The sequence below is a fragment of the Salvelinus sp. IW2-2015 genome, linkage group LG7, assembly GCF_002910315.2.
Source record: "Salvelinus sp. IW2-2015 linkage group LG7, ASM291031v2, whole genome shotgun sequence".
NCBI classification, from domain to species: domain Eukaryota; kingdom Metazoa; phylum Chordata; class Actinopteri; order Salmoniformes; family Salmonidae; genus Salvelinus; species Salvelinus sp. IW2-2015.
Window position 1 is genome coordinate 25,047,479 of NC_036847.1, and position 144,179 is coordinate 25,191,657.

Consider the following 144,179-nt stretch of genomic DNA (forward strand, 5'->3'; position numbering starts at 1 on the left):
AAATAAAGTGGAATATGTTTTGCTCATTTCATTTAAAAAACAAGTCGTTAGGTATAGGCAAAGTAAATGGGCAAACTGGGATATGACTAAAGAATTAACCAGGGTGATTTCTCCACAAATGGACAGGTGTTGTCCTTTCCATGGTAGCAAAATCTTATCTAATTTGGCTAACTTTCGATTCAAATGTATTGTAGTGAGATTATTTCTTTCTTTCCGTTGATGTTCTTACTTTGTCTATAATAGATCTATCCATCCACTCACCTCTTTTCTGATGTGATATGTCTCTCCCACTTTGATGTGTGCTACCAAGTTGCCTCCGGTGCGAGCGTCCAGTACATGAGGAACAGTAACCACCAAGTCATAGAGAGACGCTCCTTCAGCCTCCTCAGTGGAGCTCAGCTAAAATATTGATAAAAGTGTTGTCATTTCAACAACAGACATACTAATACAGATCATTCAATCAAACTATGAAACCAGTACGGCAAAACAAAAACAAAGAGCAAAATGGAAAAATCATGGAAGTCTTGAAAAATGTTTTAGTGAGTGAGCCTGTGAATGTGAAGTAGTTATTGGCCCTTCTGTGTCTTTCACCYCCTCTCCCTCTGGCCAGCTGCTCATCTCCAGGCCCTGGCTTTTGCTGATGGACATCTTCAGAGTGAGAGGGATCCAGATGTGACGTAGATCCTCCACTCTGGTGTCAAAGGTCAGGCCCTCCGTATTGACCAGCTCCTCCCTAAACAACATGAAGGTCGTCAAAAATGCAATGAGAAAAATTTGAATTTCAGTTTACTTCCTGAATTGTCTTTACATTTACATGACATTTTAGACATTTAGCAGATGCTCTTATCCAGAGCAACTTACAGGAGCAATTCGGGTTAAATGCCCTGCTCAAGGGCACATTGACAGATGTTTCACTTAGTCGCCCATAGACATAGAATAGGCTAACCCGATGCAGGGTAATATTTCAAAAACCAAAATGTCAGCTCATTTTTTTAACAAGCTTTCCCATCAATATATATATTTTATCATCCTTACTCTAAGCACCACTCATGTGGTTGTGGAGGTTCTTTGGGCTTAGGGGGTTCCATTTCCTCTTTCTTCTTGGCCTTGATGAAAGCATACTGTGGAGAGAGGAACAGGTTGATTCATTCTAATAACTTTGTACCAAAATATTATTGACACTGGAAACACAACAAACTTCATTGGGATAAGAGTTCTAATTGAAGTACTAAATATCTAATGTGCTAATATAGCTAATATCTAAACCAAATAGATGGCCATCATGTCATTGTAAATATCAATAGCAGTCTGCATTCAGCATTTCAAGAGCTTGAGATTAGAAAGTTACATCTGCAAAAAGATGATTTGGAGATAATTGGCTTTAATAAAGTTCTGAACCCTCATTGATTTCAATGGTGTCAGCAATTTTTATCTTGTATTCTTTTGAACTTAACAACATTAATTGGATTTAGAGTACTATATAGATAGAAAACGTTGAACAGTACAAGGCTATGTCAATAACTCAATTATGACAAAAATGCAGATAGAACCAAGCTCTCAATTTGCCATTGTAGGAGGAAATACTCAAGTGGTCGAATTGACTGATCATGAGTTTGATTTGGATTGGAATTTGGGGCTTACCTCTGCCTGAGCCTTCCAGAACTCAGCCTCTTTGACACTGTTCACCTCACAGTTAATGACCAGTACATCAGGAAGGCAGCGGATGTTCCGAGTCTGCACCTACAGATAGACAGTTAGAGGGGGATAAAACACATTAAAGAATCGACTCAAACAATAAATAAACAACCCATTTTTAAACAAGGGTCACTTACTGTGGGCTGGTACTTTTCACAGTTCTCACACCACGCCTGCGTACTCTGCTCCAGACATATACTCTTCTTCAGGATCTCAGCAAAGTCGTACTCCTTTATCGTCTTATCTAACAGAATAGGATTTAAAACACCAATATATGATCAATAAATACAAATAACATTGATACTAGTCAAATGTTGGCAGAGTAAAGATAATTTGGGGAAAACTTACCAAGTGAGTTCTGCTCAGGGTAGTGCATGGTGAAGAGCAAGGTGAGAGAGGAGCGTACTGTCTCCTTTCCACAGCGACACAGGCTGCTGTTCTCAACCTCACACCCAAACTGCCTTCCAATCACAGACTCTCCTGAGGAGCCCAGAACACTGTAACAAATAAAGCATCAAAAGGAGAAAAAGCGGGCCTCCAGAGTGGTGCAGTGGTCTAAGGCACTGGATCGTAGTGCTAGCTGTGCCACTAGAGATCCTGGTTCGAGTCCAGGCTCTGTCGCAGCCGGCCGCGACCGGGAGACCCATGGAGCGACGCACAATTGGCCCAGCGTCGTCCGGGTTAGGCCGGCAGGGATGTTCTTGTCCCATCGCGCATTAGCGACTCCTGTGGCGGGCCGGGAGCAATGCATGCTGACACGGTTTCCAGGTGTACGTTGTTTCCTCCGACACATTGGTGCGGCTGGCTTCCAAGTTAAGCGGGCATTGTGTCAAGAAGCAGTGCGGCTTGGCTTGGTTGTGTTTCGGAGGACGCACGGCTCTCGACCTTCGCCTCTCCCGAGTCCGTACGGGAGTTGCAGCGATGGGACAAGACTGTAACTACCAATTGGGGAGAAAAAAGGGTAAAAAATAAAAATACAGAAATTAAGAGAAAAATAATGAAGCCAAAGTCATCACTAAACACACCAGATGCTCTAGTATACACTAAAGAAATATTTAGTTATCCACAAGCTGATTTAATTCCTATCATTGATAGTGTAATAAACGCAAATCATTTTAAAGAATATCTGTTAGTTTTTTGATTGCTTGGGCGTAAAAACGTTAAAACAAAAGTTCAAATGTGCAGTAAAAATGTGTGCAAATTATCAGTGTCACCTGCTGCTGGCTCCTCGGTAGGCCTGTGGCCCCTCCTGCTCCTGGGTCTCCTGGTGGAGCTGGGTGAGGATGAAGCGGTTCCAGCTCTGGATGAGACGGCCCAACCTGGCCTTCCCCGTCTGCTCATCAGAGTCAGCCAGGATCAGACCCAGGGCAGACGCCTCCGGGATAGTTCGGAAAGCTCTGAGGAAATTACTGGCCTGTGAGAGGAGACAGTGGTTGCAATGAGTGAATGGCAATGGGAGTAGGCAGCAGGACGGTTTAATTATGGTCACTCAGTTCAGTGCATACATACACATTATTACAGTGGTCTATTACCACTCTATTACAACTCCATCAAACTGTCTTTATTTTGAAAAAATAAAGTGCTTTAGTGCTCTATCATGCAAAGAATATGTTATTTTGTAGGGATAGAAAGATAGGCCATAGGACAGAGTGAGATGTGTCATGGCTATTGGTGACTACCTGACAGGGGTCTCCTCGTGACAGATCTAGCATGTGGAAGAGGAAGCCCAGCTCACACGCCAGACAGAACTCCTTCTGACACAGGTGGTTCTGGACCAGGCAGCGGATTGGCTCCAGGAAATACAACACCTAACCAATCAGACACACAGGGGGAAAATACTCACTGTTATTTGTAAATGGGAACAAATAATGAAATAATATACGAATAAACATGGATAAATCAACCGTATATTTACGCTATATAAATGAACGCCACACATTTCCGATTCTCACCTGGATCATACAGTTACAGTAAGCATTGGGAATGTGAGGTTCCAGGCCAGCAAACAGGGTCCTGTTGTAATGTTTGAAGTCAAAGTCTTCCAGCCCAAGTTTGGAGTATTTGATGGTGACCTGATGGGCACAAAACAATCAAAGATGTAAGCTCTTATCATTGACACAACAAGCTAATCTCAAAACCACATTGATAACACAAATCCCACATAACACAAATCCCATACTGTTGAACCACACATTTCACATTTACAAGTAGATAACAATGTAATAAGTAAGGGACACACCTTCCTGTATTTTTTGGGCACCATGTAGAGGTGTGGTTCTTCATCTCGACCAATAGGAGACTCAGGAACCCCCTGATTGTAGTTGTCAAAGTCCAGCTCCACCTCCTTGATCTTGTAAGGAACCTGAAACACAGCAAACAGGAGAGGATGTTTATACAAGCCAAGCATAGTTCAGAACCCAACTCTTTCTGAGACACTGAATTTGAGACACGGAATTTGTGGATGATTGACGTACCTGGTTCCGGGGACGGGTGTGAGGATTGGGGGCGTAACCAATGAACCCGACAGTCTTCATCGTACGCAGGATCTCTGGGTCCACTGGGGGTGCTCGTCTGGAAAGAAAAAAGGTGAGAAATATTTTGATACTTACTTTAACTTAGTCATCCTTCGGGCACAAGACATCTATCAAAAGCCAGAGAGCACTGCCCTCCTTGTGAAGGGACATTTTGAAGAGAGGTTGGTGTTACCCCAACTCAAGAAGCAGTGAATTCACCACATAGCCTACTTCAGCAGATCAAAGTCCCCAAAAGGTCACAAAACTTGTCTTAAAACAATGTGTTACCTACCTAGGGCTGGGAGTGGCCTGTGTGGTGACCCAGTCTGACAGTAGTGGCTCTGAGCTGGTAAAGGGCATGGGGATGAGGGACAAGGGCAACAGGTCATGGCTCCAGTCCAGCTGAGGCAAGGAGTCCACCAGACAGGGCAGAGCAAATTCGGTCTCCCGTGAATAACCGTTGTAGGAGACCTCTGGGGCGTCTGACCAAAGGTGCACACCTCCCCCAGAGTCCCCAAAGGCCAAAGCCTGCTTGCTGGAGGACACGTCGAAGCTCATGAGCAACTGGCCAACGGTGTTGACATGGAAGACATCAGCCAGGTTGGCTAGCCCAGTGGGTTCACAGAATTGACACTGTCCTGGGGATGGAGGGAAAAGAAAGTCAGTCTTATTTTCTGCATTCTCTGATAAATACAGCTAGCAGGCTGCACAACAAACACATTCTCCATTTGATCAATACCGGTCTGTGAGATGATGGCCAGGCGTGCCGTGTACGTAGGGATGAAGCGCAAGAAGAGGGGGTCCACGTGCACCTGGAGTGGTGTCACAGCGCGCATCATGCGCAGGTCAAACACCATGAGGAAGCGGTCACACGCTAGTTCGTTCATTCCTCGACTGGAGAACCCACACGCAGCCAGGAGGTTGCCATGGACATCAAAGTCTGACAGGCTACCGGAGAAGGCATCAAACTCATGTTCTAGCTTGAAGGTGCGCAGGTCACAAAGCGACACCTGGTTGTGTGGAAGGCAAGAAGGTGAGATATATACGAATGGTTAAGGATGTAAAAAATATAACTAGTAACATCTTCCAAACACTGAGAAACATGAGTGGCCTTGGGCCTCTCTTGTTGTCCTTACCTTCCCAGATGTGTTCCCACAGAATAAGAAACGATTGGACTGCCGCATGATAGCTACCCCTGGAGCCTCGACCGTAAACTAGGCATAGGAAGGAAAGATCACAATATGTACAATTATTTACCTATTGAATCACTTATTTTTAAGAGCCTATAGGCCAAAAATGTATTGCATCCTTAGAGTTAGGCCTATATTTTCACATGCTGGTGTCATGCAATACCTTTTGTGTCTGCTGCACAGTATTAAGGTCAAATTCAAGCACATAATTCTGTAGTCCACCCATGAGCATTGCGTTGTTTTCTGTCATAAGCAGACTATGCATGTCAGCTCCCTCCTCCATTCTAAAATACACACATGAATTCATTATGACAATTACATTATACTGTACAGTATTCAAGATGCACATTCAAACTGATTTGAAACTATAACATGTTTCAACTAAATGTTGATTTTTGTAAGCATCCTTTCAGCACTCACCTTTGAACCTAAGTTAACATGGGTGTATGGTTTGCATAAAACATTTAAAAGAAATGTTCCCCAACTAAAAAAACACTCAAACTGGACCATTTTATCTCCATCTCTTCATTCAAAGACTCAATCATGGACACTCTTACTGCCAGCTGTGGCGACTTTGAGTGATGTATTGTTGTCTCTACCCTCTTGCCCTTTGTGCTGTTGTCTGTGCACAATAATGTTTGTACCATGTTTTGTGCTGCTACCAATTTTTTTTTTTACCTTTATTTAACTAGGCAAGTCAGTTAAGAACAAAATCTTTTTTTCAATGACGGCCTAGGAACAGTGGGTTAACTGCCTTGTTCAGGGGCAGAACGACAGATTGTTTTACCTTGTCAGCTCGGGGATTCGATCTTGCAACCTTTCTTGTCGTGATGTGTGTTTTGTCCTATTTTTTATTTTATTTATTTTATCCCAGCCCCTGTCCCGCAGGAGGCCTTTTGCCTTCTGGTAGGCCATCATTGTAAATAAGAATTTGTTCTTAACTGACTGGCCAAGTTAAATAAAGCTTAAATAAAAAGATAAATAAATCAGTAAGAAAACCACAATAATGTGAATGATCATTTGAATTCAACTCACAGGTAGTCGAACATGACAAGGCCTCCACGAGTTTGGCACTTGAGATTACTCTTAGAGAGAAACAGAACCCCCGTCTCCATGCTCTGAATCTGACGAATATCATCAGTTGAGTGCGCCTGGAAAGAAGAGTAGCGACCCATTGTGGGACCAAAGAAGGACATTCCATGCCCCTATGGAAAAAGAGAGTGGGGAAACAAGTCTGTATGGTAGAAAAATTTTGCTGAATAGCCCATATTGCAAATGTACACAAAAAGTGGCAGCTGAAACCAAACAAACATTTGTGGACGCACTTCATGTTCCAAGTACCAGTTGATGGATTCTGGGTTCTGACTCCTAAAACTTCAAATAGGGTTAATTATCAGGTATCCTATTGAAATATTGAGTGCTATGGTATAGAGAGGGTTTATACCAGAAGTTAATGGTTATCTGTAGGAGGAAGGTATATGGTGGGTGCAATTAAGTTTGGAATGTGCTGAGTACAGGGAAAATGATCACTTGTGGCAGCACTGATAAGAGGAGTGAGCACTTTGGGGCAGAGGTCAAGTCAGATGAAGTGGGGAAGAACAGGTATCACTAAGGTTCTGTCTAGCAACAGAGATGCATTGGCTGTTCAGATGTGTAGGAGACTCAGCATAGGAGAAAGGGTTAAATATCAGTGCTTGTGTGAATATGTCTTTTGTTGGTTCAGCTGTTCGATCCTTTGGGAAGAATAAACTTGGTTTAAGCTTTCATAGTGTATGTCGAGTTCTTACTTTGATAATTAGAACCTAACACAGTAATACCCTATATTCTGGCATAATAATTTGTCTCTTACCCTGTGGTTCCCCATCCAGAGCAGCTCCTCTTGCAGGTCAAAGTGAGTTGCTGTGACAGGAACGCCCACTTCTGCATGCACACTGTGGAGTTCTGAGAACATCCCTTCCATCATGTGCACAGACTCGGGTACGGCCACGGTAAGACCATCTGGATTGAGCTCCACACCTTGCAACAAGACAGGATTGAGCCGTGGGTCCATTGAGGGCTCCATACCTGGCTCTAGACTCCCATGGAGGGCGGGTGCGTATTCACCCATCCCTGGGTCCAGACCGTCAAAGTTCATCATGAGGACAGCTGACCTAAAAAATAAAATGGGTGCATGTTGTTCAGGCTTGCATCTTGGCATATATACTAACTGTATGAGCCAGTTAACTATAGGTTATGAATTATCTTTGATAGCATTCTTATTACAACACCAATGGCCTCTTGGTGTTACAGCTAAACTGGCCCTGTCAGCATGCCTGTCGGTCACCTCCTAGCTAACTAGCTAGTTATACCTACACTCACTAAGCATAATAGGTAGGTCGTCAGGGCTATTGTTGTTGGTCTGCTGGATTCGTGAGCTAGGTAACAATATTGCTAGCACTGGATTGCAATAGTACAGTGTTCATTATATTCAAATGCAATGGAAATAGGACAAACTAGTTAGCTAGCTAGCTGTATCGGCCCAGCAAGTGCGGCTTTCAAGCAACTGTTGGCTAGCTAACTAGCTAGTAACCGTTAGTTGCGAGCTACAGCGCTACAACTTGGATACAACTCCTAAGAATCCCATTCTCAAAATCAATGGAAATTAATAAATCAATCGTTTACCAAATGTGTATATGTACACTGTGCCCCAAATAGCTTATCAATATCAAGTGATAATTGTGTTATGTAGACTTCACTGGAGCCATAATTGTTTCATTCATCATAACAACCAAGTACTTCCGGAGCAAATAGTGTAACATTCACGAAATGACAAAGTTCAGAACCAACCCTCAATGTTAAAAGCGTTGCAGAATACATATGCCGGTAGATTGACGGTAAAGTGATAGTTGCCGAGTGTTATTTTTTTTAATTAAAAGTAAATTAATTCACTCTCTCACCTCTTTGCCTGTGCAGTAAGCTTACAGAATTGAATGTTTTATTATAATTTTTGTTGTCAAGCATATGGCTTATGCCTAGGCCAAATCTAGACCTAGTAAAATGTGTATTTTAAACCTGAGTGGGAATCAGAACATATTGTATTGTAATACAGGCCTGATGGCAAGTGTTCGTGTTTTGGGAGTTTAATGTTCAACCAATTTTTAAAAATATTTTTTTGTTTTGATCATGCATATTCATGCATTGGCTTCACCATACAAGTGGAGTTGAATTACTTGACGATCTACATTTTCTTCCCTTCTCTTTCCTTATGAAATAAAAACATGTGCTCTAAAATAATAATGGCATTACTCATTGTGATATTTGTCTGTGTACTTTTCAGTGTAGGCCTAACCCCACTTTTAGTGGTCAACAAAATATTTTTCTCTTAAGAATTTGTTAGAAGCAAGCAGATTGGAAGCCACTACTGTACAAAACACCGTTTGGGTCTTTGCGTGTCAAAATATTATAATAATAAATACACATCAAATGTCAAATAACATTATTTGACGTGTCAAATAAGCTTGTTGACCAATCAGGACCTGAATACGACTGCACGTCGCATTATAATTTAACGCGTTCATACATTTTTTACGTAGTTATTACACATTGATTTCACTATCACTCGTATTGCATATGTCAACACGATGGATCGATAAGTATGCTATGATTCTATGATGCTGGTAAACTTGTCTCGCACACCTAAGGTGCTGGTCCTAAAAAAAGCGAGCTAGCTCATGGATGCAAACAATGTTCTTCCCCAAAAACATAGCAAAATGACATAATCTGTTTCAATAGCTATAGTTAGCTAGCTAACTATATAGCTAGGTGTCATCATCTAATATAACCCTAATTTATAAAACAGCTCTTATTTGATTAATGGTCGGACCCATCTATGTGAAGCTAGCCACAATAAGGATTAGCCACAATAGTGGACTTTGCGGTTAGCCTTCAAAATAAAGGTACGTCATTGACAGTGATGCAAATGAATACAAATAGTAGAATTGTGCCATAATTGAATAGACAAAATACAATAATTTGTTAATTCGACAAAAATCGGTTTAAATCACACTGGATGTATTAGTCTTTAGAATTGCATTGGGGGCATACTTATTTCACTGTACAGCCTTACCTGTGGATTGGGGATCAATGACATGGGGTATCAGTCTACTCAGTGATTCCAAGAGAACATTACTGTCGTAGCTCTTATTGTGGGACTCTGAAACAACTGTGAATTGAGCCACATTTATTGTCAACCTATGTGTATTAAACACTATTCCATAAGAAAAACAATACTGCGTAGATGTTGTGGAGTCTGATAACTCTGAGGAGGACGTTTGGAAAAAATATCTTGGGTATTGAGTAGACTGATACCTCATTGATCCCCAATCCTTAGGTAAAGCTGTACAGTGCAATATGAATGTCAATACACACAATAGGCTGACTGGGGAGGTGATTTCACACAGTCACTGTCCCGCTATAAGAGCTACAACGCTAATATTTGCGTAAACTCTTCACAGTTGTGTTCTGTGGGTGTCACCGAGTAGAGTGATACCCCATTTCATTGCTTCACATTCCAACCTTGTTTAACATTATCTACTTTAAATATGGCATGATTCCACCAATTGTAACCTTCTGCATCACTTTTAAATAGGTACTTTTATTTTGAAGGCAAACCGAAAATTCAAAAATATATAAATAGTGCCTAATCCTTATTGTAGCTAGCTTCACAAAACAACCCGGTCCCGTCGAGCATCCTGAAGCTAGCTGGCTGCTTATAACGTTAGCAACAGGGTTTAGTAGCTGGCTAGCAATTTTTTTTATTTTCATCAATTTCAATAGGCGAACAAGTGGCTACCTAGCTAATACTTACTCACACGGATTCCTAAATCATTGCTACGAATAATGAAAATGACTGCAGTTTCTACTGGTCATTGTTTTCAGGCTGGTTGTATTGGTGCTAGCTAGGTAGCAAGCTAAACCTAGCTAGCTTCCCCAGAAGTTGCGGTCCAACACAACATTCAGCAATTAAACTCTGTTATTTGACGTGTCAAATTAAAAGCTTACTTATCGTGTCAAATAGTGTTATTTGACGTGTATATTTTTTCACACGCAAAGACCCAAACGGCGTTCCATACATGAGGAAGCGGTCACACGCTAGTTCGTTCATTCCTCCACTGGAGAACCCACAGGCAGCCAGGACAATGAGCTGTCGTGTTATAACTATCTACACGTGCCAAACTAACTGCAAAATACATAACAAAGGAGGAAATTGGTCAGTCATTGATGATGAAAGCAGGAGTCATTGATGAAATGTCAACAATGGAAATTGTTCATGTATACTTTTGAGTGAAAAAGTTTTTAAAAAGAGTTTGAATCATTATGCAAAGTTGTAGGCTTAATGTAGAAACCCTAGACCCACTCCAAATTGCATACCGCCCAAACAGATCCACAGATGATGCAATATCTATTGCACTCCACACTGCCATTTCCCACCTGGACAAAAGGAACACTTATATGAGAATGCTATTCATTAACTACAGCTCAGCGTTCAACACCATAACACCAAAAATACCTCCCTCTGCAACTGRATCCTGGACTTCCTGACGGGCCGCCCCCAGGTGGTGAGGGTAGGTAGCAACACATCTGCCACGCTGATCCTCAACACTGGAGCTCCACAGGGGTGCGTGCTCAGTCCCCTCCTGTACTCCCTGTTCACCCACGACTGCATGGCCAGGCACGACTCCAACACCATCATTAAGTTTGCAGACGACACAACAGTGGTAGGCCTGATCGCCGACAACGACGAGACAGCCTATAGGGAGGAGGTCAGAGACCTGGCCGGGTGGTGCCAGAATAACAACCTATCCCTCAACGTAACCAAGACTAAGNATCAAATACTTGTTCTCCCCACTGTATATATATATAAAAATATAGGACAAAACACACATCACATCACGACGAGACAACACAACATTACATAAAGAAAGACCTAAGACAACAACATAGCAAGGCAGTAACACATGACAACACAGCATGGTAGCAACACAACATGACAACAACATGGTAGCAGCACAACATGGTAGCAGCACAAAACATGGTACAAACATTATTGGGCACAGACAACAGCACAAAGGGAAAGAAGGTAGAGACAACAATACATCACGCAAAGCAGCCACAACTGTCAGTAAGAGTGTCCATGATTGAGTCTTTGAATGAAAAGATAAAGAGATAAAACTGTCCAGTTTGAGTGTTTGTTGCAGCTCGTTCCAGTCGCTAGCTGCAGCGAACTGAAAAGACGAGCGACCCAGGGACGTGTGTGCTTTGGGGACCTTTAACAGAATGTGACTGGCAGACCAGGTGTTGTATGTGGAGGATGAGGGCTGCAGTAGATATCTCAGATAGGGGGGAGTGAGGCCTAAGAGGGTTTTATAAATAAGCATCAACAGTGGGTCTTGCGATAGGTATACAGAGATGACCAGTTTACAGAGGAGTATAGAGTGCAGTGATGTGTCCTATAAGGAGCATTGGTGGCAAATCTGATGACCGAATGGTAAAGAACATCTCGTCGCTCGAGAGCTCCCTTACCTGCCGATCTATAAATTATGTCTCTGTAATCTAGCGTGGGTAGGATGGTCATCTGAATCAGGGTTAGTTTGGCAGCTGGGGTGAAAGAGGAGCGATTACGATAGAGGAAACCAAGTCTAGATTTAACTTTAGCCTGTAGCTTTGATATGTGCTGAGAGAAGGACAGTGTACCATCTAGCCATACTCCCAAGTATTTGTATGAGGTGACTACCTTAATCTCTAAACCCTCAGAGGTAGTAATCACACCTGTGGGGAGAGGGGCATTCTTCTTACCAAACCACATGACCTTTGTTTTGGAGGTGTTCAGAACAAGGTCAAGGGTAGCTTGTTGGACACCAAGAAAGCTTTGTTGTAAAGCATTTAACACAAAATCTGGGGAGGGGCCAGCTGAGTATAAGACTATCATCTGCATATAAATGGATGAGAGAGCTTCCTACTGCCTATAGGAAGTCCCATTGCTTTAGGACTTGGTCAGGTGGTTTAAGCATGTCCCAGTTTAGGTCACCTAGCAGTACAAATTCAGACTTAGTGTAAGGGGCCAGGAGAGCTTAGGGCAGGTAGGGTACAGGCTGGTGCTGATGGAGGACGATAGCACCCAGCAACAGTCAAAGAGCTATTTGAAAGTTTAATATTTAAAACCAGCAAATCAAATTGTTTGGGGACAGACTTGGTGGAGATAATCGAGCACTGAAGGTGATCCTTGGTAAAGATTGCCACTCCCCCACCTTTGGAAGATATGTCTTGCTGAAAAAGGTTATAACCAGAAAAGGTTAACATCAGTATTCAAAACACTCTTCCTTACCCACGTCGCAGTAATGATCATATATCATATATGCATAGTCACTTTAACTATACATTAATGTACATACTACCTCAATTGGGCCGACCAACAAGTTCTCCCGCACATTGGCTAACCTGTCTTTTTACTGTTGTTTTATTTCTTTACTTATCTATTGTTCACCTAACATATTTTTTGCACTATTGGTTAGAGCCTCTAAGTAAGCATTTCACTGTAAGGTCTACACCTGTTGTATTCGGCGCACGTGACAAATAAACTTTGATTTGATTTGATTTACTTTATCAAATATAAAACATAATATTATTATAGTGACATAGGCTAATGGTTTTATTGTGGGGGGGATATTTTTAGCCTGGGATTCTCATCAGGCAAGGGTAGGCTTACTTTAAACTTAAATATCTAGGTCTATTAAATAACGTTATATCATTTTTTTTAAATAGATAAGACAAACTTTTAAACAAAACAGCAATTACAAAACAAATTAATTCCCTATGAACCAACAAGTTTCAAGTTTTAATGTCACATGCACAAGAACAGTGAAATGTCTTTCTTGCTATCTCAAAACCCAACAATGAAATCAAATCCAATTTTATTTGTCACATGCGCCGAATACAAGTGTAGACCTTACAGTGAAATGCTTACATACAAGCCCTTAACCAACAATGCAGTTTTAAGAAAATACCTAAAGAAAAGTAAGAGATAAGAATAATAAATAATTGAAGAGCAGCAGTAAATAACAATAGCAGGGCTATATACAGGGGGTACCGGTACAGAGTCAATGTGCGGGGGAACCGGGGTTGAGGTAAAAAAAACAGTAGCTGCAGCGTGGAAGAGGGGGGGGGGGCAATGCAAATAGAAATTGAAAAAAATCAATAACAATGTATTACTGCAAAAAAAGAACGCTTCACAGTGGGAACCACACATGCGGAAATCATCTGTTCACCTAGGGTGCAATAGTAAATTCTATCTGGAGTGCCGGAGTATGCTCAGAGTGCCCTCTAGTCGTTCGTAAATTCAGAGCATTGTCAGATTGTCTGTTCGTAAATTCAGAGCGTTTCACTCTCGGAGCGTTCAGAGTACACACTGGACGCTCTGGCCAAGGAGTAGGGTTGATCCGAGCATTCTGGCCTCACAATGGCAGTCAAGCACCCAAGCTAATTGGCTAATGTTGGCAAGCTTGCAAGCTACTTGCAGACACAAATGAGAGAACACCTCACTCTGACCATTTTACTCGCCCTAGCAAAGCTGGTTAGGCTGTTTTGATGTTATCCAGAGTGTTGGTGACTGTAACTGCTGCTGGCAACAATTTAATTATGCCTTTTTTGCCGACGTTTACTGACACCGGCCATATTCATGTTGAGTGTTCGTAAATGTGTCAGTTATTCTGCGCTCTGGCACACTTAGGGGAGAGTGCTCTGAAATCGGAGTAGATAGCCAGAGTGAATTTACGAACGCACCCCTACTCTGCGTCTCACAAAGACACAGCGTTTGGAACCAAAAATCTCACATTTGGACTCATCAGACCAAAGGTCAGATTTCCACCGGTCTAATGTCCATTGCTTTTGTTTCTTGGCCCAAGCAAGTCTCTTCTTTTTGGTGTCCTTTAGTAGTGGTTTCTTTGCAACAATTCAACCATGAAGCCCTGATTCACGTAGTCTCCTCTGAACAGTTGATGTTGAAATGTGTCTGTTACTTGAACTATGTGAAGCATTTATTTGGGCTGCAATCTGAGGTGCAGTTAACTCTAATGAACTTATCCTCTGCATCAGACGTAACTCTGGGTCTTCCTTTCCTGTGGCGGTCCTCATGAGAGCCAGTTTCATGATAGCGCTTGATGGTTTTTGCGATTACAATTGAAGAAACTTTCAAAGTTCTTTACATTTTCCGGATCGATTGACCTTCATGTCTTAAATTAATGATGGATTGTCGTTTCTCTTTGCTTATTTTAGCTGTTGTTGCCATAATATGGACTTGGTATTTTACCAAATAGGGCTATCTTCTGTATACCACCCCTACCTTGTTACAACACAACTGATTGGCTCAAACGCATTGAGGAAAGAAATCCACAAATTTACTTTTAATGCACACCTGTTAATTGAAATGCATTCCAGGTGATACCTCATGAAGCTGGTTGAGAGAATGCCAAGAGTGTGCAAGCTGTCATCAAGGCAAAGGGGGGTGAGTACGTTGAAGAATCTAACACTTTTTGGTTACTACATGATTCCATATGTGTTATTTCATAGTTGATGTCTTCACTATTATTTTACAATGTAGAAAATTGTAAAAAAAAAAAAAAAAAAAAAAAAGAACGAAAGACCCTTGAATGAGTAGGTGTGTTCAAACTTTTGACTGGTACTGTATGTATATGGGTAAGGGGACTAGGCAACAGGATATACTGTAAGATAAACAGAGTAGCAGCAGCTTGTGTATGATTGGGTGTTCAGACCAAGGGTATCACGTTTCAAGGAAAGACCCAGATGCAGACTGTCGAAGTAACAATGTTTATTACAACAACAGGGGCAAAGGTACAGGACAGCAGGCAGGTTCATGGTCAGATCAGGCAGAGGGGTCAAAGCCGGGAAAACCTAGAAAACAGGAACTAAGACAAGACAGGTGCGAGGGGGAAACCGCTGGTAGGTTCTACAAACAAAAATGAACTGGCAGCAGACATACAGAGAGCACAGGTATAAATACACAGGGGATAACGGGGAAGATGGGTGACACCTGGAGGGGGGTGGAGACAAGCACAAAGATAGGTGAAACAGATCAGGGTGTGACAAAGGGTCCAAAGCTGACGAGCTGACGAAAGCTGACGAGCTTGGAAGGGACAATGGTGTTGAACGCTGAGCTGTAATCAATGAACAGCATTCTCACATAGGTATGATGAAGCTGGAGGCCCTGGGTCTCAACCCCGCTTTTGCAACTGGGTCCTGGACTTTCTGACGGGCCGCCCCCAGGTGGTGAAGGTAGTAAACAACATCTCCACTTCACTGACTCTCAACACTGGCCCCACAAGGGTGTGTGCTCAGCCCTCTCCTGTACTCCCTGTTCACCCACGACTGCGTGGCCATGCACGCCTCCAACTCAATCATCAAGTTTTCAGACGACACAACAGTAGTGGGCTTGATCACCAACAATAACGAGATGGCCTACAGGGAGGAGGTGAGGGCACTCGGAGTGTGGTGTCAGGAAAACAACCTCTCACTCAACGTCAACAAAACAAAAGGAGATGATCGTGGACTTCAGGAAACAGCAGAGGGAGCATCCCCCTATCCACATCGAAGGGTCAGCAGTGGAGAAGGTGGAAAGTTTTAAGTTCCTGGGCGTACACATCACGGACAAACTGAAATGGTCCACCCACACAGACAGTGTGGTGAAGAAGGTGCAACAGCGCCTCTTCAACCTCAGGAGGATGAAGAAATTTMGCTTGTCACGCAAAACCATGACAAACTATTACAGATGCACAATCGAGAGCATCCTGTCGGGCTGTATCACAGCCTGGTACGGCAACTGCACCGCCCTCAACCACAAGGCTCTCCAGGGGTGGTGCGGCCTGCACAACGCATCACCGGGAGCAAACTACCTGCCCTCCATGACACCTACAGCACCTGATGTCACAGGAAGGCCAAAAAGATTATCAAGGACAACAACCACCCGAGCCACTGCCTGTTCACACCGCTATCATCCAGAAGGCGAGGTCAGTACAGGTGCATCAAAGCTGGGACATACAAATTGAGGAACATCTTCTATCTCAAGGCTACCAGACTGCTAAACAGCAATCACTAACTCAGAGAGACTGCTGCCTACATTGAGACCCAATCACTGGACACTAGTCACTTTGAACAATGCCACTCTAAATAATGCCACTTTAATAATGTCTACATATCTTACATTACTCATATCACATCTATATACTGTATTGAGACCCAATCACTGGACACTTTAATAAATGGATTACTAGTCACTTTAAACAATGCCACTTTAAATAATGCCACTTTAATAATGTTTACATATCTTACATTACTCATATCACATGTATATACTGTATTTTATACCATCTACTGCACCTTGCCTATGCCGCTCGGCCATCGCTCATCCATATACTTATATGTACATATTCTCATTCACCCCTTTAGATTTGTGTGTATTAGGTAGTTGTTGGGAAATTGTTCGATTACTTGTGTATTAGGTAGTTGTTGGGAATTGTTAGATCATTTGTTAGATATTACTGCACTGTTGGAACTAGAAGCATAAGCATTAAGTTACACTTGCATTAACAACTGCTAACCATGTATATGTGACCAATAAAATTTGATTTGATTTGAATGGGCGTGGGTTTGAGTCAATTAGGCTAATTAAGACTTTTAGCTTAAATACTTATTTTCTATAAAATTACCAAGCTCTACAAATTGAATAGGGTATAAGTTTATTTTGCACTGTTATTGTTGTCATTCGAACATATAGACTACACTAACGTCAATAATAAATAGACAACATTTGTTAATTTGTCATTGGAAAATAGTCCAATGCCTTGCAAACATACTCTTTACTCTTTATCACCGTATGGCCATGCAAGACCGGAATTGTGAGCGGGGCTTAAGGGGCCTGCCACGCTCTACCGTACCCCATTGCCCGTCCAAATAAAATATTGAAATAAGTATAATTTATTTGACCGAGAATGACGAATCAATCTCAGTTTAAAAGCATCCGAGCGAGCTGAAATATGAGACAGCATCAGATAAATAGTATGGCATGTCATAATATTTCTGGCCAGACAGCATCAGATACATGGGCTACATATAGAGGGGCGCTGTTTCGCTCTCTCGGATGCTTTCTCCAGTGATATAGTTTCAGCAGAGGAAGAGGCGAAGCGAGAGGGCTCACTCTCGACAAATTCTGTCCAGTGTAAGCCCAATGCGTTTCTATGGGAATAATATGCAGACCTAAACTTGTCGCCTGCCTTCCCGCCTTTGGAACAAAGACTCCCATTGTTAGGGCGGAGGCATGAGCATCTCGTCATTATATAAAGATTTCTGGTTTCAGCCTTTAGCGAATTGGAAAGGAAAGTTGGCGGATGCACAGTTCACTGTAAATTGGTGTTTCGCCAAAATTATAGAATTACTCTTGTCTAAATAAAATAATTCAAAATACTTCACCAGGGAGCATGACTTAGCCACAGAGGATCATTAGCTTATTTAAAAGTGTATTGATGTGGATTGTTTCAAATCACCAGTGTGTTTGGGAAGCCCGTGATTTGGAGTGTGGGAAAAATCTTTCCAACGCTCCCGGCCTCGATAATCACCAAGCCGTGTGAAAGAGCAAAATATAATGATCTGATGATCCCATTTATCTTGTGGAAACGTCATTGAAACGTCATTGCTTTCTGTCCAGTGCTCACTGGCATGGAAAACTGAGGGCCGGAGTAGGCTAGTTGTTGCAAGTTCGCTAGCGACAGCGTCCGGCCAGAACAAGTGATGATTTGATACAATGTTGCACTTCACTAGCAAAAGCTCAAGTCATGACAGATAGAAAGGGAGGCAGACAGGCAGAGTACATAGATGAATGTGATTGAAAGAACTGGAATTGTCTTCGGGATATTTTTTACTGTTTTATTTGTCGGCTTTAAGCCTATGTATTTTACTTAGTTGATGGTGGAAGGTATAGATAGGCTTTCTGTTGCATCTCTGAGTTATATGCTCTCATTTATTTAGCCGCCAATGGATCACAGTGTATCAATGTGTCTATATGATAGAGGCTAATGCTCTGGGCATAGTTTAATTTAAACTTTTAGATTTTATCATTTTACTATGATTAAACACGTGACAATTTGAGAAACGAAAACGTTATTGTTTAAATTAAACTGTTCGAAGAAAATCCACATATAAAAATAATCATAACTGGCACGCAGATCGGTAGAAATGGTAGGAGACATTGTAAGCTTCCCCAAACTTGAAACTCACGAGCTGGCTATTTTTTTTATTTATTTTTTATTTAACCTTTATTTAACCAGGTAGGCAAATTGAGAACACGTTCTCATTTACAATTGCGACCTGGCCAAGATAAAGCAAAGCAGTTCGACACATACAACAACACATAGTTACACATGGAGTAAAACAAACATATAGTCAATAATACAGTGAAAAAAAATAAGTCTATATACAATGTGAGCAAGTGAGGTGAGATAAGGGAGGTGAAGGCAAACAAATATATGTATAAATAAATAAAAATATAAAAGGCCATGGAGGCGAAGTGAGTACAACACAGCAAGTAAAATAAAAAAATAAAAAAACAATGGAATGGTTGGTTTGCAGTGGAAGAAAGTGCAAAGTAGAGACAGAAATAATGGGGTGCAAAGGAGCAAAATAAATTAATTAATAAATACAGTAGGTAAAGAGGTAGTTCTTTGGGCTAAATTGTAGATGGGTTATGTACAGGTGCAGTAATCTATGAGCTGCTCTGACAGCTGGTGCTTAAAGCTAGTGAGGGAGATAGGTGTTTCCAGTTTCAGAGATTTTTGTAGTTCGTTCCAGTCATTGGCAGCAGAGAACTGGAAGGAGAGGCGTCCAAAGGAAGAATTGGTTTAGTCTTTACTACTACAGCCAAAAAACAAATTGTGAATGCGCAAGTGCGTGCACACATAGGAGGTCCCTTGAAAAAACGTGACCCCCTATGGAAATCAAAGGCCCGTCCAACTGATTCGTTCTGCCGCCGGGTCTGTGGCCATGGACACCATGAACTCTATAGTCTAAAATTCACCTGGGAAATCCTCACGTGACTCATTGGGCGGTATAAGGGGACAAGACCAAGGGACTCCGCTGCAATTACACTGACACTGAGATAATAAACACATGCCATACGGACCTGCAGAACTGCAATCAAGCGTAGAAGAAATCAGTCATGTACCTGTCGTTCACAACAGTTGTTACCCTTCTTGTGGTATTTACAGGTGCATTCAGCGCTCCGGTTAACCAACCAGTTGGAATCAGTTGGAATAACGTAAAACTTAAAGAGTATTCTTTACAACTGAATCAACTTGCTAAACGTCTCTTAATTGAGGTAAGTTGATTATCATCAGTATTCCGTAGCTATTGATAATGGTAGGGTGATGATAGAACTGATTTGAAGTAGGCTAGGCTAGCTTGGTTCTTGATGCTTTTGTGGGACCTTGGTAGTCAGAAAGTTTTAAGTGGAATTTAAAAGTGCCTGCCGCAGGTAGGTTACTTAAACGGAATTTGTCTCTGAAACTTTCCATCACGTCTTGCAGGAGCTCAGTCGTTTGAAAACTGTGGAAAGAGTTGTCAAATGGCCAAGAGTACTGGTGGAAGCCACAGACAAATGTGATCCCACAAATCTAAGAGCAGATTCAACGGTAAGTCACAACTTCCATTCTGTTGGTGGAATCCATGGACACATGTGATACAAAACAAATCTCATGAGGAACAACAAGGTCAACAAGACACATACGTGGTCAATGGTTATACACATGCACATTTTTCAGAATTTTTAAAGCACTAACCAGTTCCATCACTTGTCACACACAAAATATGAATTGGTTGAGAAACACTTTTACAAAATGAAGATGATTAATAATATTTTGTCTTTTTACCATGATCCATAAAGCCTTGCCTTAAGAAGATGGTTTCTGCTCTGAAGAACTACAGGATAGTATTTGGGATAATTAGTCAGTTCAAGAGTAGCTGTACAAAAGTTGGAGAGAAGTTGAACAAAGTAGTGGAAGAACTCCTTTTTCAAATGGGGGTAAGTCCAGTGTATTTGATGTCTGAATCTACTGATTTCAATATCTTATTGACTGAGGTGCTGCATATCCTTACTCTAATTGATTTGTAGGAGCCCCATCCTGATTCAGAAGAGAATTGGTCAAAAGTGAACAGCTGGGAAGAGCCAGGACTGTGTCGTGACAATATTGAGAAGCTGTTCTCCTTCTCCATCCCCATGGCTCGGGTCTTTGCCCCTGGTGATCCTGCAAAACACATAATGTATTCAACTAAATATTGTTTCTAGAGCTGGGAAACAGGCCACAATTGATTCGTCATCTGTGATCTGTTTCAGTATTAGATAACTTAGTAGTAGATGGACATCTAAAGTCATTGTATGATCAATTTGGTCAAAATAGTCAGAAAAGACAAGTAACTGTTAGGGTGATGTGTGTTATTACAATGTTTATGAAACATTTCAAACACACTTACGTATCTSCCTGTGTTCCACTATGGAACAGTTGTTTATAATTAGGAATGTATTTATATTTGTATGTGTCCATATTAATGTATTAAAAATTTTATAAAATGTAATTGTGAAGTAACTTAACATATTTATCAAAATATCTATTTATTTAACTTATTTAATTTATGTTAACACATATTTATCTGCCAATATAATATTTTTTAAACAAAGTGTATTTATATTCTTGTATACCGTTCTCCACGTGTGTCAAATTGCAAAAAAATAATAAACTAACTTTTAACTCTTGTTGTTGTTGTGTCTATAACATGTGACTAATTTTGCCTTTACATTTACTGTAATAATAAATATCATTCAACAGCTGAGAAAAGAGGAATAATCTATGCTGGGGAGGTCATAGAGGAATCCCTGATGGCTGTTACACGATTTCCCAAACTGCAGTCAAGCAATAAACTACATAAGAAGGAAGCTGTGCTTTCCTAAAACAATCCTCTTATTCCGCATGAAGGTGCACAGCTTCCTATTGTAGCCTCATACTTCAATATGTCTATTATCGGTGGCTGTGTAATGCTGACTACAATTCCTTCAAAGAATGATGACGTAATGTAGACATTACGGAATGTTGTACTCACTTTTCCAAAAAAGGAACTTGCACTCAGTGCACATGAGAGAACGAATACAAGGAAGTTTGGTTTATGACTCCTCCCTTCGTTGAATGGGCAGATCTCTAAACAGGGCTAGTTAAAAAGCAGACTGACATACCTGTCTTATGGAAACAAAAGCGTTTAGATGCACATTTCATGGTTCAGCAAAATTATATTTTTTTGCATTACATCTGTGAATTAATATTTAGAATACCAGTAGCATATTGTGAGGCACATTTTACACTCAGAACTACACTTTTTTTTTTACACAACAGCCTATATTTTTTTATTAAATGGACTATGAAATGTTTGGTAGGGCAACAGAGAACAAGGGGGATTGTTTTATTTTAAAATATTATCAACAACCACCATTTGAATACAATTATTTTGTATTTTCTTTTCCCTTTTAACATTGGGTAAAAATATGTTTAATGCATATTTGGATTTTCTGTCCACTCATAATAACGTTATTATAACGGAAGATTTATGATAAATGACGTGGAACCTTTAAAGGTAATCCAAAACGAACAGGGTAATCCAAAACGAACAGGGGCGGGGTTGAACATGTTTAGGGATTTCCTGGTTACAACATAAGGTGAGTTTCTAACTAGCTAGGTGAGTTTCTAGCTACATTGTCAGGAAAGTTTGATATAAAATGCTAAATGTAATGGATTAGCACACTAGTTGACAGAATCTAACGCCCTGTAAGTAGATTTTGCAGATGCATCTAAGTTTTCACGGCGCAAACAGCTGTTGTTATTTAGTTAGCTAGCTAGTAGCTAGTTTAGCCAGTTAATCGACTGTAGTGTTTCCAGTAGTTAAACTTTCCTATATCGTAAAGATCCATGAAAACAAGAATTAGCTTTTTGGTCTTAATTGAATGTCAGAGTTTGGCATAATGTTAGCAGTGTGGTTAAGGTTAAGAATCATATTTTAAGAAGATCAGTTGTAGAAATAGGCTGGGTTTATGACTTTGTGGCTGTGGTAACTAGTGACGACCCGAGTGTAGTGGCCAAATCAGGCCTAAAGTTGCTTGAGCTACTCAGTCAGATGAGTTAAAGCTAGACCCACTTGCTATATATTCACAACAAGATATTAGCTAACGTTAGTTTTAGACTTCTCTTAGTAGTTAGTCTGTGAGGGAAGCATTATGGCTCTGGGGATCAGTGGCAAAATTTCGGAATTATCAGTTTCCCAAATCCACTTGGATTGGAATTGGAAAAGATTTACAATATGTTAATAGCTAGCTACCTACAATAATAGGATGCAATCAAATATGGTCACTCACCTGGCCTAGTGGCTAGATTTCTACTTCCCCTTGACATCAACTTTCTGTATCTGACAAGGCCTACCTCATCTTCTCTTGTTGTGATCTGTGAAATTAGTAATTGAGGGGGCTCTGTGAAATATTCAAATTATGTACTCATTCTACTTTTGTTTTGAAACATTTTCACAGAATTTAATTCTCGATTTTCTGTTAACACCATTATCTGGCGAGGGACAAGCCATAGGCCTAGTTCCTTTAGATTCCTTTCCTCTATTAAGCATCAATGTTTTCTGTATCAAGCCTGTATCAAGCTTCAATGTCCAATGACCATCATGTGTAATCCTCCCGTTCCCTCAAGATGAATGTGGGCGTGGCTCACAGTGAGGTAAACCCCAACACGCGGGTGATGAACAGCAGAGGGATCTGGTTGGCCTACCTGTTGTTGGTCACCGTGCTGCACATCGTCCTGTTGAGCATCCCTGTCCTCACGGTGCCTCTTGTCTGGACCCTCACAAATGTCATCCATAATCTGGTCAGCCCAAGTATTTATAGTTTGTTTATCATTTTTCCAATCAAATGTTCTCATTTAATAAATTTCTATTTCAACTACATCATGAAAAATGAGGGCTTGTATTATGACATTGTAATGACTAATGAGTGTGTCCGTTGATCTAATAGAGGTGTGTTTATGTGTGATCTGTCCACCACAGGTGATGTACTTATTTCTGCACACGGTAAAGGGCACTCCTTTTGAGACACCGGACCAGGGCAAAGCTCGCCTACTCACACACTGGGAACAGATGGACTACGGCATTCAGTTTACATCCTCACGCAAATTCCTCACCATCTCACCCATTGTGCTGTAAGACTGAAAATCTGTGCATACTAGATTTTGTTGTTAAGTTTTCCTTATGGCTTGCAATGATAAATGAACGTAGAAGAGTAACTATTGAATTATTGCATCCTTGTTTGTTATCAGCATTGAATAATAACCCTAAACTAGCTGTTAATTCTTCAGGTATATTCTTGCCAGTTTCTACACCAAGTACGATGCCACACATTTCCTGGTCAATACAGGCTCTCTACTCAGCGTCCTCCTTCCAAAGCTGCCCCTGTTCCATGGAGTACGAATATTTGGGATCAATAGGTACTGACTAACACAGGTGGATAATATCAGATTTATATTCTATTTATGTGTACTTGTAAGGTCCAGAGGTGGAAGTGAATAAGACATGTTTGGTAACTTCATGAGCTGTTTGAAGGGCATTGTTGTTTTTATTGCACAGTTCATTTTCGCTCTGTGACTAAAAACAAAGAGCCAAAATGCACTGAACGCCAAGCTATATGATTAAGAGTTACTGAGTGCCTCTGCTTTATTTCATTTAATTTATTTTCGTTATTTGACATTCCTGATGTATGTGTGCAATGTGCTTGTATCCTCAAACCATTACTTTCTCTTTTGTCAGATGACATGTATTTGACGTTGTTTTCTAGAAAGAGCTATATTGTGAACGTCATCACCTTCAAACCTGAGAATAGGATTACTTGTATATGTCCACACATTGGAATGTGTGATTACATAGTTTAGGATAGTGGCATCCATATAAATATAATGTTGGATGCCATACAAATTGAATGTTGGTAGTCTTTGCAGTGCCTTAAATGTTTCACTTGGCTGATACATTTTTTCCATTTAGTTTGGTAACAATCAATCCATGTGACGACTCTTATTGGAGATCAATTTCCATGTGAGCATTCTCAATAAATTATAGTGTCTAATAATAAACTTGCAATATCAGGATTGATTTGTCAGTGTAAATCTAAATACTTTGTCTTTGTATGGAAATTTGGGGTACATCCAGGGGCATACATCATTGTCATTTTGTGTACAAACACAAGTGCAACAAATTAATAGATACACCCAAGACAAAGTAAAATTGTTGCATTGATTGTTCTCATCTAATTCCATAATGCTCCAAGTGTGAAACCTAAGGGGAGTGTTCAGCAGTGAGTAACAACAGCAGCACAGGAGTAAAGTGACATTGCAGGGAACTGAGGGGTCGGACCATCATGTAAATTCTCAGATTACCTGTACAGGCATGGCTGTGAGCTGTGAGGATTCTGGGGAACTCCACACACTTTATATGAGGCCTGTGTGGAGGGCTATACCAATTCCTATGATGTGCTGATAGACTGGAGGGATCCCCCCCCCCCCCTTCCACCAGAGCTATGACCATGTTTTCATTGGAGTGATGAGGTTAGGTGGTGTGCTTGCTCTCTTCTGGGGGAAGTAACATAGGGGAAATTGTGTCTTGGATAATAATTTGACTACGCTGTCAAACATGCCAATCTTTTTACCTGGGAAGTACATGCAAATTATCTAATAGCTCCATCAGCTGTCAGACTGTAGAATCCCATATAGGGTTGCCTGACTTGCCCCCACTGTCTGCAATGCAAACAACATTTGGGACACCTTTTCCAAGGTAGTGAAAATCAAAAGTGTTGCACCACCTGGCTTGTGAATTGTAGCTAACAGGATTACGTAATGAAAACCTGGTAATATTGAAGGCTGTCAAGGTAGAAATTTGAGTTAGACAAAGCGGAGGTGTTTGTCCCAAAATACCAGAGGATACCCAATGATGACCCTAGTCATCTTTGAATATCAGCCTGATACCAAGTAGCCATACCTCCTGGATACCATATACAGGGGTGTAAAGTACTTAAGTAAAAATACTTTAAAGTACTACTTAAGTAGTTTTGGGGGGTATCTTTACTATTTATATTTTGACTACTTTTACTCCACTACATTCCTAAAGAAAATATTTACTTTTGCCACCCATACATTTTCCCTGAAACCCAAAAGTACTCATTACATTTCGAAGGTTCAGACAGGACAGCAATATCGTCCAATTTACCCACCTATCATTATAACGCGTTGTCATCCTTACTTCCTCTGATCTGGCTGACTTAACACAAATACTGTGTTTGTAAATTATGTCTGAGTGTTGGAGTGTGCCCATCTGTAAAAAATAAAAAATAACATTTGGGCTGTCTGGTTGCATTTACTTTTTACTTTTGTTCAAGTATGACAATTGAGTACTTTTTCCCCCACTGTACTTAAGTATGTTTAAAATGAGATACTTTGACCTTTACTCAAGTATTTTTTTACTGGGTGACTCACTTTTACTTGTSTAATTTTCTATTAAGGTAYCTTTAATTTTACTCAAGTATGACAATTGAGTACTTTTTCCACCACTGACCAGATACATGTAGATATCTCCATTTACAACCATATTACCTGATGATTATCCAATAGTTTACCCTAAAACCAGCTAATAGAGCAATAGGTACTCAAAAATGGTTCTGCTTCCAGTTGTTTTATTTTACAACCATTGATTTGATGCATGCCTTTGAACTACTACATGCAAAAATCACCAAGCCAGTATTGACTATGGATATAAATAGCATTGTTAGATACAGTTTTGCATCATTATTGACAGAATTTCTGCGTATAGGTTTTTGTCTGAAGTATATCTGAAGTACCCTAGAAGTATCAAATAAAGCTACATGTTCCTGGATGTTCCTCTACGGTTTCTATGAAACCACAACTCCGTATAAAACTAGAGATATTTTCCCAAAATTATAACAGAAGAAAAAATTATAAATTATTCAGTTTGGACATAATTTTCAGAAGTCTGTGCTCTTACTCATCAGTAAAACTTGGGGGATTTCATGTAACTGTCCTAGAGTAGCTTGAGAACCACTCAAATAAAAATAGGTGGGTAAAGATAAGTCTATGCTGCAGGTAATCAAACCAGAAAACTGAAGTACACGGTATATAGATAAAGAAAAGGTATATTGCACCCCCTGTTGTTTGTGTAGAGTAGTTTCAACATAACTCATACAGACTACATCATTCAATACCACAATCTTTTGAGGTTTTTCTACTCTGTATTCCCCTTCTACAGGCAACAGGCTGGTGTAAATGTCTCAAGATTAAGCGTTTTACAATATCATGAATTTATTAACATCCACATGATTATTTACAGTTTCAACCTTTTAGTTGATAAAGAACAAGATGGGCAGGGTGGTCCTGATCCTAGATCAGCACTCCTACTCTGAGACGCTTTGGCCCAGATCTGTATAGGTATACGCAAGACAAATTACACAACATAATACAGAATTGCAGCCAGGATACTAAAGTACAATATCTCACAGTATAAAAATATTATCCATTTCAACACGTTTTGTCTAAAATAAAAAATAAAATAAAGGCAATGCTTGTGGTATGAAACCTAGAAATCTCAGTACAAATAAAACAAGAAAAAAGATTCAAGTTAAAAATAACTAACAACCATTTTGTCATGTGTCACACACGTCAAAGAACGATTAAACTACTTGCAATGATATCCTTAACCATTACATATATAAATGGTATCCTTAAACAAACATGAGCATATATATATATATATATATATATATATATATATATACTCAATCAATAGCTGTAAACATGCTTCTTCAAATACCAAAATACACTGAACAAAAATGTAAACGCAACATGTAAGGTGTTGGTCCCATGTTTCATGAGCTGAAATAAGATTCCAGAAATTTTCCATACGCACAAAAAGCTTATTTCTCTCAAATTTTGTGCACAAATTTGTTTACATCCCTTTTCGTGAGCATTTCTCCTTTGCCAAGAGAATCCATCCACCTGACAGGTGCGACTTATCAAGAAGCTCATTAAACAGCATGATCACTACACAGGTGGAACTTGTGCTGGGGACAATAAAAGGCCACTCTAAAATGGGCAGTTTTGTCACACAACACCACAGATGTATTGAGGGAGTGTACAATCGGCATGCTGACTGCAGGAATGTCCACCTGAGCTGTTGCCAGAGAATTGAATGCTGATATCTCTACCATTAGCCACCTCCAACATTGTTTTAGACTTTGGCAGTATGTCCAATCGGCCTCACAACCGCAGACCACGTGTAACCATGCCAGCCCAAGACCTCCACATCCGGCAGCTTCAACTTCARGATTGTCTGAGACCAGCCACCCGGACAGCTGATGAAACTGAGGTGTATTTCTGTCTGTAATATATCCCATTTGTGGGGGAAAAGTCATACAGATTGGCTGGGCCTGGCTCTCAAGCAGCCCACCCACGGCTGCACCCCTGACCAGTCATGTGAAATACATAGCTTAGGGGCTAATGAATTTATTTCAATTGACTTATTTCCTGATATGAACTGTAACTCAGTAAAATTGTTATAGTTGTTGCATTTATATTCTTGCTCAGTATACTAACTTATTCCCAACAGATGTCAGCTATGAAATAATTTCCTGTTTACGTCAACGCAAAAAGTCAGTTATTTAACATCAACAATAAGACCAAAGAAAACATTTTTACATTAAAATATCTCCAAAAATTTGCCCTGGCAGTTTACTAATGAGGAAAGACAGCGAAATAATGTTGTGTCATTGCTCCCAAAAAATTAGATGCCAAACATTCTTAAGTCTTCATAAACTTGCTCTTGCTGAGGAGTGTAACACAACAAAGCATGACCAATGACTTAGCAAGCTGATTCACAAAAATATTTATTATTTTTTTAGAAAGACTAGCATGAAATGTGCATTGTCTAATTGACTCAATAACCAAAACACATACTGTACCCAAGCTTAGCTTTCTTAATGAACCCAAAAATCTAGTTATTTCTGCTTGTTTATCAAAGTTAGCTGGCTACCTCATTCATCCTGCTTTGTAGTATAGCCCTGTGGTCAAGTTTCTCAGCTGAATTTAAAACACTGGGATAAATCCAAACTTTATAAATATGCCCCTAACTCGAGGGAGTTCTCCACATGAATTAGATTTACATTTTCAGTTCAGTACATTCCACTCAGGGTCTGGCTTTAAGTGTCAATTTACAAAACTGGTGGTTGCCATCAGCAATCTACAGTAGGATCTATGCCTCAACTTGGATGCAAGACATTCTCACAGGCATACTAATGGCCAGATTCCACTATCTCCTGGTGATTCATTAACACCTGTCTTCAGGTTGGAGGAGAGCTGTGAGGGTTAAAGGCCAGTCAGCACTATGCTCCATCAACCTTGCTGCTACAGGGAAAAACACCCATCTATGCATCTTCACAAGTCTCTGTCATTCCACCCAAGGTCTCCTCTTTTCAAGCCGTTCACCATATTCTCCTCATCATTGTCCTCATCCGTGTCAAAGAAATCATCCTCAAAGAAGGATCCATATTCCTGTGCATGCACAGAAACCTCATTTGATATCAGGTGAGGTGAGCCCTCCACAAAATCTGCAAACCTGTGGATCAGACAAAGCGTTGTCTTTATTCCAAGCTTCTGTACCACACTGACACACATTTTTAGTTAAAACAATGAATGGGAAAAAGACACAGTTATGTGACTAGTTGACCTAAAAAGACAACCATCACCCCCAGACCAGAAGCTAGCTTTTCGATCCAGCAGTAGCCAATGTACATTTGACTTGTTTAGAGCACAGATAACCAGGGGTTGATACCAGATCATTAAAAGCAGAATGAACATCATTAGTCATTATTTCAATGCAACAACGGTCTGTCACCTTTTTGGGGACTGTAGTCGAGAGACTGTCTTCCAGGTGCTGAAGTCTGGACTGCTGCAGTACTTTCTCAGCTCCTCCAGGGCACGTTGCGTCTCCTCCTCCCCCTGTTTCTGGAACTCTTCTTCAGTCAGCAGCCGACGAGGCTCTGGCTTCCAGCGTAGAGTTGGCTTGACTTTACTGCACAAGAGGATTGTACACTATAACAGCAGCAGACAACATGTCACTTGACACCAATACAGGAATGTACACATGTTACCTTGAGAGTAGTACTACAAACTAACACCTACTTCCACGCAAGAAGGAGCAATGAAACAGGGTACTCCAGGTTCTTAGAGCAGAATGTAGCAATGATGGTGGCCAACGCCACTTGCTGAACCTGGATCCCAGCGTAGATCAGCAGCAGGCCAAAAAACTGCAGCGTCCAGGACAGGATATTGATACTCCTCTCCTCCACAAGAGGGCCATGACGATAGCACACAGCAAAACTGATAAACCCAACCACTGCAGCATAGCCTAGGGGACACAGACAAACAATTAATGTAACTGTTCCTATTACAAACATGGAGCAATGGTTGTGAACTAATAACAGATTTTAAAAGTTTGAGAGGCAATGTAGTTCTCAGAGTTTGTTGTGATTGTGTTTAATACAATCAATATTTACCAAAAGCCACGTGCCAGTGCTCTCTCAGAATCAGCTGCAGGTTCCTGAACACAAGCTGGATGACGTAAACAGAGAAGGACCAGCCACCAACTATCACCACGTAAAATGGGCTTTTCTGAGAAAATAAAAAGATATGGGTTGTGAAATCTAAACATATTTGTATGACTCTCACGCACATTATAGAAATCAGAAAGGTCACCAAAATATTAACTATCTGGGTACTCTGACTTGTTATTGCTTTGTTCAAATCAAACTGTTAGTAGTGGTTGTGATTAGCTATGAGGCTTCGATATAGAAGTGTTGACTTCTTACCTTTGGCAAAAAGCGTGCCATGATGAAGATGAGGATGATGAGGGAGGCAATCATACCTGTGCTCATGCCAGCAGAGTAATAGAATACCTGACTCCTGTTAAATAGCAACAAAAAAACATAGCCGATATTATCTGGACCATGTCATTTAAATAGAGGGGGCAAAATTTGAACATAATCCATTTAGTTACCTGCTGAGCGAGTCTGCAAAGATGAACAGCAGCACTCCAGCCAAGAATGTCACAAATAGGAAAATGTCGAACTCTGTGGGAGTGAAGCACAGACAGCAAAGATAACACAAAATGAATGGGTAATAGACATGTAACTAACAAAGCAACCCCACCTTTCCCTTTACTTACTTCGTGTGGGCTTTACAGTGTATATTGCTGCAGGGTCGATGGGTTTGATCTTGAAGCAGGTCTTTGGGCTGAACAGGCTGATGCTGAGGGTGGTTTCATTGGTCTGCTCATGCATTAGGTACTGCACCAGACCCCAGACACTGAAGTGTTCTAGCTCCTGCAGCTTCTCCTCATCCTCCACAACAGTTACCTTCAGCTGTTTTGAGCTCCATACTCGAACCTATCGGCAATACAACACAAGTATTAGCTACACCCAAATACATACACACACATTGTATTATATATAATACATACACACACACACATATTATATATATATATACACACACACATATATACATACACACACACATATAGGCTCTCTTTCAAATAAGAGACTGATTTTATCAAAGCCTGAGGTCCGATCTGTTTGTGCCATCATGCCAACCCTTTTGTCACTCCAGCAATGGACTTGACAAGAGCACAAATAGACCTGGGAAGAGGAAATTGTTCTCTTGCCTGGATTCTTGTCCATGTTTCCTTCCAACCTGGGACAATAGGGTTGAGATAGCAGTAGTGATTTGACCCTGTTTTGGCAGACTCTTGGCCATCTTTGATATTGACTATGTTGATCTTACTTCCTGTGAGAATGATAAGATGTTAGGGTCAGCTTCGTGCATTTTCTATCCAGCAAATCAAATTGTATTTGTCAAATGCACAGGATACAACAGGTATAAGCAGTAGAGTGAAATGCTTAACCAGCTAGCAAACTCTACTCAACAATGCAGTAATATTAAATCACAAGTCAGCACGGACTGTATTCACCAGTAAACCTCTGTATGCTTTACACATCTGTTAGCAAGCCAACTAAAGCTGGACATTGGCTTTCATAGGACTGGACTTAGCTAGTTATCCAGCTAGCAAGTAGTAACTACTACTAGGTTATGTAACGTTAGTGAGCCACCGAAAATAAACCACGAACTATTTGGCTAACGAGGTTAGCTGACTAGCTAGAAAAGCAAGCTGACGTTGTGGAAAGTTAAGGGCGACACCAGCTGGCTGGCTAACTAGTTTCTGGTAATAGCTCAACTTTCAATTAATCTCTTAGAATTAAAATGAATTAGTTAAATGTCTAATCACCTGGCTACTGACAGACTAGCTAACGTTAGCAGGCTGACTAGATAGTTCACCTGGGCCAGCTAACGTTTGCTAGCTCAGTTCATATACGCCTTGTTAATACCTTGGGTTCTCGAGAACAACAATAACTACGCTAGCTGGCCTCATCGTAAACGAAAAGTTCGCCTCTCACATTTCATATTGGCTATCAAATTCCCCGGACAAAATTACCTAGCTAGAAACAACTCTACCTGAGGTTTGTTGCGTACTTAATATACACAAAAGCACAATTATAAAAACTATTTCGGAGAGAGGTCCATTTTTCCATTTCATGAATCCCGCCATGACAGACGACTATATAGAAACCACGTGGTTCTTGTTACAACAACTAACCAATCACATAAGTAAACTGTTCCGATACGTTGAAGATGCGAAAATGGCGTGAATGTTTGAATTTGTAAAAAAAATATATGGGAAAATAAGACATTATGTGGTATATTTTCTAATTATGATGAGTTTATTTGAAAGAATTTAGATAAATAAATCACACGTCTTGTGTCAAATAAATCATTTAAAGAAATCTCGTATGCATCACAATCCAGAAATGACAATATTTCCTGTTATCTTTCTGCCACAGTAACCCCTCACCGTAACGTTAAAATAACTGCGGGAAAGCAGTCCCCGGCAGGCGAGGCAAACAAAGGACAGTGTGTGCCGGTTTCCAATGTCAGTGGATGCGGCGTCTAATAAGCGCGTAGTGGGCGCGGCATGTAGTGGGCGTGGTATATAGTACGCTGTCTGCGGATATGCTGTGTTTACGTTTAGTCACAACTAGGATAGTCGAAAATGTGTGTCTTGCTAATTGGCTGTAGTTATACACGTACCCCAATAAACCAGTTAGCAAGTCGGACTTGACTGAATATCCTAGTTTCCGAATAGCACCTGAACGCGGCAATATACCCTACTCCAGTAGGTAGCCATCCAGTCTTACTAAAATATTTCAAATGACCAATGAATTACTGTAGACGGCGTTCTGTGCATACCGTAGGCAAAGCAGTCCCCTCTGAGCCATATCACATAAAACTCAGCAAAAAAAGAAACGTCCTCTCACTGTCAACTGCATTTATTTTCAGCAAACTTAACCTGTGTAAATATTTGTATGAACATAACAAGATTCAACAACTGAGACATAAACTGAACAAGTTCCACAGACATGTGACTAACAAAAATGGAATAATGTGTCCCTGAACAAAGGGGGATCAAATCAAAAGTAACAGTCAGTATCTGTTGTGGCCACCAGCTGCATTAAGTACTGCTCATGGACTGCACCAGAGTTGTCAATTCTTGCTGTGAGATGTTACCCCACTCTTCCACCAAGGCACCTGCAAGTTCCCGGACATTTCTGGGGGGAATGGTCCTAGCCCTCACCCTCCGATCCAACAGGTCCCAGAAGTGCTCAATGGGATTGAGATCCGGGCTCTTCGCTGGCCATGACAGAACACTGACATTCCTGTCTTGCAGGAAATCACGCACAGAACGAGCAGTATGGCTGGTGGCATTGTCATGCTGGAGGTTCATGTCAGGATGAGCCTACAGGAAGGGTCCAACATGAGGGAGGAGGATGTATTCCCTGTAACGCATAGCGTGGAGATTGCCTGCAATGACAACAAGCTCAGTCCGATGATGCTGTGACACACAGCCCCAGACCATGACGGACCCTCCACCTCCAAATCGATCCCGCTCCAGAGTACAGGCCTCGGTGTAACGCTCATTCCTTCGACAATAAACGTGAATCCGTCCATCACCCCTGGTGAGAGAAAACCGTGACTCGTCAGTGAAGAGCACTTTTTGCAGGTCCTGTCTGGTCTAGCGACGGTGGGTTTATGCCCATAGGCGAAGTTGTTGCCGGTGATGTCTGGTGAGGACCTGCCTTACAACAGGCCTACAAGCCCTCAGTCCAGCCTCTCTCAGCCTATTGCGGACAGTCTGAGCACTGATGGAGGGATTGTGCATTCCTGGTGTAACTCGGGCAGTTGTTGTTGCCATCCTGTACCTGTCCCACAGGTGTGATGTTCGGATATACCAATCCTGTGCAGGTGTTTTTACACATGGTCTGCCACTACGAGGACGATCAGCTGTCCGTCCTGTCTCCCTGTAGCTCTGTCTTAGGCGTCTCAAAGTACGGACATTGCAACATTGCAGCCCTCATGCCTCCTTGCAGCATGCCTAAGGCATGTTCACGTAGATGAGCAGGGACCCTGCGCATATTTCTTTTGGTGTTTTTCAAAGTCAGTAGAAAGGCCTCTTTAGTGTCCTAAGTTTTCATCACTGTGACCTTAATTGCCTACCGTCTGTAAGCTGTTAGTGTCTTAACGACCGTTCCACAGGTGCACGTTCATTAATTGTTTATGGTTAATTGAACAAGCATGGGAAACAGTGTTTAAACCGTTTACAGTGAAGATCTGTGAAGTTATTTGGATTTTTACGAATTATCTTTGAAAGACAGGGTCCTGAAAAAGGGGCGTTTCTTTTTTTTGCTGAGTTTACCACATCCCCGTTTGATGTTGTAAATTATCACATCACATAACATAAAGGCCTTTATTCACAGGCACTTTATTTTCTGCAACTGTGCTGACCAGTTGGTCCCTCAACTCAGATGGTAACTACCACGGATTAGTCCTTTAATGTAGGCCTAAGTGGTCGTCAATGAAAGACCATAGAGCTCGCTAGAGCTTGCTCGTCCTAAAACCTGAAAATGAGTTACCTCTGGTTCATTCAACCATCATAGGGAAAATTAATGGGGAAAGAATAGGGTTTTGGGATGAACGCCGAAAATAAGTCCAAACCAGGCTTAGGAGATCTCCTCTGTTTTGTTCTATTAGATAATATCAGTCAGTTAACATGAACTTTATGAATGATGAAGCGTTTATGTGCTTTTTCAAAATTACATAAATGCTTAAAAATTCACAAAAATGTACTTTAGCTGACGGCAATTATCTCATAGAACAAAAAGTATAAGATCTCCTAAACCTGTTACTGCAGACCTTATTTTTGGCGTTGATCCAAAAACCCTACAAAAACGTCATTCATTTCTCCATAGGCTTTGTCCAACGAACCATGGCGGAGATAGTGCCTACAAAAAGATGCCTTTAGGCTAGCGGTTAACTGCTTCCCTGGGCACGGATGATGTTGATTAAGGCAGCGCCCCGCACCTCTCTGATTCAGAGGGGTTTGGTCAAATGCGGAAGACTGAATGCAGTTGTGCAACTAACTAGGTATTCCCTTTTAGGATTTATACATTTAGTATATGTACACTGATTCTTGAAGAATATAGCTTATCAATGTCTCATGAGCTTAGTTCAACTGTTTATTTTAAAAAAAATTAAACAAACACCTCAAAACATGGATAAAACTATAATTTTGATATCATGGATAGTCAATCCTTGCATCCATAGCTACGTCTATGAATTTGGAAGTGATTGCATTTCTCCAGCCCCATACCTCAGTTTTTTACCAAAGGAGGGGTGGGGAGGCTGCTTTGTTATTGTTTCTACTGCTGATTGCCGCTTTAAGTACATTGCTGTGATTGTTTTTAACTAAAATGGTCAAAAATAAACAAAAATAGCTTCTTAGCAAAGAGCAGTCTTTCAAGCAAGAATTTTGCTAGAACTGTTTGGGCGTGGTCTGAGTTGGGAGGGGAAAACTGAAAATGAGCTGTTATTGGCAGAGTGGTTTGGAACACTCTTTCTTATTGGTCTATTAACTAAGAGTGTGTTTGTAAATTCACTCTGGCTATCTACTCGATTTCAGAGCACTCTCGTCTGAGTGTGCCAGAGCGCAGAATAACTGAGGAATTTAAGAATGCGCAACACCAGTTGAATATGACCGGTGTCAGTCAACGTAGGCAAAAAAGTTAAAATTGTTGGCTGCAGCACAGTTACAGTCACCAAGCTCTAGATAACAGGAAAACAACCTAACCGGCTCTGCTAGGGCGAGTAAAAACGTCAGAGTGAGTTGTTCTCTCATTTGTGTCTGGAAGTAGCTAGTAAGCTAGCCAACTTTATCCAGAGTGAGTTTACGATCACACCCTAATTCACTGCATGGTGATGTCACCATGGAAGGCCAAAACTCCCTCCCACCAAAACAGGCTGAAATTTCAGGCAGTCTTTTTAAACAGCTCTTACACTAAAAGGGCACTATCATAATTTTCACAATTTTACAGCATTATTCCAACCTCATAGTGTGAAAATATATATCAAACACAGGGAAATCACGTTTTTGACTGCACTGGGCCTGTAAGGACCAATGGAATGGTCTAAAATTTACAAACTCTTCCCAAACAGGGCACCAGGCCATGCAAAACAAACTCACCCAGTGACTTTAGTCACCTCCTCTGATGTCATCCACTATGTCACAGGGAAAAGCATTGTCTGTAGCCCTTATCAGAATTTGGTCTTTTCAAAATAGAATCTGTATAGTGAACATGGACTATATTTTATTTTATTTAACCTTTATTTAACAAGGCAAGTCAGTTAAGAACAAATTATTTTTTACAATGACGGCCTACCAAAAGGTAAAAGGCCTCCTGCGGGGACGGGGGCTGGCATTAAAAAAAATATATACAGTGGGGAGAACAAGTATTTGATACACTGCCGATTTTGCAGGTTTTCCTACTTACAAAGCATGTAGAGGTCTGTCATTTTTATCATAGGTACACTTCAACTGTGAGAGACAGAATCTAAAACAAAAATCCAGAAAATCACATTGTATGATTTTTAAGTAATTAATTTGCATTGTATTGGCATGACATAGTATTTGATCACCTACCAACCAGTAAGAATTCCGGCTCTCACAGACCTGTTAGTTTTTCTTTAAGAAGCCCTCCTGTTCTCCACTCATTACCTGTATTAACTGCACCTGTTTGAACTCGTTACCTGTATAAAAGACACCTGTCCACACACTCAATCAAACAGACTCCAACCTCTCCACAATGGCCAAGACCAGAGAGCTGTGTAAGGACATCAGGGATAAATTGTAGCCTGTACAAGGCTGGGATGGGCTACAGGACAATAGCCAAGCAGCTTGGTGGAGAGGCAACAACTGTTGGCACAATTATTAGAAAATGGAAGAAGTTCAAGATGACGGTCAATCACCCTCGGTCTGGGGCTCCATGCAAGATCTCACCTCGTGGGGCATCAATGATCATGAGGATGTGAGGGATCAGCCCAGAACTACACCGCAGGACTGGTCAATGACCTGAAGAGAGCTGGGACCACAGTCTCAAAGAAAACCATTAGTAACACACTACGCCGTCATGGATTAAAATCCTGCAGCGCACGCAAGGTCCCCCTGCTCAAGCCAGCGCATGTCCAGGCCCGTCTGAAGTTTGCCAATGACCATCTGGATGATCCAGAGGAGGAATGGGAGAAGGTCATGTGGTCTGATGAGACAAAAATAGAGCTTTTTGCTCTAAACTCCACTCGCCGTGTTTGGAGGAATAGAAGGATGAGTACAACCCCAAGAACACCATCCCAAACGTGAAGCCATGGAGTGGAAACATCATCTTTGGGGATGCTTTTCTGCAAAGGGGACAGGACGACTGCACCGTATTGAGGGGAGGATGGATGGGGCCATGTATCGCGAGATCTTGACCAACAACCTCCTTCCCTCAGTAAGAGCATTGAAGATGGGTCGTGGCTGGGTCTTCCAGCATGACAACGACCCGAAACACACAGCCAGGGCAACTAAGGAGTGGCTCCGTAGAAGCATCTCAAAGGTCCTGGAGTGGCCTAGCCAGTCTCCAGACCTGAACCAAATAGAAAATCTTTGGAGGGAGCCGAAAGTCCGTATTGCCCAGCGACAGCCCCGAAACCTGAAGGATCTGGAGAAGGTCTGTATGGAGGAGTGGGCCAAAATCCCTGCTGCAGTGTGTGCAAACCTGGTCAAGAACTACAGGAAACGTATGATCTCTGTAATTGCAAACTAAGGTTTCTGTACCAAATATTCAGTTCTGCTTTTCTGATGTATCAAATACTTATGTCATGCAATAAAATGCAAATGAATTACTAAAAAATCATACAATGTGATTTCTGGATTTTTGTTTTAGATTCTTCTCTCACAGTTAAAGTGTACCCATGATAAAATTACAGACCTCTACATGTTTGTAAGTAGGAAAACCTGCAAAATTGTCAGTGTATCAATACTTGTTCTCCCACTGTATATATATATAAAAATATAGGACAAAACACACATCACATCACGACGGAGCAACACACATTACATAAAAGAAAGACCTAAGACAACAACATAGCAAGGCAGTAACACATGACAACACAGCATGGTAGCAACACAACATGACAACAACATGGTAGCAGCACAACATGGTAGCAGCACAAAACATGGTACAAACATTATTGGGCACAGACAACAGCACAAAGGGAAAGAAGGTAGAGACAACAATACATCACGCAAAGCAGCCACAACTGTCAGTAAGAGTGTCCATGATTGAGTCTTTGAATGAAAAGATAAAGAGATAAAACTGTCCAGTTTGAGTGTTTGTTGCAGCTCGTTCCAGTCGCTAGCTGCAGCGAACTGAAAAGACGAGCGACCCAGGGACGTGTGTGCTTTGGGGACCTTTAACAGAATGTGACTGCAGACCAGGTGTTGTATGTGGAGGATGAGGGCTGCAGTAGATATCTCAGATGGGGGGGAGTGAGGCCTAAGAGGGTTTTATAAATAAGCATCAACAGTGGGTCTTGCGATAGGTATACAGAGATGACCAGTTTACAGAGGAGTATAGAGTGCAGTGATGTGTCTCTAAGGAGCATTGGTGGCAATCTGATGACCGATGGTAAAGAACATCTCGTCGCTCGAGAGCTCCCTTACCTGCCGATCTATAAATTATGTCTTGTAATCTAGCGTGGGTAGGATGGTCATCTGAATCAGGGTTAGTTTGGCAGCTGGGGTGAAAGAGGAGCGATTACGATGAGGAAACCAAGTCTAGATTTACTTAGCCTGTAGCTTTGATATTGCTGAGAGAAGGACAGTGTACCATCTAGCCATACTCCCAGTATTTGTATGAGGTGACTACCTTAATCTCTAAACCCTCAGAGGTAGTAATCACACCTGTGGGAGAGGGGCATTCTTCTTACCAAACCATGACCTTTGTTTGGAGGTGTTCAGAAACAAGGTCAAGGGTAGCTTGTTGGACACCAAGAAGCTTGTTGTAAAGCATTTAACACAAAATCTGGGGAGGGGCCAGCTGAGTATAAGACTATCATCTGCATATAAATGGATGAGAGAGCTTCCTACTGCCTATAGGAAGTCCCATTGCTTTAGGACTTGGTCAGGTGGTTTAAGCATGTCAGTTAGGTCACCTAGCAGTACAATTCAGACTTAGTGTAAGGGGCCAGGAGAGCTTAGGGCAGGTAGGGTACAGGCTGGTGCTGATGGAGGACGATAGCACCCAGCAACAGTCAAGAGCTATTTGAAAGTTTAATATTTAAAACAGCAAATCAAATTGTTTGGGGACAGACTTGGTGGAGATAATCGAGCACTGAAGGTGATCCTTGGTAAAGATTGCCACTCCCCACCTTTGGAAGATATGTCTTGCTGAAAAAGGTTATAACCAGAAAAGGTTACATCAGTATTCAAAACACTCTTCCTTACCCACGTCGCAGTAATGATCATATATCATATATGCATAGTCACTTTAACTATACATTAATGTACATACTACCTCAATTGGGCCGACCAACAAGTTCTCCCGCACATTGGCTAACCTGTCTTTTTACTGTTGTTTTATTTCTTTACTTATCTATTGTTCACCTAACATATTTTTTGCACTATTGGTTAGAGCCTCTAAGTAAGCATTTCACTGTAAGGTCTACACCTGTTGTATTCGGCGCACGTGACAAATAAACTTTGATTTGATTTGATTTACTTATCAAATATAAAACATAATATTATTATAGTGACATAGGCTAATGGTTTTATTGTGGGGGGGATATTTTTAGCCTGGGATTCTCATCAGGCAAGGGTAGGCTTACTTTAAACTTAAATATCTAGGTCTATTAAATAACGTTATATCATTTTTTTTAAATGATAAGACAAACTTTTAAACAAAACAGCAATTACAAACAAATTAATTCCCTATGAACCAACAAGTTTCAGTTTTAATGTCACATGCACAAGAACAGTGAAATGTCTACACCTGTTGTATTCGGCGCGCGTGACGAATAAACTTTGTTTGATTTGAGTTGACCAACACATCTGGATTGGAGCTGTGAACCCACACTTTCAACTGATTCATTATAGGTAATAAGCTTCTAGGTGTTCCCGTGACGCACAGAACCCACACCCTTTTAACGGAGAGCAGAAATCAGTGAAGCAGATATCAGAGCACAAGTCAGAATTGGGGCAAGCAACAGTAGATGGGCCAGGGAGTACATGCACATATCCAGATATCAAGAAACAGATGCTGAGCCAAACTGCTTGTTGACTTGAACAAACAAGACGAACTAGCACAGACAGACAGAAAACACAGGTATAAATACCCAGGGGATAAGTGGAGAAGGTGGGCGACACCTGGAGGGGCTGGAGACAAGCACAAGGACAGGTGAAACAGATCAGGGCGTGACATTCAGACTTGGGATTAGGACTACGTCCCCTGGCCTCCGATGACCTCATCCCCATGCATCACAGTTTTTGAGATCTCCAATCAACTCACTCCTATTTGTGCCTGCCCTGCCTTATATCTCCTTTGGTCTCCATTCCTCACCAGCTCTTATTTCTCTATACTGTTCCTCAAAATATGTAGCCATTTTAGTCCATCTGATGTAAAAATCATACTGAAATGTGCTTACAGCATAGCTGTACATAGTAGTTTATACTAAGAAGGACCTCTCCTATGTTCACTGACTTGAAGCTGACACTGGTAGACATGTGATGATGTATTGCATCATGTTCTCATTGCAGTAATAGGTTGAGCAAGAAATTATCAATGGGAGAATCTTTTTCCACTTACTCTCTCATGATTTCTCATGGTAATTTATCTTCCATGTCAGATTGTCTCCATGCTATTGAAGCCAGGCCACAGCTCTGTGAGTGACTACTCAGAGTTTAATGAAAAAAAATCACTTTTTTTTTTACAATAGTAATTAAAAGAACACTGAACAAAGGTAGCCTGCCGTTTAACCAGAGCAAGGAGTCTGGGTAGCCAAGCAAGAACAAAGGGATTGATTTAATTATTTCAGTCTATATTAAGTTCAGTCTACTACAAATGTGTTATAGGCATACAGTTACATTTCATGCATTTTACAGGGTATGTGCATCTGATGAAATAAACAGTGCTTCACCTTGAAAGAGTACAGGCTCCGCTCAACTGATAACTGCTCATGTGTGTTGGCCTACTGTGGATGAAAGTGAATCTTGGCCTGTGTTGACTTCTCCGTCATTTTCTATGATCACGTTACGATTGCTGAATCAGACGTAGAGAGGGAGGGGCTTATAAAACGGAGAATTGCGTCGCTTACTTCACCAATTTGTTTCCAAATTTCAACCATCGCCTCGAATTACTTTGACGCCTCTGCTATTTTTTTTTGTTTGGAAAAAAGGTAAATAGTACGCCTATTTAATCCATATATTGTTTTGGTTAACGTTGTAACCTATAGTCATTATAAAATTAAAGAAAAAAAGAATGTACAAGAGATAAATAGAGGTTCGTTTTGAGAATGCGCAATCGACACGTTGAACTAAGATTGTAGCCTAATATAATAACCATCTGTCTTTACGGTTACTTAGTAGTAATGGAATTTAGTTACAAAAACTGTCCAACAAATCAAATTTGGCTACAACAATAGTTAACTTCGTATCCTCTGCCCGGGTGTGTTTTGTTGTGTGGTTGGTGGTTCACTGCTGTGGCGAGCAATGGATGTCGCAGTCTTGTAAAGTAAAAACTTTCAGTCAAAATTCTAAAATGCTATAAGGCGTCTCACGTAGTAATCGTTCCAATATCTATTGTTTTTTTCATGTTATTTTGTGTCCATTTGTCATATTAATTATAGTAGGCCTACATGGCTAATGCAGATAACCAGGATATGTGAATTGAACTAATAGTCTGAAACAGGAAAGCAAAAAAAACTATGTTTTTATGAACCTGTCACCCAATATTAGAACCAACATTCTTTTTATGAACCATAGCCTACATTACAGACAATGCTGGATGCTAATCGAGCACAAAACGGGATTTTTCATGTTGCCTCATAGTTTAATGAAATCCAATGAGATTACATTTACCCCAGATCTAAACGCATATAGAGTTGTGCGCACTAAACTCTTGAAACAAATGTGGTTTTATGGTGTAATGTTAATCTGATGCGGAACAATGTGTGAAAAAGGCCTTTCACTGTCAGCAAGCCTGTGATTCTCAACTGTTGATCAGACATCACACCCTTATGAGTAATATTTTACTGGACAGTTTCTATATGTTCTTATGTGTGTTGACTCCCTTTTGCCTCAGGGGTCAATTAAAATGTTCCCCCACACATCAACTGATTCCTTTCATTGACGTTTCATTTTATTTATTTTTTATTTTTTACATCAACTGATTACTGGCCTACCTGTCAATGTCAATATTTTCCTTTCATTTGTACATATTCTCAGCATACCATGCCAGTTTCTGTCACCATTGACACAATAAAATGTGAGCCGAGCTAAACACTCTAGGCCTAGACGATGCAGCAACAAGCGATAACCTGAAACTAGATCACACTATTTGTAATAAAGTTATTTACTGTCTCTGGTTAAAATGTATTTTTCTTTGTGTTGATCCAGGGACTTGATCCGGACTAACCATGGGTGTTGAAGGGGGAATGAAATGTGTGAAGTACCTACTCTTCTTTTTCAACTTCATCTTCTGGGTGAGTAATGCAGATGGAAGTTTGGAATCCCGACTGGCTAGGATGTGCTGCTTCTGTCCTGTGAGGTCTGTTAAGTGTGAACTTGTGGCTCTAATACAGCTCAGCATCTGGATTGATTGTGAAATGCCTCTGACACTTAGTTAACCCATATCATGAGTAATTCAGGGAGTTCAGTTCCTCAAACTGCTGCAGAGCAATTCCATGGTTACGTAATTACGCTGAGACTCAGATTTTTCAATGAAAAATGTATACCAAATAAAACACCTGGATTTCAGAGTTTAACAAACCATACAACTCTATGCACTTGGACTACTTTTAATAATTTCCACTGAACATTTTTACAAAAACACATTTACAGGAAGAGCTGTACAGATACAAAGATTTGGTAACAGAATAAAACTCAGGGAGATTTTACAGTAATTCTGTTAACAAACTTTTCAAAATTTACTTTTTTTAAACTTAAAAAAAAAAATTCTGTGTAAATTGTTTGAAGTATTCATTGTGCATAGTGGTATGATTTGTTAAATCAATGGTTTTTGTTTTGCATTTTTAAAGGGAAAATCTAAGTTCCAGCGTAATTCCGTTACAGTGGAATTGCCCTACAGATCTACTGTATCGTATTAGTTTGGTCCATGTGTTATGTTAAGACAAGTCAACTATTTTCACTCTTACTTTAAAAGGAACATCTACGAATCGGGGAAAGAGCATGTTTTTCCATCATGACTCTTTATGGCTGTAAAATATATACACACCTCCTCCGCAACTGCCAGTTGTGATGTAGTTAACTACAAAGAAAATGTTTATGTTGGTTATGGGACAGAGAGCAAGGTTTATCACTTTCCATTAGTTTACCTCCATGTCCTAGTCTCTTAATGGTTTGGCATTAAACAGATATTTGTTATTTTTAGTTACTTTTATAAGTAGCCTACAACTGGTTGTGTATTTAATCTATACTGAACAAAAATATAAATGCAACATGTAAAGTAGAAAAAAGAGGGAAGTGTTGCTAAGGTACACAATAGTATGTTTTGGTAGACAGAAGGTGCTCTTTGGTAAAAAGGGTAAATTGGTCATCAAAAAGAAGAGGACCAAGGCACTCTTCATATAATTAAAGTGGCTTGGTCCTCCTTTCTTTTTGGCAACATGTAAACTGAATAAAAAAATCCCAGAAATGTTCCAAATGCACAAAGTGTATTTATCTCAATTTGTGCACACACATTTGTTTACATCCCTGTTAGTGAGCATTTCTCCTTTGCCAAGATAGTCCATCCACCTGACAAGTGTGACATATCAAGATGATGATTAAACGGCATGATCATTACACAGGTGCACCTTGTGCTGGGGACAATAAATGCCCACTCTAAAATGTGCAGTTTTGTCACAACACAATTCTACAGATGTCTCCAATTTTGAGGGAGTGTGCAATTGGCATGCTGACTGCAGGAATGTTCTTCAGAGCTGTTGCCAGATAATTGAATGTTCATTTCTCTACCATGAGCTGCCTCCAATGTCAATTTAGAGAATTTGGCAGTAAGTCCAAATGGCCTCACAACTGCAGACCACGTGTAACCATGCCAGCCCAGGACCTCCAATTCCAGCTTCTTCACTGCAGGATCGTATGAAACCAGCCACCTGGACAGCTGATGGAACTGGGCTTGCAAGACTGAATCATTTCTGCACAAACTGTCAGAAGCTCAGGGAAGCTCATCTGTGTGCTCATCATCCTCACCAGGATCTGACTGCAGTATGGCGTCATAACCGACTTCAATGGGCAAATGCTCATGTTCTATGGCCGCTGGCATCCTGGACAAGTGTTTTCTTCATGGATAAATCCTGGTTTCAATTGTACTAGGCAGATGGCAGACAGCGTGTATGGCGTCGTGTGGGCGAATAGTTTGTGGATGTCAATGTTGTGAACAGTGCCCCATGGTGGGGTTATGGTATAGGCAGGCATAAGCTACGGACAACTTACACAATTAGCATTTTTATAGATGGCAATTTGAATGCACAGAGATACCGTGATGAGATCCTGAGGCCTATTTTCTTGCCATTCATCCGCCGTCATCACATCATGCTTCAGCATGATAATGCATAGCCCCATGTCGCAAGGATCTGTACACAATTCCTGGAAGCTGAAAATGTCCCAGTTCTTCAATTGCCTGCATTCTCACCAGACATGTCACCCATTGAGCATTTTTGGGATGCTCTGGTTCGACGTTTACGACAGCATTTTCCAGTTCCCGCCAATATCCAGAAACTTGGCATTCAATCCAAAGAGTTCAATCTTGGTTTCATCAGACCCAGAGAATCTTGTTTCTCATGGTGTGAGTCTTCAGGTGCCTTTTTTGTCAACTCCAAGCGGGCTGTCATGAGTGGCTTCCGTCTGGCCACTCTACCATAAAGGCCTGATTTCGTGGAGTGCTGCAGAGATGGTTGTCCTTCTGGAACGTTCTCCCATCTCCACAGAGCAACTCTGGAGCTCTGTCAGAGTGACCATCGGGTTCTTGGTCACCTCCCTGACCAAGGTCCTGATTCCCATGATTGCTCAGTTTGGCTAGGCAGCCAGCTCTAGGAAAAGTCTTGGTGGTTCCAAACTTCTTCCATTTAAGAATGATTGAGGCCACTGTTCTTGGGGACCTTCAATGCTGCAGACATTTTTGGTACCCTTTTCCAGATCTGTGCCACGACACAATCCTATCTTGACGCTCTACGGACAAGTCCTTCGACCTCTGCTTGGTTGCACTGTCAATGGTGGGACCTTATATAGACAGGCGTGTGCCATCCCAAATCATGTCCAATCAATTGAATTTACCACAGGTGGACGCCAAGCAACACACACACATACACACACACACGATAGCATATGCACTATACACATGGATGTTGTACTGTGTATGTATGTGGTGGAGTAAGGGCTTGAGCACACAGTCTGAATGTATTGTATTGTAATGTTTAACATTTTATTAACTGCCTTAATTCTGCTGGACTGCAGGAAGAGTGGCTGCAGCCTTGGCAGCAGCTAATGGGGATCAATAATAAATATAATCAAGTTGTCCTCATGGCTTGGTTTTTGCTCTGACATGCACTTTCAATTGTGGGACCTTTTTGTATAGATGTGTGTGCCTTTCTGAATCATTGTAGAAGCTGTTAAGGAGACCTCTTGTCGTGAGTTAGCAGAGAAAAGTCCATGACTAGGGTGATTGGAGTGGCCTTTCCTCTGACACGCCTATTATAGGTCCTGGATGGCAGGAAGCTTTGCCCCAGTGATGTACTGGGACGTACGCACTACCCTCTGTTGCGCCTTATGGTGAGATGCCGAGCAGTTGCCATATTAGGTGGTGATGCAACCGGTCAGGATGCTCTCGATAGTGCAGCTGTATAACTTTTTGAGGATCTGGGGACCCATGCCAAATCTCTTCAGTCTCCTGAGGAGGAATATGTTTTGCTGTGCCTCATCACGACTGTCTTGGTGTGTTTGGACCATGATATTTTGTTCATGTGGACACCAAGGAACTTAACTCTCGATCCGCTTCACTACAGCCCCATCAACATTAATGGGGGGCCTGTTCGGCCCGCCTGTTCCTGTAGTCCACGATCATCTCCTTTGTTTTGCTCACATTGAGGGAGAGGTGGTTGTCCTGGCACAACACTTGTTGTCTTCAGCAAACTTAATGATGGTGTTGGAGTCGTGTTTGGCCACGCAGTTGTGGTGAATGGAGTACAGGAGGGGACTAAGTACACACCGCTGAGGGGCCCCAATGTTGAGGATCAGCATGGCAGACGTGTTGTTGCCTACCCTTACCACCTGGGGGCGGCCCATCAGGAAGTCCAGGATCCAGTTGCAGAGGGAGGTATTTAGTCCCAGGGTCCTTAGCTTAGTGATGAGTTCTGTGGTGTAGTCAATGAACAGTGAACAGTATTCTCACATAGGTGTTCCTTATGTCCAGTGAGATTGCGTTATCTGTGGATCTGTTGGGGCGGTATGGGAACTGGAGTGGGTCTAGGGTATCTGGGAGGATGCTGTTGTCAGCCATTACCAGCCTTTCAAAGCACTTCATGGCTACCAACGTAAGTGCTACGGGGCCGTAATAATTTAGGCAGGTTACATTTGCTTCCTTGGCCACAGGGACTATGGTGGCCTGCTTGAAACATGTAGGTTTTACAGACTCGGTCAGGGAGAGGTTGAAAATGTCAGTGAAGACACTTGCCAGTTGGTCCGCGCATGCTTTGAGTACATGTCCTGGTAATCGGGCTTTGTGCGTGTTGACCTGTTTTTAAAGGTCTTGCTCACATCGGCTACCGAGAGCGTTATCAGTCATCCAGAACAGCTGGTGCTCTCGTGCATGCTTTGGTGTTGCTTGTCACTGGATAGCTCACGTCTGTGTATCCCTTTGGAGTCCGTAATAGTTTTCAAGCCCTGCCACATACGAAGAGGATTCAATCTTAATGCTGTATTGACGCTTGTTTGATGGTTCGTCTGAGGGCATAGCGGGATTTCTTATAAGCGTCCGGATTAGTGTCCGGCTCCTTGAAAGTGGCAGCTTTTGCCTTTAGCTCGATGCGGATTTTGCCTGTAATCCATGGCTTCTGGTTGGAATATGTATGCACAGTCACTGTGGGGACGATGTCATTGATGCATTTATTGATGAAGTCGATGACTGAGGTGGTATACTCCTCAACGCCATTGGATGAATTCCGCAACTTATTCCAGTCTGTGCTTAAAAAACAGTCCGGTAGCATCTGCGTCATCTGACCACTTCCGTATTGAGTGTCACTGGTACTTCCTGCTTTAGTTTTTGCTTGTAAGCAGGAATCAGGAGGATAGAATTATGGTCAGATTTGCAGGGGAGAGCTTTGTATGCATGTATCTCTGTGTGGAGTAAAGATGGTTGTTTTTTTGCACATGTGACATGCTGGTAACTGATTTAAGTATGCCTGCATTAAAGTCCCCGGCACCTAGGAGTGCCGCTTCTGGATTATAATTTTCTTGTTTGCTTATGGCCTTATCGAGTTGGTTGAGTGCGGTCTTAGTGCCAGCATCGGGCTGTGGTGGTAAATAGACGGCTACGAATAATATAGATAGTGTCGTCTACAGCTTACCATAATGTACTCTACCTCAGGCGAGCAATACCCTGAGACTTCTTTAATATTAGACATCGCGCACCAGCTGTTATTGACAAACCCCCACCCCTCGGTTTACCAGACGTAGCTTCTCTGTTCTGCCGGTGCATGGAAAATCCCGCCAGCTCTATATTATCCGTGTTGTCATTCAGCAACGACTCGGTGAAACATAAGAGATTACAGTTTTTAATGTCCCCTTGGTAGGACAATCGTAATCTTAGGTCATCAATTTTATTTTCCAATGATTGCATGTTAGCCATTTAGAACGGATGGCAGTGGGAGTTTACTCGCTCTCCTACGGATTCTTAGAAGGCAGCCCGACCTGCGCCTACTTTTCCTCCGTCTTTTCACGCAAATGACGGGGATTTGGGCCTGTTCCCGGGAAAGCAGTTATATCCTTCTCATCGGACTCGTTAAAGGAAGAAAGCAGTATATCCTTCTCATCGGACTCGTTAAAGGAAAAAGCATCTTCCAGTTTGTGGTGAGTAATCGCTGTTCTGATGTCCAGAGGTTATTTTTGGTCATAAGAGACGGTAGCAGCAACATTATGTTCAAAATAAGTTACAAACAACGCAAAAAAACAACTAACAAAAGAGCACAGTTGGTTAGGAGCATGTAAAACGTCAGCCAACCTATTCGGCGCCATCTTAAAACCAACATATCAAGATCCGGATATGGACCTCAGCCAAGAGAAGCATATCTGGAATCAATATAGCTTAATCTATTGAATGTGCTGAGAACACATACAATGTATTTGTCAACATGCAACATCCTATTTTCTCTCTTCATATCTAAGGATATTGAACGAGTCCATATCCTGCCATAGGCAATGTCCATGTGTGATATTCTGAGTAATCCCAATATCATGTGTGTAAAAGAGAAAGGGGTGTGGTGGTGGGGAGGAGGAGAGCGAATCAGAGGGTATAAGTAGAATATGAGTCTTGTGACCATTTCAGTGTTATGACAATATCTTGTGACTTGTTCACTGATACAAAGCGTTCGTGTGAAAAGTTAAGACCGCTGGACTAATCCCTTACTGTGTAGATTTCCAGACTAATTCTGGGTCTTCTCTCTTCTTGAGAGAGAGCTCTGTCGCTCGCTGGGTATGTACATAGTCAATGGTAGGCTTCGATGGGGCCTCCTACGGTAGGTACACCTATAGCTCATCAACTTTGTCACTGACCTCAACCCTGAGTCTCTTAGGGGTGTCAGTGGACTGACTGAATTGAATGACCTATCAGAACATAGCAAAATCACACTACTACTTGAACAGAGCTATGCTCAATCATGAGGTATCAAAGCCAAAGGAACTGAATAATATTAAGAAATGCTATAGATGGAAGGAAAGTAGTGTGGAAATCTACCAAACAACATTCAAACCATTCCAGACAATTTCCTGAGCAAAATGTTTCACTGTAATAGTGAAGGTAGAAACTTGGCAGTAGAAAACCTAAACAGTATATTTGACCTCTCAGCTTCCCCATTAAATCTCCAATAGAAAACTGAAGAAAATGAACAACGATGAAGAATGGAAAACCCTAAGAAAGCAATTGAGAAACCTATCCAACCAAAAACGGGGAGACAGAACCTGAGCCTACGCCTTAACTATGGTCAATCACTGAAACAATACAGAAATACAGTACGGAAAAGAAGGAACAGCACGTCAAATCAGCTCAATGTAATTGAAGAATTAATTCACTCTAACCACTTCTGGGAAAATTGKAAAACAGAGTTATCTATCCAAAATGGAGATGTATGGATAAACCACTTCTCCAATCTTTGTGGCTCTATAACCAAAGAACAGCAAAAACATATACAAGATCAAAAACAAATCTTAGAATCAACTACAGTTGAAGTCGGAAGTTTACATACACCTTGGCCAAATACATTTAAACTTAGTTTTTCACAATTCCTGACATTTAATCCTAGTAAACATTCGCTGTCTTAGGTCAGTTACATCACCACTTTCATTTTAAGAATGTGAAATGTCAGAATAATAGTAGAGAATGATTTATTTCAGCTTTTATTTATTTAATCACATTCCCATTAGGTCAAAAGTTGACATGCACTCAATAAGTATTTGGCAGCATTGCCTTTAAATTGTTTAACTTGGGTCAAATGTTTCAGGTAGCCTTCCACAAGCTTCCCATAATAAGTTGGGTGAATTTTGGCCCATTCCTCCTGACAGTGCTGGTGTAACTGAGTCAGGTTTGTAGGCCTCCTTGCTCGCACACGCTTTTTCAGTTCTGCACACAAATTTTTTATAGGATTGAGGTCAGGTCTTTGTGATGGCCACTCCAATACCTTGACTTTGTTGTCCTTAAGCCATTTTGCCACAACGTTGGAAGTGTGCTTGGGGGTCATTGTCCATTTGGAAGACCCATTTGCGACCAAGCTCTCACTCCCTGACTGATGTCTTGAGATGTTGCTTCAATATATCCACATAATTTTCCTGCCTCATGATGCCATCTATTTTGTGAAGTGCACCAGTCCCTCCTGCAGAAAAGCACCCCAACATGATGCTGCCACCCCCGTGCTTCACGGTTGGGATGGTGTTCTTTGGCTTGCAAGCCTCCCCCTTTTTCCTCCAAACATAACGATGGTCATTATGGCCAAACAGTTCTAGTTTTGTTTCATCAGACCAGAGGACATTTCTCCAAAAAGTACGATCTTGTCCCCATGTGCAGTTGCAAACCGTCGTCTTGCTTTTTTATGGCGGTTTTGGAGCAGTGGCTTCTTCCTTGCTGAGCGGCCTTTCAGGTTATGTCGATATAGGACTCGTTTTTACTGTGGATATAGATACTTTTGTACCCGTTTCCTCCAGAATCTTCACAAGGTCCTTTGCTGCTGTTCTGGGATTGATTTGCACCTTTCGCACCAAAGAACCTTCATCTCTAGGAGACAGAATGTGTCTCCTTGCTGAGCGGTATGACGGCTGCGTGGTCTCATGGTGTTTAAACTTGCGTACTATTGTTTGTACAGATGAACGTGGTACCTTCAGGCGTTTGGAAATTGCTCCCAAGGATGAACCAGACTTGTGGAGGTCTACGTCAAAAAAGATTTGAGGTCTTGGCTGATTTTCTTTTGATATTCCCATGATCAAGCAAAGAGGCACTGAGTTTGAAGGTAGGCCTTGAAATACATCCACAGGTACACCTCCAATTGACTCAGGCTAATTGACATCATTTATCAGAAGCTTCTAAAGCCATGACATAATTTTCTGGAATTTTCCAAGTGGTTTAAAGGCACAGTCAACTCAGTGTGTGTAAACTTTTAACCCACTGGAATTGTGATACAGTGAAATAGTCTGTCTGTAAACAATTGTTGGAAAAATTTACTTGTCATGCACAAAGTAGATGTTCTAACCGACTAGCCAAAACTATAGTTTGTTAACAAGAAATGTGTGGAGTGGTTGAAAAACGAGTTTTAATGACTCAACCTAAGTGTATGTAAACTTCTGATTTCAACTGTATTGGCTACCGGAACCCACTGGATTCTGCAATTACATTGAATGAACTACAGGACAAAATGCAAACCCTCCAACCCAAAAAGGCCTGTTGATGGTATCCTAAATTAAATGATAAAATAGACAGACCACAAATTCCAATTGGCTATATTTAAACTCTTTTAACATCCTCAGCTCTGGCATATTCCTCTATATGGAACCAAGGCCTGATCACCCAATCCACAAAAGTGGAGACAAATTTGACCCCAATAACTACCATGGGATATACGTCAACAGCAACCGTGGGAAAATCCTCTGCATTATCATTAACAGCAGACTCGTACATTTCCTCAGTGAAAACAATGTACTGAGCAAATGTCAAATTAGCTTTTTACCAAATTACTGTACAACAGACCACGTATTCACCTTGCACACCATAATTGACAAACAAACCAAAGGCAAAGTTTTCTTATGCTTTGTTGATTTCAAAAAAGCTTTCGACTCAATTTGGCATGAGGGCCTGCTATACAAATTGATGGAACGTGGTGTTGGGGGGTAAAAACATACGACTTTATAAAATCCATGTACACAATTTATTTTATTTAGCTAGGCCAGTCAGTTAAGTACAAATTCTTATTTGCAATGACTGCCTACCCCTGCCTAGCCTGGACGACGCTGGGCCATTTGTGCACCGTCATATGGGACTCCCAATCACAGCCGGTTGTGATACAGCCTGGAATCGAACCAGGGTCTGTAGTGACACCGCTAGAACTGAAATGGAATGCCTTAGACCACTGTGCCACTCGGGAGCCCACAAACAACAAGTGTGCGGTTTAAAATTGTCAAACAACAATTTTTTTCCACTGGGCCAGGGGGTGAGACAGGGATGCAGCTTAACACCCACCCTCTTCAACACATATCTATATATCTCAACTAATTGGCGAGGGAACTAGAACAGTCTGCAGCACCTGGCCTTACCCTACTAGAATCTGAAGTCAAATGTCTACTGTTTGCTGATGATCTTGTCTCCAACCAAGGACGGTGTACAGCAGCACCTAGATCTTCTGTGCAGATCTTGTCAGACCTGGGCCCTGACAGTAAATCTCAGTAAGACAAAAACAGCAGTGTTCCAAAAAAGGTCCAGTTGCCAGGACCACGAATACCAATTACATCTAGACACCATTGCCCTAAGAGCACACAAACTACACATACCTCGGCCTAAACATCAGCGCCACAGGTAACTTCTACCAAGCTGTGAACAATCTGAGAGACAATGCAAGAAGGGGCTTCTATGCCATCAAAAGAAACATAAAATTCGACATACCGTTTAGAATCTGGCAAAAAATACTTGAATCAGTTATGGAACCCATTGCCCTTCATGGTTGTGAGGTCTGGGGTCCGCTCACCAAATTCACAAAATAGGACAAACACCAAATTGAGACTGCAATTTTCTGCAAAAATATCCTCTGCGTACAATGTAAAACACCAAATAATGCATGCAGAGCAGAATTAGGCCGATACCCGCGAATTATCAAAACCCAAATTCTACAATCACCTAAAAGAAAGTGATTCCCAAACCTTCCATAACAAAGCTATTACCTACAGAGAAATTAACCTGGAGAAGAGCCCCCTAAGCAAGCTGGTCCTGGGGCTCTGTCCCAGGACAGCAACACAATTAGACCCAAACAAATCATGAGAAAACAAAGATAATTACTTGACACATTGGAAAGAATTTACCAAAAAAAACAGAGCAAACTAGAATGCTATTTGGCCCTAAACGGAGTACACAGTGGCAGAATACCTGACCACTGTGACTGACCCAAAATTGAGGAAAACTTTGACTGTGTACAGACTCTGTGAGCATAGCCTTGTTATTGAGAAAGGCTGCTGAAGGCAGACCTGGCTCTCAAGAGAAGACAGGCAATGTGCACACTGCCCACAAAATGAGGTGGAAACTGAGTTGCACTTCCTGAACTCCTGCCAAAAGTATGACCATATTAGAGAAACACACTTCCCTCAGATTACACAGACCTACAAAGAATGTGGAAACAACTCCAATTTTGATAACCTCCCATATCTATTGGGTGAAATACCACAGTGTGCAGCAGGATGTGACCTGTTGCCACAAGAAAAGGGCAACCAGTGAAGAACAAACACCATTGTAAATACAACCTATATTTGTTTATTTTCTAACTATTTGCACATCATTACAACACTGTATATAGACATTAGATTTGAATTGTCTTTTATTCTTTTGGAGTAATGTTTACTGTAAAGCAAAAAATGTTATCTATTTCACTTGCTTTGGCCATGTAAACATATGCTTTCCATGCCAAGAGAGCCCCTTAAATTGAGAGGGAGATTTCCCTCCTTCCTTTTGGGTGTTTTAATAGCATAGTTTATTTTATTTTTTACATGATAATCTTAGTGAGTGATGTGTTCTATTTATAAAAAATATATACATTTGTATTGAGATGTAGGCCTACATTTAGTTTCATGGCCTCTCTCTCCTGTGTCTGTGTACCTACCTCTCCACTATATAGAAACCAGGCAGTGAGTAATCCTAACCCATGACAAATATTTACATTGGGGTTACCAATGATGAAAGGACCGGAGTGGGGGCTGGATGTACCTAGATTTAAAAAAATTGTTGGGTTCTTCCTCCTGTATCTTGAATCATGACTTTAATGAATGATTATCCATAATGGTAGCATCCAGGATTGTGACTCCAAAATTACACAACATTCATTATTCACCATTCAGTTCCTATTGAGCAAAACATAATTTGAAAAGCAAACTGCAAATGCATCTAACAAGTTTGTAGAGTCACACGCTTGATGTAGTCATTGCATGCTAGGAATATGGGACCAAATACTAAGGTTTTGACTTCTTTGAATTTGTCCAAATACTTTTCTTCACATGGGGGGAGGACTAGATAGTACTAATTTTCAAATGACTATCTCTTTTAAAGTAAAGATGCAGAAAATGTGACTACATAACTTTATCTCAAAGTATTTTCTCGTTTGTGTCCTTGATCCATATTAGTTCATTTGAATGCTAATTTAGGACCCAGTAACCTGACTGGTTCCAGCATTCCTGAGTGACCAAGGGGTTACTAGAAGTTGCTCTGGGTCTGAATGCTATTCTGAACTCATTACAGGACCTGAAACAACTTTTGATTGAGACTGGGTTAAGCCAGGATCTGATGTACATTAGTCTTACATACACTTTAGTACTTTCTTGCCATTTTAAAAGTATGGCCTCTTACAATAACAAATGTATAACTCAGTTGTACAGATTATGAAATTGTCTTCACATGCTTTGGTTTAGACTAAGATCCTATTCACATATTTCAAAACGTTTGAATATCTGTTGCGTTGTAGAAATCCGTGCGTGAAGATGTACATTTGTGACTTCTAATCATGTACTCTCCATCTCTCTGTTTCTTTCTCTCTAGCTGTGTGGTCTGGCTCTAATAGTTCTGGGAGTCTTGGTTCAGGTGGCTCTCCACAACACCGTAGTGATCAATAATGTCTCCGCCTCGTCAGCCCCCATTGTCCTCATCGTGGTGGGGGTCGTCGTCTTCTTCATCGCCTTCTTCGGCTGCTGTGGAGCCTGGAAGGAGAGCTACTGCATGGTCACCATGGTATGTTCACGTATAACATGACACGCATGATATAACCTCTATGCAGTAGAACTGCTGCATAGTGGTCACCATGATATTCCAAACAAAATGTGTTGTATACACGTTTGATCTTGTGTCCACATAGGGCTGCGGCGGTCATTCAATTTTGTCAGCTGGTGATTTGTCTAGCAAATAACTGCCGGTCTCACAGTAATTGACTGTTAATTAACAAACACATTTAGCATCTCCTGGCTTCTCCACACAGCCTGCAAACTGATGTAGACCGTAGGAACATCTATTTTTAAAAAGTCTAATAGATCCATGTAATATAGCCTACACCTTCACAATAAATCCATCATTTATTTCAGACGGGTCTAAAGAAACTTGATATGAAGAAAATGTAGTCTATTTCAGAAGAACAGAATAGCGTACTCTGATTTGTCCTTGTGTTAGGCCCTGATCTGGCTATGCCATTTGGCTGTGGGCTACACTAGTTCATTTAGCAGACAAGATTTGCTTATAATTCTGTGGCATTTTATAGTATGAAGAATACAATTGAACATAGCTGAATAAAATAGAAAGCATATTTTCAACAAACGATTTGAGGGAGTGCACACGTTTTGAACGATTACAAAGCAACAGGTCCTCATATGCTTAATTTAGAGATTTATCTAACTTTAATTGTGATTAAAACCGCCGGGCTATATGTTTTCGATTTTCAAATCATTGTAAGGCTGCATGATGTGACTGATGATTTGAATAAAGTTGCATGAAAGGCATGAGCTCTGCTTTGTTTTTCTGTGCAGGCTGTACACACTTCATCAGTCTTTCATTGACAATTTTGACATGCACTTGATAATGCCTCGAATTTCATGGCGGCATCCCCTTTGTGAGGATGTAACGCCCCCTAAAAGAATCCATGCCTTTTGCGGCCTGTGGCCATTGTGCCCTTGGGCTGAATATAATCATAATAATTCCCTTCTCCCTTCTGCGTGTTCCGAAGCACCTCACTCGCATGGTTCTCTCATATCTCAATACTTATTAGTCAATGCCTGTCACGTGATCGGGTCCTTCTCAAAGGCTACAAGTGAAGACCGACACATTGGGGACGCAACTGCGTCGAATTCCCGAGGCGCATATTGAAGCTGTTGGAAGAACTGTCCACATTTACATTTCGTCAGCCAACAAGATGAGGCCTAACGAACAGCAAAAGCACTAGCCTATGTCATGTTTTTAAGCAATGAGGATGATGCAACAGATTACGTTTAGCTTAAAATGTTGATGCACTATTAGGTTATTCACATAAGTACAGCAGTGCTGTCGTCGAAATTCAGTACTGAGAGAGACTTGGTCATTTCATCAAACAATCATATTTATTTATTTAATTATTGCAATAATGAAACCAATCAGCCCAACAGTCTTGAATGTTGAGCTGAGCAGCCTAGCCTTTACAGACAATGCACAGTTTATATAGCTGATACCCAGAATGCATAGTCATGATTGGTTCAACCACTCTCATATAGATTGGGGGGTTCATCCTGTGGTCATCTGCCTCTGGTGATGTCTCCCAGATGCCAGGATAATTAGGAATACTGAGGCCTTTGTTCTGTTCCTCCAAGCTCTATCTCGGTGACACATACCACATCTTATCTATGGAATGTCAGCTGTAGGTTTTTACCTAGCCATCACTTAATCAGTTGCCAACCCGAGCTTAAAAAAACTCCTCAGTTCACGTAGAATGAAGGAAAGAAATGTCTTAATACAGTATTAGTTAAGTAAATAATTGTTAAATATCCAACAAATCAGGTAAATATGCATTTGTGCTATCACGGTGTGCACACGGCAGTAGGCTATAACATGAATATTCCAAAATGCAATCAATTAGCGGGAAAACGCCATTCTCAAAAGTGATCGCAAATGCAATTCATGCATGTAATGCTTTTATTATAAAGGTGCATTATGGTGACAATGCTCTTCCCCGAACTTGAAGCACACGCGCAGCTATGTATGCCAGTTAGGCGCTACACCTGTTGTAAAGCGGCTTAATGTGCTTTAAGTAGTTATTTGGCCGCTTTAGTTGTGATAAACCTTTTCAAAACATACAGGGCTATGGGCTAGGCTACATCAGGTGTACGACTATGATTTTGAAAAAGTAAAAAAAAAAAAGACATGCACTTGCTGGGCATCATTCACAAGTGAAAGGCTAATATTGTCACCCAGCAAACTATTCTTGATTTAATCTTGTCTTTACATATACTAAATAATATGTGAAATTTGTTTTGATTTTAGAATGGACCACTATCATGAACCTGTGTCGAAACAAGGGCAGGGGGAAAAATGTAATTTATGCACTTAAATAGCAAATGGAGAATCCTTTCCCATGGTTCATTTTCATGCCAGCCAGGCACTCCTGTTTGTAAAGAGAAGCAATGTGCTTAATATTAGTTGAGCAATATAGTAGGCCTAGCCTATAGAAATCTGGATCCTCCTTTTTAAGAGGCCATCAACTTTCTCATGCAATTGCATAGCCTATAGAGATGTTGCGCAACATGAGCTCATGGGCTCTCATGATTTTCAATTACCTTTGCATTAATGTCTGAGTGATTAGGGGTGGTGGTTAGTGGTTAGTGTTGGGCCAGTAACCGAAAGGTTGCTAGATCAAATCCCTGAGCTGACAAGGTAAAAATCTGTCATTCTGCCCCTGAACAAGGCAGTTAACCCACTGTTCCCTGGTAGGTCGTCACTGTAAATAAGAATTTGTTCTTAACTGACTTGCCTAGTTAAATAATAAAATTAGAGGGACAGTAGAGTGCTGAGTACCAGGCAGTACATTTGCTTGGAAAAGCCTAATTACCGTGACTAAACCGTCACATGGAATTTGACTACCATCATGACTTGTGAACGCCGATGTGGCGGTAATACAGTCACCGTAACAACCCTATGTCCACATACGTTTGCTCTTGTTTTGGAAAAGCAGTCTGAACCAACTGGTTTGACAATGCTTGTCTTTTACATCTAGGCAACATTTATTCTAGTGAATGCAATTTTTGTTCCATTCAGACATAAAATGGATTTTGTACATGACATGGCCAAAAGTGTGGACACCCCTTCAAACTAGTGGATTCTGCTACTTCAGCCACACCCGTTGCTGACAGGTGTATAAAATCGAGCACATCGCCATGCAATCTCCATAGACAAACATTGGCAGTAAAATGGCCCTACTCAAGAGCTCAGTGACTTTCAATGTGACGCCTTTTATAGGATGCCACCTTTCCAACAAGTCAGTTTGTCAAATTTCTGCCCTGCTAGAGCTGCCCCGGCCAACTGTAAGTTCATGTCCTCGGTTACAGCTGTCCTCCGTTGCAACACTCACTACAGAGTTCCAAACTGCCTCTGGAAGCAATGTCAGCGCAAGAACTGTTGAAAGGGAGCTTCATAAAAATAAAAAAAAATGGAAGCCATTTAATGGGTTTCCATGACCGAGCAGCTGCACACAAGCCTAAGATGACCATGCACAATGCCAAGCATCGGCTGGAGTGGTGTAAAGCTCAAAGCCATTGGACTCTGGAGCAGTGGAATCGCGTTCTCTGGAGTGATAAATCACACTTCACCATCTGGCAGTCCGACAGACACATCTGGGTTTGGCGGAAGCCAGGAGAACGCTACAATGCATAGTGCCAACTGTAAAGTTTTGTGGAGGAGGAATAATGGTCTGGGGCTGTTTTTCATGGTTCGGGCTAGGCCCCTTAGTTCCAGTGAAGGGAAATCAACGATACAGCATAAAATGACATCCTAGACAATTCTGTGCTTCCAACTTCTTGGCAACAGTTCGGAAGGCCCGTTCCTGTTTCAGCATTACAATACCCCAGTGCACAAAGCGAGGTCCGTACAGAAATTGTTTGTTGAGATCGGTGTGGAAGAACTTGACTGGCCTGCACAGAGCCCTGACCTCAACCCCATCGAACACCTTTGGGATGAATTGGAACACCGACTGCAAGCCAGGCCTAATCGCTCAACATCCGTGCCCGACGCTCTTGTGGTTGAATGGAAGCAAGGCCCTGCAGCAATGTTCCAACATCTAGTGGAAAGCCTTACCAGACGAGTAGAGGATGTTATCGCAGCAAAGGGAGGACCAACTCCATTAATGCCCATGATTTTGGAATGTTCAACGAGCAGGTGTCCACTTACTTTTGGCCATGTAGTGTATTTTACAGTAGCTCAATCTAAATCCTTATACATTTTTTGCTTATTTGTTTAAATCCTTTAATCTTACAAAAATAGCTAATATATTTATGAGCTAATATATATTTCTCATTGTATATTTTCTCCCAAGTTCACTATCCTTCTGGGTCTGATCATTATCACTGAGATTGGTGCGGCCATCGCTGGATATGTCTTCAGAGGCAACGTGAGTATACTCGTATATCAGGAAGCTTTTTTTTTTTTTTACACGTCTAATTATCTATACAGTAACATATGTACAGTCTACACCTATTAACTTAATTTTGTAATTACACAAGTTAACCATGTTTTTCTTTAATTTAGCTGACAGTCATTGTCCATGAGAGTCTCAATGACATGGTCACCAAATACAGCAACGGCACTGACGAATTCAAGAAGGCCCTGGATAACCTGCAGATTGATGTTGGTATCAACCATTAAGTATTGGTAGATGCTAGATCTATATACTTTGGAACAAAATAAACAATTGACATACACTAGCTAGTTTTCCATCCAATTGGAGATTGGTTTTCATGCGAATATTCAAAAATCTGCATAATAACAATGTATGCAATTTTATACCAGAGATGTTTCCATCAAATTGACTTGTTGCAGATAAAAGGCTGTGCGTGAGGACGTAGTGCACATAAAAATAAATTTTGCGGTTAAATTCCCTAAAATAAAAAGGTTAAATGGGTTTCCATCACATTTTCAACTCTACTGATGTTTTCTTCACAACATTTTTTGTGCACAGTCTGGTATTGGCACGTGTGCTCTAGCCAACAGCTGGTAGATAGTGCGGTTATAGCCTACATGAGATTATTACGCACAAGTGTTTTTATTTGTCAAATGGCAGCCAAGCATCGACGATCACCAGAATAAGACCCTCAATATTTATTGGAAAGGAGCATCAAGCTCATCACCTTGCATATTCACCACCCTGTGAAGTTCATCATAACTTATTTAATCTGTAGCTGAATAAACTGCATGCTTTCCCAACGAGTCGTAGTTCGAGGACCACAAATGTCATCGCATGACTCCAAGTTTACTTTGAATTGATGGTTATATAAATATTAAAGCATTTCCACTGACATTTCTTGCTAATTCATTTTACAGTTTTGTCGACGTTTGGAAAGTTTTACCGACARATGTTATGTTTCCATCAGGACTGTCATTAAATTTTTTTGTTTGTTGAGCCAACGTACTTTACTCACATAAAAAAAGTTGGATGGAAACCTGCTTATTGACACTTGTGACGCCACCTTCAGTGGAGTTGCAACATACTACTGCAAATCTAGACATTTTACTGCACTCGATCCTGCATCTTACATTTGTCGTAATGTGAAGAGTTTGCATTCTGTGTCTTGCTTAATTTGGCACCTCATGTAACATGACTATCTTGTTAGTGTTTGTCTACTATGCCACGATGTTTATCTTGTCTTTATCTTCTTCTGTTGACATTGAGGAATATCCTGGCCTGATCCAGTCTGTTTCCCCTGTTGAACTTACTAACCTTACTACCTAATTTTGCTGTTGTCTCTTCCTCTATCTGGCTTTCCCTGTATACCTTTCATGTTCAAACTCATTCTCACCCTTCTTGCTGTTCTTCATCCAGCTGAAATGCTGTGGAGTGATCAACGCCACTGATTGGAGAGGAAACTTTGGGTCTGGCACAAACTCTGTGCCAGACTCCTGCTGTGTCAATGTCACCGCTGGCTGTGGTCAGGGGACCATGAAGGATTCAAGCAAGGTGCACCAGATGGTAAGGTTCAACCCAGTGGTTGTTTTGATTAGTTTTTTTGTTGTGTGAAATAAAAACACCAATTCATCCAAGCAAAAAGACCTCCAGAACAGTATTGGAGTCGGGAATAACATTTCTCTCTGATTGCTATCTAGGGGTGTCAGACTGTTGTGGAGGAGCTGTTGAAGAAGAACATCATGTGGGTCATTGTAGCGGCACTGGTGATCGCTTTCCTGCAGGTAGGAGCAAACAAACACAAAGCATATACATTTTCACACACAAATCCTGGGCTCAGAAGACCCACAGATTGTAGATGCTAGTTCAACACACATACAGTGCCTTCGGAACCTACTCAGACCCCATTACTTTTTCAACATTTTGTTAGGGTACAGCCTTATTCCTCAATCTACACACAATACCCCATAATGACAAAGCAAAAACTGTTTCATGTTTTTAATAAATAGCAAATACAAAACTGAAATCCCATTTACATAAGTATTCAGACCCTTTTAATCAGTACTTTGTTGAAGCACCTTTGGCAGCGATTATAGCCTCGAGTCTTGGGTATGATGCTATAAGCTTGGCACACCTGTATTTGGGGAGTTTCTCCCATTCTTCTCTGTTGATCCTCTCAAGGTCTGTCAGGTTGGATGGGGAGTGTTGCTGCACAACTATTTTCTTGTCTCCAGTAGATGTTTGATCGGGTTCAAGTCCGCGCTCTGGCTGGGCCACTCAAGGACATTCAGAGACTTGTCCCAAAGGGTCGTTGTCCTGTTAGGTGACCCTTTGCCCCAAGTCTGCTCTGGAGCAGGTTTTCATCAAGGATCTCTCTGTACTTTGCTCTGTTCATCTTTCCCTCGATCCTGACTAGTCTCGCAGTCCCTGCTGCTGAAAAACATCCCCACAGCATGATGCTCCACCACCATGCTTCACCGTAGGGATGGTGCCAGGTTTCCTCCAGACGTGACGCTTGGCATTCAGGCCAAAGAGTTCAATCTTGGATTCATTAGACCAGAGAATCTTGTTTCTCATGGTCTGAGTTAAGTGCCTTTTTAGCAAACTTCAAGTGGGCTGTCATGTGTCTTTTCAGTGAGGAGTCGCTTCCGTCTGGCCCCTCTATCATAAAGGCTTGATTGGTGGAGTGCTGCAGAGATGGTTGTTCTTCTGGTAGGTTCTCCCATCTCCACAGAGGAACTCTGGAGCTCTGTCAGAGTGACCATCGGGTTCTTGGTCACCTCCCTGACCAAGGCCTTTCTCCTCCGATTGCTCAGTTTGGCCGGACGGCCAGCTCTAGGAAGAGTTGGTGGTTCCAAACTTCTTCCATTAAAGAATGATGGAAGCCACTGTGTCCTTGGGACCCTTCAATGCGGCAGAATTATTTTGGTACCCGTCCCCAGATCTGTGCCTCGACACAAACCAGTCTCGGAACGCTATGGGCAATTCCTTCGACCTCATGGCTTGGTTGCACTGTCAACTGTGGGACCTTATATAGACAGGTGTGTGCCATCCCAAATAATGTCCAATCAATTGAAATTACCACATGTGGACTCCAAGCAACATAGGCACAGACGGATGCATACACACACACGATAGCATATGCAGTATACACACATGGATTTTGTACTGTGTATATATATATATATGGTGGAGTAGAGGCCTGAGGGCACACAGTCTGTGAATGTATTGTAATGTTTTTAAAATTGTATGAACTGCCTTAACTTTGCTGGACTGCAGGAAGAGCAGCTGCAGCCTTGGCAGCAGCTAATGGGGATCCATAATAAATATAATCAAGTTGTAAAAACATCTCAAAGATGATCAATGGAAACAGGATGCACCTAAGCTCAATTTTGAGTTTCATAGCAAATGGTCTGAATACTTATGTAAATATGGTATCTGTTTTTTGTTTTGAATAAATTTGCAAACATTTCTATACCCGTTTTAACTTTGTCATTATGGTGTATTGTGTGTCGATTGCTGAGGAAATTGTTATATTTAATTCATTTTCGAATAAGGCTGTAATGTAACAAAGTAGAAAGTCAAGGTGTCTGAATACTTTGAGGCACTTAATTTATTTAATATATTATACTATGTTTTCTAACTTTTTGTGTGTTTTCAGATCATGGGCATCATATTCGCCTGTATGTTGATGAGGGGCATTCGCAGTGGCTATGAAGTCATGTGATCATTCTGCCAATGAGGGGAGTGGCTGTCAGCTGCTCTCTCAGGTCAAATTATGTTCAAATATTTGTGATTGAGTAACATCTATCATTTCTTTACAAATTTCTTATTCTCAATGTAAACACATAACAGGGGACTTTGCATTGAGGCCAAAATGTAACCTGCCAAGAATATCAATGTTCAGTAATTTTGAGAAAATTATATGTATTTAAATGGAGCAGCATTCTGAAATTTGAGTTCGCACTTGTTTTTGTTGACTCACATTTTTTAACTTTGATTTTATCAACATTTTTCTACTCAATACTTTTTCTGATAAATACATTCTAGTCTAATGTTCTTGCTGATTCACGATTTTCATTAAAGATTTCAGTTAATATGTTTCACCTTTGTTGATTGACTCCGATGCGCTCTGTTGTCCAAGTGGAACATTCTTTGTGGCTCCTCACTGAAGCTACACTGAACAAAAATATAAACACTACATGTAAAGTGTTGGTTTCATGAGCTGAAATAAAAGATCCCAGAAATGTTCCATTGGCACAAAAAGCTAATTTCTCTCGTTGTGCATACATTTGTTTTACATCCCTGTTAGTGAGCATTATTCCTTTGACAAAATAATAAATTCAACTGGCAGGTGCGGCATATCAAGAAGCATGATCATTACACAGGTGCGTGCACCTTGTGCTGGGGACCATAAAAGGCCACTTTAAAATGTGCAGTTTTGTCACAACACAATGCCAGAGATGTCTCAAGTTGAGGGAATGTGCAATTGGCATGCTGACTGCAGGAATATCTACCAAAGCTGTTGTAGGAGTTTAATGTTAATTTCTCAACCATAAGCTGCCTCAATGTCATTTGAGACTGGCAGTACGTCCAACCAACTTCACAACCACGTGTAACCATGCCAGCCCAGGACCTCCACATTGAGCTTCACCTGCGGGATCGTCTGAGACCAGCCACCGGGACAGCTGATAAAACTGTAGGTTTGCACAGCCCAAGAATTTCTGCACAAGCTGTCTCAGGAAGCTCATCATCCTCAACAGGGTCTTGACCCAACTGCAGTTCAGTTCTGACTTCAGTGGGCAAATGCTCACCTTCGATTGCCACTGGCATGCTGGAGAAATGTGATCTTCAGATGATTCCCGGTTTCAACTGTACTGGGCAAATTGCAGACAACGTGTATGGCGTTGTGTGGGTGACCGGTTTGCTGATATCAACGTTGTGAACAGAGTGCCCCATGGTGGTATGGGCAGGCATAAGCTACAGACATCTAACACAATTGCATTTTATCCTTGGCAATTTGAATGCAGAGACACTGTGATGAGATCCTCAGGGCCATTTTTGTGCCATTCATCTGCCGCCGTCACCATGTTGCAAGGATCTGTACACAATTCCTGGAGGCTGAACATGTCTCAGTTCTTCCATGGCCTGCATACTCACCAGACATGTCACCCATTGAGCATGTTTGAGATGTTCTGGATCAACGTGTGTTCCAGTTCCCGCCAATATTCACCAACTTCATACAGCCATTGAAGAAGAGTGGGACAACATTGCATAGGCCACAATCAACAGCCAGATCAACTCTATGCGTCGTGCTGCATGAGGCAAATGGTCACACCAGACACTAATTGATTTCTGATCCACGCCCCTACCTCTAAGGTATGTGACCAACCAAATCCATATTGATTAGTGACTAATTTCCTTATATGAACTGTAACTCAGTAAAATTGTTACATTGATATTTAAGTATGTTCAGTAAATTTGCATTCAAGGACAAGGCTGTAGGTTTATTTAAATAATTGGTGATGACAATGCTTGTAAACATGCAATGTGCAGGTCAACTGGTTCTTACTGTAAATAAGAGCATTTCTCTACATTGACAAGTACTTTAGGTGGTACATTTTATTTCAGAGACATGACCCGAATACACCAGATAATGGATTCCAAAGCCCCAAGGAGTTGAACAAGTAGATAAAATGCATTTAGTAAAAAATACAAAACAGTTTGCATATTTATCTGAGAATCTTATTGGCAACTTCATACATTCTAAAATGGATTGCACCCATCCACCAGCAARGCACATTGATTGAGAAGGCATTTGCTATTTACTGTCACCGGTTGGTGAATAAAGTTCTAACTAAATCTTTCCAACATGAAATGCATTTCCTATCAACTAAACAATGCCTGAACAAGTAAAGTGCCATCATAGCTGAAACATTTTTAAATGCGTCTAATGGCCTGTTGAATTGCAGTGATTATTCACCAGTGTCCTGAGAGCCAGGTTCACCTTACTACAGCATTGGCATGCAACATTAGGTGCTAATGTAAAGCAACATTCTATAAAACGTTGCACTTACTACTTTACTCTCAGAAGTTGCTCTTTGGGGAAAAGCAATGTCAAAAGCTTCCTTGTTACCACCCCCTGTACAGGGTTGGGTAGGTAACTTTCGAAATGTAATCTGTTAGTTACTGGTTCTGTCCAATTGTAATCAGATTACTTTTCGATTACTCCACTCAAACTATTTTGGTATTTTCTTTCTTCATTAGTCCACTGTTGATACAGTTAATGTTTTTCATGTCAGCAGTCAAATTAAAGATTGGACTTTCAAGAAGCGCTTCTTGATAACTTGACTGCTGACATGCAAAACATTTTGGAATTGTATCAACAGTGGACTAATGAAAAAAGTAAAATGGGTTTCCATTGTATTTAACTCTACTGATAGTTTTCTCAAACAAAATGTTGGGTTATAGTGTCCACGTGACATTTGATTTGGAGCCTGAAATTATCGACCAGTTTGAGACGTTGCAATGTTATCACATTTCTGTCACAATCACCACAGAAATGCAATGTATCAAGTAATCACTTTGCCTTAAAAGTGAGATTTGAGTTGTAAGGCTTGGTGTTTATTCCATTGCGTTGGTAGACTGCAGATGTTGACGGCCTATGGGAAAGTTGCCCTGCCCAGCATGGTGAGAGATGGCTGAATTAATGGAAGTGGCAGATCACTCCTTGTTCCTTCCTGTCAATGTTGGTAGGGCTTTGGGTAGTTGGTAGAGAGCAAAACCATGCTATGCACAAGCAGAGAGACCTCTGACTCTGGGACATAGAGAGAGAGGCATGAGGACAATAAGCCATATTTACATCAGTCTCCCCCCACAGAAAAACACTGTTGGGAGAGAGACACAGAGAGAGAGAATAGATGCCTTTCAGACGAGAGGAGAACTGGAGCCACTGTGAAAGCCATTCCAGGCACTGGTTGATGCTGAGACTGCCAGAGTCAAGCCCCCTGACATAGCAGGCCTAACAAGACCAGGGTTGAGTTATCATCAATGTAACTAGTGGCAAATTACTAGTATTTGATCCATTTAGGTTTTTGCTGACAGAGTGCATTCTGAAAGTATTCAGACCCTTTGACTAGGGCTGTTACATTGACCGTAATACCAGTGACCGTACATTCAGTGTATTACCAGTGACCGTTTAGTGACGATAATTAGGCTTCTCCAAGCTCTGATGCTGCTGATGGTCATTAGTACCCTACCAAACTTGCTAACTGCCTGGTACTCAGCACTCTATTGTCCCTGTAATCACTCTGACATCAATGCAAATGTAATCGAAAATCTAAAACACTTAGAGCTCATGTTGCACAACATTTCTATATGCTATGCAATTGCTGCGAAAACAGAGTGATGGCCTCTACTAAAAAGATGATCCCATCAGGCTAGACATACTATTTATTTCTCAACTTCTCTAATATTAAGCACATTGCTTATCTTTACAACAGGAGTATAGCCTACCTACCTGGCTGGCATGAAAATTAACCATGGGAAAAGCTCCCTCCGTTCGCTCTAAGTGCATAGATGACATGTATTTTTTTCCCATGCCCCTGTTTCGAGACAGGTRCATGATAATGGTCCATTCTAAAATCAAAACAATTTCACATTATTTAGTGTATGTAAAGACAAGATGAAATCAAGAACAGTCTGATGGGTGACAATATTAGCCTATCACTTGTGAATGACGCCCAACATAAGAAACAATGCCTTTTTGCAACTTAAAAAAAATCAGTCACACACTTTATGTAACCTAGCCTATAGGCTTATGTTTTGATAAGGTTACCAAAACTAAAGTGGCCAAATTACTTTAAAATTAGGCACATTTAATCTGCTATGCAAGGGGTATAGAGCCTGACTGGCATACATAAGCAGTGCGTGAGTTTCAAGTTTGGGGAAGATTATTTTCACCATAAATGTATCTTTTTTATAATAAAAGCATGAATGCATTTATAGTGTTTTCCAATGGAACATTCATGCTTATAGCCTAGTGCCATGTGTGAATTGTTGTGCTTATAATGTGAAGAAATAGCCTAAGTTTATAAACGTTCGGATCTGTTGCGTCAGCCACATTGCGTAAAAAGTTTGATGCTAGTGGTTGTATTAATTTGGGATCGATCGCATCCCACAACTGTCCCAGACGGTTTGGAATATTTATCTCGCACAGAAATGAATAGATGGTACAAAAGTCTATGGAGGATAGATTCACATTGGCTAGTGCTTTTGCTGTTCGTTAGGCCTACTTATCTTGTTGGCTGACAAAGTAAATATGGACAGTTCTTCCAATATCTTCACTATGCTCCTTGGAATTGGATAAGGATGCATGCAGTGGCGTCCCCGATCTGTCTGTCTTCACCTGTAGCCTGAGAGAGACCCAATCACGTGATGGAGAGCCATGTGAGTGAGCGGCGCTTCGAGGCGCGCACCACTCCGGGATAAGAACACAACGCAGCACTCTGGGCCAAGGGCACAACCGCCACTGGCTGCAAAAGGCATGGATTTTTTTGGGGGGTGCATTACGGCCACACAAAGGGGATGCCGCCATCATTCAAGGCATTATCAAGTGCTTGTCAAATTGTGAATGAGAGACTTATGACGTGTGTACAGCCTGCTCAAAAAAGAAAGCAGAGCTCATGCAGTTCAAGCGACTTTTTTCAAATCATCATTAGTCGCATCATGCAGGCTTACAATGTATTAAAAATAAAAACCTATAGCCCAACGTTTGTAGAACTAAAGTTACATAAACTCTAAATTAAGCATCTAGGAATACCTGTTTTTGTTCATTGAAATTTCCACCACACCATTCAACAGAATAGCCACATGTGAGCACTCCCTCATCGTTTGGAGAAAATATCCTTTATTTTATTCAGCTTTGTTCAATTGTATTCTTCATAATATAAAATGCTACGGAATTCTAAGCAAATCTTGTCTTCTAAATGAATTAGTGTAGCCCACAGCCATTTGGTATAGCCAGATCAGGACCAAACATAAGGACAACTCAGAGTATGCTATTCTGAAATAGACTACATTTTCTTAATATCATGCTACTTTAGACCTGTAAAATACATTCTAGATTTATTGTGAAGGTGTAGGCTATATTACATGGATTTATTAGACTTTTTAAATATAGATGTTCCAAAGGTCTGCATCAGTGGCTTGTAGGCTGTGTGGAAGCCAGGACATGCTAAATGTGTTTGTTAATTAACGGTCAATTACTGTGAGACCGACAGACCGACTTGAACCTCACCGGCGATGAAATTGTGACCGCCACCCTTGACTTTTTCCACATTTTATTACGTTACAGCCGTATTCTAAAATGGATTCAATGTTTTTCCCCGTCAATCTACACACACTATCCCATAATTACTTTTTTCATTTGTGCAAATTTATAAAAAAGAACTGAAATATCACTTTTACATAAGTATTCAGACCCTTTTACTCAGTACTTTGTTGAAGCACCTTTGGCAGCGATTACAGCCGTGAGTCTTCTTGGGTATGGCGCTACACGTTTGGGCCACCTGTATTTGGGGAGTTTCTCCCATTCTTTTCTACAGATCCTCAAGCTCTGTCAGTTTGAACGGGGAGCGTTTCTGCACAGCTATTTTCAGGTCCCTCCAGAGATGTTCGATCGGGTTCAAGTCCAGGCTCTGGCTGGGCCACTCAAGGACATCCATAGACTTGTCCCAAAGCCACTCCTGCATTGTCTTGGCTGTGTGCTTAGGGTCGTTGTCCTGTTGGAAGGTGAACCTTTGCCCCAGTCTGAGGTCCTGAGTGCTCTGGAGCAGGTTTTCATCAAGGATCACGCTGTACTTTGCTCCGTTCATCTTTCCCTCGATCCTGACTGGTCTCTGTCCATGCCGCTGAAAAACATCCCCACAGCATGATGCTGCCACCACCATGCTTCACCGTAGGGATGGTGCCAAGTTTCCTCCAGATATGACGCTTGGCATTCAGGTCAAAGAGTTCAATCTTGTTTTCATCAGACCAGAGAATTTTGTTTCTTATGGTCTGAGAGTCCTTTAGGTGCCTTTTGGCTAACTCCAAGCGAGCTGCCATGTGCCTTTTACTCAGGAGTGGCTTCCATCTGGCCAATCTAACATAAAGGCCTGATTTGGTGAAGTGCTGCAGAGATGGTTCTCCCATCTCCACAGAGGAACTCTGGAGCTCTGTCAGTGGCCATCAGGTTCTTGGTCACCTCCCTGACCAAGGCCCTTCTCCCCCGATTGCTCAGTTTGGCCAGGCGGCCAGCTCTAGGAAGAGTCTTGGTTGTTCCAAACTTCTTCCATTTAAGAATGATGGCGGTCACTGTGTTCTTGGGGACCTTCGCTGCAGACATTTTTTGGTTCCCTTCCCCCAATTCCTTCAACTTCATTGCTTGGTTTTTGCTCTGCTCTGTCAACTGTGAGACCTTTTTATATAGACAGGGATGTGCCTTTCCAAATAATGTCCAATCAATTGAATTTACCACAGGTAGACTCCAATCAAGTTGTAGAAACATCAAGGATGATCAATGGAAACAGGATGTACCTGATCTCAAATTCGAGTCTCATAGCAAAGGGTCTGAATACTTAATAAAACACCTTATTTACACGTTTTAATAAATACGCAAAAATGTATACAAGCCTGTTTTCGCTTTGTCATTATGGTGTATTGTGTGTAGATTTTATGAAAAAGTAATGTAATCCATTTTAGAATAAGGCTGTAACGTAACAAAATGTGGAAAAAGGGGTCTCAATACTATCCGGACGCACTGCATGAATCCGATTACATGTAGTGTACATCTTAAGAATGAAGTCCAGTGATGTGCACTGACCTGTCTCAGCTCTGAGTCATCCAACTGGTGCAGGCCATGTCTGCTGAGAGCACGGTCCAGCTGTAGCAGCTCTATGCCGTGGCTGTTCCGTCGAGTGGCAATCATGGGAGTTGGGAGTCAGGAAGAACAGGAGACAGAGTTGCCTCTGGAGACAGAGGCTTACAGTGAGCTCAAAATATTGGGACAGTGATACATTATTTGTTGTTTTGGCTCTGTACTCCAGCACTTTTTGGATTTGAAATGATACAATGACTGAGATTAAAGTAAAGACTGTTAGCTTTAACTGGAGGGTATTTTCATCCATATGAGTGAATTGTTTAGAAATTCCAGCACTTTTTGTACATAGTCCCCCCCATTTTATGGTACCAAAAGTATTGGGACAAATTCACTTGTAGTAAAAAGTTAAATGTAGAAGTGTTTAGAAACATTCTATTCTTATTTACAGTGACTTTAAAATGACTTAACATGATGTAGTCCTTGTATGCTATGAATATGGGACCAAATACTAAATGTTTTACTACTTAATACACAAAAGTGAATTTGCCCCAATACTTTTGGTCTCCTACAATGGGGGGACTTAGTATGTTCAAAAAGGGTTGTAATTTCTAAAACGGTTCACCCGGTATGGATAAAAATACCTTCAAATTAAAGCTGACAGTCTACACTTTAACCTCAGTCATTGTATTATTTCAAATCCAAAGTACTAGAGTACAGAGCCCCAACAACAAGTGTCACTGTCCTAATACTTTGAGCTCACTGTATGTGTGTTTTTCTGACGAGGCAAATCCAGTAGGTCTGATATCCAGTCCGTAAACCCTTGGGACTCATTTTTCAGGAAATTTCTGAATAAAAAGACTACAAGGAAGCACTGACCATCTGATCTGCGTTCATTCTCTTGATACCCAGGGGAGGTCCAGAAAACAAGTCTCGAAATGCCTGGATGTCAGATATGTTAGGGTGTACCCCACTTTGCACCTAAAAACACAAGGACCGGTCAGACATCAGTGTCTAGAGGCCTTTATTAGTTGCATTACAGTCACCTATGGAAAAACATATCCATATTTGCCCAACAAAATTTTGGACAGTGAACACATTGGAACATATATATGCAAGGGAGTGGTTTAATTTCTGTATCATTCACCCACCTTGTGGCAGAGGTCTTGTAGGTGGCTGTCTTTGACATGTGAACCTGCACTCTCAAGCCCCTTCAGCACTGCCCAGTGGTGTTGGGCCCTGTGGGAATGGTTCACTCCCTGGAACTCTGTCTGCTGCTGGGGGGTCCAGAAGTGGCGGATCAGGAGCTGGCGGGGGAAAAGGTACCTGGTCGTAAAAAGGAGAGGGAAGCAGAGGAGAAAGATGGAAGAGGGGCATAGGATTGCAGGAGGAATATGTAAGGCAGGGATATAGAGGGGAGACATGAACAAAGAGGGTTTCAATACATTGTAGGGGGGCACAATGTATTATCATTGAGGGCATAAATGCACAATTATTTGACCTTTTAACTACCATTTAATTGATCATTAAGATATTTGTTAACTGAATATTAGTCAAAGGAGGAGGATGTTGAGATGACTTAAGTGAACTCACATTAGGACAAACACCAGATAGTTGGCAAATGGAGGAATAGAAATTAACAGCAGCGGAATGGCTTTAATCATGTCTCTGCGAAACTGAGAAAAAGAAACATAGAAAAAGTTTACATGCTAAGGAGAACTTTTCAGACAATACTATTACTACTACTAGGCAGATTATAAAGACTGCTAACCACATAAGAACTTTCCTTGTTATTCAAGTGTATGCCCTAGCCTCCACCGACCTGCCTGAGTTTCTCCATATCACGATAGGTTAAGTCCTGGACTTTGACACTGTTGGTGAGCATCCTTGTTTATCACCTTCACCTCTTTGACATCTTGGAAAAAGAGCCGGAATGCTGAAGAATGGTAATATAAAAGATGGCTTCATTGTAATGGCAGCACAGAAGCTGCCAGAAGCCAAATTAACTAGGCTACATCTTTGTGTTTCTTTTGCCTTCAAATGTGAAATCTTATTGGTTGACCGAAATCAAATAATTTTGCTACAGTATGGTAGATCTAAATAAATAGAGATGCCAAACAACAAAGGCTTGATGACGAAACAAAACAATTTATGTACCCACTTGAGAGTTTAACATGGTGCTGTTGCGAGCTGAGTTTTTACCTTTCGTAAAAGTGCTATAGAGAACATAAAATCTCCATAGACAAACATTTGCAGTATAATGGCCTTACTGAAGAGCTCAGTGACTTAACGTGGCACAGTCATGATGCAACCTTTCCAACAAGTCAGTTCGTCAAATTTCTGCCGTGCTAGTGCTATCCACCCGGTCAACTGTAAGTGCTGTTATTGTGAAGTGGAAACATTTAGGCGCAACAACGGCTCAGCCGCGACGTGGTAGGCCACACAAGCTCACAGAACGGGACCGCCGAGTGCTGAAGCGCGTAAAAATCATCTGTCCTCGGTTGCAATACTTCAAACTGCCTCTGGAAGCAACATCAGCAAAATAACTGTGTCGGGAGCATCATGAAATGGCTTTCCATGGCTGAGCAGCCGCACACAAGCCTGAGATCACCATGCGCAATGCCACGTGTCGGCTGGAGGGGTGTAAAGCTCGCTGCATTGGCCTCTGGAACAGTGGAAACGGGTTCTCTGGAGTGATGAATCACAATTCACTATCTGGCAGTCCGACGGACGAATCTGGGTTTGGCGGAGTACAGGAGAACGCTCCCTGCCCCAATGCATAGTGCCAACTGTAAAGTTTGGTGTAGGAGGAATAATGGTCTGGGGCTGTTTTTCATGGTTTGGGCTAGGCCCCTTAGTTCCAGTGAAAGGAAATCTTAACACTACAGCATACAATGACATTCTAGACGATTCTGTGCTTCTAACTTCGTGGCCACAGTTTTGGGAATGTCCTTTCCTGTTTCAGCATGACAATGCCCTTGTGCACAGAGCGAGGTCCATACAGAAATGGTTTGTCAAGATCCTATCGAACACCTTTGGGATGAATTGGAACGCCGACTGCGAGCTAGGCCTAATCATCCAACATCAGTGCCCAACCTCACTAATGCTCGTGGCTGAATGGAAGCAAGTCATCGCAGCAATGTTCCAACATCTAGTGGAAAGCCTTCCCAGAAGAGTGGAGGCGGTTATAGCAAAGGTGGGACAATGATTTTGGAATGAGATGTTCGACGATCAGGTGTCCACATACTTTGTCATGTAGTGCATTACTGAACCAAAATATAAACGCAACATGTAAAGTATTGGTCCCATGTTTCATGAGCTGAAATAAAAGATCCCAGAAATGTTCCACACACTAAAAAGCTTATTTCTCTCATTCGTTTACATAATTTTTAGTCCGCATTGATCCTTTGCCAAGATAATCCAGGTGTGGCATATCAAGAAGCTGATTAAATAGCATGGTCATTACACAGGTTCACCTTGTGCTGGGGACAATAAAAGGCCACTAAAATGTGCAGGCTTGTCACACAAAGAAAAGTTTGGTCATACGCAAATCCTTAAAGACATAGGTGCTGGACTAATAAAGAATATAAAGAACAAGAAGGGCGCACATTGTTAAAGCTCCCAATTCACAGCTTTATTCACAACGTTTCGATACGAAACGGATCTTCGTCAGGTCAAACAGTGCTCACTTCCCAAAATATACACATTTCATGTCACATGACCATTCCGCAAATGAAAAATGGTGGGTGTGGAAACAATTCAATTCACTTTTGAGCACAATCAATCATAATTAATCACAGAGGTACATATGGTCAAAGGATTACATGCAGTGCATTCGGAAAGTATTCAGACCCCACATTGTTACGTTACAGCCTTATTCTAAAATGTATAAAAAAAGAATCCTTTATCTACACACAATACCCCATAATGACAAAGCAAAAACAGGTTGACATTTTTGCAAATGTATTAAAAATAAAACACACCTTATTCAGACAATTTGCTATGAGACACGAAATTAAGCTCAGGTTTATCCTGTTTCCATTGATCATCCTTGATGTTTCTACAGCTTTATTGGTCCACCTGTGGTAAATTCAATTGATTGGACATGATTTGATTTGGATGCCAAGTATCACATCTGGAGGAAACCTGGCCACATCCCTATGGTGAAGCATGGTGGTGGCAGGATCATGCTGTGGGGATGTTTTTCAGCGGCAGGGACTGGGAGACTAGTCAGGATCGAGGGAAAGATAAACGGAGCAAAGTACAGAGTGATCCTTGATGAAAACCTGCTCCAGAGCACTCAGGACCTCAGACTGGGGCAAAGGTTCACCTTCCAACTGGACAACAACCCTAAGCACATAGCCAAGACAATGCAGGAGTGGCTTCGGGACATGTCTCTGAATGTCCTTGAGTGGCCCAGCCAGAGCCCGGACTTGAACATCTCTGGAGAAACCTAAAAATAGCTGTGCTCCCCATCCAACCTGACAGAGCTTGAGAGAAGAATGGGAGAAACTCCCCAAATACATGTGTGCCAATTTTGTAGCGTCATACCCAAGAAGACTCAACGCTGTAATCGCTGCCAAAAATGCTTCAACAAAGTAATGAGTAAAGGGTCTGAATACTAAGGTAAATGTGATTTTACGTTTTTAAATTTTTTTTGCAAAAATGTCGAAACCTGTTTTTGCTTTGTCATTATGGGGTATTGTGTGTAGACTGAGGGGGGAAAAAACTATTTAATCCATTTTAGAACAAGGCTGTAACAAAATGTGGAAAAAGTCAAGGGGTCTGAATACTTTACAAATCCACTGTACAAATGGGACCTCCACATCCGGCTTCTTCACCTGCGCGATTTTCTGAGACCAGCCTCTGATGAAACTGTGGTTTGTGCTCGTTGTCCTCACCAGGGTCTTGACTTGACTGCAGTTCGGCATCGTAACAGACTTCAGTGGGCAAATGCTCACCATCGATGGCCACTGGCACGATGGAGAAGTGTGCTCTTCACGGATGAATCCCGGTTTCAACTGTACTGGGCAGATAGCATACAGCATGGCGTCATGTGGGCGAGTGGTTTGCTAATGTCAACATTGTGAACAGAGTACCCCATGATGKCGGTGGGGTTATGGTATGGGCAGACATAAGCTGCAGACAACGAATACAATTGCATTTTATCGATGGCAATTTGAATGCACAGAGATACCATGACGAGATCCTGGAGGCCCATTGTCATGCCAGTTATCCGCCGCCATCACCTCATGTTTCATAATGATAATGCACAGCCCCATGTTGCAAGGATCTGTGCAGAATTCCTGAAAAGTGAAAATATCCCAGTTCTTCCATGGCCTGCATACTCACATACCGCCCGTTCCAGTTCCCACCAATATTCAACAACTTCGCACAGCCATTGAAGAGGAGTGGGACAACATTCCACTGGCTACAATCAACACAGTCTGATCAACTATGGGAAGGAGATGTGTTGCACTGCATGAGGCACATGGTGGTCACACCAAGTACTAACTGGTTTTCTGATCCACGCCCCTACCTTTTAAGAATTTGTTCTTAACTGACTTGCCTAGTTAAATAAAAGGTTAAATAAAATATTTTGCATATCTGTATTCCCAGTGAAATACATAGATTAAGTCAAATGAATTTATTTCAATTTACTAATTTCCTTATGAACTGTAACTAAGTAAAATATTTGAAATTGTTGCGTTTATATTTTTGTTCAGTTCGCTGAGCGTCACATATGTTGTGGCAACGTGTTTGACAGCCAATGACATGGCTGATTGACATTGTAGGACACACCCACTGGATCAAACCATGTTTTGCCGTATTTAAAAGTTGAAGTCAATTTCCACTACAGCTACACGCGCTCTTCCAAATTCAGTTGACTAAAAAGGTGAATATTTGCTAAATCTGGTTATTTTTTAAAGACGTTGCTTGGTTTACTTTAAAAAAATATGTTTATTGCCAAGAGAAAGGCAAAGTTTGAGAGCTATCATTATTATGCAGAATCATTATTTAAACGTTCCTAGCTAGGGGGCTGGCCATGCCACATGTTATTAGCTAGTATCAGGAAAAAAAACGTGCAAATTAGAAACTCAAACTGTAGCCAGCGGTTGAATGCACTATCATGGTGTAACATTGTAAGCTACCTAACGTTACCTGAAAGATAATTTAAGTATTCACGTGCTACGAACTTGTTGAGTAAATTAGCTCGGTAACCAGGCTTCAGCGACCACCAGGCCACACTTCGAGGAAAGATGTCTACCATCAGATTTGGATCAACTTGTAGTCCTTCGAAGACTACTCTACCTGAGCCATTGCCACGCTGGAACGATGAGGAAGGGGAAAAGGCTGGTAAGAGTCAAATATACATTGCCTTTTGTATTTCAATCAATTACAATTTTTGATTGTTGGCTCCTAGGGACTTCTCATACTTTAATTCACGTGTCTCTGTCTGCAGTGACCTGATTGTCCTGCACGGATGTGATCAACTGACTATGACAGAGGCTTGAATACTTTTATAACTAAACCAAGATAGACCACAGGTTGTTGTTTCCAATGGGACAAATGAGTCATGGTGGGCAGAGCCAAGCACGCGCTAGCAATATCCCATTGGCGCGTTCTAGTATGCATCTACATATTTCCGTTAGGGAACGCCTACTGTGAAGTGCGCGTTTACAATGACTCAATTCGCGTTTGTGCTCCTAAACAGCTTGCTTTTAAAAAATAAACTTTTGCAAAGGGTAATGTCTATAAAACTTAGTCCACTCTGTTTATAACAGATTATAATTTTTTGGAACTTTATTGAGATCAAATGTTTAATTGATGAGAATTTGCAGATTGTTGGACAAAATCCACTGCCTGCCAGTGGGCTTCCTCTCACTACCATATTTGGTAGTGAGTGGAACCACCAACTGGATGCTTCACGTTTACACATCCAGTGAAATATGTCTCATTGTACAATCTGTGCTAGCACCATTGTGTTTGTATTCTTCAATGTTGCTGGAATTACCTAATGTATGCTACAGGAAGGCAACAGGCCTAGGCCTAACTATCCCTTTTTGATTGGATCCATTTGGGCAGAGTGCTGATTACGCAATGACACCCGGGGGGTCTCTATTTATGAATTTAATAATAGACGTCATTTAAACAGAGAAAATATTACCTTTTTTAAAGTGGCATGAACACAGCCAGTCATGATATTTTCATCTGATTGTCAAATAAATAAATTCAAAAAGTAGGCTACCTGTGCGTGTTCGTACACTCCAACATTCCATCATCCAAACTGCTTGTATAGCCACCAAATGGTATACTCACGCCATTTGAAGAATGGAAATAGACATCTCTTACAAAACACCAAAAAGTGTGCCCAATGACATTCAGCCATTGCCATTGATTAGGCCTACATTAATTGATGTCTTGCAGACAGTAGTAAAGGTCGCAGTTGTAAATGAGAACTTGTTCTCAACTGGCCTACCTGGTTAAATAAAGCTGAAAAAAATAAATAAAGTTGCATTTAGGGGAGCTAACGTCTCATTCAAGGTGGCTGGGCCCTGGCTCCCCTGTAATTCGCACCCTGCATTTGGGTAAACCATAATTCTATCCTCCTGATTCCTGTTTACAAGCAAAAATTCAAGCAGGAAGCACCCGTGACACGATCAATTACAGGACTGTTTTGCTATCACAGACTGGAATATGTTCCGGGAATCACCCGACGGCATTGAGGAGTACACATCAGTCATTGGCTTCATCAATAAGTGCATCGACGACGTCGTCCCCACAGTGACCATGCGTACATACCCCAACCAGAAGCCATGGATTACAGGCAACATCCGCACTGAGCTAAAGGTTAGAGCTGCCACTTTCAGGTAGCGGGATTCTACCCTGGAAGCTTATGAGAAATCCCGCTATGCCCTCCGACGAACCATCAAACAGGCAAAGCGTCAATACAGGACTAAGATCGAATCGTACTACACCGGCTCTGACGCTTGTTCGGATGTGGCAGGGCTTGCAAACCATTACAGACTACTAAGAGAAGCACAGACGAGAGCTGCCCAGTGACACCAACTGGCAAGTGTCTTCACTGACATTTTCAACCTCTCCCTGTCCAAGTCTGTAATACCAACAAACAGACCACCATAGTCCCTGTGCCCAAGAACACTAAGGTAACCTGCCTAAATGACTACCGACACGTAGCACTCACATCTGTAGCCATGAAGTGCTTTGAAAGGCTGGTCATGGCTCACATAAACAACATCCCAGAAACCCTAGACCCACTCCAATTTGCATACCGCTCCAACAGATCCACAGATGATGCAGTATCTATTGCACTCCACACTGCCCTTTCCCACCTGGGCAAAAGGAACACCTATGTGAGAATGCTATTCATTGACTACAGGTCAGCGTTCAACAACATAGTGCCCTCAAAGCTCATCAATAAGCTAAGGACCCTGGGACTGAACAACTCCCTCTGCAACTGGATACTGGACTTCCTAATGGGCCGCCCCCAGTTGGTAAGGGTAGGTAACAACACATCCGCCACGCTGATCCTCAACACAGGGGCCCCTCAGGGGTGCGTGCTCAGTCCCCTCCTGTACTTCTTGTTCGCTCATGACTGCACGGCCAGGCATGACTCCAACACCGTCATTAAGTTTGCTGATGACACATCAGTGGTAGGTCTGATCACCGACAAGACAGCCTATATGGAGGTGGTCAGAGACCTGGCTGTGTGGTGCCAGGACAACAACCTTTCCATCAACGTGATCAAGACAAAGGAGATTATTGTGGACTACAGGAAAAAGAGGACCGAGCACTCCCCCATTCTCATCGACGGGGCTGTAGTGGTGCAGGTTGAGAGCTTCAAGTTCCTTGGTGTCCACTTCACCAACAAACTAACATAGTCCAAGACAGTTGTGAAGAGGGCACGACAAAACCTATTCCCCCTCAGGAGACTGAAAAGATTTGGCAAGGGTCCTCAGATCCCCTCAAGATTTTACAGCTGCACCATCAAGAGCATCCTGAGTGGTTGCATCACTGCCTGGTATTGCTACTGCTCGGCCTCCGACCGCAAGGCACAACAGAGGGTATTGCAAACGGCCCAGTACATCACTGGGGCCAAGCTTCCTGCCATCCAGGACCTCTATAACAGGCGCTGTCAGAGGAAGGCCCTAAAAATTGCCAAAGTCTCCAGCCACCGTAGTCATAGACTGTTCTCTCTGCTACCGTACGGCAAGTGATACCGGAGTGCCAAGTCTTGGTCCAAGAGGCTTCTTAACAGCTTCTACCCCCAAGCCATAAGACTCCTGAATATCTAATCAAATGGCTACCCAGACTATTTGCATTGCCCCCCTCTTTTACACCGCTATTACTCTCTGTTGTTATCATCTATGCATAGTCACTTTAATAACTCTACCTACATGTACATATTCCCTCAACTAACCGTAGCTCCTGCACATTGACTCTGTATAGTCTCGCTATTGTTATTTCACTGCTGCTCTTTAATTACTTGTTGCTTTTATTTGTTATTCTTACCTGTATTTTTTTTAACTGCATTGTTTAGGGGCTCGTAAGTAAGCATGTGAATAATAACGTTTGATTTTGATTTGACACCTTGCCTACATTAGTCTACTTTTAGCTCATTCTAACTAAGTAATTTCCTTGGTGGTAACTTTGCTCCATGGCATTATTTTCTCTGTTGTCAATAGATCCAGAAGATGCCTGTGATCCAAATAAACTCCTTCAGTGTCCATACGACAAGAACCATCAGATCCGTGCCTGCCGCTTTCCATACCATCTGATCAAATGCAGCAAAGTTAGTAGCTATAGGAAGTAATGTTGTTGAAGGCGCAATATGACATTGTGCCATGTCATCTTAAATGTTGCTAATATAGTCATTTAGTACATGGGAAAACAAGTTATTCAGCTGTCCTCTTGTCCTTTCCTGTAGAACCACCCTAAACTGGCCAGTGAATTAAAAACGTGCCCTTTCAACGCCCGCCACCTGATGCCCAAGCATGAGCTTTCACACCACATTGCTAACTGTGTTGACAGAATATCTGTGAATGCAGAAGACTGTGAGCTTTTTTTGTTTTGTTTTACCCTTCCTGTATTTTCATTATTCAATGATAAGCCTATTTGCACCCTTTAGTGAGTCTAACCAGGTTCTGTTATTTCCAGTAGGCAGTGCTGAGGTGCAGAGCAAATGGCAGGTACCTGTTAGCACCTGGACCAACACCAACTGTGATGAGGACTGGGATAAAGGTACTCTCTCTCAAACTGCTGATTATGCGTGTGTACTCAAAGCAAAGATGCCATGTATGCATTTATTTGTTTTGCAACTTCTGCACACTCTGTGGACTGATGCAGTGGATGCAACTTTTCAGATATTTTTATGCTGGAGATTTTCCATTGATTTCCATCGGCAGCATTTTATTTAAATGCAGCTTTTTCTTTTTGTAGAAGCTGATATTTCTTCGGTGCCTTTCGTATGGGGAGTGTCCACAAACCTGATCAGTCAGAACAGGTCAGCTGACCACACAAAGTTTGCAGTGGAGTTCATTGCTACTAGATATGATATTTGAAACAGAGCTGGTTAATATTTTCAAATTTAAAACATAGTTTTAAGTGTAGTCTCCTTTTTTTTTTAGGACTGAGCCATGCACTACAAACAATCTTACTCCTGGACTCCGAGCTCCAAGAACTCTGCCCTGGAAAATGTGTAAGTCATGTTTAATCTGTTTTATGTTACAGCATTCTGTATTTCTTATGGTTTGGAGCCACGCTGTCTTTTCTTGCTGTACTGTCTCACTTAAAAGCTTGTGGCCAGGTGTTCACTTGTCCCTCATAGGCTCATTGTATTTCTCATTATTTTTGTTCAGGACTGACTAAGGGCAGAATGAGTGACAAAAGTTGGAAGTCAAGAGGCTATCTTGCAGTTAAGTTTTATATCATAGATGCATGTTTATTAGCTCACTTTGACTTGATTATGGACACGTTTGAGAAAAATCCCATTGACTATTTTGTTTGACTATAAATGCATGCTTTGTAACCTAACCTTAGACATGGTGATTGGGGTTTGTGTCCCCTTTTTTGTTATTAAAAGGCTTTTTTGCAGAAGTGTTTCCCTATAACATTCCCTGTTAATGTACTGTATGTTTCTGATGCCCTACTGCAGATATGAATATATTCTCACTGTATTGCACATATCAGATATCTTCAAGATGCTCATTATGTTGACTGTGAAGTTGATTTAGCCTCTTAATGGATCTTGCTTTGATATTTTGCCAGTTTGTTGTATATTATTGGATTTTGGGCTGTAATTACAACTTTTTTTTAAGTGAGGTAATGTTCTGTCCTCATGGCGGTTTAAATGTCTACAATTTGCATGTTGGGCTCAAGAGAACTGACAGGTTGAAAATGGATAGGGCATTTAAGCAGATTGGACTAGAGTTGGACATTTAATCCTATCCGATAGGCAAAATCCAGATAATTTTTGATAAACTGGGCCCAACTGATCTCTTGTTAAACCGTCAATACACAATACATTCATCCACGCAGCTGTTCTTAATTGCAACTGTTAAGGTCATCTCCATAGATGGATTAGCTGACAATGTCACAAACTATGCACGTTCATCAAATGGGGCAGAAGTCTGTTTTGTGATTCTGGATGGCAACAATGACAAGAAGCTACCATTTGGGGAATCGTATTGTAGGTGGTTCGTTTCAGCTTGTATCTTGTTACAATGTCTTGTTTTGACTGATGCCACCTATATGCAAACTTTTTAATTCACATTAGTAACGGGAATGTCACGAGCCGGAGGGGGTTTGGCTCAAATGTACCATACATGGTGTGTTCGTAAATTCACTGGAGTGCCAGAGTGCGCTCTGGGCGTTTGTAAATTCAGAGCGTTCAATTCACACTGGACGAACTGGCCGAGGAGTAGGATTGATCCGAGCGTTCTGACATTACAACCACAGTCGATTACCAAGCTAACTGGCTAAAGTTGGCTAGCTAAATTACTTCCAGACACAAATGACAGAACCTCAGTCTGACAATTTTACTAACGCAGCTGGTTATGCTGTTTTCATGTTATCTAGTGTTGGTAAATACATCTTTGCTGCTGGCAACAAATTGAATTGATTTAATGCCGACGTTTACTAACACAGTCATAATCAACAGGTGTTGAGCGTTTGTAAATTCATCAGTTATTCTGCGCTCAAGCACGCTCAGACGAATTCTCTGAAATCGGAGTAGATAGCCATAGTCCAGTACGCTAAGCAGGGAAACTATTCAGCTAGCTATGCAAGCAACTTTTCATGCAGCTATCATACTAGACTCTTGAATAATGCAACATTTCAAAACCATGTGAAAACATTTTAAATTGTTTATTTTCTAAGCCATAAACATTAATTTAGCAAAGTGTAAATCATAGTCCACATGCTAGGATGCGATAGTCAGGCATCCCATTGTGACAGCTGTGCGGCTCCTTCAACTGTTTACCATTGGGGGAGAAAAATAAATAAAAAATGGGCCAATGCATTAGCAGCAGGGTCTGGTTTGCTTAGTTCATTGACTATATATGAACCAGAAAAAACAGTGTGTGTGACATCTCGCTTCCTATTCCATCTTGGTTACTGCCACCTGCAGATATGGAATGTTTGCTCACACATAATTCATTGGCTTATCCCTCTTGATGACCTGGATGGAATTGTGTGGTCCTTCCTAAACCCATAGGAAGTCCCACCCAGTTGACTATGTTAAAATGGTGGAAGTCCTCAATGCAATGTCCAAGCCAAAACGGGTTATTTCCAAGTAGTGATCTCTATGGTGTCACCTTAGTCCTGCTTGCTGCCATAGTCTTTGAAKATATGTTTGCCCTCTGGTGGGTATTATCATCGGAACAACTTAGTCCTACTTTGAGCAGACCATGGGCGATTTGTTCTATTTGACAATCATTCCATACACCTGAAATAAAATATTTCCTTGTTTACCAAGACAAATCTACTGTGGCAATTTAACCATGGAAATTGAATGTTGGTGTAGCCTACTGTTATTTGTTTTCTATTTTATGTAATCCATTAAATACAACTGTCTTTAAAATATAATTGTATGGTCCTTTATCAAGATGATCGGGGGTAAAATATCCCTTGACTGTCCATATTTTAAATGTGTAACTAATATAACTATATAGCAGGGGTACGCAACTCTTACCCTGTGAGGTCCGGAGCCTGCTGGTTTTCTGTTCTACCTGATAATTAATTGCACCCACCTGGTGGCATAGGGCTAAATCAGTTCCTGATTTAAAGGGGAACAGTGAATGGCTTCGAGGTCCAGAGTTGAGTTTGAATTTCTATATAGTATGTATTTAGCAACGGTGCTTTTATTAGAAGTCACAGTAGGGCTCAACACTTGCCTTTTCTTTGACGTGAGCTGTTTGCATGAATGTTACTTTAGACAGGGTATTAGGTAATGATAATGTCATTTGTTTTTAAACTTGCGCAAAAGAGGTTAATGATATCCCACACATGGGTTTTATTGGTATTCCTGCAAGGATGGTGACACATTCGATAGCATTGGTATAGAGGCTATGAAAAGAAAACAACCCCAATGTTTAACAGTTCAACTTTTAAAATAAGAGATATAAAAGATATATATATTCAAGGAACATACTGAACTTAAAAATGTGATTTTAAAATACATATAAAGATGTAAAAAAAAAAAAAAAAAAAGACATTTATGCATGTCTTTAAACACAAGTAGGGTTACAAWCCTACTTTGAAGCAACCATGATCCTATCATGGTCGTTAGACTGTCTCCAGTCTTCTACAAGCAGATTTGATCCTACTTTCTCACCACGTGAAGAGGTCATTTTCCTCAGGATGAGACGCACTGATAACTGATGCAGCTGCTGAAAGGTTGCAGCGTCCACGCACAGTGTCAAATCCAGAGTGCTCTTCTCTAGACAACGTCCTATTAATTATCTCCCATGCAACATCCAAGTTAGTGAAATATATATATATTTTTTTCTCTCTTCAATATGATTTAACAAACTATGAAGTTATTCCATCGTTTCCTTTATGCAAGAAGTGAAATGTCAGCTGTTTCATGATGCTCAGAAAATATATTAGATTCTTGAATTCCCAGTGAAGCTTTCCAAAATATGACATTTCAAGAACAACTAAATGATGAGGTTCATTTTTGAATGACGACAGTCAGAATTTAAGTGAGAAGAATGTCAAGGTTCATGATTTCTTGAATTAAAAACTAGACTTCAAAGACATTCATTGTTTTTGTGTAGTGATGCTCTGCTCTCTGAGGCTTCTTTGCCAAGCTAGGTTTCTGACATAAGTATTTTTAAAGGAGCCACCTGATGGCACTGTTAATCCATTTGTAGCTGAAAAGTCTATTTAGGTTTATACACAATTCACTGTGTAGAGACAGTTATTGAATTATACTTGACTATGTATGCTGCAAATACATTTTGCATTTTAAAGATGTAATCTTTCATACATATGTTGCTATACATCAAGACCTACTATAGATTGGTTTTCCCCTTGCCACTGATTACTCATGGAATCAATTTCAGCAACTAGCCTAAAGAGATTATAGGGGGACTAGAATTTGGATAAACCTGTCCAGGCTGCTTCCTTTAGGACTTTGGCGATACTATGTTATCTCCCATGGGCAGTTTTTACTTCATATCTCAAATGTCCTTGTTCCACTTGATGGGATTTGGATGTTCCTCAAGCGTCCATGTGAGCAAACATGAGCAGTATTGGTTACGGTTACAGACCTCCAAGGCCACAGTGGGGTGTTAATCCTAGAAGGGACCTGCCCTGCCAACACACACTCAGTCGCTTCTAAGTGGCATTATTGATTTCATATGATGACTGGCTATTTTTAAAGTGGAGGCTAATATTGGAGGTGTTCAGAGGACTGTCTGTCTCCTTCCATGTTGCCATCTGGGTTGAGAGAATATGAGTCCCCCTAGGAACATAGTGTACACTTGGAGGAATCTAAACAAGTCATGACTTTCTACTTCCTTTTACAGTTGGATCCAATGCATTTGTGTGATTCTCGTAGTGAAATACCCTTTTCGTTGCATTGTTTGAGCTGCTAAAATTATAGTTATGTAGGCCTATGTCCTACAATATGTGGACAAGAAACTGCAATAAACGTTCCTTATTGCCTGGAAACTACTTGATGGTCATTGGCTCAGCGTCTTCCGGGGTAGGCCGTCATTGTAAATAAGAATTTGTTCTTAATTGATTTGCCTAGTTTAAATTTAAAAATATATATAAATTCAGACCCTTTACTATAAGACTTGAAATTGGGCTCAGGTGCATCCTGTTTCCATTGATCATCCTTGATGTTTCTACAACTTGATTGGAGTTCACCTGTGGTAAAATCAATTGATTGAACATGATTTGGAAAGGCACACGCCTGTCTAATGTCCCACAGTTGACAGTGCATGCCAGAGCAAAAACCAAGCCATGAGGTTGAAGGAATTTTTCGTAGAGCTCCGAGACAGGATTGTGTCGGCACATATCTGGGAGGGGTACCAAAAAAATGTCTGCGGCATTGAAGGTCCCCAAGAACACAATGGCCTCAATCATTCTTAAATGAAAGAAGTTTGTAACCACCAAGACTCTTCCTAGAGCTGTCCGCCCAGCCAAACTGAGCAATCTGGGGGGGAAGGGCCTTGGTCAGGGAGGTGACCAAGAACCTGATGGTCACTATGACAGAGCTCCAGAGTTCCTCTGTGGAGATGGGAGAATGTTCCAGAAGGACAACCACCTATGCAGCACTCCACCAATCAGGCCTTTATGGTAGAGTGGCCAGATGGAAGCCACTCTTCTCTAAAAGGCACATGACCGCCCGCATGGTGGTGGCATCTTCATGCTGTGGCAATGTTTTTTCAGCGGCAGGGACTGGAAGACTGGTCAGGATCGAGGGAAAGATGAACTGAGCAAAGTACAGAGAGCTCCTTGATGAAAATCTGCTCCAGAGCGCTCATGGCCTCCAACTGGGGCAAAGGTTCACCTTCCAACAGAGCCATGACCCTAAGCACACAGCCAAGATAACGCTGGAGTGGCTTCAGGACAAGTCTTTGAGTGGCCTAGCCAGAGCCCGGACTTGAAAATCTCTGGAGAGACCATAAAATAGCTGGGAAGCGACGCTCCCCATCCAACCTGACAGAACTTGAGAGGACCTGCAGAGAAGAATAGGAGAAACTCTCCAAATACAGGTGTGCCAAGCTTGTAGCGTCATACCCAAGAAGACTCAAGTTTGTAATTTGCTGCCAAAGGTGCTTCAACAAAGTACTTATGTAAATGTGAAATTTCAGTTTTTGTGCAGTTTGTTTATGTCTAAGAGCCGATCTGTGATTCTTAACCAACCATTCTAGAACGGGGTGGCTAACCCTCCTTGGACCTGGGCCCAGATTCACAAAACCTTAATTTCTTATTTCTTAACTGCCATATTTTCCTCAACTATAGATTTATGAAGAAAGTAAAGCAAAGTTGCTATTCCTCAAAGTTTATTGGAAATGTTCTGCGTTATTTCTTATCTTTCACCTTAAGCAAAACGTTTTTGGATTTGTTCTTAATTCTAAGATAGCTAAATCCTTGTCTTAAACTCAGGGCAGTGAGAGAATAGGCTACACTCACAAACTGACTTGCCTAGTTAAATAAAGGTAAAATAATTCATAAATATTAAATAAAATGTTTTACGACAGTAATCTCAGTAAGAAATATGCTAACATGATTGTCGGTTGCCTAGGAACAAATATCTTAAGAAGATTCTAACAAGATATTTGAGAAGTTTGTAGGAAAATCTTTCAATCTTAAGATATTGTTGAGGAATTGCACTAATGAACTATCTTATGAACTTTATTATATATTTTTTAAGAAGCTTCTTAAGTTTTTGCATAAGAAGTGTTTTGTGAATATGCACCCTGTTCCTCAAGACCTTGATTGGCTGATTCAGGTGTGCTTTCTTCCCTCTCGCCCGAACCTGGGCTTGAATCAGGGACCCCCTGCACACATCGAAAACAGTCAACCTTAGAAGCATCCTTACCTATCGCTCCACAAAAGCGATAGGTAACGATGCAGAGCACGTCACCGTTTTGAAATGCCATTAGCGTGCACCGCTAACTGGCTAGCCATTTCACACCAGTTACATTTGTTTAGGGCTGGAGTGAAAGCCTTCATACACAGTGAGAAGGGGCGTGCTCGTTTTGCACTGCCGTGGGACGCCAGACTATGTTAAGTGGCGAAAGCGGAGAATTGTAGAGTTGGGAGCAGTGAAAGTCAATACTATAAACCGACAGACGATTGAAAAATGTCAAACAGAGAGAAACAGTTGTTACTGTTTTTATAACTAATGACAAACAGCATAGTAAATCTATTCAGTTTGCCTCTGATGCAAATGGCTGTTAAAATGTTTGTTAATCAATGACCATAAGTTAGTTTGTGTCTATCGTGTACATTTTGTTGTTTTGTTTTTGACTCAGCCAGACTCGCCGACTGTTTTGAGCGGGGCATTCTGCTTCTGTCGCCGGGACACCCGGCTTCAAAGTGAGTGTTAACTTCGCCCACTCAAGCAACAGCCAGGGGACCGGGCAATGCAAAACGTGCTCGCCCAAGTTCTCCATGAGGACTGTTGGACTAAGCCCTAGTTGTCACGGGCATCGTCTAGGTGGAAATGACTGGACCAACGTGCAGCGTAGTGAGCGTACATTTTCCTTTATTTATGTAAATGTTGCCAACAAAACAAGACACAAAGAAACGACCGTGAAGCTTACTAGGGCTATAGTGCCACTAACAAAGATAACTACCCACAACTAAGGTGGAAAAACAGGCTGCCTAAGTATGATTCCCAATCAGAGACAACGATAGACAGCTGTCCCTGATTGAGAACCATACCCGGCCAAAACATAGAAACAGAAAACATAGAAATAAAGAAACTAGAATGCCCACCCAAAATAGAGAATAAAAGCCTCTCTATGGCATGACACTAGTCTAGAATTAGTGTTGATCAGGTGCTCTAACTCATCACCCACCAGTGGTCTGGATGGGGCTTCCTCTGTCACCCAGCCCATATCTATCTATGCTGAATCTGAACATGCAGTGTCTGTTGGTAGGAATACAGATGGGACACTTATTTTTCCAGGTAAGTTGACTGAGAACACATTCTCATTTACAGCAACAACCTGGGGAATAGTTAAAGGGATGAATGAGCAAATTGGGGATTCTTAGGTGACCATGATTGTTTGAGGGCCAGATTGGGAATTTAGCCAGGACACCAGGGTTAACATCCCTACTCTTACAATAAGTGCCATTGGATCTTTAATGACCTCAGAGAGTCAGGACACCCATTTAACATCCCATCTGAAAGATAGCACCCTACACACAGTAGTGTCCCCAATCACTGCCCTGGGGCATTGGTATATTTTTAGACCAGAGGAAATAGTGCCTCCTACTGGCCCTCCAACACCACTTCCAGCAGCATCTGGTCTCCCATCCAGGTACTGACCGGAACCAACCCTGCTTAGCTTCAGAAGCAAACCAGCAGTGGTATGCAGGGTGGTATGCTGCTGGCACAATTCATGTTCAATTCATGTTCAATTCATGACATATTCATGCAGTAGGAATAGCTAAATGGGACAAAGTGAAAGAACTTGACCCTTATATCTTTATAGTTAATTGAACTGAGCAGTAGTCATACAGACAGACACCGTATACATTGTGTTGTACATGACTAGTGCAGCTTTAATCACATTTTGTTTGAATATAACATACAGATTTGTAACAGCTCCCAGCTAATATGTAATTATTACTTCATAATAATAAGAATGGTTATTGGATTGAAAGAAACGACCTACGTGACTGGCAGGTAACCAAGCCAATGGAGCATTGAGTAAAATCTGTATCAAACTTTTTAAAGGGATTTACTTTTTATCAACTCCCCTAGGATGCAATATGTGTTAAGTTTCCTCACAGATTGCATTTGCTGCATGCTCTGAGTCTGACTGCAGACCATGTCTCTCTTTGCACACACATTTCTGTGCACTATCGTTGACGCAGATCATGGTGACAAAATTAGGCCATGGCAGTTTGTGTTCCCACAAGGCCATGTGAAACCCAAGTCTATTCCCCATGGAGTTGTCTGTCTTCAGTCTAGCGTCACTGGGTCACCAACGTATTCCATCTTAGCAGTTGCACCCATCACAATGCTTATTGCCTGATTTTGGGCAATTGATAACCTATGTAAGGAGCACCTGTACTTCATGAATGGTCTCTTCATATGATTGCCTTTGTAGCAACCCGCCAGAAGTGGTAGTCTACACTCAGCAATTGAAGCATACTCTACATATTTTAAAGTGTGAGAATGTCTCACTATTCATTGTTGAAATAAGTCACTTGAGCGACTGGGGAAGGGAAGTAATTGTAATTTATGATTGGATCATACGGTTTTATGTATGGCCAATCCCTTGCTTCGTATGTACATTATGCCTTAGCTAGATGGTATTTTTAAATGAAAGTTATCCTATCACAAGTGAGAGAAACTATAGAGCCCCACAGTGGAGGTGTCATAATACCCATAAAACCTACCAGTCAAATAGGGAAATGGTTCCAATTGTTTTTCCACCATTAATTTTACCGATAGGGGATTTTAGAAACACTTAAAATAAGGGCTGTGATTCGTGTAGGCTTACCCTGGCGTGACATTTTGATAACCATGTAAATCATTCTCGGACCACCCCTCATCACTGTCAAGCGCTCCCTAAAACACTTCTGCGAGCAGGCCTTTCTAATCGACCTCGCCCGGGTATCCTGGAAGGATTTTGACCTCATCCCGTCAGTAGAGGATGCCTGGTTGTTCTTTTAAATGTGCTTTCCTCACCATCTTAAATAAGCATGCCCCTTTCAATTAAAAAAACAAACTAAGAACAGATATAGCCCGTGGTTCACTCCAGACTTTACTGCCCTTGACCAGCACAAAATCACACTGTGGTGTACTGCACTAGCTTCGAATAGTCCCTGCGATATGCAACTTTTCAGGGAAGTCAGGAACCAATACACACAGTCAGTTAGGAAAGCAAAGGCTAGCTTTTTCAAACAGAAATTTGCATCCTGCAGCACTAATTCCAAAAGGTTTTGGGAGACTGTAAAGTCCATGGAGAATAAGAGTACATCCTCCCAGCTGCCCACTGCACTGAGACTAGGAAACACTGTCACCACTGATAAATCCATGATAATCGAGAATTTCAATAAGCATTTCTCTACGGCTGGCCATGCTTTCCACCTGGCTACCCCAACCCCGGCCAACAGCTCTGCACCCCACACAGCAACTGGCCCAACCCCCCGCTTCTCCTTCACCCAAATCCAGACAGCTGATGTTCTGAAAGAGCTGCAAAATCTGGATCCCTACAAATCAGCTGGGCTAGACAATCTGGACCCTCTTCCTAAAATTATCCGCCGCCATTGTTGCAACCCCTATTACTAGTTTGTTCAACCTCTCATATCGTCTGAGATTCCTAAAGATTGGAAAGCAGCCGCGGTCATGCCCCTCTTCAAAGGGGGATGTCTAGACCCAAACTGTTACAGACCTATATCCATCCTGCCCTGCCTTTCTAAAGTCTTCGAAAGCCAAGTGAACAAACAGATCACCGACCATTTTGAATCCCACCGTACCTTCTCCTCTATGCAATCTGGTTTCCGAGCGGGTCACGGGTGCACCTCAGCCACGCTCAAGGTCCTAAACAATATCATAACCGCCATCGATAAAAGACAGTACTGTGCAGCCGTCTTCATCGACCTGGCCAAGGCTTTCGATTCTGTCAATCACCGTATTCTTATCGGCAGACTCAACAGCCTTGGTTTCTCAAATGACTGCCTCGCCTGGATCACCAACTACTTCCCAGATAGAGTTCAGTGTGTCAAATCGGAGGGCCTGTTGTCCGGACCTCTGGCAGTCTCTATGGGGGTGCCACAGGGTTCAATTCTCGGGCCGACTCTTCTCTGTATATATCAATGATGTCGCTCTTGCTGCGGGTGATTCTTTGATCCACCTCTATGCAGACGACACCATTCTGTATACATCTGGCCCTTCTTTGGACACTGTGTTAACAAACCTCCAAACGAACTTCAACGTCATACAACACTCCTTCCGTGGCCTCCAACTGCTCTTAAATGCTAGTAAAACGAAATGCATGCTCTTCAACCGATCGCTGCCCGCACCCGCCCGCCCGACTAGCGTCACTACTCTGGACGGTCCTGACAACTATAAATACCTAGGTGTCTGGCTAGACTGTAAACTCTCCTTCCAGACTCACATTAAGCATCACCAATCCAAAAATTAAATCTAGAATTGGCTTCCTATTTCCAATGACTGGAACGAATTGTAAAAATCACTAAAGTTGGAGACTTATACAGTTGAAGTCGGAAGTTTACATACACTTAGGTTGGAGTCATTAAAACTAGTTTTTCAACCTCTCCACAAATTTCTTGTTAACAAACTATAGTTTTGGCAAGTCGGTTAGGACATCTACTTTGTGCATGACACAAGCAATTTTTCCAACAATTGTTTACAGACAGACTATTTCACTTATAATTCACTGTATCACAATTCCAGTGGGTCAGAAGTTTACATACACTAAGTTGACTGAGCATTTAAACAGCTTGGGAAATTGCAGAAATGATGTCATGGCTTTAGATGCTTCTGATAGGTTAATTGACATTTTGAGTCAATTGGAGTGTACCTGTGGATGTATTTCAAGGCCTACCTTCAAACTCAGTGCCTCTTTGCTTGATATCATGGGAAAATCAAAAGCAATCAGCCAAGACCTCAGACCTCCACAAGTCTGGCTCATCCTCGGGAGCAATTTCCAAACACCTGAAGGTACCACGTTCATCTGTGCAAACAATAGTAAGCAAGTATAAACACCATGGGACCACGCAGCCGTCATACCGCTCAGGAAGGAGATGCGTTCTGTCTCCTAGAGATGAACGTACTTTGGTGCGAAAAGTGCAAATCAATCCCAGAACAACAGCAAAGGACCTTGTGAAGATGCTGGAGGAAACAGGTGCAAAAGTATCTATATCCACAGTAAAACGAGTCCTATATCGACATAACCTGAAAGGCCGCTCAGCAAGGAAGAAGCCACTGCTTCAAAACCGCCATAACAAAGCCAGACTACGGTTTGCAACTGCACATGGGTACAAAGATCATACTTTTTGGAGATTTGTCCTCTGGTCTGATGAAACAAAAATAGAACTGTTTGACCATAATGACCATCTTGATGTCTGGAGGAAAAAGAAGGAGGCTTGCGAACCGAAGAACGCCATCCCAAACGTGAATCACGGGGGTGGCAGCATCATGTTGTGGGGGTGCTTTGCTGCAGGAGGGACTGGTGCACATCACAAAATAGATGGCATCATGAGGATGGAAAATTATGTGGATATATTGAAGCAACATCTCAAGACATCAGTCAGGAAGTTAACGCTTGGTCGCAAATGGGTCTTCCAAATGGACAATGACCCCAAGCATGCTTCCAAAGTTGTGGCAAAACAAATGATGTACAATAGCTTTAAATCATGTTTCTCATTTCTTGAGCAATATAATCATAGAATTCAAGTGCTATTTGCATCTGGAAATGTAATGGAAATCGTTTGCTTCTTGATGTCGCCTGTTAAATCAACAGTCAACAATCAGTGTAGATGAAGGGGAGGAGACAGGTTAAAGAAGGATTTTTAAGCATTGAGACAATTGAGACATGGATTGTGTATGTGTGCCATTCAGATGGTGAATGGGCAAGACAAAAGATTGWAGTGCCTTTTTAAACTGGGTATGGTAGTAGGTGCCAGGCCCACCGGGTTGAGTGCTTCAAGAACTGCAACTGAAATGGAGGGGTTGGGGCACGACCTGAACTGGGATACCATTTGGGGAAATGTATTTGTTACCTTTAAAAACCCAGCACACCAGCTTACAAGTTATACAACCCCATTTAGACATTTTAAGATGAAGCTGATTCCTACTCCAGTATGTAATAGATGCCGTATGAATGCTGTTGGAACATTAATGCACATGTTTTGGGAATGTCCTGTGGTGTCCCAATTCTGGTCACGTTTCAGATTTCCTCACAAAAATTATGGGTTTCCTTGTGAACAAAGATCCACCTTTATTTTTGTTGAATGATGACTCTTCATTTGTACTGCAACTGGTTCAGAAAATAATCATTTATGGAGGGTTACCAGCAGCAAAAAAAGTTATCATTAGTGCTTGGATTACCCCTACAATCCTCTCATGTATTATGTAAAACTATCAGATATCAACAACTCTTGACCAAGCAGTGGACCTACATGGTAAGAGGGGGGGGTGACATTCTTTGAGAATTGTTTTGTTTGTTGTAAATTTCATTTTGTGTACTCAAAATGTACTCTTGACCAGTATTTAAATAGCTTTGTATGTTTGTACAAAAGATTGTTAGTGTTGTCATGTCAGTTAATATTTGTAACGTGATCCTGCGCTGTGTATTGTATAATGTTTTTTTTATTTTTTACTCTGTTTTTTTACACTCAACAGTTTCCCATGTGTATCAAGAATGGTCCACCACCCAAAGGACATTCAGTCAACTTGACACAACTGTGGGAAGATTGAGTCAACTTGCATCCCTCTGGATCACTTTCAACACGTAGAGTCCATGCTCTGACGAGTTTAGGCTGTTCTGAGGGCAACTCAATATTAGGTAGGTGTTACTAATGTTTTATACACTCAGTGTGAAACATTCTTAGATGCAAAAAAACATAATTAAGTTGTAATATTTGTTCTGGCTGCTCAATCATAGCTGCCATATTTCAGTGATATTTATACAACATCACTATCTGCAATTGGTAGTTCTCAACAAGATCAGGTACCCTTCTCAAATTTCCTTATGATTGTAACATGTTTCAGTCTCAATGCTCCAGTGGAGTCATTGTGGCTAAGCTATAACACCATGATAGTAGTAAAATCTTGAACCTGAATCTCAAAAATACCATCTAGCTAAGGCATAAGGCATAATGTACATACGAAGCAAGATGATGCAGTMCTTCGGCCTGTGAAATGTAATGACTGATGCAATTTTTAAAGTGCACTAACGCATGTTCATCAAAATCTAACTTTGTTTCCTTAACTTATTGCAGTCTGCTTTTGGTCCATGGCCTGTGTTTTTTACTCCAGTATAAATAATTAGTGCACACTCAAAGCCATACATCTGAAATACTGCACTAAAACACAAAACTATTATTGAAATGATAAAGTTAATTATCCTTTTAGCACCATACTATGGCCATTGCTAATGCACAAGAGGTCCTATTTTCCTCAAGTGAGAGTGCTTGAATAGCTTCAGAGCTTTTAAGATAKTATTATTCAGCACTTTCATGTCAGTCTTTAAGAGTCTTTCATTTGTTTATCCCTACTCCAACAGGGAGATCAGTTCATAATTTATTGTCTCTTTAGCAAACTGTATAGTCTTCTTTCGCTCTCAGAAAGGCAGAGTTTCCATTAAAATTTTGTCCACTATGGGGGGTGGTGGGACCAAGTCCTCAAGCTTAAGATAGAAGATGCGCTGCAGGCCCTGGGTGCAGAGAGTTCGTAGCTCGGGCAGTTTTCCCAGGAGGCGGGACAGGTAGTTGGGCCGAGTGGAGTCCGAGGCGCAGCTCGAGACGTGATCTCTGAGACAGGTGATGAGCTGGTTCTGGAACTCCTCCACCCGCTTGGGCTCCTTCAGGCCGTGGCGGTCTGTGGAGAATCAGGAGACAGAAAAGGCACGTGTGTGACCAGAAAGTGTGGAGAGCATAATTTTTTAAAATAGGACATTTATCATTATTCTGTAAGACAATAACATTATGTAAGCCTGTGAATCAAGATGTATGTATATCCAGCTTGTTCAGGCAACTCAGGTCAGGGTGAGCATAAAGATTGACTGCAGGCGCTATGTTGCAATGTCATACTGTACTGGATTATGGTGTGATGTCTCTTAACAAACCATGATAGGCTGGCGCGTAGGTGGGTTGAGCTCTCACCAGTGATTATGACCAGGGTTGTGAGGCAGGAGAAGGACGACATGTCCAGGTTCATGCGGTGGAGGCTCTGGGAGAAGTCCATGATGGAGTCTATCCAGTCACCGAAGCCCCGTATACACTGCATCCGGTGAAGCACCACTCCATTGCAGAAGATCAGCTTGTGCGTCTCAGGGTTGATCCTTGGAAAGAGAATATAAATAGGATGGATTAACAATTTCTTTGATAACCCATGATTGTTGCTTCTAAAATATCTGCACAATGTTAGATGTGGGTGCAATCAGTCCTGTCATTCATATTGTAATTACTGTATAATCCTAGCAATACAGTGACCAATGTCAATACAACACAGTTATAGCTCTGTATATGCAAGGTGGTCTCCTGAACAATTTTTTTTTTTTACAATGACATCATTTGGTTCTTCTTACCTGTATGCTAGTCGCAAGATGAACAGTTCCACGAAGGCTGACTCCAGTAGCAGCTCCTGGTCCTCAGAGCAGAAGGCAGTGAACCCAGGGATGTGCTCAGCCCACTTGCTAATCACGTCCATGGACGCCGTGAGGAGGTTGTAGAACTGTTTGACGTCTCCAACGTCCGCTTTCTCTGACAGACTGGCCACAGTCTCCTGGTACTGAATTAGAAAGGAAGGAGAAGGTTTAGTTCCATTAGGGGAATGCCCTGTATTCTTTTGGTTAAATKTATGCTCCATCCTTAGAAAGAGTACCAACAGCGACCTTAAACCCMAAAAATAATAAGTCATAGACAGACCACAATGGAGAATTTGCAGTAGTCCTTACCTTAGAGTAGTCCAGTTTCCCAACACTAGGGTTTGAGTCGATGTGTGCCCTCACAAGAGAGGCAATGATATTAACTGGAGCCCCAGCAGAAGATAGGTCCAGGGCTGCTTTTGGCTTGGAGGGCAGACGACCTCTTCGACCTTTTAAGCTATCTGTTCTCACAACTTAGAGAGCGAGAGAGATCCAAGGTCAATAATGTCTTAGCAACTGAGAAAGAAACAGTAGTTATTGTGAAAGATGTGGTAGTAAAATGCATCTGAAGTGCTGGGCTCACCTTCTTTCACCATGCCTACTGCCAGACACTTCTGAAAACGACAGAATTGACAGCGATTCCGTCGCCGCTTGTCCACTGGACAGTCCTTGTTGGCAAGGCACACGTATTTGGCTTTTTTCTGTACAGTACGCTGCAAAGAACACAGGAAAAAAAAACTTTAAAAAGCTATTAAGTTCAGGCTAGTAATGGAGATGCATATATGAATTGTGTTTGCATTGCATGAAAAATGCATTATACACCAATTTATGAAATAAATTGACGGAAGAGAGGAAAAAGCTGCTCACCTTGAAAAAACCTTTGCAGCCCTCACAGGTACGAACCCCATAGTGCTGACAGGAGGCGTTGTCCCCACAGACAGCACAGCGACCCTCATTTCCAGTAGGGCTGTTCGGTTTCAGCGACATGTTACCTTCCATGAAGCCAGAGTCATCTAGGGTGCCTGCCTCCAGGGTTAGAGGAGAGAAAGAAAGCAGGGAGGAGTGCTGCTCCTGACTCAGAGAGAAGGGGCCTTGCTCAGCCAGCTGGGGCTGATCCAGAGGAGACAGATCCTCTACTGAGCCGGGGCCGTAGGTGAAGAAAGAGGATGTCTGTGATAATTCAGTCTTATCAGCCACCCAGCAGACCGGGCCGGGAGAGTAGGGGCCGGAGGCCGAGGCCCAAGCAGGCTGGGGCTGGAAGCCTGGGGTAGAGGGAGACTGGGCTGACGCCGGGCTGCCGAAACATTCAGAGCCACCAGAAGACAGGGCTTCGTCAAAGTAGCTCAGGGCAAAGCTGCCAGGGTAGCAGCCATAAATCTGGAAGTCATCCAGCTTGAAGGGCGATTCATGGACCGAGACTGTGCTAGAGGTTGTAGGAGCTATGGCGATCTGACAAGAGTAGGCATCAAACTCGCCAGTGTAGGTGCCCACCAGGGAGTTGATGCTAGGCAGGGAGGGGGCAGAGAGCTGGTCCGTCTGGCTACTCACGTCCATGGCTAACCTGCAGGGAAGGTCCAGGCTCAGAGACAGTTGTAGAGGCTGTTATCATAAGGCTGAACTCCATGCGGGGGGTGAATGCAGGCCATTTCTGTTGAGTAAAGGTGCAGACAATACGTGAGAACATTTACAAAGGCAATTTTACAGAGGGCCTGTGTGAGCTGACTATAAGAGATACTAGAATCTACAGTCATGAATTTGTAGTTGACATCCTGTACCCCTGGGTTAACAATCCCTGCATGAGTTATCAAATCAAATCAAATTTTATTAGTCACATACACATGGTTAGCAGATGTTAATGCGAGTGTAGCGAAATGCTTGTGCTTCTAGTTCCGACAATGCAGTAAKAACCAACAAGTAATCTAACCTAACAATTCCACAACTACTACCTTATACACACACACAAGTGTAAAGGGATAAAGAATATGTACATAAAGATATATGAATGAGTGGTGGTACAGAACGGCATGGCAAGATGCAGTAGATGGTATAGCTGTCTCTTATACACATCTAGATGTGTATAAGAGACAGGTATAGAGTACGGTATATACATATGAGATGAGTACTGTAGGGTATGTAAACATAAAGTGGCATAGTTTAAAGTGGCTAGTGGTACATGTATTACATAAAGATGGCAAGATGCAGTAGATGATATAGAGTACAGTATATACATATGAGATGGGTAATGTAGGGTATGTAAACATTATATTAAGTGGCATTGTTTAAAGTGGCTAGTGGTACATTTTTACATAATTTCCATCAATTCCCATTTTTAAAGTGGCTGGAGTTGAGTCAGTATGTTGGCAGCGGCCGCTAAATGTTAGTGGTGGCTGTTTAACAGTCTGATGGCCTTGAGATAGAAGCTGTTTTTCAGTCTCTCGATCCCTGCTTTGATGCACCTGTACTGACCTCGCCTTCTGGATGATAGCGGGGTGAACAGGCAGTGGCTTGGGTGGTTGTTGTCCTTGATGATCTTTATGGCCTTCCTGTGACATCGGGTGGTGTAGGTGTCCTGGAGGGCAGGTAGTTTGCCCCCGGTGATGCGTTCTGCAGACCTCACTACCCTCTGGAGAGCCTTACGGTTGTGGGCGGAGCAGTTGCCGTACCAGGCGGTGATACAGCCCGACAGGATGCTCTCGATTGTGCATCTGTAGAAGTTTGTGAGTGCTTTTGGTGACAAGCCGAATTTCTTCAGCCTCCTGAGGTTGAAGAGGCGCTGCTGCGCCTCTTTATGGAGGACTGTCAAATCTGTCTCATCTAAAGGCATGAAATGAATTAACTTCAGGTGCCAGATTCCCCCTCCCCTGCAGGACAAGCCACAACTTTCATAACTGTGCCCTTCCTCCCAACGTGTAGTAGGTAATGCTAACCCTTCTGACCCCGCCGGTAGATTCTGAGAAAACTGTCTCTCTTGTAGAAAGCCTTGGTTTCAGTTGAGTGTTTTCCCAACCTACATCCCCATGGGTGTAATCTTTAGCCATCATTAACGTTCCGTTTTGCAACTAAAACAAGTTTATTGGACAAATACAGGTAGGTCCCGCCCCATTTAAAGAAACGTTTTGCAACAGAATCAGCATAATGAACACGACACTGGAAATCCTTGAAGTTTAAAAACACACCGAACTACATGTCTGAGGGGGTTGGCGTTCAGAGTATGGACTCGGGCCATGAAGGAACAGGAGTGTAGATCCCCCACTGAAGGTAAAAGACTGATTTGAATGTCTCAGCACAACTAAAGTTAGGGAGACTCAAAGATGCACTATGCAGAAATCATTTAGCCATTTCCTGGTTGCTAAAGTTCTAATAGTTTGCTTAATTTTTGTTTATGTGACAAAACAAGCAAGTATAGTGTAGAGAATCATTGTACCATCTAAACCGCTGTCAAATAGCTTTTCCATAACCCMAAATATTGTATTTATCTGTTTGAAGCTGGTGTACAAAACCGAAAGACAAAAACAAATCTTAAGAATGGGAAGCATGGAAATAGCACACATAGAACATATCTACCACTTAGACTTGCTTTCAATGAAGAGTGRCAGATCGATAACACACTGTCTCCATGTAGCCACACGAGTATGTTTGTCTGACTAGTACATTGCTTTAAAAATAGTGTAGCTGGCAGTGCATTAGGTTGTGATGCACATCAGAGGAACTAAGTGGAAGCACATGTAGTACCTCCTACCTGTATCAACAGGTAAGCCACTGCATGCTGACAGGTGCATGTAGCATGCGTATAACTAAATAACTTTACAGTATGATGATTTGTTGTTTTGACTTCTAATGCAGCAATTCACTGTCAAATATACAGTAACTTTTAATTGCCCTCCTAATCACCTATGGATGGCATGTCTCTCCAGTTCTAAGGTATTTTGCATGTATGCCTTTTAGATTTATGCATCTCAGGATAACATGGTTCTAATTAAATTACATTAATTTACAGAATGCGCCATAAAGGGGTGGCAGGTAGCCTAGTGGTTAAGAGCATTGGGTCAGTAACTGAAAGGGAACTGGTTCGAATCCCCAAGCTGACTAGGTCAAACATCTGTCAATGTGCCCTTGAGCAAGGCACTTAAACCTAATTGCTCTTGTAAATCACTCGGGATTAGACCTTCTGGTAAATGTAATATGATGCTGAGCGCTTCCTTACCTGTTATAACCCACTAGTATTTTAAGCAATGTCCGTATTCCAAGCGGTAGTCTCCAGTAGTCATCTCCAGTAGTTATTTTAGTTATTTTGCTCTGCAGTCCAAATGTTGTTGAGGGGAACACATTTTTATACGATCAATTGTATCGTACCACTACGTCAGAGGGACGCCTCGTTCCATTTCCCGTACAAGGCAACGCCGAGGCGGTTATCTTTCCAGGCTGAAGCCAATCAGCTCGCGTCAGTCAGAGTTCCTTGTATTTGACGCACTCGCGGGATTCCATTGAAGCATGCGTCCACAAATCAACAGAAGTAGCTTACTATAAACACATCGAGAGATAGAAGTTTGTTAAATATATAAAAAACATCACTTAACGCAGAGCAAAACAAAACAGGCTACTTTCGATGACACAAAACAACTTTCAGTCGCTCATTGGCCAACTATCACATGCATAATAAATTAAGTTAAACTTTTTACCCAGTGATGTTTTTTTGCAATCAAAGATGCTAGATATGACAAATAGCCTTCATCACACCTGCTTACCAGGGTTTTTATTATYGGCCTATATGTTTTTGTCATGTCAGTATTTCCTTTCCCTTGACACTTTTTGCTTCTATAGTGACTATATTTTTGGACATAGCATGCTGATAAAGGTACATTTTGTTGTACTAAATGTACTAAAGCTTTTTCAAATATTTTTTATATCTCCAATGTGTGTTTTTTAAAAGACCCCCAAACGTGAGAGATATTGTGGTTAAATCGGATTAACCACCAGAGAAAGGGGAAACATTTGGACAAGGTTCCAGAGGGTAATTACAAATGTGGCCAATGTGCTCAATGCAGCTTTACATACAAATGCAACTCATTTACCCACCCCCGCACAGGACAAAGATTTAAGATCAAGGGCCTGATTACCTGCATGTACACCAATGTTATTTACATGTTGAAATGTCCTTGTGGTCTGTCTTACATAGGGAAAACCCGTAGAAGCCTTAAGACACGGATSAGGTGATACAAAAAATCCGGTTGCTGCTCATTTTGTGCAAGCTGGACGTCCTAATAGTTCCCTGAGATACATTGAAATAGAAATAGTCAAGATGTCACGCAGGGGAGGGGACATTGAGAGGAAACTTCTTCAAAAGGAAATCTTTCTGGATCAACAGGCTCAACACACTGTCTCTTGGCCTTAAYGAGGAGTTTGACTTGAAACTGTTTTTAAAGTTTCAATATGTCTAAATTGTGTTTTTTTAATCCTAACTGAATATTGTATGTATATTACTGTAAATATTGATCACATTCCCTGTGTATGATCATATATTTTCATACATTGAATGTTAAAATTGTGAAACTATGTTATACATTTGTTTACCTCCTGTTTCAGGAAGTGATGTCACTGAGTACTGCCCCTATATATAGGACCTTCCACCCCCACCTGGGATATGGATGCCTGATGAAGACCTAAGGGTCGAAATGTTGTTGTAAATAAATATCACCTGGGAGCATGAACAGCAGTGTGCAGCGTTTTACTTTCTGTTTTCCATGAGTTTGTCTACAACTCCAGCACCGTCCAAAAAGTACCTGGATGTGCRTTTGTTCTTCAGCTTTTGTACATGTACCAAAGTAGCCTACATGTGGAGGAGATGCAGTTGAAGAGGATTAGCTAAAACTTGTAATAGTGAAGCTCCTTAAAGCTTCATGTTGAACGTCCATTACACAGCAGCACTGTGTACCTCCATGCAGCAGATGTTCTGGATAGTGTCAGTCAGGGGCCTAGCCTCAGACATACTGTAGTCTCAGTGACTGTCTCAAATTACACAATCCAGGCAGGATGTTACTATCTCCTTTCCACACCTGTAGTTTGTACAGTTTAGCTGCTTGCCTGGATCCTGCACTTGTGTTTGTTGCCTGTGAATAGCTTCCTTAACTCTATGACCCCACTGGAGTACTCAAAACTATTCATCAGTAAATGAGCTGAGTGAAATGAAGGAAGTGGGACACACACACACAGGTCTACGAGTTGCTTACTCCAATTGGCATTAAGCCAGCAAAACGGCACACATTTAGCCTGACGAGCTGAAGACCTGGTGTCTAGCCAAGTCGGCAAATTGCAGCTTCATTGTTTAAAGACTGACAAGCCTAATTATGTAATAAACATTCAGATAACCAGTGGCAACTTACGCAATGGTATTGGGTAGTAGGTGGGCTACCTAAAACCCTGACCCATGTGACCTATTCCTGTCTGAATTTCAAGGGCATTGCCCTCTGAAGGAAGCCAGACYCAGTCCCATTGAGTAACACGATTTTGCATAATAGGCCTATTTACTTACCACGGTGCAATCTGTTTGTATATGTGTGTTAGTGGTTCCTAGAGTAAACATTTAGCGTTTAAATAGAAGCGTCTAAATAGAAGCAAACAGAATGAAACGGGGAGGGACCTACCTGAATTTGTCCAATAGAAAAACATTTTCCATTTGGAGTAAACCGTTTCCGTTGTTGTGTGTGTTAGTGACAATGTATTTTCACTGTAACAGCCTATGGAATTACTGTGTAAACATGTAGATTTAGTGAAGCTTAACATTTCAAATTATATAAACACACAAGCTTGTTGCACACGCACACACATCATGCAAACACACACACACACACACACACACACACACACTCACACATCACATGGGGCAGAAGTTCCACCAGACCATCACCTGTTACTCTGTGAGGGATTTATTAGTGCTGAGCAGCTGTTTGTCTCTGCAGAGTTAGCTATTTTTTCAGCACATCAGTAACTTTTAATACAGCCACACCCATCTACATGTGGTTTATAATCATCATTTAAATTATTCTGCATGGTTTACGTTATTATGGTGGTATAGATTTCTGAGTGGGTTTGAGTTGTTTGTTGTCATGGACGATATAGAAATTAAGTTAAACAGAACAATTATTGAAGTGTGTGTGTGTGTGTGTGTGTGTGTGTGTGTGTGTGTGTGTGTGTGTGTGTGTGTGTGTGTGTGTGTGTGTGTGTGTGTGTGTGTGTGTGTGTGTGTGTGTGTGTGTGTGTGTGTGTGTGTGTGTGTGTGTGTGTGTGTGTGTTTGGTGGGGGTTTGTGGGGGTTTGTGGGTGGGGGTGGGGGTGGGTTGGGGTGTGTGTGGTGTGTGAATGTGTGCGTGCGTGTGAATGTGTGTAATTGTGTGGGAATGTGTTTGGCTCAGTGTCAGAGCCACCATGGAAAGTACAGCAGTCATCATCATCATCATAAACTATCTGAGTACATCCCTCTTATGGACTTAACTAATTAATCTTGGGAGGAGACAGAAGCATATCGATGCTGTGCTGGATAAAAGCCCTCTGGCCCAATTTGTGGTATTTGACCATAAGTACTGTATGTCACCTCACCGTCAAAAGTGCTGACTGATAGAATGAAATGGGATCTTGCTTCTTTAATGTAGGCCTATGTATAACTTTGCTCACTTCTATGGTCTTATGGCATCTGTTAAATTAATATGAACACAGCAAAGATCACATTCAGGAACAGGTACAGAAATATCTTACTTCCAAGTTGTCATTCACATGACATTAATAAATCTGACCACTTTTCGTAATCGGACACATGAGTTGTAAAGAGTGCTTTCTAGAGCTCCTGCAGTCCTCCAGCAGGCTTAAGTCACCAATGTCCTTATCAGATTCTACTTTCAAATGAAAAAATAATCTGAACAAATACTGAACAAAAATATAAATGCAACATGTAAAGTGTTGGTCCTATGTTTCATGAGCTGAAATAAAATATCCCAGAAATGTTCCATACGCACAAAAAGCTTATTTTTCTAAAATGTTGTGCACAAATTTGTTTACATCCCTGTTTGTGACCATTTAAACTTTGCCAAGATAATACATCCACCTGACAGGTGTGATGTATGCTGTTTAATCAAGAAGCTGATTAAACAGCATGATCATTACACAGGTGCACCTTGTGCTGGGGGAAAATAAAAGGCCATTCTAAAATGTGCTGTTTTGTCACACAACACAATGCCACAGATGTATCAAGTTTTGAGGGAGTGTCCAATTGGTATGCTGACTGCAGGAATGTCCACCAGAGCCGTTGACAGGAAATTGAATGTTAATTTCTCTTGCCGTAAGTCGCCWCCAATGTTGTTTGAGAGAATTTGGCAATACGTGCAACCAGACTCACAACCGCAGACCACGTGTAACGACACCAGCCCAGGACCTCCACATCCGGCTTCTTCACCTGCGGGATCATCTGGGACCATCCACACAGACAGCTGATGAGACTGTGGGTTTGCACAACCGAAGAATTTCTGCACAAACTGTCAGAAACCGTCTCGGGGAAGCTCATMTGCATGCTCATCGTCCTCACCAGGGTCTTGACCTGACTGCAGTTTGGCGTCGWAACCGACATCATTTGGCAAATGCTCACCTTTGATGGCCACTGGCACGCTGGAGAAGTGTCTTCTTCACGGATGAATCCCGGTTTCAACTGTACCAGACAGATGGCAGACAGCATGTATGGCGTTGTATGGGCGAGCGGTTTACTGATGTCAACATTGTGAACAGAGTGCCCCATGGTGGGTTTATGGTATGGGCAGGCAACAGCTACGGACAAYGAGCACAATTGCATTTTATTGATGGCAATTCGAATGCACAGAGATACAGTGACGAGATCCTGAGGCCCATTTTCATACCATTCATCCGCYGCCATCACCTCATGTTTCAGCATAATTATGCATGAACTCATGTCGCAAGGATCTGTACACAATTCCTGTAAGCTGAAAATGTCCCAATTCTTCCATGGCCTGCAACAATCAACTATGCGAAGTAGATGTGTCACGCTGCATGAGGCAAATGGTGGTCACACTAGATACTGACTGGTTTTCTGATCCTCGCTCGTACCTTTTGTTTAGGTATCTGTGACCATCAGATGCATATCTGTATTCCCAGTCATGTGAAAACCAATAGATTAGGGCTTAATGCATTTATTTCAATTGACTGAATTCCATATGTAAAATCTTTGAAATTGTAGCATGTTGTGTTAATATTTTTGTTCAGTGTAAATATGAGGTGTTTTACATTTAGACAGAAGATTATTTTAAGACCCATGATCCCTGCAGTCCCCCAGTCCCCCAGCATGAACCCATAACCTCGGTGTCCACTTGAGAGAAACCTGGACATTCACCAAGATTTCATCACTGGTCCGCCCCTAAGTCTAGGGCAATAGCATTGTACACCAGGAGGAGACTTGCCACAGCAGTAGGCCTAGACATTGAGCCGAGCGGTTAAGAGCATTGGGCCAGTAACGGAAAAGTCACTGGTTTGAATCACCAAGCCGACTAGTTGAAAAATCTATCGATGTGTCCTTGAGCAAGACTTTTAACCCTAATTGCTCCTGTAAGTCGCTCTGGATAAGAGTGTCTGCTAAATGACTCAAATGTAAATGTAYCCATCAAMCCCTTTGAGTAAAGTCAATGCCACCCAATATAATAACAAATAACAATGGGTCCACTGAACAACATATCTATCATGATAACCACACACACACTATAGCCTTCTGCCTCTAGCTGTGGATAATCCTTAGGTTATCTTTATCTACAGATCAATCAATGACACAAAAGTCTCTTTTAATAATAATTTTGGGTAGTGCTTATATTTGTCCTGTTACTGTCACGACTCCCACCRAAGGTGATTCCTCTCCTTGTTCGGACGGTGCTTGGCGGTCGGCGTCGCCGGCCTACTAGCCATCACCGATCCATTTTTCCTTTTCCRTTGGTTTTGTCTTTGGTTCATTCACACCTGGTTTTCATTTGCTTTAATTTCTGTGTGTATATTTACCCCTGTTCCCCCCGCTTAGGTTTGTGCAGGGTTATTTTCTTGTTGCTCGTGGAGGTTTGTTCCTCAGTTTATTTCACGTGTGTTAAGTATAGTAAGGAGTGTTGTTTTACTCCTTCTGTGAGTAACTGTGTTCTATTTWGTCTTGGGCCCATTGTTGTKCCATCACATCATGTTTCAGCATGATAATGCACAGCCCCATGTCGCAAGGATCTGTACACAATTCCTGGAAGCTGAAAATGTCCCAGTACCGTTTTGGGACTTGCCTATTAAAGATGCTACATTGACATCTCTGCTCTCCTGCGCCTGACTCCTTACCTACCTTCAGTACGATTACGCAACATTTACACACAATATCTCAACTCCCCCCTGAGACACCTGCAGGGAGTGRGGTCAAGGCCAGGGTCACCATTGTCCAGCGCCCCTGGATAAATTGGGGTTAAGTGCCTTGCTCAAAGGCACAGCAACAGATTGTTTTTCACCTTGTCAGCTATGGGATTCAAACCAGCAACCTTTCRGTTCATTACTGGCYTAGCGCTCTAACCTCAAGGCTAATGCATTTGATTTGACGTGACCTTATGACCTTAACATTCTAATTTAGCTAGCTAGGCTACTTGGAAATGGTCTGTTGAAATGATTAAATGAAAAGTACAATAACATATAAGCCTTGTTCCATCTTCATCTGTAGCCTATCACGTAGTGATATCTATATTCAGCCAGGCATGCCAATTAACCATGTTCTTTAGAGCTTAGCGCCATTAGAAACAAATGGGCTGTTGAAGTCATCTGCCCCTCCAGTTCAGTGGAGATCAGTGTATTCACTTCAAGGTCCTTATGCTGAGGATAGCGGCAGCAGTACTGGAACATACTATACGTGCTCCATCAGGTGGTGCAATGGGGGACTGACGTTGATATGGGAGAGGATCATATAATCATAACAGGACTGACATGTAATACCATATCTACTGAACAAAAATAGTAACACAACATGGAACAATTTCAGAGATTTTACAGAGTTACAGTTCATAGAAGGAAATCAGTCAATTGAAATAAATTCATTAGGCCAAAATCTATGGGTTTCACATGACTGGGATGGAGCACAGCCATGGATGGGCCTGGGAGGGCATAGGTCCACCCACTGGGGAGCCAGGCCCAGCCAAATATAATTAATTTTCCCCACAAAAGGGCTTTATTACAGACATAAATACTCCTAAATGCTCACTAACAGGGATATAAACAAATTTGTGCACAACATTTGAGAGAAATAAGCTTTTAGTGCAACTGAAAGATTTCATGGATTTTTTTTTATTTCAGCGCATGAAACATCGGACCAACACTTTACATGTTTCGTTTATATTTTTGTTCAGTGTACTATACACAGATATAGTCAGCCCTACAGTCAGAGATAGATTTCTCAATTGCCTATCAAGAGGTAAAGAGATATTATTGTAGGCCTACAATACACTTTTTTTTAATCAGATATCATGCAGATGCTGTTTTTATAATACTGATGTATATGCCAAGGTAGATTATTTGATGTACCCTTCATAGTTCAGTTTCTCAAATGTGTAATCTGTTTACAAAAGCAACAGAYAGAGTTGAGTTTTATGTTTTTGGGGTGGATTAAATCAAGCAGCCATTATGAACCATGTAGCTCGAGTTGCACTGCAAAGTGGCTGCATGCTGCTAATAGTTGACACTGACAGTATCTTTCACAGTTTCCCCTTGTGTTGCCGTGGGAATATCCCATAAACACCAGAGCACCTGATGTGTTACATTTTAGACTGAGAGGGTTGACATCCAACACAGCGAATTGTGCAAATCTGTCAAATCTGATCACTCCAATGAGTACCATGACTCATGTTACCCAATCATAGGCGCTAATGCTGGCCAGCCAATCTCCTCTGACATTTCACAGGTTTAATCTCATTCAAGATGCAACAAAAACCTCTCCATGTTCTTCACTTATAGAGGGATCAAATGACAAATGACTGATGCAATAGTGATATCAAAATGCCACAAAGGGCGAACGGTTTGCTGATGTCAACGTTGTGAAGAGTGCCCCATGGTGGCAGTGGAGTTATGGTATGGACAGGCATAAGCTATGGAAAAGGAACACAATTGCATTTTATCGATGGCAATTTGAATGCACAGAGACGAGATACTCAGGCCCATTGTTGTGCCATCACATCATGTTTCAGCATGATAATGCACAGCCCCATGTCGCAAGGATCTGTACACAATTCCTGGAAGCTGAAAATATCCCAGTTCTTCCATTGCCTGCATACTCACCAGACATGTCACCCATTGGATCATGTTTGGGATGCTCTGGATCGATGTGTACAACAGCGTGTTCCGGTTCCCGCTAGTATCCAGCAACTTCGTATACAGCCATTGAAGAGGAGTGGGACAACGTTCCACAGGCCACAATCAACAGCCTGATCAACTCTATGTGAAGGAGATGTGTTGTGCTGCATGAGGCATATGGTGGTCACATCAGATACTGACCGGATTTCTGTTCCACGCCCCTACTTTTTTTTATAGGGTATCTGCATTCCCAGTCATGTGGAATCCATAGGTTAGGGCCTAATTTATTTATTTGTAACACAGTAAAATCTTTGAAATTGTTGCATGTTGCGTTTATATTTTTGTTCAGTGTATATAACCACATTAAACACCTAAAATTATCCACCTCTTACCAGACCTGTGTTCAAATACATGGGTATTTGAGTATCTGGTATTTAAAATATATWTTTTTCTGTGTATTTGAGTATTTTCAAATACACAGCCCAAAACAAGTACTTTTATTTGAGTATTTTAATGGTTATTTGTATAAAAAATATGTATGTATACCAAATTGGTATTTAAAATACTTATTTGAAGTACTATTTTCAAATCCCTAAGTTAAGTACATGTAACCAATGATATATGAAAACGTAAGTGATAGGTCAATGTCCTCATTATGGTTTTACAGTCTTGTTTGATACGTTTTATGTACACATTTTATTAGAATACTTATGAAATGCACATTGTTATATTTGGTAACACTTTCTTATTTTCCCTCGACTCCAACCCCATTCGATGCATTGAACGGATGTGGGTGGATTAGTGTCTACATAGGGGTGCAGGTTGCGAACACTCACAAAAGCTCTGACGAAAGCCTTGAGGCAAAGAGCAGTGATACTAGCAAGGGCAGTGTGCGGGTTTCTTATTTTTTCTCATCTTATTCAGCTGTTACCATGCAAATGCAAAAAAGATAGCTCAGATGTGCGAGTGCCTTTTGAATTTAGTATCTGGTATTTAAATTTWAAAAATCTGTGTATTTGAGTATTTTCAAGTACACAGCCCAAAATAAGTACTTTTATTTGAATGGTTATTTGTAAAATGAAATGTTTAGAATTTTCACATATTTATTTAAAATACTATTTAGTTAAATGCATGGGAATGTATTTGATTCAGTGTTTTTGAGTATTTTCAAATATATTAAAATAATAAGTATTTCCAATTGTATTTMCAAATACATGTACATTAAAATATTAAACGACTTGTCTTTTAAAATCAAATATATCTGAATACTTACTTCGGAAATTAATGTGAAAGTAATTCAGATTTTTTTAATAGTATTTGTACCTAKGTCTGCCTATTGCAATTGAAATCCCCGCACTGCCCCCACATGGCTGCCTGGTCCCCTGCATAACAGCCTCTGCATTGCATTGTGAGCAGATTGTCCAATGGGGGCACTGTGAGCTCACGACTGGGGATGATCCACAATTTTGGAACACATTTTAAGGTTGACTGTTCAGAACAGAATTTTAAGAACTCGTCTGAGCCCATCATTCACGCAAGGCAAATTGGTCAGACTTTGCATTTTATCTGTTGGAACATAGTTGGGTAACAAATCAATAGGTTTGTTAGAATACACACCAGCAGTCTACATGAGTTTATCATGATGTAGGCTTAGAGTGTAGTTTATACAGGCTTAGCTCTGTTGTTTGGAAACCAACACAGAAAAATTCTCTCTACTAATAATATCTTGATTATGGTTATGCAAATGTGGTGATTACTGTGGATGCATTCATCATATACATGTTTCKAGATAGAATATAGTGCCCCATAATGTGCTCCCTCTTCTAGTTTGGCTTTTATTGCACTTGGGTACAAAACATATTTTCTGTCATTGTGTAGTGGGTTGTGAGAATGCCTCTATTGTGATCTCCCTCCCACTCTGGACATTCTTCCCCATCCACTACCCACACGCCCACCCTGGGTCACACAACTTGGGTTATGGAGACATGTGAGACTCGTTGACTGTTCCAATAGTGGTTTCACTCTGAGGTCCAGAATCTACTGACGTCATTATTTTGATTGTTGGTTATTGGACAAAATACGAAATTCAACAATTCAGCTATATAAGGACAATTCCATTTAGGATTGGCCTGAATTGTTAAAAACCAAGAGCCATGAAGGAATATGTACAGTTTGATGTTTTCCAATGAGGCCTCAATAACTTATTCAACTCATCAATGGTAATGGTAAAAGACAACCAAAGCCCTATCCATAGATTCAACATATTTCCCCCTTTCAGAAACATTGATCTCTGAGCTCAGCCTTCTGCATAGGTAGGAATGACTCATCACAAAGTCCATCCTGAGCGGGCAATCAGCACAAAAAATCTGTAGAAGGCTTCTGCACAATCTGTAGAAGGCTTTCATGTTGAATACACTGTCATATATCTCCAGGCACTGGCTGCATGGTTTTCACCTATAGCTGATGAGGCCGCCGTGGCTGCCCGCTGCTGCCTGCTGTGTCTCAGTAGAGGTGTGGGCCTAGGGTGGGGAGTGTACACTGTCCTTTTTCCCATGGACCCACAGGAAAAGAGAACAGGAAGTGTGACGAGAGACCCAAACACGCGGCAGGCCGAGCCAGGAAAGGAAAGGGGAGGCAATGGAACACCTCYAGCACCCCTTCAACTCTCTGTCAGGCCCTAGCTGCAGTGTGGTTTGGAGCGGTGGGCCAGTGGCATGCTTTTGTTTTGATTTCTCGCTAAGGCTGGGGCTTGGACAAAAGCCATCACTCTGACTCACACATGTTAGATTTTGACTATCTTTCTTTTTAGCTCCTTTTCTTTCCTTTTTTCTTAGATGAAATTCCTCTTGTAGCTGTTGCAGATACAGCTCATAGATGAAATAGCACTGTTATTGTCTCAAAGTTTCCTGGACCTGCTCAAGGTCATCATCCCATGAATGTTTTAAAAGAAATAGGGACTTTACAGTCAGTGTTCTTCTTAGTTTAATCTCTTCTCTTAAGCCATTATGGATTTGAGCAACAGTGATGCAGGTAAAATCCCCATAATAACACAAAGCTGCACATGTTCTTATTTTTTCCATTATATTTTTAAAAAATTGAAGGAATTGAAGAGAGCTAGGCCTGTGCCATCCCTACCCAGCTATGCAGGTTATAACATTGCATGTGGGCATGTTTGCACAACCCTGTTGTGTATGTTTTGTCTCTGTTCAAWACAAATATATTGCATTCCAACTCACATCATGTGAGTACAGTACTGTTACCATCCGTTCTGGTGTTATGTTCATAGTCTGTCCTGAAAACTGTTACTTCATACTCTGTAGAGGGAAAGATATGGAGGCCAGATGAAGGAAAAACACTGCCTAGGCTATTGGCTATGTACAAGGCTTTGTAGAAATATGACCCAAATACAATTGATTACAATACCACTGCTTCAGCGAGAGTGATATGTGATTTACTACATCAGTGGCATGAACATAGAGATTCAATATAATAGTGTTGTATTTACTTCTGTGGGCATGAATATATCACCACAAATGATCATGCGATCTGAAACTCAAACGGAAAAAACTGACAGCGTGCAGAAACAACACACCAGCCACCCAACTTCCCCTATTTCCTTGTGACAACCTTTTCAAACAATGCTAAAATGATGTCACTAATTTCTTCAGTTTGCTTTGTTGGGAGTCTTCCACTTTCACTGTCGTCATCTCCCCTCTTGGGATCATTGATTCTCCTCTTGAAATATCACATCACAGATGACTCAGTGATCTCCTCTGTCTGGCATTATGTTATGGTCTCTCTCTTTCTCTGGTGGAGGGTGAGTGGGACTGCTTAGGCCAATTAATCACTTTAATCAACCATAATCTATCTACGGATTAGCTTTTTGAATATGTATCGTCACTCGTCATTAAAATTCTGTTGTACAAGTTAAACTTTTCTAATTGGTTTACTTTAAAGTGTCAAACTTAGACAAAGATTGACATCATTACCGGGAAGTAATGGAAAAATGTGAGACAGTTAGCTATCTGTTTCAAATTCAAACCATGTACACACGGTTATGCCTGGCCTGTGGACAAAGACCTGCGCATCGTACTAGGGACCCTGTATGTATAATAATTGGGAATTCCAAACACAATAACCCAGGGGTACGCGCAATGCCGTCGGAGGTACGCCAAATAAAAATGTGATTCACAATTTCAAAATTTGTTTAATAAAAAATAAAATCACATTTTCAAAGGGTCCATTTATCTTTTCCAACGCGGCTATACATTTGGGTGAGTTTTTTTTTCTCGCCTGAGTAGCCTCGTTTCACTGCCAAAAATAAAATGAAACCATCTAGTTACCTCTTACTTCATTTGCACACACTGTATACAGATTTTCTATTGTGTTATTGACTGTACGTTTGTTTATCCCATGTGTAACTCTGTGTTGTTGTTTTTGTTGCATTGCTTTGCTTTGCTTTATCCTGGCCAGGTCGCAGTTGTAAATGAGAACTTGTTCTCAACTGGCCTACCTGGTTAAATAAAGGTGAAATAAAGAAATTTCAGCGAAATAACAACACAATGTCAAATACAGGTAGCCTAGTCAAATAATTAACATCCAATCACATTAACGGTTACTYTCTTGCGGGAATTCCACTAACGGTCCGTATGTAGCCAAACGTAGCTGCTGCTCATTCCGTTTGCTTGAAAACTGATAAATGGTTTAAAAAAAATAAGACCCACATCCATTGAGACACATACCAGCTCTACTGGTAGTACTGCTACTTCCCGCAGTACTACACCTGCACCTATCGACGACACAAGTTGTTCTGCTTCCACGAGCACATCCAATGCTAGCATCAGTAATTCTACATTTGTTGTTAGCCCAGCTAGCATGGACACTGACAGTTGTGGATCTGATGCAGCCGAAGAGCTACTGCCGCCTTACTGGGGAAAGCACCAAGCTACTGCCCCCTTACTGGGGAAAGCACCAAGCTACTGCCCCCTTACCGGGGAAAGCACCGAACAACAGACAGGCACCAAACCACTGGAAACCAGGACAACAGGAGATTATATTTTTAAAGTACTGGACAGCTTTGTGACATCAAATGGACTTTGGTGGTCAAGATGTGTTGGTATCTGTACTGATGGCGCAAAAGTCATAACAGGGAGACATAGTGGAGTGGTAACGAGTGTGCAAGCAGTTGCTCCCAATGCCACTTGGGTACACTGCAGCATCCACCGAGAGGCTTTTGCTGCCAAAGGAATGCCTGACAGTTAGAAATACGTTTTGGACACTACAGTGAAAATGGTTAACTCTGTTAAAGCAAGGCCCCTGAACTCTTGTGTATTTTCTGCAATATGCAATGATATGGGCAGCGACCATGTAACGCTTTTATAACATACAGAGGAGCGCTGGTTATCAAGGGGCAAAGTATTGACACGTTTTTTTAAAATTGAGAGACGAGCTTAAAGTTTTCTTGACTGTCTGTAACGATTGTCGTCTGAAGATGAGGAATCATTGGACCAAAGCGCAGCGTGGTAGGTGTTCATGTTAATTTATTAAAACAGAACACTCAACAAAATAACAGAGAGAATGAAACGAAACAGTCCTGTCTGGTACAGACACAAAGACAGAAAACAACTACCCACAAAACACAGGTGGGAAAAGGCTACCTAAGTATGGTTCTCAATCAGAGACAACGATAGACAGCTGCCTCTAATTGAGAACCACACCCGGCCAAACACACATAAATAGAAAACATAGAACACAAAACATAGAATGCCCACCCCAACTCACTCCCTGACCAAACCAAAATAGAGACATAAAAAAGGAACTAAGGTCAGTGCGTGACACTGTCCTTAATTTTCACTTGTCTGACCGCTTGCATGATGACGAGTTTTTCACACGGCTGGCCTATCTGGGTGATGGTTTTTCTCACCTGAACGATCTGAATCTAGGATTACAGGGACTCTCCGCAACTATATTCAATGTGCGGGACAAAATTGAGGCTATGATTAAGAAGTTGGAGCTCTTCTCTGTCTGCATTAAGGACAACACACAGGTCTTTCCATCATTGTATGATTTTTTGTGTGCAAATGAACTCAAGCTTACGGACAATGTCAAATATAATGTAGCGAAGCACCTGAGTGACTTGGGTGCACAATTACGCAGGTACTTTCCCGAAACTGATGACACAAACAACTGGATTCGTTATCCCTTTCATGCCCTGCCTCCAGTCCACTTACCGATATCGGAACAGGAGAGCCTCATCGAAATTGCAATAAGCGGTTCTGTGAAAATTGTATTTCATCAGAAGCCACTGCCAGATTTCTGGATTGGGCTGTGCTCAGAGTATCCTGCCTTCGCAAATCGCGCTGTTAAGACACTGATGTCCTTTGCAACCAACATACCTATGTGAGAGTGGTTTCTCGGCCCTCACTAGCATGGAAACTAAATACAGGCACAGACTGTGTGTGGAAAATGATTTAAGACTGAGACTCTCTCCAATACAACCCAACATTGCAGAGTTATGTGCATCCTTACAAGCACACCCTTCTCATTAACCTGTGGTGAGATGCACAATTTTCAATGAACAAATAAGGTTTTATATGTAAAATGGTTAAATAAGGAGCAAAATTAGTGATTATTATTATATTATTATTTGTGCCCTGGTCCTAAAAGAGCTCTTTGTCACTTCCCACGAGCTGGGTTGTGACAAAAACTCACACTCATTCTTATGTTTAATAAATGTATCGTATAGTGTGTGTGGCAGGCTTACAATGGTGGCAAAAAAACAACATTTGAGAGTGCGCTGACCCTGGTGCTAGAGGGGTACGCAGCTGGAGGTTGAATGTTTGAAGAGGTACAGGACTATAAAAAGTTTGTGAACCACTGCAGTACAGTATCTTTTAGTTGCACCCTCTCCCTGCTGGCTCAACATCCTCTCTCCTCATGGACAAACACTGGATGAAGCTGCTAGAACACACAACACAGAGCTACTGACGCACAGTGCAGCGGCGGCTGTTTTCACAGTCAGTACATCCATGTCTGAGCCTCTGCTTGTTGGGTTGATTTACACATGCCTGGTAGAAGATTATTGGCACCCTTGATAAAGATTAGCAAAAAAGACTATGAAATAAATAATACATATAGTGAGCTATGTTGTATGTAAAACAAAACATCTGAGAATTATATTATTTTATACTAATACAATTGCTCAGAGAAAGATTTTTTTTTAACAAGTGATATATACTATATATATTTTTCTCTCAAAAAGATGAAAGGGGTGAAAATTAGTGGCACCCCTGTTTTCAATACCTTTCAATACCTTACCTTGTGAAGAGAACGGCACTGAGCCTTTTTCTAAAATGTTTTATGAGATTGGAGAACACATTGGGAAGGATCTTAGACCATTCCTCCATACAGAATCTTTCCAGATCCTTGATATCCTTTGTCTGCGCTTATAGACTGCCCTCTTCAATTCAAACCACAGGTTTTCAATGGSGTTMAAGTCCGGAGACTGAGATGGCCATTGCACAATGTTGATTTTGTGGTCAAGTAACCATTTCTTAGTGGATTTTGATGTGTGCTTGGGGTTATTGTCTTGCTGGAAGATCCACTTGCGGCTAAGTTTCAGCCTCCTGGCAGAGGCAGGTTTTTGGCTAAAATGTCTTGGTACTGGGTAAAGTTCATGATGCCGTTGACATTATGAAGGGCCCCAGGACCAGTAGAAGCAGAATAGCGCCATAATATCAACGATCCACCACCATATTTTACAGTAGTTATGGGGTTATTCTTTCTTTATGCATCCTTATTTCGATGCCAAACCCACCACTGGTGTGCCGTGGAAAAAGGGTTCTATACTGAACAAAAATATAAACACAACATGCAACAATTTCAAAGATTTTACTGAGTTACAGTTCATAGAAGGAAATCAGTCAAATGGAATAAATTCATTACGCCCTAATCTATGGGTTTCACATGACTGGGCAGGATCACAGCCATGGATGGGCCTGGGATGGCATAGGACCACCCACTGGGGAGCCAGGCCAAGCTAATCAGAATGGGTTTTTCCCCACAAAAGGGCTTTATTACAGACAGAAATACTCCTAAGCACCCCCCCTCTCCCTCTTCAGATGATCCCGCAGGTGAAGAAGCCGGATGTGTTGGTCCTGGGCTGGCGTGGTTACACGTGATCTGCGGTTGTGAGGCCGGTTGGATGTACTGCCAAATTTTCTAAAACAACGTTGGAGGCGGCTTATGGTAGATAAATTAACATTCAACTCTGGCAACAGCTCTGGTGGACATTCCTGCAGTTAGCATGCCAATTGCACGCTCCCTGAAAAAACATCTGTGGCATTGTGTTGTGTGACAAAACTGCACATTTTAGAGTGGCCTTTTATTGTCCCCGGCACAAGGTGTACCTGTGTAATGATCATGCTGTTTAATCAGCTTCTTGATATGCCACACCTGTCAGGTGGATGGATTATCTTGGCAAATGAGAAATGCTCTCTGACAGGGATGCAAACAAATTTGTGCACAAAATATGAGAGAAATAAGCTTTTTGTGTGTATGGACATTTCTGGGATCTTTTATTTCAGCTCAGGAAACACTTTACATGTTGTGTTTTATATTTTTGTTCAGTATATTTTCATGTCATCCATGTCATCCAACAAATGCTAAACTGCATGACACAAAAATATAGCTGTTTTTTTGCTCATCTTTATCAAGGGTGCCAAAAATGTTGGACCTGACTCTATGTATGTGCTGTACTGTACATTAAGACTGTGTTTTCCCCTCCACTTTTTGACTTCTTCAACATCCCAGAACACTTTGAGTTCCAGAACGGTCTGAACCCAACCATTTCCCTTCTCTCTGGAGACAGGAAACGGTTACTGTTACCACTTCCCTACTTCTGCTTCTAACCCAGCAGAGACGTCCTCTTTGAGAAGGGCTTAAGTACAGCCAGGCAGCTGTCCCCCAGATCTCAATAGGGGTCGGGGCCCCCGCTTTGTCGGTGGGTTGAGACAAGCTAGGACAAAGCATAGTGAAACTCTTAGTAACAATGCCACAATAACTGCAATAACAATGTGTCCTTATATTGTTGAATCGCCATTGTCTTTGGATTTCCATATTGGACTAATATCCAGTAATAATTATTGGCTATCTTGGATTTTAACATAATCCCCTCTGTACATTTAGGAATTTCCCAAACTTGCAGAGTGAATCCAGCTCTGGCGAAGATCCTTGAGTAATTTCCTGCTATTGTGTGTGAGGAGAACATTCTTGCAGTGGGAGAGAGGGAAAGTTGTTTGAAATGTGTCCTTTTGAAGGGCCTCCCGGGTGGCGCAGTGGTCTAGAGCTGCTCCACCAGAGTCTCTGGGTTCGCGCCCAGGCTCTGTCGCGACCGGGAGGTCCGTGGGGCGATGCACAATTGGCCTAGCGTCGTCCGGGTTAGGGAGGGTTTGGCCGGTAGGGATATCCTTGTCTCATCGCGCTCCAGCGACTCCTGTGGCGTGCCGGGCGCAGTGCGCGCTAACCGAGGGGGGCGGGTGCACGGTGTTTCCTCCGACACATTGGTGCGGCTGGCTTCCGGGTTGGAGGCGCGCTGTGTTAAGAAGCAGTGCGGCTTGGTTGGGTTGTGCTTCGGAGGACGCATGGCTTTCGACCTTCGTCTCTCCCGAGCCCGTACGGGAGTTGTAGCGATGAGACAAGATAGTAATTACTAGCGATTGAATACCACGAAAATTGGGGAGAAAAGGGGATAAAAAAATAATAAAAAATAGAAATGTGTCCTTGTACATCCTTGTACTGTTGGAAAAGCATTATGTAATACATGTCCCTGGTTACTTATGGCCATAGAGAGCAATAGTAATGGTGTCTTTTTGGAGACATTACTGACTCGTTGGTCAAAGCCTATGGTGAAATTAATTGGTTTTTGGAGGGTTTTGGAATGCAAGTCATAAATAAGGTCTGCGGTAAACACAGGCTTAGGAGATCTTATACGTTTTGTTCTATGAGATAATATTCATCAGCTATTATGAGTGAATTTTTAAGCATTTACGTAATCAAAACAAGCACATAAAGCACATAAAGTCTTCATAATTCATTAAGGTCAGGTTAAAAATATATATATGTATTTCCCCATAAATTTCCCTCATAGGAATGCCTGAAGAAACCAGAGGCTTCCGTTTTCTAGGACTACAAGCCGGCGAGCTCTATTGGCCACACCAGTTTAAAATCTAGACTTTGACCTGAATTAGCTAAATATTTCCCTGAAACATTTCACCAGGTGCAAACTCAGTGGAGTACATATTAAAACAAATAAGGGTGTCAGTTCACACAAGATTAGATTAAACATTGACTTCTTCAATTGAGTTGTTGGAAGCCGTTATTGCAACAACATTTTCCTTCTATACTGAATTATATTTTTTCACTGTTTCACACCCCTTTAATGAATGAGAGAGAGGAGAAAAAGGGAGCGAGAGAGATTAGAGAGATGATGAGGGAGAACATTGGCAGCTGGGCTCCACAGAATCCATAACTGTTTCTGGGAGCAAATATTGTAAAACCATTTAAAAAAGAGGAACCCCCATTCATAAACAGAAAACTAGATCTGAAACCCATCGCTCACCAGCTGTACCTCTGTAAATCTAAATTGAATTACACTTCCTGTCGGAGGGAATCTTAGACATAGAAATAAATATCTAGTGCTGAGCAATTAGTGCTTTTTGAGGTCAGTTCTGTTTCGATTATTAAAAAAGAATCACGTTTTTTTATTGCAGTTTCGATTATTTTTGTAAACATTAAATGCACTATGCATTATGTGGGTTGAATTCTGAAACAACAGAATAAAACAATTATTTAAAGTCCCACGGTGGTAGTGACTGCCCATTACTGCTTATCATTTATAAAATGTATTCACATTACTTAACTTTAATAACATATTTAAGTTGTTTATATTAGACTGCATTTGTTTATTTTATCACTTTATTATTTCATTCAAGTCATCATCTCATCTCTATAGAGCTGCTGCCTATGCTGTCACTATTTTGTAGTTCTTCAAAGTAAATAAGGCTTAACTTTATGACTGCTAAATACCAACTATCAATCACTTAGATCATGTATTTTCAAGTAGAGATACTTCGCGAAGCAACAGCTGTTCTCTATATCACCTCACGATTGCACATTCTTCTGTCTCTTCCACAGCAGGCATAAAAGAAATGCAAGTAGATGCCCGATGGATTATGGTCATTGTGGTTAATTACCATGTTTTATGAGCTAAACTATGTAGAATATTGGCCTGCTGGAAACTACTACATCCTTACTACATCGCACAGTTAAGGATGGATCTGATTTATCTCTAGAGAAACTGTGCAATGTGTGCATTGAGCTCACAGAAAAAATAAAAATAAAAATACCTGTGGATGTATTTCAAGGCCTACCTTCAAACTCAGTGCCTCTTTGCTTGACATCATGGGGAAATCAAAAGAAATCAGCCAAGACCTCAGAAAAAAAATTGTAGACCTCCACAAGTCTGGTTCATCCTTGGGAGCAATTTCCAAACGCCTGAAGGTACCACGTTCATCTGTACAAACAATAGTACACAAGTAATAAACACCATAGGACCACGCAGCCGTCATATACCACTCAGGAAGGAGACGTGTTCTGTCTCCTAGAGATGAATGTACTTTGGTGCGAAAAGTGCAAATCACTCCCAGAACAACAGCAAAGTCCTATATCGACATAACCTGAAAGGCCGCTCAGCAAGGAAGAAGCCACTGCACCAAAACCGTCATAAAAAAGTCYGACTATGGTTTGCAACTGCACATGGAGACAAAGATCGTACTTTTTGGAAAAATGTCCTCTGGTCTGATGAAACAAAAATAGAACTGTTTGGCCATAATGACCATCGTTATGTTTGGAGGAATAAGGGGCAGGCTTGCAAGCCGAAGAACACCATCCCAACCGTGAAGCACGGGGGTGGCAGCATCATGTTGTGGGGGTGCTTTGCTGMAGGAGGGACTGGTGCACTTCACAAAATAGATGGCATCATGAGGCAGGAAAATTATGTGGATATATTGAAGCAACATCTCAAGAGATCAATCAGGAAGTTAAAGCTTGGTCGCAAATTGGTCTTCCAAATAGACAATGACCCCAAGCATGCTTCCAAAGTTGTGGCAAAATGGCTTAAGGACAACAAAGTCAAGGTATTGGAGTGGCCATCACAAAGCCCTGAACTCAATCCTATAGAAAATCTGTGGGCAGAACTGAAAAAGCGTGTGCGAACAAGGAAGCCTACAAACCTGACTCAGTTACACCAGCTTTGTCAGGAAGAATGGGCCAAAATTCACCCAATTTATTGTGGGAAGCTTGTGGAAGGCTAACTGAAACGTTTGACCCAAATTAAACAATTTAAAGGCAATACCACCCTGCATACCACTGCTGGCTTGCTTCTGAAGCTAAGCAGGGTTGGTCCTGGTCAGTCCCTGGATGGGAGACCAGATGCTGCTGGAAGTGGTGTTGGAGGGCCAGTAGGAGGCACTCTTTCCTCTGGTCTAAAAAATAACCCAATACCCCATCCACTGCCCTGTGTAGGGTGCTGTCTTTTGGATGGGATGTTAAAATGTGTGTCCTGACTCTCTGAGGTCATTAAAGATCCCATGGCACTTTTTGTAAGAGTAGGGTGTTAACCCTGGTGTCCTGGCTAAATTCCCAATCTGGCCCTCAAACCATCACTGTCACGCCCTGACCATAGTTTGCTTTGTATGTTTCTATGTTTTGTTTGGTCAGGGTGTGATCTGAGTGGGCATTCTATGTTGTATGTCTAGTTTGTCTATTTCTATGTGTTTGGCCTGATATGGTTCTCAGTCAGAGACAGGTGTTTGTCGTTGTCTCTGATTGGGAGCCATATTTAGGTAGCCTGTTTTGTCGTTGTGGGTGATTGTCTATGTGTTAGTTGCCTGTGTCTGCACTTTTCATATATAGCTTCACGTTTGTTTTGTTGTTTTGTAAGTTTGTTTAAGTGTTCYTCGTTTCATTAAATGAGAAGATGTATTCATCTCACGCTGCGCCTTGGTCTCATCCATACAACGAACGTGACAATCACGGTCACCTAATAATCCCCAGTTTACAATTGGCTCATTCATCCCCCTCCTCTCCCCTGTAACTATTCCCCAGGTTGTTGCTGTAAATGAGAACGTGTTCTTATCTTAACTTATCTGGTAAAAAATAAAAATGCTACCAAATACTAATTGAGTGTATGTGAACTTCTGACCCACTGGGAATGTGATGAAAGAAATAAAAGCTGAAATAAATAATTCTCTCTACTATTATTCTGAAATGTAACGTTCTTAAAATAATAATGGTGGAATTTTTACTTGGATTAAATGTCAGGAATTGTGAAAAACTGAGTTTAAATGTTTTTGGCTAAAGTGTGTGTAAACTTCTGACTTCAACTGTATTTTTTGAAATGTAAGTTGAGTTGACTCAACAAATCACAGCACAGATTGAAGGGTGCACTTCCTGCTTTTACTCTAGGGCAGAAATATACAGGTTAGGAAAACACAAAAATGCCATGCGGCAGCATTCGAAAAAAAATAAACAAATTCATTGGACCAAAAGGTGTTGCTGATTCTATAGGATTAAAATAAAATGTATTAATTAATTAATTATTTGTCACATGCGCCGAATACAACAGGTGTACTGTAGACCTTACAGTGAAATGCTTACTTACAAGCCCTTAAACAACAATGCAGTTTTCAGAAAAATAAGTGTTAAGAAAGTATTTACTAAATAAACTGAAGTAAACAATAAATAAAACATTAAAAAAAAGATCATAGAAAAATAACAAATAATTAAAGACCAACAATAAAATAACAGTAACGATTCTATATACAGGGGGTACCGGTACGGAGTCAATGTTCAGGGGCATAGGTTAGTTGAGGTAATTGAGGTAATATGTACATGTAGGTAGAGGTAAAGTAACTATGCATAGACAATAACCTCAAGAGTAGCAGCAGCGTGAAAATTAGGGTGGGGGGGGGGGGGTCAATGCAAATAGTCCAGGTAGCCACTTGGTTAACTGTTCCTGAGTCTAATGGCTTGGAGGTATAAGCTGTGAAGAAGACTTTTCGACCTGGACTTGGCGCTCTGGTACCGCTTGCCGTGCGGTAGCAGAAAGAACAGTCTATGACTAGGGTGGCTGGAGTCTTTGGCAATTTTTAGGGCTTTTTTCTCAAACCGCCTGGTATAGAGGTCCTGAATGGCAGGAAGCTTGGCACCAGTGATGTACTGGGCCGTACGCACTACCCTCTGTAGTGCCTTGTGGTCGGAGGCTGAGCAGTTGCCATACCAGGCAGTGAGGCAACCCGTCAGGATTAGCATTGAAAACGTGACCAGGTCAGGAAATAAAGTATTAAAGTGGCTGTAGATAATTTGAAATACGTTTAAAGTAATAGAATGACAGTAACAGTTATGCTATGTGTTTGCTAAATAGTTATCTGAAATTCAAAATGATTGTGTTTATTTCCAAGTTTGATGGCAAATTTTACTGCTAACATTCACTTCCAGTCATTTTCGCTCGCATTGCTAGTCCCATTGTTTAGAATTGTTCCGCATTCATGAAAAGACATATTAGAATCCTCTTGTCCTAACCTGTATATTTTCGACTTAGCTTTTACTTCCTGCTTATACTTCCTGCTCTGTTCCTATGGGTATGGCTGCCAGTCCATCCATTATGCCATAATAAAAATATATATTTTTAATTTCACCTTTATTTCACCTTCATTGACTTGAATGGGGAGGCCCATTTTATGGATTCTATTTCGATGATCTTAGATGTACTGGTAAATCAAAGTGAAACATTTACTCTGACCCCATCATACAGTATGGTGTTAAAACGTGTCACATAGCACAGATTAATTCACCACTAGCAGCTACCAGACACGGTCTAGTTGGTGGTTGTTACTTAAAGTCCCCAGGGCCGTTACAGAGTTAGGCAAGACTGCCTTTTCCCATTGTACACTAGAGGCATGGAATAGTCTGCCAAGTGTGCTTCAACTAGTGCCCATTAGTGAGTTTAAAACGGGCCCAAAACTCTGTTCAGGAGGAGTGTAAATGCTTCCTGTTTTAAATGTTGTATTGACTGCTGCTGCTTTTTAGGCCAGGTCAAACTTGCAAAAGAGACGCTGTGTCTCAATGTTTTTCCCCCCTTGTTAAATAAAGGTTAAAAAAATGATCTCCCTCAAATCAAATGTTATTGGTTGAATACACATATTTAGCAGATGTTATTGGGGGTGTAGCGAAATGCTTGCAAAATCCCTCTATAAAGAATGGATTCAGAGAGTTCTGCTTGCAGCTGTTGTAGTTTTTCTAGATGGTAATCTCAAAGATCAGCAGAACACTACAGCCTGGTGAACCGTTCAGCAGTAGTATAGGGAAATAGAGGCATATTCAAATAGAGACACATTCACACCTGTCACTCACTTGGGTGGGGAAATTATGTGTGCGCATCTGTATGTGTGTGTATGAACTCTGTGAACTTGCATCATGTTTGAGCTCACCACTTGAGTAACAGCTACCAACCAGTTACTTACATACATATCTTTCTGTGGGATTTGCTGAGAATTTCAAGCTTCCCTGCATGTTGTAACAACTGTAAGTCCTGATATAGATTATCTACTCTTTATCACTGCACTCAAAAAGTGTTAATATCCACCATTGGTGTTATCTTTCCATTGAATATGAAAAAAATATTTTGCCATTTGCTTAGTACAACGAATACCATCTCTCCGCTCTTTGTTTCAGTGAGCAGTCTCAAAAACTGTGAACACCAATGCAAGCCTGTGAGTGTGGAAACTATGACCAGCAGAGTAAGGATAGGGGTCTGTAGCAGCAGCCACAGTGAGCCTCTGTAGGGTGACAATAGAATAGGCTCTTGAGCATCAGTACCTCTGGAAAACAAGAAAACACGCTGTCAAAACATAATTTCTATATTAGACCTCAGCATGACATGGCACTACATCAGATCCTAAAGATTGACTGAGAAGATATTCATAATGGTGGAGAAGAATATACCTCAACATTGCTACACAAGAGAAGAATACGGGGTGGGTCTACTCTATAGTCACTGGACCTATTTGGATGTTGTGTGGCTTGTCCCGAACATTCACAGTACAAACTATAGTGGCAGTATAGACAATGGACTATGTACAGGTAATTACTGTAATATGACAACTGAACAACTGGTCTTTTGAGTAAACTAGGGTAGGTCTTTTACACAAGAGAAGAATACTGTGTGGGTCTAGGAAGAAGCACAAGTGTCCCATCTAGCCATGCACTTGTCCTGTTGCATCTGTTTGGCATTCCTGTCCTACCCCCCCCCCCCCCCATTCCAGCCATCCCTGACACAAACACACACACCAACCAAAACACCCATTAAATCCAGTCAAGTTTTAGACAAAAATAGTGTTTATACACTATAGATCTATAGATCGCTATTGTATCAAGCAGTGATAATCTACAGTACTTGCATTTCCCTCAATTATCTCAGATTAATTGTTTAAAAAAAGACACCAGTAGTACAGAGGAATAGTGAGCAAAACACTTTTTATTTTATTTTTCACAATCGTCACCCACATCCTGTCTGCGTAGACAGCCTGCACAACAGATCTCTTATCTCTTTTATCCAGAGACAACCAAAACCATAGAGCTCCAACATGCCAGATACACCTACACTTAACCCTCTGAAGCTTTTACGTTCCCTGTATCAAATTTTCCTTTGAGAGTTCCAGGGACTTTCTGGGACAAACTGTCATGTTGGCTAAACGCTGTATTTTAGGCTCGTGTCAGTGTATTTTTGTCATTCTTCAAGCCATGACATCACAATAGTAAAGTAGACCATCCTGGGCTTTTCCTCATAGTAAACTAGCCAATGCGAAACATCTGTCCATTTGAATGGGTGCCAATGGGTGGCAGGTAGCCTAGTGCATTGGACTAGTAACTGAAAGGTTGCAAGATCGAATCCCCGAGCTGACAAGGTAAAAATCTGTTGTTCTGCCCCTGAACAAGGCAGTTAACCCACTGTTCCTAGGCTGTCATTGAAAATAAGAATTGTTCTTAACTACAGTTGTTAGTTAACTACAGAATTGTTCTTAACTACTGTCTAGTTAAAAAAATGTAATGTAGCCAGCTCATTTCTCCATTTGGCTGGTTAACTGTTAACAGCTCATCTCAGGATGTCATATTCTGTCACACCACACACAGGAAGGGCCTGAGAAAGAACACATTGGTCTAAAAGTAGCACCACAACCACCACGTTGTCGTTACTGTGTCACAGACTAGCTCTTACTTCCTCTTCTGAGCATTACATTTTTATCATGTAAAGGGCATGACGGAATCAAGTAACGACCCCAGCCACCACAACCCCTCCACAGTCTGCCCTGTTGGTTCCCCAAAGCAAAAATATTCAGACATGTTTAAACAGTAACAGTTGGCACAGCACAACTCTAGCACATCATGTGGGGTTTGCTGCTCGTAACCATTGCTCTCTCTATTCAAAGCTTGGTCCGTGGATCCAGTACAGACACTAAACAGCTTAACAATGATCATCCAAATTGGACTAGATAAGAACTCATACACCAGTTGACAAAATGGCCGCTGTTATTCCACTGAAACTTGAGTCGCCAGGACAACAGAACAACAGTGAGTCAGGTAGATATGGGTAATAAGAGATCTCTGCTGCTGGTAAACAGGTTTAAAGCCTTCAAATTAGAAAATAGGGTTAGGTAAAATAAAAGATGCTTGATTACACTCTCTCACATAGGCCTATGCACTTTTTTTCAATGTAACTACATAGTAAGACCTATTCTTACAGCAACTCATCCATGGAACAGATTGTTTTGTGGGTAGAATTTGATTGAAGACTTATTATTGTGATACAGGGACAATGGTATTGCCATTGCTCATGGTTCATGTCCTGATAGTACACCCTGGACAACCATCCATCTATTCCCCTTAGTACATACAACTACAGCATTCTGGCTTTAAATAAGCAGCGGGTTAATAGTGGGGCGATGTGCAAACATTAACAGGTCGTCTTCCCAGCCCCCAATTCGAATCTCCCACTGTGTTAATTGCCCAGCGCCAACTGCATGCTCTTTGTTTTGGCTGCTTTTGCTTAAATGCCCTATTCATACATTAATTCCGTTTGGATCGTCACCGTCCGGTCTAATTCCCTGCTCGTTATGCATTGACTGTAGTGAAAGAAAGGGCCATTCGCTCTCTAACGTGTTTAGGGCCACAAACTTGCATAATAATCCCTCACATCAGCTTTCCATTCATTCCCCCTTCCTTCGCTTACAACAACATAGGGTCAGGGGCTGAAGTGGTCCTGGCTCTGAATGTCTGAAATGTGTTTAAATGCCATCATTGCTCAGCATCCAGAGCCCCTCTTGACGCAATTGTAAATGGCTGAGCAGAGGACAAAGGGATTAGGATGCAAAAGGAGAGAGGACAGAAGAACCACCATGACCTCATGGGTCAGCTGTGACACTGGGATGAAAGACCCTCACCCACCCTCGGCCTGGCTATCTGAGCACTCAGCACACCATGGGAATGTAGTGAGCGTGGAACCAAGAGCGCTCAGCATTTGCCTGCAAGAATTGAAAAGGAGGGCGGCCGGGTTTTGGAATGTCGGGTCATTCCTTTCTCCGCACATTCCGATGCGTTCTCCCGACAACTAACTGTGTCAGACCAAATACAACTGCCTCCTTCCTGGATTCTGCCTCCCTGACAATCACAACTTTAGAATTGTTGGAATGTTCAACCACCACAACCCCCGCCTCCAACTATCCCTCATCCCCATCCTTGAGGACATAACTCGTTGGTCCTTCAAWTTTTTTTATGAAAGCACATGAARGGGATAGATATTACAAGTATCACAGAATAAAAATACTATTACTGCATGACTGTGATTCATACTCTGGTGTATATATACACTACTGTTCAAAAGTTTGGGGTCACTTAGAAATGTCCTTGTTTTCCATAAAAACATGCATGAAATGAGTTGCAAAATTAATAGGAAATATAGTCAAGACGTTGACAAGGTTATAATGATTTTTAATTGAAATAATAATTGTGTCCTTCAAACTTTGTTTTCATCAAAGATTCCTCCATTTGCTGCAATCACAGCCTTGCAGACCTTTGGCATTCTTTGGCATTTGTTGAGGTAATCTGAAGAGATTTCACCCCATGCTTCCTGAAGCACCTCCCATAAATTGGATTGGCTTGATTGGCACTTCTTACGTACCATACGGTCAAGCTGCCCCCACAACAGCTCAATAGGGTTGAGATCCGGTGACTGTGCTGGTCATTCCATTATAGACATAATACAAGCTGACTACTTCTTCCCTAAATAGTTCTTGCATAGTTTGGAGCTGTGCTTTGGGTCATTGTCCTGTTGTAGGAAATTGGCTCCAATTAAGCGCTGTCCACAGGGTATGGCATGGCGTTGCAAAATGGAGTGATAGCCTTCCGTCAAGATCCGTTTTACCCTGTACAAATATCCCACTTCACCACCACCAAAGCACCCACAGACCATCACATTGCCTCCACCATGCTTGACAGAAGGCGTCAAGCACTCCTCCAGCATCTTTTATTTTTTTCTGCATCTCACGAATGTCCTTCTTTGTGATCCGAACACCTCAAACTTAGATTAGTCTGTCCATAACACTTTTTTCCAATCTTCCTCTGTCCAGTGTCTGTGTTCTTTTGCCCATCTTAATCTTTTCTTTTAATTGGCCAGTCTGATATGGCTTTTTCTTTGCAACGCTGCGCTGTTCTGTGAAGGGAGTAGTACACAGCGTTGTACGAGATCTTCAGTGGAAGAGCCTTCATTTCTCAGAACAAGAATAGACTGACAAGTTTCAGAAGAAAGGTCTTTGTTTCTGGCCATTTTGAGCCTGTAATCGAACCCACAAATGCTGATGCTCCAGATACTCAACTAGTCTAAAGAAGGCCAGTTTTATTGCTTCTTTAATTAGAACAACATTTTCCAGCTGTGCTAACATAATTGCAAAAGGGTTTTATAATGATCAATTAGCCTTTTAAAATGATAAACTTGGATTCGCTAACACAACGTGACATTGGAACACAGGAGTGATGGTTGCTGATAATGGGCCTCTGTATGCCTATGTAGCTATTCCATTAAAAATCTGCCCTTTCCAACTACAATAGTCATTTAGAACATTAGTGACTACACTGTATTTCTGATCAATTTGATGCTATTTTAATGGACCAAAAAAATTGTGTTCTTTCAAAAACAAGGAAATTTCTAAGTGACCCCAAACTTTTGAACGGTAGTGTGTGTGTGTGTGTGTGTGTGTGATATATAAAAATAATGCCTTCACGGTTGAGAGTGATAGATCAACTGCAACTTCTTAGACCAGCTGTGGAGAAGACAGTCACAATGTACTCTAAGGAACAAAGTATTCATTATTATATGCCCAAAATAAAATTAAAATTAAATCAAGCAAGGCTAATCAAAATGCCACACATTTATTTGCAGATATTTTTGGCAAAAAAACACAGGATCAAACTGGTACAAAAACAGTAACAAATGGCTCTTACAAAAAAAATTGTATGTGAAGATATGGGGCATTTATTTTCAACTGTCATGATGACAAAACTAAATTAAAACACAAAAACGAAATCCTTCATTCTGTACATAGGTCAAACTAATCAAAAATAAATAAATAACTTATGAACTACGGAAATAGTAACCAAGGTACAGTATGTACAGGTATCTCCTCAAATTGGAGTGTGCTTCAGAACTCAAAGGACCATTGGTTCCGCTGGGTCAAATGTGTAGTCATCTGAACATGTACAATGGTATTTCTGGACAGATACATTTGGTCTCTGTGGCACTAGTTGAAATCTTTGGTTGTTAAGGTTGAGTCAGAGGCAATATTAAGTCTTTGGGTCAAAAAGAGTCTAGTTCTTCGGGTGTTTAGTCCATTTAGTTCTCAGAGCTTGCTCTCCTCCTCCTCCATGCCTCTGTTCAGTCCAGGGATGAACTTGAGGAGGTGTCGGCGGAAGCTCTTCTGTTTGGGTTTCCTCTGTAGCGAGCTGAACCCTCCCGATTGTGCTTTCTCCCCTGGTGCTGATGAAGAGTTATTGTTGGAAGCCCTCAGGTAGCTGCGTGTGCTGGAGCTGCGGGTCAGGTGGGTCTTGGCTGAGGTGAAGAGCTCACTGGCGGGGCGGATCAGTCTCTGCTTACCCTGTGGAGGCTTCTCCTGTTCTGGTTTCTGTTTGTCTTTCTCTGTGCTGCTAGTGAGGTCACCATTGGCATCGTTGAGGTTGTCGCCCTGCCTCTGGTACAGACAGGTCTGGTAGAATGGGTCCTCCTCCATGGTGGCACTCAGGTGGCTGGCGCTGCTGCTGGTGCTGCCGGTGCAGCGGAGGGCACGCAGGGCGGCCGGGCTCGGGGTACCCAGACTACCGTACACCCCTGCAGACTCCAGGGACTCATAGATAGCAGCATCACTCATCACTATGCCTAGAGGACACAGGGAAAGAGTGTTACAATGGACATCACTGGTTTAGCATACATCTTAAATTTACTTTAAATTAATTTAACTGAGATCATATTACCTCGACTAACCCGTGCCCCCGCACAGACTCTGTAAGTGTACCCCCTGTATATAGTCTCACTATTGTTATTTTACTGCTGCTCTTTAATTACTTGTTCCTTTTATTTCTTATTCATATTTTTTAAACCGCATTGTTGGTTAGGGGCTTGTAAGTAAGCATTTCACTGTAAGGTCTACACCTGTTGTATTTGGCGCATGTGACTAATAAAATGTGATTTGATTTGATATACATCAACATAAATTAATGACTTACCATGAACCAGCCTCTGCTCTTGCGTCATCAAAGATCTGTATTCATCCCATTTCTCATGTAGGGTTTGCTGAAAAATTTGAAAAGGTGATAATTTGTGTGATTTCAATTTGTAGCCCTGATGGAGGCGCTTGGGGACAGCATCTTGAGGAAAGCCACTTATCTTCACACATTAAAAGTGTCCTTTTTACCAGCCAAGTGTAAAGTAAGAATATAACTATGTGTCTACTCTCATTCACGGTGTTCACACAGCATTATGTAAGCGCATTGCAGCCGCTAGTCATGAAACAGGTGGGAGAAGAGGGAAAAACAGGTGGTAAAGGGATTAGTCTGGTGAGAGTACTGCACTTTCTGTCTGCTGGCTATAGGCTTTTCACTACACTGTCAGTCTGATCCCAGTGACACACTTGCCTGGTCCCAGATCTGTTTGTGCTGTATACTCAACTCCTATGGTTGTTGTCACACACCCCACTGGATAACCATTTCTGTTGAAGCAAGCAACACCGCAGGTTTGCTACAGAGGGGAATAGGAAGAGATGTTCACCTTTAGATACTGAAGCCTGGCCTCCAGTTCTGCTTTTCGAATGGAGTCGCTGTACACTGTTTCCAGCCTAAGGAAAGACACAGCAATGTTGTTAATTCAGACACAGGAAGGCCAGAGAGCCACAAAAAAGGAGAGTAAGGATTCACAGCATACTCTGGACCCAATTAAGAACAGAAAGGAACTTCAGAAGTAGCTGTGAAAAAGGCTCTTATATAGGAGACATGCTAGTCTAGGCTCAACAGTTTGCAAGTAGGGGAGAAAGCTTCAGAAGGTATCACGTTTCAAGACACCCACTCGAAGTTGGCAACTGGTGTACCTCTAGGGGGTTTCTTGTTTTTACTGGGCTGAAACAAGCTCTCTCTGTTAATAGTTCAGTAGGCCTATATGTTTACTAGAGGCAAGAATAATTAGATGAAGTCTATAATAAGACAAGAGGCTGGGCTTTTTGTGTGGTTAACGTCACTCTTATAGAGTTGACTTCTGAGTTTATAAATGAGGCCCGATTCGAATAGGACTTTCATCTTTTACAAGCAGACAAAGAGAGCAAGAGTATGGTTCCAATTTAACACTGAGAAAGTTAATTCTGCATATTAAAAAAGGGTAATGACTTGCTTCTAGGCAACTATGATGTGCAAAAAAAATGTTTAGAGTACATCCATGGCACATTGATTGTATGGTAGCTATTTAAAGGAGTTCAGAGGAGTTGGGTTAAATGCGGAAGAAACATTTCAGTTGAATGCATTCAGTTGTACAACTGACTAGGTATCCACCTTTCCCTTTAGATAGGCCAGCTGCAAAGTCAAAATTGGCTATATTATAAAAATGAATGGGCTTGATTTAGGGTTAGGCATTAAGGTTAGCAGTGTGGTTAAGCTTAGGTTTAAAAACCAGATTTTATGACTGTGGCTATTCCAGCTAGTGACCACTGCAGAGCTGGCTCCAGAACAAGATTCATGACGAAAAACACAAACCTGCTTCTCAGTCGATAGATAATGACTCCATTATCAATTCTGTGTGATTTTGTACTTTGGACCGCAACATTGCCCAACCAAGAAGATCAAAGATGTATCAGTATCAAAACGACACTAAAAAGTATTCCAAAATGGTCATAGAACACAAGGAACTCTTTATAGACCGATCTGAATAAGGTCAATACAAAAAGTGGAGCAATTAAGTTGTTACCGTCGACAACCAGTCCAGTTCTCTTTCCCATTGAACTCTGATCTGCTTACCTAATGGAGTTCCCAGAGGCCCTGATTAGCTGAACAATCTCCTTGTGTAGATATCCATCCACGGTGGTCTCGTTCACACTAGCGATGGTGTCCCCTGTGCACACAAACAACATGCATGTTAACAAAAACAGACCCAGTTAATTCCAGTGTGGTTTTATCATAGCTGTGGTCTACTGAGACTGGTTTGATCCCGCTAGTGTCTGTGGTTTATGGAGCAGCTCATGTGTGATACAGACAGTTTCTACCCTAAACCCTGGCTGTGTGGTCACGGCAGGCCACTGCTGTTGTTAACCACTTTTCCTAATTTCAAGACGGCCTGAAAAATATTATTCAAGCATGTGTGTGTTACTCTATCTGTTATTGTTAAAGTATTGCAAGTTTATTAGATTGTTTGTTATTAGTTTCAGATGGGTAGAGAAGTCTGTCTAGGTCTGGTTTAATTTGGCCCTGCCTCTAGTGCTCCTTCTCTCTCCGAGATGAATAATACTCTAGTATCAGGTTTAGAGAAATTAAAATGTGAGAATATACAATTTCTTCTTTCACTATTGTTTCTGTTATAATGGGCAATATATTTGTTTTTTTAAAGATTGGCAAAGGCTTCTGTCAGGTATCTTTGAGAAATAATGTTTCAGACTAAAGAGGAAATAGAGAAATTGATGAAATACAAAAAGAGATAAAAATAGATATGGCCAAGTCATCGTATGCATTTGAGTTATTGTATCCGGCAAGGCGGCAACGGAGACAAGGGAGTTGACCTGATGTTTGCTGAAATAATCTCTCCCTATAGTGTTTGACTGGAAAATTAGTAGGCACATTTTTTTGTTTGTATTTGAACATCCCTAAACAGCCGACTGAAACTCATTTGTTCACGTGTTTACTTAGGCACGACTACCATCCTGGCTGGCAAACAAGAAAGGGACAGGACTGTATCAAAACCACCTGTCCTTTATTCTTCCCGTGAGGTCTATTTTCAGTAAAGGCAGGTCATGCATGTGTCAAATGCACTTAAAAACTGTTAAAAAGTCCCTAATGAACCAGGGTTTTCAGTTCCACTTACCGACTTTGAGTCCGGCTTGTTGGGCGGGGCTGTCGTCGTGAACCTTGCACACATATGTGCACATCTCCACAGAGTTCTGGTCCTGGTGGTGCAGCCCATATGTCTGGAAAAAGGAAATGAGGAGAATGAGTTACAATTATTATTACACCTCCCACGTCAAATAAATATATTCTTAGGAACAATTAGGTGCAAGACATGGGAGAAATTATGTTAACAATTATCAGAAACATTGCATCGTGTTCAAAATCATTGGTAATTTCCCATCATAAACGCTTAGTAATTCTCTTTACATACAGTATGCCTGAGGTCGATACCTAAACCGCTAGGCCTTGCTACTTAACAGACAAAGGCATTTGAAACTTTGAAGACAGTTCATGGTACAGGGAAGCCTAGGGCACCTCTTCCAAATTCTTTTGGAATATTTGTAGTCYGAATTTGAAGGCCTGACTGGTGAGGACTGTCAGACAAACCCAGTTCTACACAATAGATTAGATAACATTGGCTGACAACGAAGCAGCAAGACAGACAACCTTGAACAGAGACTCAAACGGAAGAGGKATAACATCAGTTTATATGCAAAAAATAAGCCCCATTTGCGTGGTTAATCAAAATGAATACAGCCCTCTATCATAGTCCATCGGAAAAAGGATGTTAAAAGCAGTCTCTTCATGAGCAAGGACCTTTATCAACAAATTTGGTTAGAACAAATCAGACAAATTCTCTTATGGTTTACCAGTGACATTAAAAACCATTCCCTGTCCTCATACTGCAGAGAGATAAAAAGGTAAACCAGCACTATTGGGACCAAAACTGACACGCAAACATTTTCCACACTATCACAATTTTGTTGACAATCTTCCTTAGATTGATTCACATGACAGTTTCTGTCTTGGAGGCAAATATGACAAACAACCACAGCCAGACTTCCCCTTAAGTTGTCTTGTCAAGTGAATCACATTCCACTGCTGTCTGACGGAGTGTTATCCTGAGGTGACGTTTAAACTCAGAGCTTTCACGGACTTGCTTGTCAGTTGAGACATTAGCTGACAGTGACAAAATTGTGACAATTCCACAGCCAGTAAATCATGTCAAATGCCATCTACTCGGGTGTACAACCAGCCATCTAGAAACATATGTGAAATAATGTGAGCATTCTCCCATCCTTCCCAGACCCAGGGGCCTTCTACAGAAACCAAACATGCAAATGACCCAAGAGATGCAAATCCCAATCCAACTAGACATTTACATAGTTGATACTGACATTATCCCCACAGCACTCAAAGCTAAAGGAATGGCAGAACTGGTGACTGCCTGGTGAAGTCCAGCGACATGATGGAAAAAGCACAGGATCCTAAAGCCATCCAGCTCTCCTGTCTCTGGGCTCTGACCACACTTCCTAAGGAACAGGGCCAAGCAGGAAAGGAGGGACCTCCATCCCAACACTAAATATAAGCAGTACTATGGAAATGATCATTTTCATGGCCCTTACATTGGCCGGCATCCTCTCTTTAGAGATAAGGCTGTCTGACAACAAGTGGTGCATTGTGAAGAAGCTCTGCGGGGACAGAGAGGAGGGAGCTCTGACAGATAAAGAAGGCAGAAATCTGACTGTTTACAGTGTCATCAAGGGATTGGAATATAGTAGACTGTCTGACACGACATGCAGCAGTGAGAAGATTTTACAAAATCACGCCGATTCAAAAAAGGACCCAAAAGAAAAATCGCCCTCTCATATCAAGTCCCGAGTGGTGCAGTGGTCTAAGGCACTGCATCTCAGTGGTAGAGGCATCCCTACAGACACACTGGTTCGAATCAACCAGACGTGACTGGGAGTCTCATAGGGCGGCGCACAATTGGCCCAGCGTCGTCCGGGTTTGGCCGGTGTAGGCCGTCATTGTAAATAAGAATTTGTTCTTAACTGACTTGCCTAGTTAAATAAAGGTTAAATAAAAATAAATAAAAAGTCATGGGATATATCAGAGCCTTATACTGCGAGTATGAGGCTCACGGATACATTTCTCCCTGTATTTGACAGATATGATGGTGACCTTTGATGCTTTCAACACATGCACACTCCACTAAATCTTCTTTGATTTATGGGGTGAAATCATCCACATGGTTGGAGAGAACAAATCTCATCAGCGTTAATGTGAACATGAGAGAGAAGGAAAATCCTGTTAAATGACGCTCAGAAATCCCCCGTACCATACTACCTCCCACGTCTATTATCCTCTTACCTGAATCTCAAAGCCAAACGTCTCCTCATCCTTCTTCTCCAGGATAACTTCTCTAAAACACAAAATAAAAATGTGGCTATGATTAAATTAGTTTGATATTCGTTTTCATTTACTTACAGTATTGAGCCACGAGTCAATTGTGACTGGCGACAACACCACCTGGTGCACATCAGTGCCTTCAGAAAGTATTCATACCCTTTGRCTTATTTCACATTTTGTGTTACAACCTGAATTCAAAATGAATTACATATTTTTATTTTATCATCATCTACACACAATGATAAAGTTAAAACATTTTTGTATACATTTTTGATAATGTAATACAGAAATACCTAATTTACATAAGCATTCACACATCTGAGTGAATATTTTGTAGAAGCACCTTTTGCAGCAATTACAGCTGAGTCTTTCTGGGCAAGTCTCTAAGCGCATTCCACAACTGGAATGTGCAACATTTACACATTATTCTTTCCAAAATTCTTCAAACTCCATTAAATGAGTTATTGATCATTGCTAAACTACCATTTTCAGGTCTTGCCAGAGATTTAAGTCAAAACTAACTTGGCCACTCAAGAAACTTTACTGTCTTCTTGGTCAGCAACTCCAGTGTATATTTGGCCTTGTGTTTTAGGTTATTGTCCTGCTGAAAGGTGAATTCATCTCCCAGTGTTAGAAAGCAGACTGAACCAGGTTTTCCTGTAGGATTTTGCCTTTCCTTAGCTCCATACCGTTTATTTTTTATCCTGAAAAACTTCCCAGTCCATATCGATTACAAACATACCCATAACATGATGCAGCTACCACTAGGCTTGAAAATATGGACAGAGTTACTCAGTAATGTGTTATGTTTGGGGCAAATCCAATACAACACTTTTTTATTAATTGCAGTATTACTTTAGTGCCGTGTTGCAAACAGGATGCACGTTTTGGAATATTTTTATTCTCTAAAAGCTTTTTCTTTCTTTGCATATACAGTGGGGAGAACAAGTATTTGATACACTGCCAATTTTGCAGGTTTTCCTACTTACAAAGCATGTAGAGGTCTGTAATTTTTATCATAGGTACACTTCAACTGTGAGAGGCGGAATCTTAAACAAAAATCCAGAAAATCACATTGTATGATTTTTAAGTAATTAATTTGCATTTTATTGCATGACATAAGTATTTGATACATCCGAAAAGCAGAACTTAATATTTGGTACAGAAGCCTTTGTTTGCAATTACAGAGATCATACGTTTCCTGTAGTTCTTGACCAGGTTTGCACACACTGCAGCAGGGATTTTGGCCCACTCCTCCATACCAATCTTCTCCAGATCCTTCAGGTTTCGGGGCTGTCGCTGGGCAATACGGACTTTCAGCTCCCTCCAAAGATTTTCTATTGGGTTCAGGTCTGGAGACTGGCTAGGCCACTCCAGGACCTTGAGATGCTTCTTACGGAGCCACTCCTTAGTTGCCCTGGCTGTGTGTTTCGGTGTTGTCATGCTGGAGACCCACGCCGCGACCCATCTTCAATGCTTTTACTGAGGGAAGGAGTTGTTGCCAAAATCTCGCGATACATGCGCCCATCCATCCTCCCCTCAATACGGTCAGTCGTCCCTGTCCCCTTGCAGAAAATCATCCCAAAGAATATGTTTCCACGTCCAGCTTCACCGTTGGGATGTGTTCTTGGGTGTACTCACCTTCTTCTTCCTCCAAACACGGCGAGTGGATTTAGACCAAAAAGCTCTATTTTTGTCTCATCAGACCACATTGAACCTTCTCCCATTCCTCCTCTGATCATCCAGATGGTCATTGGCAATTTTCAGACGGGCCTACACGCTTGGCTGCAGAGGACCTTGCGTGCACTGCCAATTTTAATCCATGACGGCGTAGTGTGTTACCAATGGTCTACTTGAGACTGTGTCCCAGCTGCTCTTCAGGTCATTGACCAGGCCCTGCCGTGTTTATCGGGCTAATCCCTCACTTCCTCATCATCATTGATGCCCCACGAGGAGAGATCTTGCCATGGACCCAGACCGAGGGTGATTGACCGTCATCTTGAACTTCTTCCATTTTCTAATAATTGCGGCCAACAGTTGTTGCCTTCTCACCAAGCTGCTTGCCTATTGTCCGCTAGCCATCCCAGCCTTGTGCAGGTCTACAATTTTATCCCTGATGTCCTTACACAGCTCTCTGTCTTGGCATTGTGGAGAGGTTGGAGTCTGTTTGAGTGATGGTGACAGGTGTTCTTTTACAGGTAACGAGTTCAAACAGTGCAGTTAATACATGTAATGAGTGGAGAACAGGGGGCTTCTTAAAGAAAAACTAACAGGTCTGTGAGAGCCGGAATTCTTACTGTTTGTAGCGTGATCAAATACTTATGTCATGCAATAAAATGCAAATTAATTACTTAAAAATCATACAATGTGATTTTCTGGATTTTTGTTTTAGATTCCGTCTCTCACAGTTGAAGTGTACCTATGATAAAAATTACAGACCTCTACATGTTTTGTAAGTAGGAAAACCTGCAAAATTGGCAGTGTATCAAATACTTGTTCTCCCCACTGTAGATAGATAGATAGATAGATATAAAATATATAATATTTTACCTTAATATAATACATAAATAAAATCTATTTAGTCTCAAATAAATAATGAAACATGTTCAATTTGGTTTAAATAATGCAAAAGCAGTGTTGGAGAAAAAAGTAAAAGTGCAATATGTGCCATGTAAAAAAGCGTACGTTTAAGTTCCTTGCTCAGAACATATGAAAGCTGGTGGTTCCTTTTAACATGAGTCTTCAATATTCCCAGTTAAGAAGTTATAGCTTGTAGTTATTATAGGTATTCTAGGACTATTTCTCTCTATACCATTTGTATTTCATTTACCTTTGTTGGATGTTCTTATAGGCACTATAGTATTACCAGCCTAATCTCGGGAGTTGATAGRCTTGAAGTCATAAACAGCGCTGTGYTTCAAGCATTGCGAAGAGCTGCTGGCAAACGCAGGAAAGTGCTGTTTGAATGAATGCTTACGAGCCTGCTGCTGCCTACCACCGCTCAGTCAGACTGCTCTATCAAATCATAGACTTAATTATAATATAATAAMMMMAMARAAATASRAGCCKTAGGTCATTASTATGGTCAAATCCGGAAACTATCATTTCGAAAACAAAGCGTTTATTCTTTCAGTGAAATACGGAACCGTTCCGTATTTTATCTAACGGGTGGCATCCCTAAGTCTAAATATTGCTGTTACATTGCAYAACCTTCATCATCATCATCACACGTTTGGCGAAGTAGGCTGTGATTCGATGATAAATTAACAGGCACCACATTGATTATATGCAACGCAGGACAAGCTAGTTAAACTAGTAATATCATCAACCATGTGTAGTTAACTAGTGATTATGTTAAGATTCATTGTTTTTTTATAAGATAAGTTTAATGCTAGCTAGCAACTTACCTTGGCTCCTTGCTGCACTCACGTAACAGGTAGTCAGCCTGCCATGCAGTCTCCTCGTGGAGTGCAATGTAATCGGCCATAATCGTCATCCAAAAATGCTGATTACCGATTGTTATGAAAACTTGAAATCGGCCCCAAATAAAATCGGCCTTGCCGATTAATCGGTCAACGTCTAGTTAGTATTGTGGAGTAACTACAATGTTGTTGATCCACCCTCAGCTCCAATTACAGCGATTAAACTCTGTTTTAAAGTCACCATTGGCCTCATGGTGAAATCCCTGAGCGGTTTCCTTCCTTTCCGGAAACTGAGTTAGGAAGGACACCTGTATCTTTGTAGTGACTGGGTGTATTGATACCCCATCCAAAGTGTAATTAATAACTTCACCATGCTCAAAGGGATATTCAATGTCTGCTTCTTCATCTACCAATAGGTGCCCTTCTTTGCAAGGCATTGAAAAACGTCCCTGGATTTTGTGGTTAAAACTGTGCTTGTAATTCACTGCTTGACTGAGGGACCTTACAGATAATTGTACGTGTGGGATACAGAGATGAGGTAGTCATTCAAAAATCATGTTAAACACTATTATTGCACACAGAGTGAGTCCATGCAACTTATTATATGACTTGTTAAGCACATTTTTACTCTTGAACTTATTTTAGGCTTGCCATAACAAAGCGGTTGAATACTTATTGACTCAAGACATTTCAGCTTGTCATTTTTAATGAATGTTGAACATCGAAAATGTTATACGATGAAATAGTATCTATGGAGAGCACTCCATTGCACTCTGGCTATCGCCAGATAATACCTTTCCGGGTTATCTACTCTAGAATAGTTTTCTCTGCAAAAACTGCATGGATGATGGACATCATGATACCTAGCTGTGTAATACACTCAGTTAAACTGAACTCTAAAATGGGAAATGTTTTAAGCAAAAACAAACCAGTACTGAAATAGTGAAAAGGTTGTTTTCATTTAGGCAGGGATGATAAAATCTTAAAGTTAACAAATCTAAATTGCATTACAAACCATCCAAAGTACACTACTATTAAAATAACTAGTCCTGGTACAGTAACAGGACATAGATCTAAATTACATGACAAGATACTTCTGTTGCCCAAAACGTGACAAGCACTCTTTTGTTTCTAAAAACCTCTTTGCGTCATGAAAGGTCACATGTCCAAAGGTCTAACTGGGCAGTGGTCTGCAGTGTCCCCTCTACATCAAAACAGCATCTATAAATTACATAAAAATGCATAATATATTAGAATGTCAAATAGTAGGATCCGTAGATAACCGTCCAGTCCCTCAGAATCCCCCCAGAGCTGAATCACGTTCTGTGCATGCGATTCTCACAGACAAATTATTGTCAATCATAAATGATCATTATACAAGTTTTAACGGTGAAATGACCATGCAGCATCTGCATGCCAACCATTGATCTCAATCAGTTTCATGGGGATACACGTTTAGATCTTGAGTTATACAGTGTTGTTTCAAGTATCCTTATGAGTTATGTACAGTGAAAGAATTTTAGAGCAGATGTTAACAAACTGTAGCATACCTGTGTTTAGTTTAAATTAAAAAAGCATATTTTTCCTAGTGGCGCATGCTGTTGAGTTTGGCCACAAGAAAAGAAAATGCAACCATTYGCACAATCAACCTAAAATCTCTTCATAAATTAGGTGGTGTTTTGTCTTACAATAACATTATACTATGCCATTATATTTGGTTCTGTTATGTGGAATATTATCATTATGTGATCTTGCAGACATTCAGCTTTGATCTAACTTTATTAAACAAGCAACATTTACCAGAGTAGCCTGTTCTCTGAGCAGCCAAACAAGTAGAGCAGAGACTGTGCCTAAAGTACAGACGTTTCAGACCTTTCGCTGTCGGGAAGAGGGGTCCAGAGAAGTCGCTCCATAAATAGTAATAACCGCAAATACAAAAGGTTACTGTACTGATGAATTTCTGTAACTCACTCCATTCAATTCTCCCAAAAGCTGAACCCAAAGGCCAACTCAAATTACTCTGAAAGCAGCCCACTGTAATTTTGCTAACACGCATCATTTGAGTCTGTTGTGAATGAAAGGGTTTACTAATGCTGTTCTGGCATTCTGTGTACGACATATGCTTCCCTCCACCAGTCAAGAGTGAGAAGTGACAGAAAGGAAGATGTGTCCTGTAACTGATGCCAGGGGGAGAGATGACTGTTTTGCTTACCTCCGTGGCTCTGTGGTCTGAGTCAGGGGATTCCTCTTCTGCAGCCCACCATTCTGTGACAAGAAAACATGACGGACATGAAATAACAACCAAAGACAGGTGTTTAAAGGTTCAAACAGAAATCCCACTGCACGCAAAGGGGATTTTCTTCCTACCTATGTAGGCCAGGTTTGCAGGACACACCTCAAACTCTCGCTTATGTGTCTTGTCCACCAAGTCCTCCTGAGGCATGTTGTGTGTGTTTGGTGTCTATGTTTAAGCTACTGAGCCAAAACACAGGTAAGAAACCATTACAGATAAAACCAGTATGTCTGTGTCTGTCTGCTCTCGGTTGACCCTATTTACTGTCATAAGTCGTTTTGGACATCTATATTTCATTATCTACATCGGAGTCCACTGACTTGTGATGCCCAGACTGCTGATCAAACCAAACTGTGTGTCTCTCTGTTTTTTCTGATAATGATAAAAAATATCTCCCTATTTCTACAGGTTACATTCAGAATGTAGACAAACAAGACATGTGTATAGATTGGAGCCTTGGGCCTCTTGCCACAATCCCTGCATTGAGGGAAACCCCAAACCAAATTGGGACTTTGGGAGACCCACCCAACCTACACTTTACCTAGTGTAAACTACAAGTATCTCTTACACTACATCACTTAGCGTATTTAGCCTACACTACAATCAATTCACCTCTGTTCTACCTCAATTATTTTAAACGTGGCCCCTATGAAAGCGCACTTTGTGTCACTGCCTCATTGGGTAGTAAAATGTAAAAAATTTTGAACATATTTACACTGCCAGAATTGTCCTGGGCCCCTCAATGACTTCATTTATTCCCAAGTACCCAGAGAGAGACCCATGGGGGTGGTAGGAGCAGAGCAGGGTCCTGCACAATGCCCTGTTGTGGTCCTAGGCTCCAGATGATGATGTACGAAGGAGGCCTCCACATAACTCTGGCTGGCCTCTTAAGACAGTACAGTAACACTACAGAACTGGGACAACCAATGCTGTTGTGTTACACACACACACACACACACACACACACACACACACCTTTCCCATAATAACAGTTTTACCAGTCTACATCACAGTACATTCTCAGATTATGATGATGCTTGGCCATGTTAATTCACTAGTAAAGCCAGCACTGTTCCTTGTGAGGCCATGTTCTGCCACAGTACAATATGTTTGCCTGCCTATAAATACACATTTGATGCCAAACTAATTTCTCAATGCAGAGATATTATGAAATGGTTGGATTGCACTGAATCAAGAGGGAGTCTGGAGTGTGGCACTCAAAGAGTAATGTGTGGGTGGTCCTGTGGTCAGGAAGGGGCACGCTTTAGTACGTGACAAGTGGACACCATGTGTTTTTGCTTCAGTGTGTGTCAACATTTATACGAAGTTTATATCAAAATGGGGAACAGACGCTTGGTGTGCACAACACGGAATCCATGTCGGGCTCCGACAAAAGGTCACAAATATTCACACTGCTGTTTCTAATTAAATAAAATGTCGTCACAGATAGGCTAATGTCTCCACTCATAATGAACAACAGACATCAATGTATGTGCTCGTGTAAGAAGCCACAAGGAAATCCATATTCAAATATTGAGCGTATCCGCTGGCCTCTGTACTTTACGGGCAAGTGACACTGTATTTGGCTAACTGAAATTATGTGCTTTCATTGATGTGTCTATTATGCTAGATTACTTGATTGAAGGAGCAAGTGAAAGTTACAAAGTGATAAAGTTAAACAGGATACACACCTTTCTGAAGTTCCTTGGCAACGTTCCACCAGAGTAAGCCAAAGTCTTGTAATTATACACTTCTGAATGAGTTGGTAAATCCATAGTTTTACAACTGTCTGACTTTGAGGACGGAAAGTAAATATCGTCCTGGCTCGAAAGTCTACTAGTTGGATCACTGGAGTTTACTTTTTTAAGCTTTCGTAGCGTCATATTCTTCATATTATGAGCGCTCCGATCAAGAAAGTACAAAAAGAAACTGAGTGAAACGTCTATCGCAGCAAACAACACTGATGCTTCTGTCCGGACAGCATGCACAATTTGGCAGTGAGAGCGAGGACCCGGGAGGCGTGCCCTGTGATGCACACGACACAATTGGATGACAGTCGTATAGTGTTTTCTTTTGTTTGTCGATCGGCACTTCGTGCACGTAGGCGAAAACGAATGTGCCAAGAAATTAGCATTTTTAGATAATTCTGGGATAAAATGTGGGTTCTTTCGTTTTGCTAGCCAGAGCTGTGTTATTATGGTAAATGTTATTCTGCTAAATGGTTCAACTGCTTGTGAAGTGTGCAAAAAGTTTCACATGCCTGAGAAAAGCCGTTGCCTATATAGCCTTCGTTCAAGTCTAAACAATAAGCCTACATTTATGAAAGAAAATTGTCTCGGTTTAAGATAAATACAGCCTAACATAGACTACAGCTGTTTAAATTATAAAAAGTTATCAGATAAGATGAGCAACATTGGTCGGTGGCAGGGCTGTCATGAACTAGGCCTAGATATTTAGTAATTGCAAGAAGAGCAGTATTGGGGAGTAGTGAACTACATGTAGTTCAACTAGTAAGTAAACTACATTTAGCTTGGTGGTAGTTGAACTAAATTAAAATCTAGGTAGTGTTTTCAGTAGTTCATTATTATTATTTTTGCCATGTAGCGGTGTAACTAACTAATGGAACTACAAACTACTTTTTTTGCTAAAATAAAATATGGGTGAAGTAGAAAATGTCCTTTATTTTCCGGGATCATACCTGCAAAATTATCACCTGAAACATAGTTGTGTTTCATAGGCTAAATTACACATTGTTGTTACCATATTACCCCAAAGTGATCTGTTCTTGCAATTTGGAGTCATTGACATTTCAGATTTACATATGAAAATTTTTCATGAAGTAGTTTGGATGTAGTGAACTATTTTTTCAAAGTTACTTTAGTTGCGTAAACTATATTTTAGGGTAGCTTTAGTGTAGCTTAACTTCTTTCAATGTAAAGATATTGGTAGCTTGGTAAACTATATTTTCAGAGTAGCTTCCCCAACACTGAAGACACATAATAGCAATTGCTTCTAATAATCCATCTGTGAATGTACCAAAGTATAAGGTCATGGGGCCCAGCCAATGAAGCTGGCACAGAGCAGACTGCTAAAACTGAACAAGTGGCACAACCTGTGAAAAATCTATATACAGTGTGTGTAAATGTAGTAGGATTAGGTAGGTAAGGCAATAAAAAGGCCATAGTGGCAAAATAATTACAATTTAGCATTAACACTGGAGTGATAGATGTGCAGAAGATGATGTGCAAGTAGAGATACTGGGGTGCAAAGGAGCAAAAAAAWAAA

At 41.4% G+C, this 144,179-nt stretch overlaps 7 protein-coding genes and 1 pseudogene across 12 annotated transcripts in view; 3 read left to right on the forward strand and 5 right to left on the reverse strand.

Annotated features, from left to right (window-relative positions):
* LOC111966698 (PAN2-PAN3 deadenylation complex catalytic subunit PAN2) overlaps nucleotides 1–8,173 on the reverse strand; it is a 17,920-nt gene extending 9,747 nt beyond the window's left edge. For all 3 annotated transcript variants that reach the window (XR_011480214.1, XM_023991562.2, XM_070444568.1), the window contains exons 1-18: nucleotides 8,060–8,173; nucleotides 7,248–7,548; nucleotides 6,434–6,603; nucleotides 5,562–5,682; nucleotides 5,345–5,422; nucleotides 4,948–5,218; nucleotides 4,501–4,846; nucleotides 4,170–4,266; nucleotides 3,935–4,057; nucleotides 3,648–3,767; nucleotides 3,375–3,503; nucleotides 2,910–3,109; nucleotides 2,044–2,192; nucleotides 1,833–1,939; nucleotides 1,642–1,740; nucleotides 1,036–1,121; nucleotides 592–733; nucleotides 262–399 (exon numbers count right to left, since the gene is read on the reverse strand). Coding sequence is in view for 2 of the 3 variants with exons in the window: in XM_023991562.2 (XP_023847330.1) it covers nucleotides 262–399; nucleotides 592–733; nucleotides 1,036–1,121; nucleotides 1,642–1,740; nucleotides 1,833–1,939; nucleotides 2,044–2,192; nucleotides 2,910–3,109; nucleotides 3,375–3,503; nucleotides 3,648–3,767; nucleotides 3,935–4,057; nucleotides 4,170–4,266; nucleotides 4,501–4,846; nucleotides 4,948–5,218; nucleotides 5,345–5,422; nucleotides 5,562–5,682; nucleotides 6,434–6,603; nucleotides 7,248–7,535 (2,664 nt within the window). In the remaining variant the exon portion in view is untranslated. The remainder of the gene's footprint in view (nucleotides 1–261; nucleotides 400–591; nucleotides 734–1,035; nucleotides 1,122–1,641; nucleotides 1,741–1,832; nucleotides 1,940–2,043; nucleotides 2,193–2,909; nucleotides 3,110–3,374; nucleotides 3,504–3,647; nucleotides 3,768–3,934; nucleotides 4,058–4,169; nucleotides 4,267–4,500; nucleotides 4,847–4,947; nucleotides 5,219–5,344; nucleotides 5,423–5,561; nucleotides 5,683–6,433; nucleotides 6,604–7,247; nucleotides 7,549–8,059) is intronic.
* Nucleotides 8,174–22,138: 13,965 nt separating this feature from the next.
* LOC111966699 (ORM1-like protein 2) lies at nucleotides 22,139–24,519 on the forward strand. Of its 3 annotated transcripts, none has more exons than XM_023991563.2 (4): nucleotides 22,139–22,196; nucleotides 23,227–23,400; nucleotides 23,579–23,730; nucleotides 23,887–24,519. In XM_023991563.2, exons 2-4 carry the CDS (start codon nucleotides 23,227–23,229, stop codon nucleotides 24,020–24,022), a joined length of 462 nt encoding a protein of 153 aa, XP_023847331.1. In that variant the 5' UTR covers nucleotides 22,139–22,196; the 3' UTR covers nucleotides 24,023–24,519. The 3 variants fall into 3 exon arrangements, with proteins under 3 accessions (XP_023847331.1, XP_023847332.1, XP_023847334.1); XM_023991564.2 differs by having other exon boundaries at nucleotides 22,193–22,305; XM_023991566.2 differs by having other exon boundaries at nucleotides 22,193–22,216.
* A 3,933-nt stretch (nucleotides 24,520–28,452) lies between these two features.
* On the reverse strand, nucleotides 28,453–32,283 carry LOC111966700 (nuclear envelope integral membrane protein 1). The gene is made up of 9 exons (XM_023991567.2): nucleotides 32,152–32,283; nucleotides 31,304–31,425; nucleotides 30,806–31,025; nucleotides 30,638–30,710; nucleotides 30,450–30,543; nucleotides 30,138–30,252; nucleotides 29,764–29,989; nucleotides 29,477–29,653; nucleotides 28,453–29,197 (listed from the first exon to the last, which is right to left on the reverse strand). Exons 1-9 carry the CDS (start codon nucleotides 32,243–32,245, stop codon nucleotides 29,017–29,019), a joined length of 1,302 nt encoding a protein of 433 aa, XP_023847335.1. The 5' UTR covers nucleotides 32,246–32,283; the 3' UTR covers nucleotides 28,453–29,016.
* A 9,107-nt stretch (nucleotides 32,284–41,390) lies between these two features.
* On the forward strand, nucleotides 41,391–63,530 carry LOC111966701 (CD63 antigen). Its single transcript, XM_070444569.1, has 8 exons — nucleotides 41,391–41,514; nucleotides 42,734–42,819; nucleotides 54,843–55,031; nucleotides 59,344–59,418; nucleotides 59,556–59,654; nucleotides 60,847–60,993; nucleotides 61,128–61,211; nucleotides 63,089–63,530. The coding sequence occupies exons 2-8, from the start codon at nucleotides 42,754–42,756 to the stop codon at nucleotides 63,152–63,154; spliced, it is 726 nt and encodes a 241-aa protein (XP_070300670.1). The 5' UTR covers nucleotides 41,391–41,514; nucleotides 42,734–42,753; the 3' UTR covers nucleotides 63,155–63,530.
* Nucleotides 63,531–65,854: 2,324 nt separating this feature from the next.
* On the reverse strand, nucleotides 65,855–75,216 carry LOC111966113 (LETM1 domain-containing protein 1-like). The gene is given in 11 exon segments (XM_070444609.1): nucleotides 65,855–66,244; nucleotides 66,352–66,448; nucleotides 70,292–70,406; nucleotides 70,408–70,436; nucleotides 71,165–71,266; nucleotides 71,437–71,611; nucleotides 71,879–71,961; nucleotides 72,108–72,177; nucleotides 72,179–72,221; nucleotides 72,488–72,519; nucleotides 75,092–75,216. Coding segments are annotated over 11 exon segments (945 nt in total). The 3' UTR covers nucleotides 65,855–66,170.
* An 859-nt stretch (nucleotides 75,217–76,075) lies between these two features.
* Nucleotides 76,076–83,381, forward strand: gtsf1 (gametocyte specific factor 1). Of its 2 annotated transcripts, XM_023991570.2 has the most exons (8): nucleotides 76,076–76,181; nucleotides 76,499–76,642; nucleotides 79,993–80,099; nucleotides 80,235–80,361; nucleotides 80,465–80,548; nucleotides 80,747–80,810; nucleotides 80,935–81,005; nucleotides 81,166–83,381. In XM_023991570.2, coding segments are annotated over exons 2-8 (552 nt in total). In that variant the 5' UTR covers nucleotides 76,076–76,181; nucleotides 76,499–76,545; the 3' UTR covers nucleotides 81,168–83,381. The 2 variants fall into 2 exon arrangements, with proteins under 2 accessions (XP_023847338.1, XP_023847340.1); XM_023991572.2 differs by having other exon boundaries at nucleotides 76,082–76,642; nucleotides 80,468–80,548.
* Nucleotides 83,382–92,941: 9,560 nt separating this feature from the next.
* Nucleotides 92,942–97,487, reverse strand: LOC111966703 (nuclear receptor subfamily 4 group A member 1-like; annotated as a pseudogene).
* Nucleotides 97,488–128,710: 31,223 nt separating this feature from the next.
* Nucleotides 128,711–142,928, reverse strand: LOC111966705 (general receptor for phosphoinositides 1-associated scaffold protein). Its single transcript, XM_023991573.2, has 8 exons — nucleotides 142,586–142,928; nucleotides 140,814–140,866; nucleotides 135,141–135,192; nucleotides 132,904–133,006; nucleotides 131,847–131,940; nucleotides 130,615–130,681; nucleotides 130,074–130,140; nucleotides 128,711–129,726 (listed from the first exon to the last, which is right to left on the reverse strand). Exons 1-8 carry the CDS (start codon nucleotides 142,784–142,786, stop codon nucleotides 129,194–129,196), a joined length of 1,170 nt encoding a protein of 389 aa, XP_023847341.1. The 5' UTR covers nucleotides 142,787–142,928; the 3' UTR covers nucleotides 128,711–129,193.
* Between the last annotated feature and the right edge of the window lie 1,251 nt (nucleotides 142,929–144,179).

Coding starts and splice junctions, on each gene's coding strand:
- LOC111966700 (XM_023991567.2), bottom strand. CDS start 32,245: ATGGCGGGATTCATGAAATGGAAAAATGGACCTCTCTCCGAAATAGTT. Junction 29,990..30,137: donor GCACTGGCACGTGGCTTTTG/GTAAATATTGAT, acceptor TGTGTCCCCTAG/GCTATGCTGCAGTGGTTGGG. Junction 29,654..29,763: donor TTGCTCCTTCTTGCGTGGAA/GTAGGTGTTAGT, acceptor CCTCTTGTGCAG/TAAAGTCAAGCCAACTCTAC.
- LOC111966699 (XM_023991563.2), top strand. CDS start 23,227: ATGAATGTGGGCGTGGCTCACAGTGAGGTAAACCCCAACACGCGGGTG. Junction 23,401..23,578: donor CAAATGTCATCCATAATCTG/GTCAGCCCAAGT, acceptor TGTCCACCACAG/GTGATGTACTTATTTCTGCA. Junction 23,731..23,886: donor ACCATCTCACCCATTGTGCT/GTAAGACTGAAA, acceptor TTAATTCTTCAG/GTATATTCTTGCCAGTTTCT.
- LOC111966705 (XM_023991573.2), bottom strand. CDS start 142,786: ATGAAGAATATGACGCTACGAAAGCTTAAAAAAGTAAACTCCAGTGAT. Junction 133,007..135,140: donor CGTTTGGCTTTGAGATTCAG/GTAAGAGGATAA, acceptor TCCTTTTTCCAG/ACATATGGGCTGCACCACCA. Junction 130,682..131,846: donor GCCTCTGGGAACTCCATTAG/GTAAGCAGATCA, acceptor GTCTTTCCTTAG/GCTGGAAACAGTGTACAGCG.
- LOC111966701 (XM_070444569.1), top strand. CDS start 42,754: ATGGGTGTTGAAGGGGGAATGAAATGTGTGAAGTACCTACTCTTCTTT. Junction 60,994..61,127: donor CAAGCAAGGTGCACCAGATG/GTAAGGTTCAAC, acceptor ATTGCTATCTAG/GGGTGTCAGACTGTTGTGGA. Junction 61,212..63,088: donor TGGTGATCGCTTTCCTGCAG/GTAGGAGCAAAC, acceptor GTGTGTTTTCAG/ATCATGGGCATCATATTCGC.
- gtsf1 (XM_023991570.2), top strand. CDS start 76,546: ATGTCTACCATCAGATTTGGATCAACTTGTAGTCCTTCGAAGACTACT. Junction 80,362..80,464: donor ATCTGTGAATGCAGAAGACT/GTGAGCTTTTTT, acceptor TGTTATTTCCAG/TAGGCAGTGCTGAGGTGCAG. Junction 80,549..80,746: donor TGATGAGGACTGGGATAAAG/GTACTCTCTCTC, acceptor TTCTTTTTGTAG/AAGCTGATATTTCTTCGGTG.